The 144,179-nt window shown below is 44.9% G+C and overlaps 2 protein-coding genes and 1 long non-coding RNA gene across 4 annotated transcripts; 1 reads left to right on the forward strand and 2 right to left on the reverse strand.

The window, feature by feature from the left end:
• Positions 1-21,997: 21,997 nt before the first annotated feature.
• Positions 21,998-83,087, reverse strand: LOC133147273 (uncharacterized). 2 transcript variants are annotated; one of them, XR_009711609.1, is made up of 8 exons: positions 82,575-83,087; positions 72,787-72,895; positions 72,469-72,662; positions 58,062-58,243; positions 57,798-57,963; positions 27,262-27,436; positions 22,811-27,202; positions 21,998-22,730 (listed from the first exon to the last, which is right to left on the reverse strand). XR_009711609.1 is itself a non-coding variant. In XM_061271256.1 (2 exons), the coding sequence occupies exons 1-2, from the start codon at positions 27,846-27,848 to the stop codon at positions 27,422-27,424; spliced, it is 315 nt and encodes a 104-aa protein (XP_061127240.1). In that variant the 5' UTR covers positions 27,849-27,978; the 3' UTR covers positions 27,296-27,421. The 2 variants fall into 2 exon arrangements, 1 of the variants encoding a protein (XP_061127240.1); XM_061271256.1 differs by lacking the exons at positions 21,998-22,730; positions 22,811-27,202; positions 57,798-57,963; ... (2 more) ...; positions 72,787-72,895; positions 82,575-83,087 and adding an exon at positions 27,549-27,978 and having other exon boundaries at positions 27,296-27,436.
• Positions 83,088-89,874: 6,787 nt separating this feature from the next.
• Positions 89,875-98,822, reverse strand: LOC133147274 (uncharacterized). The gene is made up of 3 exons (XR_009711610.1): positions 98,577-98,822; positions 97,465-97,522; positions 89,875-96,844 (listed from the first exon to the last, which is right to left on the reverse strand). It is a non-coding gene; the product is annotated as an uncharacterized LOC133147274 (long non-coding RNA).
• Positions 98,823-110,894: 12,072 nt separating this feature from the next.
• LOC133147269 (uncharacterized) lies at positions 110,895-119,586 on the forward strand. Its single transcript, XM_061271253.1, has 2 exons — positions 110,895-111,387; positions 111,629-119,586. Exon 2 carries the CDS (start codon positions 112,212-112,214, stop codon positions 113,322-113,324), a length of 1,113 nt encoding a protein of 370 aa, XP_061127237.1. The 5' UTR covers positions 110,895-111,387; positions 111,629-112,211; the 3' UTR covers positions 113,325-119,586.
• The last annotated feature ends 24,593 nt before the right edge of the window (positions 119,587-144,179 follow it).

A 144,179-nucleotide genomic window follows, 5' to 3' on the forward strand; every position in this document is an offset into this window, starting at 1 on the left:
TGCACTCGGGGTTCCTGCACAGGTACGTTTTCTTGCAGTAGTCACCGTTGTGGACTTGGAGGCATTTTTTGCAGGCACCAAGCTGATGTGCTGCATCCCTCTTCTCCGATGGCTTTAGGTTTATCCTAAACCTTCTGCAAAAATATAGTTTCTTTCTGTGCTTTGGGTCACCACAAATGATGTAGCCTACTGTTTAACTGCAGGACTTGGTTGTCTTTGTCCTGGCATACTTTTGATACTTGGTTTTCTCCTTAGCAGGTTTGACGACGTCTCTCAGCTGATCCAGTTGTTCGTATATGGATTCTTGTGATTTCAGGTATGTGATTAGCTTGTCAAAACGGTTGTGGCGGTTCATAGCATTTCTCTCATCAGCATCATAGGTCAGCCAGTCTTTCTTTAGGGTTTCCGGGAGCTTGCCCTCGATGGATTTAGTCACCATTGCGTTCTTAATGGTGTCTGCATTATCCAGGTCACTTGAATCATAAAGGGCCTTTTCCACCGTTTGGATGAGCTCTATGACTTTTCTTGGCTGACCGCTCCGGACTGCTGGAGTCGCTTGTAGCTCTTCAATGATCTCGAGAGCGATGGTGGTTTAGTTCCCAAACCGGTTCTCCAGGACTCGAAGGATGTCATCTGATGAGTTGTATGTCGACAGACATACGTAGATCTCTGGCCACCTTCACATCAAGGCTATCAAGCAGTTGAAATTCCTTCACCTCTTTGGAGCCGGTCGGTTCCCCTTGTTTCTGCAGAGCCTCCCATTCTTGCCTCCATCTGTAGTAGCCTCTCTGGTTACCAGCAAACTTTGGTAGGGCTGTAGCTTTTAGCTTTATTGCTGCCACTGGACGGCGACCTGGGAGTTCTTCGTTGCATTCAATTTCATCTTCGCTGCTTTGATGAAGGCGGCCTTTCTTGAGACCAACCGGGGAAGGTGCACCTCCAGCTGTCTTGGGCAGTCATCAAAGTCTCTTTGCTCGGTAAGCAGAGCCCAGCGGTTCCAGTTCTGGTGTGCTCCTTTTGCCTTAAGCACTAACTTCTCTAAGTGAGTCAGCATGAACTCATAGTACTCCAGAGTTCTGGCTGGCTGGTCAGATGAGACATTTCTGCACTCAACCTCTGCAACATGGATGGCTAGGGACAGCTCTCTTCCTCCATATACACCTCAGAGCGTCTCTTGAATTAGGCGTTTAACTTTCCTAGTCTTTTGCTCACAATCCTTTTCCGTCTTCTCTAAGTCGGTTCTCAATTGGACACCTAGATCCTCTACAGTGCGCCTCTGCCATGTAAGCGGCTTCCATTTCTTCGTTTGCATCCATGACTCTGGAGCTCTCTAGTGTAAGCTTCTTGAAGTTCTCCTTTAAGTCCTCTTTAGACATCTCTGTGTGGGTCCTCAGAATGCTATTGGCAAGACGGGAGAAACGTCTCTTAGCTGTGGTCCTCTCCACTTTCACATAATCCAGTGACTTTGCCATCCTCCCTCTCGGTTGTGGCCACAAGTGGAGTCTTCACCGGTCACAGTTTTTTTTCACTGGCAAGTGTATTTTAACGTCATGGGTTTCCACACTTGAAAAGGAAGGACTTGACCAGACTGGGATTTCACTCTTTGTTCAGGGTTTTATTGAGCCAAACAATCAAGGTGACAAACCTTTAAACACATACATAAAATGGATGAGTTTAAACAAAAGGTACAGTTTTCTTTCAAATAAAACAATGCAACTTAGTGTTCCTTAACACATAAACCAATAAACAATGTAGATAAAGTTCAGTTCTTTTTACTGAAAGGCAGGCAGGCAGTGTGGTTCGAAGTTTGCAACAGCCCTGCGTTGAAGTCCAGGAGAGTTGTGTGCCGTGGTCAGCTGATGATGTTGTATCTTGTAGGTGTGGTCTGTTACCCACACTGGTGCACACACTCCTGTCCAGTTGGCGGGCAGCATCAGACAACCCTTGTGACCACAAATCCACCAGCCATTCTGTATGAACTAGGTTCCGTTTGATGGTGCAGCCATGTTGGTTCGAGAGCCCTCGCCACTTGAAATGGCTCTCTTATCCTGACACTCAGCGGTGATGTCCAAAGCTCCCATCCAGTTTCGTCCTGGAGAGCAGTCGTAGTCAATGCATTTGTGGGTTTCATTTCCTTGAATGTAACACGTGTAGTTCACTCCAGGTGGCCTATCTGTATAGGCTACTTGTGGAAATGTTCGTCCTTTAACAGTCACATTGAGATTAATCCAAAAGAGTTCGATCACAGGTTTCTTTTTGTGAGTCCAGGGCGGTAGGAGTAGCATCACTGACTGTGACAGCACGGTGTTGGCATCGAACTCCTCCATAGAGGCCATGCATTTCGCTTCAGTGACAGTCATTGCTCTGGCCTCCAGGTGAACTTGCGTGGAGGAAGGGGGGGAGTTTGGAACACACATAGCATCCTTCCTGTGTGTGGGATCTCACAGTGAACTTTACATACCGGTACCTAGTATTGGTTTCGTATGGGTTTCTGGGGTCCCATGACCAGTCCTCAAAGTTCTCATCACGTGACCATCTTTTTCCTTGGTTGACATTGTCAATCGGTCTATTCAGATGAGCCCGTAGACCATAGCACGCTGCAACCACAATGCAGCAGAGAATCCACCTGGCATGTGGAGCCCCATTGCTACTAGGATGGCAGAGACACCTGAGCAGCTCCTTTAGCAGCAGACTATTACACCCATGGTGTAGGAAAGAAAAATTCCGCAGGTCCTTCATTCCCACTGCTGTCAGACTCTACAACGTGTGGCACCTGATCATTCGTTTTGTCACTTCTGCTACTAGTGGCACTTGTCTTTGTCCTTGTCTGTTATTTATCCATTTTTACATTTAGCACTTGTCTCTTGTATTCTTGCACTCTTGCATGCTGCTGTGACAAGTAAATGTCCCCACTGTGGATGAATAAAGTTCTATCATCATCACACCCCCTCACCTGTGACAGTGGGGATCGTTGAAGTCTTCACCAACATTGAGACACCCCACCCTAAACGATGGAGCCCCTTTGTAGTCAGGCTTCCCCACCACTCCGAAATCAGGGGTCTAGCACTCTCTGCAACTTGCAGTGGCTGAGGTGAATCCAGCTGGGCCTTTCAGCAACGTTCAGTGCAGTGGGGGTAGTCAGCAAGACTTGGAATGGTCCCTCGCACCGTGGCTGGCCCAGTTTTTCTTTTTTACGACCTTGATGTGACCCAGTCACCTGGCTTGATGGGGTTTTTGACCTGTGGGGAAGAAAGATCAGGAGGCAGTAAATTTGCATTTGACACATCTTTCAGTTTGAGTGCTCTTATCATGCTATCTGCCAAGGACTGTTGTTGTCTGCCTTTTGCAAATCTTGTATCATTCACCAATCAGTTTTATTGACGGTGCTGTGGTGGAGAGAGTGAGCAGCGCCAAGTTCCTGGGGGTGCACATCAGTGAGGATCTCTCCTGGTCCACCAACACCGCATCACTGGCGAAGAAAGCCCAGCGTTGCCTGTACTTTCTGGGGAAACTCAGGCAAGCGAGCGCTCCTCCGGCCGTCATGACTACATTTTACCGCGGCACCATTGAGAGCGTCCTCTCCAGCTGTATTGCTGTTTGGGGTGGCGGCTGCACTGATTACAACTTGAAGGCCCTGCAGCGCATAGTGAACACGGCTGGTAAGATAATTGGTGCTTCGCTCCCCTCCTTGAAGGACATTTACACGTCCCATCTCACCCGCAAGGCGTCCACGATTGTGAGTGATGTGAGTCACCCCGCTCACTCTTTGTTTGAGCTTCTGCCCTCTGGGAAGAGGTACAGGAGCCTGCGCTCCCGCACCACCAGACTCTCCAACAGCTTCATACTCCAGGCTGTTAGGATCCTGAACTCGCCCCCCCCTTTCTGCGTAGCGTCCTGTACTTAGCGCTATGCTTACTGTCTGCTGTACGCACACTGGCTCAGTTTTGCTCCTCTTATTTATTGGGTTATTTGTTTATTATTTATTCATCACTCGTTTTATTTATTTATTATTTATTATTTATTGTTTGTGCCTTCTTGTTTTTATCTTGTGTCGTCTAATTGTATGTTTATCGTGTACTGTGTCTCGTCACCGTGGGATGGAGGTAACGGAATTTCGGTGTCTTGACATATGAAGGGATTGACAATAAAGCTGACTTTGACTTTTGACTATTGCCCTTTTGAACTGGGCAAATAGGAGTGTTTGCAAGAAGAGTTTGAGCATTTCCTAATGATTCCTCCTGACCAAAGACCATTTATGACAGGGGCTATCCCATTTATTACCTCCGGTTTTACAGGAGATTCTCTGATCTTGGTTGGATTTGGACTGAGGTAATGGACGTTAAGTCCTGTAGCACAGTGGTCCCGAACCTTTTTTGCGCCACGGACCGGTTACGCGTCAGAAATATTTTTGCGGACCGGCCTTTATATAAATAAATAATTAATCTATATAAATAAATAATACATTTATCATAAATATACTATAAATACGATGAATTATTGGGAGCACCTAGCTTGTTTCTCAGAAACGAGCCGGTCCCATCTAGGCGTAATCGGAAACAATGACACCCGAAGTGGTTAAGGTTTGTCTTTTAATGCAGGGTGCTTGGTCTCCATGTGCCGGAGCAGTTTTAAAGGCTTCATTGCCTCGTTAGCTAGCCTGTCGCCACATGTGCCGAGTGCGCTTGGCGCGTCAGAGTCACCTGCGGCGATAAATCCATATTTTAAGTAGGACTCCAGAAATGTGCAGCTTTCCTTTTCTTAGAAGTCGTAGCCTCTTCTTCTTCAGTCTCCTCATTGGACTTTTTTCCCTTTCTGAAGAAGCTTTCCAAACTTCTCTGTTTCTTGTTCATTTTTGCTTGCCTCGCGGGCTCGACTGGGGAGACATGTCACGTGACCGAGCCGAGCGTCTGGTGTCAAGAGAAACAGCGATGGATGTAATTGGGAAAGAATTGCCAATTTTTTTTATATTTTTCAAAATAGATTCTTACTCATTTTTGTTAGTTTTGAAGGCTTGACTGGGAAAACATGTCATGTGACCGGGACGAGCATCTTGACAAGAATGAATTGATTGTCGATGAAAAATGTTTATATATATATATATATATATATATATATATATATATATATATATATATATATATATATATATATATATATATAGATATATATATACCGTAATTTTCCATATAATACGCACCCTAAAAATGGCATGTCGATGCTGGAAAAAAGCCTGTACCCATGTATAATACGCACCCAAATGTTGACTCTTACTTAAGTCCGTAAACGTAAAATTATTTCAGAAAAAAGATCATCTTTGGGAACAACTGGATGTTATTCTGCCGGTCAGGATCACTGCGCATGCGCTAGCAAACTCGATAGCGAAGAAATGTTTTGGATTTGTGTAGGGTACATTGTGACAGCAAACGAGCAGGTGATCCAGCATTGATACGAGAGCATTGTGTTTGTATTGACAGCAAATTTGCGCGCAGCTGCCCTATTGCCTAATTCTTCTGCCACTTTAATGACTTTCTTTTGAAATGCTATTTGTTAGAATAATTAGTTTTGCTGAAGCGCTGGTCGGCCTGAAACCGGAGGTCACATATCTTCGCTCAAGCCAACATATCTGTTCTTATACTCCCTTCCTTTTCTTACCTGTGAGAGGCCCTCACTAGTTATGAACAGAACACCTTTGTTCTTTGTTAGTTCAAGAGAAGTCCTTTCTCTGTTAATTGTTTTTGTCCGAGACAGTTTTTTAGTTATCCCATATTTACTCAATGTTTGTTTAAGTAGACTTCATGCAAGTTATCTCACATCTACTTAACGTTTGTTGGAGTGTATGCACGAGAGGGACACGGCATCCAGGTTTGGAGATTGCAGCCGGGAACGAGGCTGCCAACCACCTAAGAACAGACTCTGCATTCCTGGGGTCACGGATCGGTCAAGGCCATGCGGCCTCGCACCACACAACATTATTAACTAGCTAAACAGCGTTGCTACAGTCACACTCTCCCCTCCCTTTAGTGTAGCAACGTCTTTTGTAACCAGGGCAACCCAAAATAAAAAGAGGAGATGATGGTAGGTGTTAGAAAAATGTATATATATGTTATCATGCGTTCTCTAATCAATGCTTTACCGCAATATTACTGCAATATATGCTTGCTGTTTGGCCTTGCTGTTTTTATGATGTACCGCAGAAGGAGGTGTTTTTTTTTTGTTGTTTTGAAAATGTTTTGAATATGAATCAAATCCGTATGTTGTATAAAGCTGACTGACCTGCCCCACTATCCCTCCTCTTGAGCCATGTGACATACAACCATGGCTCAATAGTGCCGCCCATTTGTATAAGTTTTTTTGTAGGATAGGTCAGTCTTCTGGTCATTTATAGATACCATTCGTCACTCTTGCCCCTCTTTACGTCCATAATTGCTGTTTGGGGTGGCGGCTGCACTGACTACAACTTGAGGGCGCTGCAGCGCATAGTGAACACGGCTGGTAAGATTATTGGTGCTTCGCTCCCCTCCTTGAAGGACATTTACACCTCCCATCTCACCCGCAAGGCGACCACGATTGTGAGTGATGTGAGTCACCCCGCTCACTCTTTGTTCGAGCTTCTGCCCTCTGGGAAGAGGTACAGAAGCCTGCGCTCCCGCACCACCAGACTCTCAAACAGCTTCATACTCCAGGCAGTCAGGATCCTGAACTTGCTTCCCCGTTCTGCGTAGCGTCCTGTACTTTTACTGTCTGTATGCACACTGGCTTTTATTCGTTGTGTTATCTATTTATTTATTGTTACTCTTATTTATTGTTTGTGCCTTCTTGTTTTTTATATTGCGTTGTTTACTTGTGTGTCTATCGTGTAATATGTCTTGTCACCGTGGGATAGGGAAAACGTAATTTCGATGTCTTTGTGTGTCTCGGCATGTGAAGATGTTGACAATAAAGCAGACTTTCACTTTTTTTTGATAATTGAATTTCAGTCTACGGACTTTGTCGCTGCACATCTTTAAAAAGTTTCAGTAATTTAATCTGCTTCTTGTGTATAAAATGTGAAGCGTCTTTTGCACTACAGCTATGCGGTTCCGTCCGCAAGCTTGTCACCTCTTGAATTTAATCAGCTTCTTGTGTGTGCGCCCTGCACACGTGCATATTAGGGATGGGCGGATCGATACCAAAATATCGATATATCGATCCAGGCTGCTCATTTTTGAGTATCGATCTCCCTAGCTAAAATATCGATACTTACAATTATTTAATTATATTTTTTCTCATTTTTTTCTGCTCCAATTTGACGACTTGCACTCATGCTAGCACTACTTTTCCTTCCGCCTGCTGCACCGGCGTGTCCTGCTCTGCTCTGCTCCCGCCCCCTTTTCTCACAAGCCAAGCCCCGTTCCAATCCAAACAAACACAAACAAGCATGGCCACGGCGACGGCCCAGTCCGAACGCAAGAGAAGTCTGGTTTGGGGATATTATATTTTACTTAATAACAACGAGGCAAAATGTGAAATATGTCACAAAACAATTAAATATTGTGGCAACACCACAAACTTGACAAAACATTTAAGCAAAATTCACCCCACGGTTCATGAAGAGCTGCAGTTGAAACGTGCCGCAGACACTAAGGCAGCGACGGAAAACCCTGCAGCCACACCGAGGCTAAGGTACCAAAGTACCTTAGAAGCAGCGATTCAGAAAGGCAAGACATATCCAGGTATCAGGTGCTAACCAAAAATCGTAAGCATTTGTGGTTGATGTGCTATTTGAAGCAATAATTACTACGCTTTAGTCAGTCATTTATAAATAAAGTTATCCCCTTTTCAATTTGTGGTCGAACGCCATACGTTTTATTTGTAACTCCACTTCCTACAAACAACACTAAAGTATTACAATATTAAATGTAAGTATCCAGTGGCTTTACAAATTGATAGTTTTGCTGCTCATGACGATTAAGCCCTGCATCTCTGTTGGTACCATGTCTCTTTTTAGATTATACTAAAAGACAAAACTTTTTCCCAACAACAGAGAGAGAGAGAGAGAAAAGTAAAGAATAGCTCATTTTTATTAAAGTTATACTATTAATATGCATCTTCTACTAATGCACTAATGTCTAAAAAGGTTAATAATTCATGTACATGACGTAATACTTTTTTCTACAAAATTCAATAGATGACTCTCCTAGAGCAAGAATGCCACTGCATTTAAATTGTTTTTTGGCGGGAAATTACACTTCCGGTATCGATATCGGATCGAATATCGGGTATTTTGGGTAGGAAATACTTGGTATCGGATCGATTCCAAAATCATTGGTATCGCCCATCCCTAGTGCATATAGCTATTTTTCGTGGCAATTGGACTGCTTCAACAACTAGCTTAGTTGTAGTTTCTTTAGTTACTTTTCAATCATTTTCTCATCGTTTATCACAAGAATCTTCGCAATTTGAATAAGAATCAACATGTAAGTTTTATTTTACTCAATTGTACGATTTAGAGAATCCATATGTAGTAAAGTGTTGTATTACTACATATGATTTCATCTTCATTTAGTTCAGTGCTTCTCAATTATTTTCTGTTACGCCCCCCCCAGCAAAAAGAAAACTATTCGCGCCCCCCACTCCCGGCCAACAAGTCGCCTCGCTTTTTTCTGCCGCCGCTCACTTCCGCGTTCAGGCACGTGTAATACGTATTGCGTCATGAAAATGTCATGACGTACGTGACCCCACCGCTTGAACGTCAACGTAAATTCATTTCAAACAAGAAAGCACACATTCAACTATAGTATAGTTGACTCAACACTGCTAACCAAGGCAAACCTGTTGTCTTGTAAGTCGTAAAATGTTGCACTGTCGCAAACGTGGCAGAAGTATTAATGAGAGTGCCACTGCCGCCTACTGTAGTAAATGCGCAATTACACTTTATTCTAGTACTGCCAAAAAAAAAAGCCTGTTCCCCAGGGTCACACGCGCCCCCCAGGTATAGCACCCCACTATTTGAGAAGCACTGATTTAGTTTGACACACCTTTCAAAATGCTTCTCACTCTCCAAGTGCACACTAGCTCCTGTAATGGAAGATGTTGTGCGCATGATAAACTTTGTGAAGACGAGACCAGTAAAAAGCCGCATGTTTACATCATTGTGTGAGGAAATGGGGCAGGAGCATAAAGTGTTATTGCTCCACACGGAGGTCCGGTGGCTTTCCCGCGGCAAAGTTTTAAGTCGTGTTTATGAGCTGAGGGAGGAACTCGAAGTGTTTTTGACAAATGAGAAGCATGATGACGCTAACTTGCTCTCAAATGATGAGTGGTGTGCAAGACTGGCATATCTGGCAGATACATTTAAACATCTGAATGACTTGAACACGCGAATATAAGGTCGAAACAAAAACCTGCTCACAAGTACAGATAAAATACAGGGGTTTCGTTCAAAGGTACTGCTCTGGGAACAACACGTGGAAAGTGCCAACCTAGAAATGTTCCCAAACACCCAGAAATGGCAGAGTGTCAACAGAGCTGCACTGTGTGAGACAATAGGTAAACATCTGCAAAGTTTGGAGCAGAAGTTGTCATGTTATTTCCCTTCACTTTCCACTGATTGCCTTGACTGGGTGAGGAACCCATATAGCTCAACTGCAGTTGGAAGGGACATAACTTTGCAGGAGCAGGAAGAAATAACTGAACTAAGACAAGATCGTGGTCTTAAACTGCGCTTTTCGGATGTACCTTTGGACAGTTTTTGGCTGACTGCTGCCAAGGAGTTCCCTATTCTGGGAAACAAAGCAATTTCAGCTCTTCTCCCTTTCTCCACAACCTATCTATGTGAGCTGGGCTTTTCAAGCATGACTACTTTAAAGACTAAGAAAAGAGCGAGACTCAGAGCTGTTGAGGAAGATCTTCGTGTTTGTCTTTCTTCAATTCCTGCAGGAATATCAGCGTTGTGTTCAACCAAACAGGGCCAAATTTCACACTGAGTAAGTGAATTGACAATAAATGTTCATTATATTTCATTATATATACGTTTTGTGACAGTTTTGTTTGGTGGTGTGCCGTGTGATTTTTGTAGCATAAAATATGTGCCATTGCTCAAAAAAGGTTGGGAAACACTGATCTAGATGATGATAATAATGATCTAGATTAAGATACAACAATCTTCTTCCAAAGTTCCCAACAGGGCAGATGAAGAGGTAGAGGCCAACAAGGCCGCAGGCCGCCGTTTAATTCAAAATCCCCTTCAGATTCGGACAACTGTTGGAACTGTGGGAAACGTGGACACTGGTCAAAAGAGTGTTATAGAAAAAAACGAAACCACTCAAGTGGTGGAGGAAGAGGCAGAGGAGAAGCCAAATTTTCAGCATGACTAGATTCCTCCCCTTTGACCTCTCATGCTCCTACAGAGGAAGAAATAGTAGATGTCCATACAGCATGGGACATTCTGAGCGCATTAAAAGAAAAACCTTATGTTACCTTTGGTTTAGATCCCCAATGACAAATGACCAGGAATCAAATTATGTGCGCACACTAAAGTTAAAATTTGCAAATCAAGTGGTTTAGAAATGCATCTTGCTTCTAAAAGATAAATAAAAAATACAAATTGCTTCTAAAAGATAAATAGAGAAATGGAATGTGCTGTCCTTGCGTGTGTGGGTGGGAACCGGCTTCATGATCGATTGCAGGAAATGGCTAACCTGTGACAAATCATTGATGCGGGTCCCCCTCCCCTTGCGCGCGAGAGCTGTGCATGTGTGTGCCTATGTGTTAAAGTGATGAAATTGACTAAACTTTTAGTGTATTGAGTCTCGTCTCCCTTGGTGATGAGACCCACCAGAGTCGTGTCGACAGCGAACTTCACTATGCGGTTGTCGCTGTGGGTTGCAGCGCAGTCATGCGTCAGGAGGGTGAAGAGTAGCGGACTGAGCACGCAGCCTTGGGGGCCCCCGTGCTCAGCGGGATGCTGGCGGAGATTTTGTCGCCAACACGTACCACCTGTGGCCTCTGACAGAGGAAGTCCAGTAGCCAGTTTCAGAGGCAGGCACTGAGGCCCAGCTTGTCAAGTTTGCCGATGAGACGTTGTGGCACAATGGTGTTGAAGGCAGAACTGAAGTCCACAAACAGCAATCTCACATACGAGTCCCTTCTCTCCAGTGAGGGCCGAGTGGAGGGCAGAGCAGATGGCATCCTCAGAGGACCGTTTGGCTCGGTACGCAAAGTGGAAGGGGTCAATTGTGGAGGGGAGAACGGAACGGATGTGCTCCATGACAAGCCGCTCAAAGCACTTCATGATGATGGGCGTAAGTGCTACTGGGCGGTAGTCATTGAAGCAGGACGGAGCAGATTTCTTCGGCACAGGTACGATGGTGGCAGCTTTGAAACACGACGGGACGATGGCCTGCTGCAGGGAAGTGTTAAAGATGTCCGTGAAGACATCCGTCAGCTCACCAGCGCAGTCCTTCAGCGCTCGACCCTGGATGTTGTCAGGGCCCGCCGCCTTACGGATGTTGATAGCGGCAAGTGCCCTCTTCACGCTGTCGGCGAAGAGGCACAGGGGCAGCTTGTGTGAAGGGGGAGTGGCCTTCAGCGGGCAAGTGCTGTTCTGAGCGTCGAAGCGAGCAAAGAAGCGGTTAAGGCAGTGCTTCTCAATTTTTTTCTGTTACGCCCCCCCCTAGCAAGAAGAAAACTATTCGCGCCCCCCACTCCCCACCGTGACTATCCTAACTTGTCTTGTAAGTCCTAAAATGTTGCACTGTCGCAAACGTGACAGAAGTAACAATGCGAGCGCCACTGCCGCCTGCTGTAGTAGATGCGCAATTACACTTTATTCTAGTACTGCCAAAAAAAAAGCCTGTTCCCCAGGGTCACACGCGCCCCCCCCCAGGTATAGCACCCCACTATTTGAGAAGCACTGATTTAGTTTGACACACCTTTCAAAATGCTTCTCACTGTCCCAGTGCACACGTTTCGCGTGCGTAACTGGTTGTCTCAACCCGTGTTCCACATTCTAATCTTTCCTCCCTCCAGGTGTCAAACCAATCAAGGTAAAGATAAAAAACAACAAAATAACCGCCAGTAAATTAATATAATAGTCAATTGTTGTTGTTTCTTAACTTTAACTAACTCAATCACTCTCTTATCCTCAAGTGTAAAAACTTGTATAGTCTTTACACAACCAATTGACTATTTCTTTTAAATTTAGCTTTGAAATGTTGTCATTTAATAATTTTGCTTCATCCAATTCCAGAAAGCAAGTTCTTTCCATCTCTCAAATTTTGTTTCATCAGGGCTAGGCATTAATGCAGTGTGGACCAGTTTCTGCCCACAAAAAAAATTGCTTGCCTTTCTTTTCTTCTTATTTTCACAAAATTGCTTTTGTTTTGCGGTGCAAATCAGATAGACTACAGTCTAGCAAATTCTTTTGTGCACCTACATTAGCCAATTTTAACACATAACACTTACAGCACACAGTCTCGTGGTCTGTTTGCTGTTGCTCTTCTCTTAATAGTTATTCAGTCATCGAATTAAACCTGACAGTAGGGCAGGCCAGAATTGGTGGAGGACTGTGAACTGGGCCTTCTACCTAATTCTCCTCGCGAGCAAAAGGAATACTGGTTGTCTTCTCCTCTTTGTTTCCAGCGTGTAAATAAATGTCTGATGGTATTTAGACCTGACATTTTATTGGTCCTTCGAGCCGGATGCCAATACACCTGAGGATTCAGTGGAGATCCGGAAAGACCGCACGCGGCAGGACCTTCCTAGGTGGGGTCCTAGAATCCTTTTCAAGGGCTGGCTGTCTGCTCGTCAGCTGGGATCTAAAGGTTGAAGGCAATCCGAGGTGCAGAGGTGAAGAGGTGAGTTTGTTTTTGTTTAAAACTGTGATGCGGCCGAGGGCTCGTCATGCCCTGTAAAACCCTAGGTGTGTAAGTAGGACAACGGAAGTCCACAGACCCTGCATAACTGAAATTCCGCGTAGGACAGTCATGTCCAAGTAGTACGTTGCGGAGCCGCAGAAAAGCTGAAACTGAAAAATCTGTCTAAAAGTACAGAACGGAGACGATTGAGAGTGTGAATGGGAATACATATCACTAGATATAGTATTCCATATTAAAGCAGTGGGGAGCACATAACGTGGTTCTGTGGACGCAATAGGCAAGGATTCTCCACCAGAACGCTGGTTGAAGTGAGAATCACCACAGGATCTTTTTGTTATCCTACTGGGAACACCCGACTTTAGAAACCCCTATGGTTTTACAGTTGGGACAGTTGGGAAATTGATTAAAATGGGGAACTTGCAGAGCAAAAATAGGATCAGAGATGCACTTAAATGTAAAGATTGGAAAATAACTGAAAGGCAGGATCCTGACCGACTTAAAAATCTTGATAAATGGGTTAAAAAATATAAATTTGAGGGTCAACTGAAAACAACCAAATTGACCGAACCTAGAGGCGCCATAAAAGAAAAGACAAAAAGAAACCCCAAAATGATGAAGGAGGAGGGGGATGAGGATGTAGTGTTCTGGTTGAAAGTAGCAGGAGAGAGAGAGAAAGGCGAAAAAAAGAAAACTCAGAAAGCGCTGTATTGCAGGCAGGAAGATGATGAGACGGGGCCTAGCAGCAGGCAGGCAAGAATGATAGATAAAACACAGAGGGCTGAAGAGGAGGGGGGAGAACTAGAAGAAGTGCAAGAGCGGGAGGAGGAAACACAGGCTACAAATTCAAAACAAAAGATCATAGAGAAATTGTATCCGCAATTACATGACACACCCAAAAATGGGGAATCACCTCCTCCTTATGGGACGACAGACAGGGCCACTAGGCAGAAAAGCCCACTAGAAATGAATTGGTCAAAGAAAATGGGAGCAGATTATCCATTGTCGCCTAAAAACAAAGCTATGCCTGTGTCGTCCGGCCTGATTGTCTGCACCTGTGTCCTCCACCTTCCGTGTGTGTATTTAGCCTGCGTCGTCCCCTTGTCTTGTGCCAGTGCGTCTTGCTTGTCATGATGATCACCAGCCATTCCGTAGTCCCAGATATTCCCCGTGAAAGGCTAGATAGCAGAGACTTTTTGCCCAAGTTCTGTGTTTTGTTCATGAGATTTTGCCTTCGTTTTTGTCCCTCAGTTTGAGGCGCTTTTTGTTTGCTGTTCAGCCCTTTTTTCCCTCGTGTTGAGCCGCTTTTGTTTTTGCCCTTTTTTCCCTCGTGTTGAGGCGCTTTTGTTTTTGCCCTTTTTTCCCTCATCTGGAGGCGCTTTTTGTTCCTGGTGCTGTCTTCCGTGGAGGAAATAGATTCCTTGTCTGAACTCTGCATTTGAGTCCTCTCCCTGCCCTGAGCCTGATAAGTAGTTTGTTAATCCTAAAAATGACATCATTTGCTTTTTTGCTATTGGTTTTGCCGCCTGCAGTATGGCAATGTTTCTGTCTGAAACAATAGTTCTTCCTCCTGCACTCAGGTTATGCCCCAAATATTTCACTTCTGACCTACATACCGTTTTTTTCCGTGTATAGTGCGCCCCCATGTATAATACGCCCCCTAAAAATGGCATGCTGATGCTGGAAAAAAGCCTGTACCCATGTATAATACGCACCCAATTTTTATGAATTTTTTCTTTTTTTTTTTTAAGTCCCAATGATCGTCACACACGCAGGGAGGCAATGGGTCCCATTTTTATAGTCTTTGGTATGGTCTTAACTAGGCTGGATGTAATTTTTTTTGTTGGCGTTGATTTCTCCGACTGCCCGTAAACGCACCACCGCGCTCCGTGCGCGCATGTGAAAAAGGCGTGCGGACGTGAAAAAGGCGGCTCTGTATGGGAGAGACGTTGAAGAGGAATAAAAACACCCTTGGAAACCAAAACTTGCCCCTCATCGTGACTCGGAGCCGCAACAAATGTTTCGGATTTGTGTAGGGTACATTGTGGCAGACAGCAAACGAGCAGGTGATCGAGCAAGCGTCTGATACAAGAGCATTGCGGTCGTATGGAGCGTGTTTGAAGTGAACAGCAGAGACGAAAGGAACAAGGCAAAGTGTTGTGAAATAAAATATTACCTGTAATACGCATTTTGTTATTTGCTGATTGAAACTGCTAATTAAACTGTGAATTATAACTAATAGGTGGAGAACTGAACTCTCGCTCTTTATATAGCTGACGTGTCTTGCGCAACCGTTCTGCGCATCTGTAGTGGCGGCCTCCGTATGACGTCCGGTCCCCGATGGAGATTAAAAAACAAACAATATTTGACAATAACACACCATCAAGGATTGCACCATCGCATCAAACGATGTGTCGTCAATTATGAATTTTACTGAGTAAGTGTGTTGGGCAGGATGGCTGAATGCGATGCGCGATTGACAACAAACAAGAAAGGTGATTTCAAGTTTTATTTCGAGGAAGATTTGTCATGTCTCGTCCCCAGTTTTGCTGTGTGTCTAGGTTGCCATAGTTTCTGTTCGCGTCGCCCCTCTCTTCCTGTGTCACCTCAATCGATGTAACGTGTTTTGTATTTAAGTCCTGTCTGCCCCTCGCTCACCGTCGGATCATTGCATGTGTTACTGTCATGATGTGGTTTCTGTTCCTGTCTTTGGTAATGTCACCCTGTCTTTTTGTTCCACGACTTTGTCGGTCAGTCCTGTTGTTGGTTTTGTTGTACCATGACTTTCTTTAAAAAAAAAATTTAAAAAAAATAAAAATAAAATAAAAATTTTTGTACCCATGTATAATGCGCACCCCAGATTTTAGGACAATAAATTAGTTAAATTTTGCGCACTATACACGGAAAAAAACGGTAGATGTAACTTGCTTTTGTTTATTTTGTGTCCTTTTGCCAAATGCCTGAGCAATTCTATAGTATCTGTTTGACAACTTTTCTCATCGGGTGAGGCTAACAACACGTCATCTACATACAACAAAATCTGGCTTCCTCCCGTAGGTTGAAACGTGGACAGGCTTGCATTCATGGCCTGCGAATAAATAGTAGGAATTTTGCAGTACCCCTGTGGTAATCTGGTGTGTGTATATCTCTGTCCTTCATATGCAAACGCAAACCAAAATTGACTTCCTTTATCAATTGGTACAGAAAAGAATGCATTGCTAATGTCCACAACGGTGAAATACTTAGTGTCAGGCCTTCATGAGTTCAACAGCGTATGTGGGTCTGGTACGCATGTGGCTCTTTGGATGACAGCATTATTTACTGCCTGTAAATCTTGCACCATCCTCCATCCTGTGGAAGGTGGTGCCTTTTTCACAGGAAAAATTGGAGTATTGCAGGGCAAATCATTACATTTTACTATCACCCCTGCTTAGATTAACTCCTGTATTACAGGTTTTATGTATGCCTTCCATTGCATCCGTTTTCAATGGGTACTGTCTAACACACGGCCTGGTATGGCGCCGTGAGTGGCTGCCTCCCAGCAGTGTTCTCTCTTTTCGTCTTTATTTCCTTCTTTTCTCCTTTTTCTTTTTGTCTTTTTGTCCGTTCGGCGATGCTGGTGCCTTCTACCGCACCTCGGTATCTCTTCGGATCGGATATTTTAGTTTTTTTTTTTCTTCCTGGGACCGGGATCATCGGTTGGGCCGGCGTAACTCTACGACGGCTTCCTGCTTATCCGGCCAGTGATGACCAGGTCCCTCGCCTTGCAGCCGCAACCCCTGTGGGGAGTCCGCTTCCTCGTGTTCGTCGGGACCAATGGCTTTCGCCATGCTAGCCCCGTGGTGACCATCTGCACGTGCCCCGGCTGGGTGCCCAGGACGCTGCTCACACGTTTGCCTGCTTTGTGATGTTTTCACCGATTCACGACCACGGTCCATTGGGCGCCGTTGAACTGGACTGCCCTTACACCTGTCGATGGACCCCGTGGAGGCTATTTTGTGTGTTTTGGGGTGTTCTCTTGTATTGGGGGTGCTGGTTGGCCGCTGTTACTTTTTTTCCTTTGTCTTTTTAGCTTTGATTTGCTTTGATGGCTTTTATCTTGAGCACTTTCTGACTTTTTGTGGCGCCGTTATGTGGCAGCCTTATGAGAGTTATTGAGTTGCGCTCATGCCATCCGTGTGTCTTTTGTATTATTAAGATTAAGATGGCGGCGCCCCAGTCGGCTGCGGCGGCTGCTACGGCTCTCGACGTTCCTTTCCTTTGTTGAGAGCCGTATGCGACGAAATTTCGTTTTGTGTGCACCGAGTGCTTACATAATGACAATAAAGTCTGTCTAAGTCTAAGTCTATATTCTGTTCTGGGTCTGACTATTACCAGCAAAACTCCTTTTATTAATCCAACATCAGTTGGTCCTTGGGACCACAACTGTGGAGGAATTTCTGTCAAGAATTCCTCTTCTTGTGTTAAAAATACGGATCACATTTCTTCATCAGATTTCATGTGGACTTCCCCTTTAAAATAGGTTGTCAAATTTAGCACTTTCCGTGTCATTCCGGTACGCTCACTTTTCCACGTGTTTATTGATGTTGCAACCCAATCTGTGACATTCTCTCCCTCTTCTACAAATTCCCTTATGTCTTTCCATTCCAAATGCTTGCCTTGGAATAATGATACATGCAACGGATATCTCATCCTGTTTATTTTTTGGTCAACTCCTTTTGGTAATTTTATTGTTGCTACCGCCACACTTTCAGTATCTGAGTACAGATATGTGATTGTGGCTCCAACTGGTGACACCTTCATAAGAGTGTCATAGTACAATTTGTCAGGTCCTGGAATATTTTTGTACCAGGTGGTGACATGCAAACTATCCGATTGCATTTTTTCTTCTGGTCAAATCAGAGCAGTGTTTTACGACGTTGGGGGAAACAGAACAACTTAGATACGTAACTTTCTCTGCAGCTGGTCAATCAGTTCAAGGGATCTTAGCACTTTGTTTTACTACTTTGTTAAGACAGGAAAAGTTTGGTTAATTATTACAGGTTACATTCCAACATAATCATAAGATCAAACTAATCTATCAACCCTAACAGAGAGTCAAGTAATTTATTATTCATTTTCCGTTGCAATTGATGGGAGCACCGACATCACAGACGTGGCACAATTGGTGTTGTTTATTTGTGGAGTGGATGACACATTGACTCTTACTGTTTGTACGTTTTTTGTGTTGGTGCCAATGATGGACACCACAACAGCCGAAGACATGCAGATTTGAAGGGAAAATTTGCCTCCGTAGTTCTGGACAAATACTACTATCAGGGTACCCCAATTGAACAGCTCTGAAGATTTTGTGCATGTTTGGGACAACCGACCTTTGTGAACAGATTTTCTCAGTAATGAATAGCAATAAAACAAAAATGCGTTCAAGGCTCACAAACAAGCACTTAAATGACATTCTGACAGTGACAGCTAGTCAGGACATGGCACCTGGTATTGATGCACTTGTACAGGCTAAAAGATGCCAAGTATCAGTAACAAAAACAAGTCCAGACTAGTCTAATGCCTTTAAAATGCTGCCCTAGATACTGTTTGCATTGAGAAAATACAGCTCTGTGAAGATGAATCCTTACTGTGCAGATTAAAAAAAGTGTGCAATTTAATGTTAGTCAGCAACTTCACTGCAAAAAAGTATGGTGGATTTCTACTGTTCATGCAACTCCATGAATGTTCAATATGTATTGTATGTGTATGTGTGTTTCATTGATGAAGTTTATACATTTACACGACATGTGAATACTTTCTTCTTTACACATTATATAGCACTCTTCTTAGTTTGTAAAGTGTAGGCAGGGATTAAATTTAGATTTTATATGCATATGTGTAAATGGTTTAAAAATGTCTTTATAAATCTCGTTTAATCTTAAAGTGCATTACTGTTATGTTATGTTAATGTAATGCTGTTAATGTTTTGTAAAAGGAATGTTCATTAAATTTAAACATTTTCCTAATGTTCTTGTGCTTCTTTACACACACAAAAAAGGAAAAGACATGATATTTTGGTTATTTATAGCATAGTATTAGTGGTGTAAATCGCGGGTTTTGTCACGATACGATATAATATCGATATAAAGAACTACGATACGATATTTGCCGATATCTTAAAGCCTGCTGCGATTCATTCACGATATATCGCGATATAGTGCTCTACGATCGATATATTTTTTTTTTTAGTAAAAAATATAGAACAATATCCTGATTTATAACAATTCATACGCAAAATCAACAAGGTACTGCAAACTCTTTATTTAGGAAATAACAAGAGTATTGTAGTATACAAATTGCTTACTTTAACACTGAACTTTGATGTCGTGTTTTTTCTTTAAATGTGCGGCGAGATTTGTGCTCCCTGAATATTTGATCACCGCATGGCAGGATTTACAAACTGCACGTGTCTTGTCCGTTGAGCCATCTTTTCTTTGGAATCCAAAGTGCTTCCAAACGAATGACTTGAAGCCTAAAGGGGAGCAAATTTCCTCGTCTTTTTGGACACTAGCCATAGCACCAGCCCAGGAGCCGCGTACTAGTTGTCGCCTCCCCTTTCACGTGCGTGCTCTGCTCACAACACAACAACGCCGGGCGCACTGCTCCCGGAAAGAGGAAGCAAGCAACAATGAACTGGATTTCAAAATAAAGTCGCGTCTAATGTCCGAGGTCAAACACGGCGATATAAATCGATGTTTACCTTTAGCACCTGATTATTAAAGTTAGCTGAAGATGTTAAACAGTAGAGCAGGCCTGGCCAACCCGTGGCTCCTGAGCCGGATGCGGCTCTTTGCCTGGTTTAATGCGGCTCTTTTACATTCAAATCAACATTTGTGTTAGTGGGGTTTTTTTTTGTGCGTGTTTGCTTTGCTTGAGTTCAATATCGTATTTTCGTCAAATGTGTATGCGCATGAGGTGAAATTCCACAAAGCAGGAGGGGCAAACCAATTCGAGTAAACAATTAGTGTCAATTTCGCTCTCAAAATTGCAGGGAAAAAATGCACAGCTAAACGAAAATATGAAGATGAACACAGGACGTTTTTAACAGAGTGGGAAACTTTATATTTTTTTGTTGAACGTAATGGCAAGCCATTCTGCCTAATAAGTCAGATGTCATTAGCACATTTCAAAGCTTCAAATCTTCAGCACCACTTCAGCTCACTCCATGCTAACTTCGATAAGGACTTTCCAAAATGGACTGAATTTCGCAAGCGCAAGTTGGACACTTTGAAAAGTCAAGCAGAAAAACAGGTACAGTTTTTCCCAAAAATTACGAAGCACTCAGAGACTGTCACGCTTGCATCATATCAATTGGCTATGAACATTGCACGGGCTAAAAAAGCCATACAATGAAGGTTCGTGAAAAAATGCCTCAGTGACATTGTTGAAATCACCTGAAAATCAGACATCCAACTGTCCCGCCACACTGTTGAACACAGAATAATGGACATTAACAGGAATGCCAGAAATCACACGAAGCAACATGCACATAGTAAGTGAAAAAATGCTATTGTAAATTATTATGTTTTTGTTTGTGAACCTGGTTGAACTGAGAGTTTGTGTGTGTGAGACAGTGCACACAATGTTCATTGTTTAAAATGAATGGCCTGTGGTCTAATCAATTTCTGTCATCATTTTGGTGTGTGACATGATAATGTCACACAATAAATTTGGCTGAGCAGAGGTGTGTGTGTGCGTGTGTGCGTGTGTGTGTGTGTGTGTGTAAGAGGAAGGATGGGGTGATGTTCATGTGTGCCCATGTGTATGATGCGGCTCTTTGCGGTAACAGAGTAAAAAATGTGGCTCTTAATCTTTGACAGGTTGGCCACCCTTGCAGTAGAGCTATGCGATACCTAGAAATGGGAATTGATAAGATTTTTACGATTTTTGATTCCGTTTAATGATTCAATTCTTTATTGCAGGGGTGTCAAACTAATTTTTTTCACGGGCCGCATTGTAGTCATAGCTTCTTTCGGAGGGCCATTATGACTGTAAACCCAAATAAATTCAAGATTCAAGAGTTTTTATTCGCCATGTTTGAGCATGCCAAACAAGGAATTTGACTTTGGTAAAACTAACAACACTCAGGACATGTAAAGAATGGCAAAAACAGTGTAGACCAGTGGTCACCAAACTACGGCCCGCGGGCCGGATACGGCCCACGGGACTGTTTAATCCGGCCCTCCAACCCTGAACAAATTGTATTATTAAACTTTTTTTTGTGGTCATTTTGCCTGCAATGACTGCGTTTCCCCAGTAGATGGGGAAGCGCTCGCCTGCGGATTTACTACCGGAAGCCGTGTCAGAAAGCTCGGTGCACACTCACAAGTGCGTGTCCGTACTCAGTAGTACGGACATGGCGCACTCGCGCTCTATTTTTATCAGTCCCGAATTTAGAGCGTGGGCTGTGACGACAGCATTCTTGTAATTCGCGCGCTGAGCTTTCAGATGCAGTTTTGCGCTAAAGCCACCCACAAGCCTTCCCCTGGAATCCTTCCATTAAAATGAGTCGCCCAAGGAAAAGCAAGGTGGACACAGTGCCGAGCGTTTAAAAGAGAGTGCCCAATTTATATTTATAATTTATAAGGAAGGAACACAAGAACTTTAAGAGACTGCTCATATGTGTCAGAGAGATTCTGCTCTGACAACTGAACTGAACTTCTATCTGTTAAGATTGTGCATGGCACAACAGAAAGTTAATGTTCCATGGCTTTTTTTTTCTATGAAGAACCCAGAGAGAGTTATTTAGTTATTATTTATTTCCTGTTTTTTCTGTGAAGAACTCAGAGAGGGTTATTTAGTTATTATTTATTTCATTAATAGTGTTATTATTTGTTTCCTGACTTTTTTTCCTGTAAAGAACCTGGAAAGGGTTATTAAATAACCGTTATTTGGTTATGTGTGGCTTTCTGGAAAACAATAAAAATTTTAAGCTCCTCTACGATCGTCACACTTTTTCTGTTACAAACTGACACCGGCCCCCCATCAGAGAAGGCAAAAGTTATGTGGCCCTCACAGGAAAAAGTTTGGGGACCCCTGGTGTAGACAAATTCAAAAAGGTGTGAAGAGCAGGATGTAAGGGAATGGAGAGTACAGCCAAGTGCGTAGCGATAGAGACTTTATTGCGGGCGGGGGTAAGGTGGGCGAAGCTGGAGCCGGCGCTGGATCGGCGATCAGGCTGGGAAAAACAAGGTGTTCTGCTGTATCTTCGATTCTTCACGGACGTCGGTTTGTCGTGGACCAGAGGGCGAAACAATATCACGGGACAGACGGACACTCGGGTCTGCGCTGGCGGCGTTGATATAGCGCTGTCCATGAGGCTGTGGCAGGTAGCGGCGATTCCGCTGATAGGGGGGCGTGGTCTTGTCACAAGCGGCCCCAGTACGTGACAGAAACCCACCCACAAGGGACGGCTCCCGACGTCCCCAGAGCACTAAAAGACAAAAAAAATCAGAAGGCAGAGGAAGGCAACCCCCCGGACGACCAGGCGGGGTTAGTACTCCGTCGAAACGTCCAATTCCTCGTCTCCGGCACCGGCGGAGAAGGCCGCCTCGGGCCCTTACCCCTGGGCCCCTCAACCATCCTCGGCCGTCCGCGCCGGGGGCCCGGTTGGTCCGGGTGACAGCGATGGAACTCCGTGATGAGCGAACGGTCGAGGATCCAGCGACTCGGGACCCAGGAGCGGTGGGCGTCGTCATAGCCCTCCCAATCCACCAGGTATTGGAAGCCACGACCGCGGTGCCGCGATCAGAGCAGGGAGCGGACGGCGTAAGCCGGGCCCCCCTCAATGAGCTGGGGCGGCGGCACGGGCACCAATGCGCTCTCAAAAACGGGCTGCACACGGGACACGTGGAACGTGGGGTAACCTTCATGGACTCCGGAAGGAGGAGACGGACGGCGGACGGGCTGATCACCTTCTGCATGGAAAACGGTCCAACAAAGCGCGGCGCCAGCTTGCGGGATCTCTTTCGCTGCGGCAAATCCTGCGTCGAGAGCCACACCCGCTGGGCCACTCTGTACTCCGGAGCCGGCGACCGGCGCTTGTTTGCCTGGCGGGCGTAGCCTGAAACAGAGCGGAGAAGAGGGGTCCGGGCCCTCGCCCAGGCACGACGACAACGGCGGACACAAGCCTGGGCCTATGGGCACGCCGTGTCACGTTCCTGGTGGGCGAACAAGGGTGGCTGGTACCCGAAGACGCAGTGGAAGGGCGACAGTCCCGTAGCCGAGCTGGGGAGGGAATTGTGGGCGTACTCCACCCAAGGAAGCTGTTGGACCCACAAACGCTGGTCCCCGGCGGCCATGCATCGGAGGGACCTGCCCAGCTCCTGGTTCAGCCACTCCGCTTGACCATTGAACTGAGGGTGAAACCCCGACGAGAGGCTGGCCGTAGCGCCGAGGAGTCGGCAGAACTCCGCCCAGAAGGTGGAAGCGAACTGCGGGCCATGGTCCGACACGATGTCCTCTGGGAGGCCGTGGTGACGAAACACCTCCCGCACCATGATGGACGCAGTCTGCTTCGCGGACGGAAGCTTAGGCAGAGGAATGAAGTGCGTCATTTTGCTGAACCGGTCCACCACCGTGAGGACCACCGTGTTCCCCTCCGAGGGGGGAAGGCCCGTGACAAAGTCGATGGACAGGTGAGACCAGGGACGCCGGGGAACCGGCAAGGGTTGGAGTAGCCCGGCCGGAGGACAAGTAGAGGTCTTACAGCGGTTACATATTGAGCAGGCTCTGACGTAATCGCTGGTGTCCACTTGCCAGGTGGGCCACCAGAAATGCTGCACCACCACGTACCTCGTGCGCGCAGCCCCGGGATGACAGGCCAGGCGTGAGTCGTGTGCCCATTGCAGCACGGACGAGCGCAGGCCCTCAGGGACGAACAGGTGACCTTCCGGGCAGTTGCTGGGGCCGGGCTGATCGCGTGATGCAGCTTCTACTTGGCGTTCAATCTCCCATGACAGCGCCGCCACCCGCACCGAGGGAGAATAGTGGGAGGCGGACCCCGTTTCTCCTCCCCGCCAGGAAACGAATGCGACAGGGCATCCGCCTTCGCGTTGCGGGAACCCGACCTGTAGGAGAGAGAGAACTCAAACCGGTCAAAGAACAGAGCCCCCCTTGCTTGCCTCGCGTTCAGCCTCTTGGCCAATCTCAGGTACTCCAGGTTGCGGCGGTCGGTCCAGACGATGAACGGCATGGTGGCGCCCTCCAGCCAATGCCGCCAATCCTCCAAGGCCAACTTGACGGCGAGGAGCTCCCGTTTGCCGATGTCATAGTTCCGCTCCGAGGCCGACAAGCGGCGAGAAAAAAAAGCGCACGGGTGGAGGCGATCGTCCTGGCAGCTGCGTTGGGACAGCACCGCCCCAACCCCCACGTTTGAGGCGTCCACCTCGACCACAAACTGCCGGTCAGGATCGGGGACTCGGAGGATGGGAGCGGACGTGAACCTCCTCTTGAGCTCCTGGAACGCCTGTGCTGCCCATTCCGTCCATTTGTACGGGGAGGCGGGGCTGGTGAGGGCGGTGAGGGGCACGGCCACCGTGCTGTACCCACGGATGAAACGGCGATAGAAGTTCGCGAACCCCAAGAATTGTTGCAGCCGCTAGCATGTCTCTGGGACAGGCCATGACGTGACCGCTTGCACTTTCTCTGGGTCCATCTCGACGGATCCCTCGCGCACCACGTAGCCGAGGAACTTGACAGAGGAGGCGTGGAACTCGCACTTCTCTGCCTTCACGTAGAGCGAATTTTCCAGGAGGCGGCGTAGCACCGTCCGAACATGCTTGATGTTTTCAGGGAGCGAGCGGGAGAAGATGAGGATGTCGTCCAAATAAACGAACACGAACTTGCCCAGGATGTCTCGTAGCACGTCGTTTATTAAGGACTGGAAAACCACTGGGGCATTGGTGAGCCCAAACGGAACCACCAAGTACTCGTAGTGGCCGCTCGGTGTGTTGAAAGCCGTCTTCCACTCGTCTCCCTCCCGGATGCGGATCAGGTGATAGGCGTTGCAAAGATCCAGCTTAGTAAAGACGGTGGCACCCTGAAGGCACTCGAAGGCAGAAGACAGAAGAGGCAGGGGGTATCGGTTCTTAACGGTTATGGCGTTTATTACCCGGTAGTCGATGCACGGGCGGAGCGTGCCCTCCTTCTTCTCCACGAAGAAGAACCCCGCTCCCGCAGGTGATGAGGACGGCCGTATGATGCCGGCCGCCAGGGACTCCCGGATGTATTCCTCTATGGCCCGGCGCTCAGGAGCGGACAGGGAGTAGACGCGTCACTTGGGGGGGAAGGTGCTGGGCAGCAGGTCGATGGCGCAATCGTAAGACCGGTGGGGAGGAAGGGAGGTGGCCCTGGCCTTACTAAAAACTTCTTTGAGTTCGTGATAAACCGCCGGTACGATGGAGATGTCGTGGCTGTACCTGGGCGGGGCTCCACCGAGCGGGCTGGTGGCCGCCCTCAGGTACGTCCGATGGCAGCGTTCGCTCCACTGCCGAACCACCCCCACCTCCCAGTCCAGTACCGGGTTGTGCTGCCGCAGCCAAGGGTGCCCCAGGATGAGCTGCTGTCCTGGGGGGGGAAGAAAAAAAAATTGGATGGTCTCGTGGTGATTGCCGGAGAGCAGTACCTTGACTGGCTCTGTCACGAAGGCCACCTCGCCGATCAGACGGCCATCGATGGCGCGTGCGGGAATGGGCGGGCTCAGAGGCAGGAAGTTGATCCCCCCACTGGCGTGCCAGGCAACTGTCCATGAGGTTACCCTCCGCCCCGGAATCCACCAGGGCAGCCACGTTCCGGTCGCCCGCCGCGAGCTGGACACGTGCCTGTAACGTGAGCGTACTGGGACTGGGAGAGCCTGTGCTGGTCGAGCTCACGTGGATCCCCGACGCCGCGTGAGCCCGGCCTCCTGACGGGCACCCTGTCACTCGATGACCCCCCTCCCAGATCCATGGGCCTCCGCTCCCGATCGCGCCGCCGCGTTCGTATCCGCCGGTCTACTCGGGCCGCCAAGTTCATCGCGTCCTTCAGGGTTCGCGGACGATCGCGGGAAATTAGCTCGTCCTTCATGTACTCCGCGAGACCGTTGAGGAACGTGCTGACGAGCGCCGGCTCGTTCCACCCGCTGCTGCCGGCCAGGGTCTGGAACTTGAGGGCGTTATCTGCGACCGATCGGCTAACTTGACGCAGCGTCGCCAGTTCCTCGGCGGCGTCTTCGGCGGCAGAGCCCAGGTCGAACAAGCAGAGCAATTCCTCCGCGAATGCGTCGACCGTGTCACAAGCCGGGGCCCCCCTCTCGGGGGCACGTGACAGCTGGGGGCGCAGCCACCGACAAACTCTGGAGGGCTTGGGCCATCTCCTGCTGCTGTTGCTGTTGCCGTTGGCCCACCTCGATCTGACTCCGGATGTCGGCGGATAGGCTGCTAATGGCGGTCTCGGCTTGCTCCAGCCGGGCGGATGCCGTCTCTTCGTTTGCTGGCTGCATAGCCTGGTCCGTCTGTACTGTAAGGGAATGGAGAGTACAGCCAAGTGCGTAGCGATAGAGACTTTATTGCGGGCCCCCCGCCCGCTATCGCGGGTAAGGTGGGCGAAGCTGAAGCCGGCGCTGGATCGGCGATCAGGCTGGGAAAAACAAGCTGTTCTGCTGTATCTTCGATTCTTCACGGACGTCGGTTTGTCGTGGACCGGAGGGCGAAACAATATCATGGGACAGACGGACACTCGGGTCTGCGCTGGCGGCGTTGATATAGCGCTGTCCATGAGGCTGTGGCAGGTGGCGGCAATTCCGGTGATAGGGGGGCGTGGTCCTGGTGCAGGTGGCGCCAGTACGTGACGAGGATGTTATTGCACAGTAATGACTCTGAGACTCTATGAGTGGTGTGAGTTTATCAGAGCAACAGCCTGGGGAAAGAAGCTGTCTCCGTGTCTGCTGGGGAGTAGTTCAAACAGACTGCAACCTGGGCGAGAAGGGTCTGTAGAGATGTTCCTTGCACGTTTCCTGGTCCTGGACAGGTACAAGTCTTGGATAGATGGGAGGTTGATTCCAATGATCTTTTCTGCAGTCCTGATTGTCCGTTACAGTCTGTGCTTGTCTTGTTTGGAGGCCAATCCAAACCAGACAGTGATGGAAGTGCAGAGGACAGACTGGATGATGGCAGTGTAGATGGTCTTCAGAAGCTCTCGCGGCAGGTTGAACTTCTTGAGCTGTCTCAGGAAGTACAGCCTCTGCTGGGCCTTCTTCCGGACAGAGTCTATGTGGCCGGTCCATTTCAGGTCCCGAGAGATTGTGGTTCCCAGGAACTTGAAGGTGTCTGTGGAGAGAATAGTATTACTGCGGATAGTGAGGGGTAAAAGTGGTGAAGGGTCTCACCTGAAATCCACTGTCATCTCCACGGTCTTGAGCGGGTTCAGCTCCAGATGGTTTTGGCTACACCAGTGGACCAGCCGCTCCACCTCCTGTCTGTACGCAGTCTCATCACCGTCCTGGATCAGTCCGATGAGAGTGGTGTCGTCTGCATACTTCAGGAGCTTCACAGGAGAGTCACCTGAGGAGAAATCATTGGTGTAGAGAGAGAAGAGCAGTGGGGAGAGGACGCACCCCTGAGGGGCTCCAGTATTGGTGGTCCGGGTGTCAGATGTGATGCCCCCCAGCCTCACACGCTGTCTCCTGTTGGTCAGGAAGCTGGTGATCCACTGCCAGGTGGAGGCAGGCACCGCAAGCTGGATGAGCTTCTGTTGGAGGATGTCAGGAGCGATGGTGTTGAACGCCGAGCTGAAGTCCACGAACAGGGTCCTGGCGTACGTTCCTGGGGTGTCCAGGTGGTGCAGGATGTAGTGCAGTCCCATGTTGACCGCATATTCCACTGACCTGTTTGCCCGGTAGGCAAACTGGAGGGGGTCTAGCAGGGGGCCCGTGACCTCCTTCGGGTGGTTCAGCACTATGTATGAGCACCTCATCTTATTTACAGTAAAAGCTACAAAGCAAACTGACAAATAACTCGTTTTCAAATCAGACGAGTAAAAACTGGTCAAATATTAAAAAAAAAATACTTTATTAAAGGTGAAGACAATTTGCAATTCTTGTAATGACACGAATTTGATGCACAATTTGTCTTCGCGGGCCACATAAAATGATGTGGCGGGCCGTATCTGGCCCCCGGGCCTTGAGTTTGACACCTGTGCTTTATTGGTTCTCATCGATTCTCATTTGGGGAAAAAAGAAGCTCATAAATGATTATAATCATTTTGTTTATTAGTCAAAGTTCAAAGTTCAAATTCAGCTTTATTGTCAATCCCTTCATATGTCAAGACACACAAAGAAACCGAAATTCCGTTTCCTCCATCCCACGGTGACGAGACACAGTACAGGATAAACGTACAATTAGACGACACAAAATAAAAACAAGAAAGCACAAATAATAAATAATAAATACATAAAATGAGTGATGAATAAATAATAAACAAATAACCCAATAAATAAGAGGAGCAAAACTGAGCCAGTGTGCGTACAGCAGACAGTAAGCATAGCGCTAAGTACAGGAGGCTACGCAGAAATGGGGGGCGAGTTCAGGATCCTAACAGCCTGGAGTATGAAGCTGTTGGAGAGTCCGGTGGTGCGGGAGCGTAGGCTCCTGTACCTCTTCCCAGAGGGCAGAAGCTCAAACAAATAGTGAGCGGGGTGACTCACATCACTCACAATCGTGGTCGCCTTGCGGGTGAGATGGGACGTGTAAATGTCCTTCAAGGAGGGGAGCGAAGCACCAATTATCTTACCAGCCGTGTTCACTACGCGCTGCAGGGCCTTCAAGTTGTAGTCAGTGCAGCCGCCACCCCAAACAGCAATACAGCTGGAGAGGACGCTCTCAATGGTGCCGCGGTAAAATGTAGTCATGACGGCCGGAGGAGCGCTCGCTCGCCTGAGTTTCCGCAGGAGGTACAGGCGACGCTGGGCTTTCTTCGCCAGTGATGCGGTGTTGGTGGACCAGGAGAGATCCTCACTGATGTGCACCCCGAGGAACTTGGCGCTGCTCACTCTCTCCACCACAGCACTGTCGATGGTCAGCGGCAGGTGTTGGGTGTGACCCTTCCGGAAGTCCACAACAATCTCCTTGGTCTTGTCGACGTTCAACAGGAGGTTGTTGTCCCTGCACCACGTGGTCAGAAGGTCAACCTCCAGCCTGTATTGAGTCTCGTCTCCCTTGGTGATGAGACCCACCAGAGTCGAGTCGTCAGCAAACTTTACTATGCGGTTGTCGCTGTAGGTTGCAGTGCAGTCATGCGTCAGGAGGGTGAAGAGCAGCGGACTGAGCACGCAGCCTTGGGGGGCTCCCGTGCTCAGCATGATGCTGCCGGAGATTTTGTCGCCAACACGTACCACCTGTGGCCTCTGACAGAGGAGGTCCAGTAGCCAGTTGCAGAGGTAGGCACTGAGGCCCAGCGTGTCAAGTTTGCTGATGAGGCGTTGTGGCACAATGGTGTTGAAGGCAGAACTGAAGTCCACAAACGGCAATCTCACATACGAGTCCCTTCTCTCCAGGTGGGTGAGGGCCGAGTGGAGGGCAGAGCGGATGGCATCCTTAGAGGACCGTTTGGCTCGGTACGCAAACTGGAAGGGGTCAATGGTGGGGGGGAGAACGGATCGGATGTGCTCCATGACAAGCCGCTCAAAGCACTTCATGATGATGGGCGTAAGTGCCACGGGGCGGTAGTCATTGAAGCAGGACGGAGCAGGTTTCTTCGGCACAGGTACGATGGTGGCAGCTTTGAAACACGAAGGGACGATGGCCTGCTGCAGGGAAGTGTTAAAGATGTCCATGAAGACACCCGTCAGCTCCCCAGCGCAGTCCTTCAGCGCTCGACCCGGGATGTTGTCAGGGCCCGCCGCCTTACGGATGTTGATGGCGGCAAGCGCCCTCCTCACGCTGTCGGCGGAGAGGCACAGGGGCAGCTCGTGTGAAGGGGGAGTGGCCTTCAGCGGGCAAGTGCTGTTCTGAGCGTCGAAGCGAGCAAAGAAGCGGTTAGGGTCATTGAGCAGACGGACGTCGCCTTCACAGCTCTGCGGCGCGGGCTTGTAATCCGTGATGGTCTGAATGCCCTGCCAAAGGCTCCGTGCGTCCCTGCTGTCCTTGAAGTGGGCGGCAATTTTGCACGAGAACGCCCTCTTTGCTTCTTTGATGCCCCGGGACAGGTCGGCCCTCGCAGTCCTCAAGCCAGCCTCATCCCCCGCTCTAAAGGCTTTGTCCCTGGCCCTCAGCAGCCTGAAGACAGCATCTGTCAGCCATGGCTTCCGGTTAGCCCGAGTGACGATGGATTTTGAGAGAGTCACATCATCAATGCACTTCCTGATGGTGAAGGAAACAGAGTCAGTATACTCCTCAATGTTTGTCCGATCGTCGCAAGTGGCAGCCCTCCTAAACATGTCCCAGTCAGTAGAGCCAAAGCAGTCACGAAGCGCATCAGAGGGACCCTCAGGCCACACCTTTACCTGCTTGCGAACTGGCCTGGACGCTCTCACCATTTGTCTGTATGCGGGCAAAAGCATAACAGTGATATGGTCAGAAATTCCAAGATGGGGGAGGGGGGCGGCTTTGAAAGCTCCTTTATGCGAAGAGTAGACCAGGTCCAGGAAGCTGTCGCCACGCGCAGGAAAATTAACATGCTGGTGAAGCCTCGGAAAAACAGACTTCAGGTTAGCATGATTAAAATCCCCAGCGAAGATGATGAAACCGTCAGGGTGCGCTGTCTGTTGTTCACTGACAGCCTGGTACAGTTCACTAAGAGCCGCGATCCTGTCGCCTTCGATGTTGGAAGGCTGGATGTAAACCGCGACTAGCAGAATCGCGGTAAATTCCCTTGGCAGGTAAAAAGGACGGCACTTAATGATCACGAACTCCGCCGAAAGCGAGCAGTGCTTGCATACCACTACAGAGTCCCAGCACCATTCGTCACGGATGTAGACGCATATTCCACCGCCACGAGATTTTCCCCCTTGTACAATGACCGGGTCCGCCCGATGGCACGCTAGCCGCTCCAGATGTACAGCGGAGTCCGGAATGTTGACGGTCAACCAAGTCTCAGTGAACACGAGCACACAGCAGTCACGCACTGTCCGGTTTGTAGATCGCAGCAAGCGAATGTAATCCATTTTGTTGTCCAGCGATCAAACATTCGCCTGAAGAATGGAAGGCACGGCCGGGCGAGCTGGGTCGGCCGCCAGCCTGGCCCGGACGCCTCCGCGCTTGCCCCTCTTCAGCCTGCTTGCACACCGCTTTTGACGCTTCCCAACCGGGGGAGGAATAGCAGACGAGTCCGGCGACGCTTCAGGACGTAGCAGTCCGAGCTCCTTTAATGTCCCCGCATCAAAGTCCAGAACTCGACAAAACTCGCTTTCGCCGATGTTCAAGAGTTCAAGTTCAAGAGTTTTTTTATTCGCCATGTTTGAGCGTGCCAAACAAGGAATTTGACTTCGGTAGAAACACACCCTCTGTTCAACATTTAGGTGACTAACAACATTCAGGACATGTGAATAATGCAAAAACAGTGTAGACAAATTCAAGAAGGTGTGAGGAGCAGGATGTTATTGCACAGTAATGTCTCTGAGACTCTATGAGTGGTGTGAGTTCATCAGAGCAACAGCCTGGGGGAAGAAGCTGTCTCTGTGTCTGCTGGTTTTGGCGTACCGAGCTCTATAACGCCGTCCGGAGGGGAGTAGTTCAAACAGACTGCAACCCGGGTGAGAAGGGTCTGTAGAGATGTTCCTTGCCCGATTCCTGGTCCTGGACAGGTACAAGTCTTGGATAGATGGGAGGTTGATTCCAATGATCTTTTCTGCAGTTCTGATTGTCCGTTGTAGTCTGTGCTTGTCTTGTTTGGAGGCCGATCCAAACCAGACAGTGATGGAGGTGCAGAGGACAGACTGGATGATGGCAGTGTAGAAGGTCTTCAGAAGCTCTCGCGGCAGGTTGAACTTCTTGAGCTGTCTCAGGAAGTACAGCCTCTGCTGGGCCTTCTTCCGGACAGAGTCTATGTGGCCGGTCCATTTCAGGTCCCGAGAGATTGTGGTTCCCAGGAACTTGAAGGTGTCTGTGGAAAGAATAGTATTACTGCGGATAGTGAGGGGTAAAAGTGGTGAAGGGTCTCGCCTGAAATCCACTGTCATCTCCACGGTCTTGAGCGGGTTCAGCTCCAGATGGTTTTGACTGCACCAGTGGACCAGCCGCTCCACCTCCTGTCTGTACGCAGTCTCATCACCGTCCTGGATCAGTCCGATGAGAGTGGTGTCGTCTGCATACTTCAGGAGCTTCACACGAGAGTCACCTGAGGAGAAATCATTGGTGTAGAGGGAGAAGAGCAGTGGGGAGAGGACGCACCCCTGAGGGGCTCCAGTGTTGGTGGTCCGGGTGTCAGATGTGATGCCCCCCAGCCTCACACGCTGTCTCCTGTTGGTCAGGAAGCTGGTGATCCACTGACAGGTGGAGGCAGGCACCGCAAGCTGGATGAGCTTCTGTTGGAGGATGTCAGGGGCGATGGTGTTGAACGCCGAGCTGAAGTCCACGAACAGGATCCTGGCGTACGTTCCTGGGGTGTCCAGGTGGTGCAGGATGTAGTGCAGTCCCATGTTGACCGCATCATCCACTGACCTGTTTGCCCGGTAGGCAAACTGGAGGGGGTCAAGCAGGGGGCCCGTGACCTCCTTCAGGTGGTTCAGCACTAGCCTCTCGAACGATTTCATGACCACAGATGTCAGTGCGACGGGTCTATAGTCATTCAGACCTGTGATGGCGGGCTTCTTGGCTACTGGAACGATGGTGGAGCTCTTGAAGCACGAGGGCACCTCACACAGCTCCAGAGAACGGTTGAAGATCCGTGCAAAGGTGGGCGCCAGCTGCTCAGCGCAGACTTTCAAGCAGGAAGGTGACACGCCGTCTGGGCCCGGTGCCTTCCTGGTCTTTTGTCTCCGGAACATCTGGCGCACTTCCTCCTCGCGGACCTGGAGTGCGGGCGCGGCCTCTGCAAGAGAGTGAGTGGGTGACAACGATGATAGAGGTGTGGAGAGAGCAGTTGTGGGGAGAGGTGAGTATGTAGATTGTGTTGCAGGAGGTCCCGTTGTGTGGGAGGACCGATCAAACCTGCAGTAGAACTTGTTTAGCTGGTTAGCAAGTCTTGGGCTCTCTAAAGGACGGGTGGTTCGTTTCTTGTAGCCCGTGATGCTCTGCAGACCTTTCCACACCGTTGAGGGATCAGGATTGGCAGAGAGGTGTCTCTTCAGGTTCTCCCCGTAACACCTCCTGGCTTTCCTGACCTCTTGGTTCAGCGCGTTTCTGGTCTGCCTGAACAGCTCGCGGTCGCCACTCCTGTAGGCCTCCTCCTTGACTTTGCGCAGCCTCCTGAGGTTCGGTGTAAACCAAGGTTTGTCGTTGTTGTACGTGCAGAAGGTCTTAGTCTGCACACACAGATCCTCACAAAAACTGATGTATGATGTGACAGTGTCAGTGAGTTCATGCAAGTCTGAAGTTGCAGCTTCGAAAGCTCCCCAATCGGTGCAGTCAAAGCAGGCTTGGTTATATTGCAACTTTGTGAAATATTCTGTTTGCAAACATTCTCCTAAAATAGAATACCACCGAAAATTAAGGGCTTCTACAGCGTGTCATTTTATCCATTATAATATTTTGTCTGTTATACTCTGGATAATTTATTTTTTAAAGCCATTCGTTAATATAGAAATCAACATTTTCCATGTTTTTTGTGTATTTTTTACATGTAAATATGTTATCTATTAATGTGGTTGTATTAACTAATATTGTACTCGATTTTGTAATTACCGTATTTTCCGCCCTATAAGGCGCACCTAAAAACCTAATTTTTTATCAATAGTCGACAGTGCGCCTTATAGTCCGGTGCGCCTTATATATGGATCTAGTGATGAATTTGTTGATTGGTTGTACACAGTGCTCTGCCAAAATGTTTTAGTACGTTTTAGTACGACTAGTAAATTACAAGGTCGCATCGCTTCCCAACATTACGGTAACTGTAGTCAGGGGGCGTCACCGAATAGCTGTTGTACCCGCGAGGCTATTTCATTTCAAAATAGGCTGCTCCGTTAATGTTTCGAGTAAATCTACGGATCGATATAGAAGGGAAACCTAGGTAAGTAGTACCAATGCGTTAGATCGAACTTTAGTCAGTTCTGATCGTTTTATAGGAGATCGTTTGAGAAACACGATTGTTTACACTTTGCTGAGGCTCATGGGAGATTGCGAGCTGGGGCTCCTAGGAAATTGCGGATGGCTAATGCTATAACGATAGCTGCTATACGCGCGAGGCTATTTCATATCAAAATAGGCTGCTCTGTTAATGTTTCGAGTAAATCTACGGATCGATATGGAAGGGAAACATAGGTAAGTAGTACGAATGCGTTAGATCGAACTTTAGTCAGTTCTGATCATTTTATAGGACAGTGCTTCTCAAATAGTGGGGCGCGCCCCCCTTGGGGGGCGCGGTGCTATTCCTGGGGGGGCGCGTGTGACCCTGGGGAACAGGCTTTTTTTTTGGCAGTACTAGAATAAAGTGTAATTGCGCGTTTACTACAGCAGGGGGCAGTGGCGCTCTCATTGTTACTTCTGTCACGTTTGCGACAGTGCAACATTTTACGACTTACAAGACAAGTTAGGATAGTCACGGTGGGGAGGGGGGGCGCGAATAGTTTTCTTCTTGCTAGGGGGGGGCGTAACAGAAAATAATTGAGAAGCACTGTTATAGGAGATTGTTTGAGAAACGCGATTGTTTACACTTTGCTGAGGCTCATGGGAGATTGCGAGCTGAGGGTCATGGGTTTTTGCGGATGGCTAATGCTATAACGATAGCTGCTATACGCGCGAGGCTATTTCATGTCAAAATAGGCTGATCTGTTCATGTTTCGAGTAAATCTACGGATCGATATGGAAGGGAAACATAGGTAAGTAGTACCAATGCGTTAAATCGAACTTTAGTCAGTTCTGATCATTTTATAGGAGATCGTTTGAGAAACGCGATTGTTTACACTTTGCTGAGGCCCGTGGGAGATTGCGAGCTGAGGGTCATGGGTTTTTGCGGATGGCTAATGCTATAATGATTAAATTTACGGATCGATATGGAAGGGAAACATAGGTAAGTAGTACTAATGCGTTAGATCGAACTTTAGTCAGTTCTGATCATTTTATAGGAGATCGTTGAGAAACGCGATTGTTTACACGTTGCTGAGGCTCACGGGAGATTGCGAGCTGAGGGTCATGGTTTTTTGCGGATGGCTAATGCTATAACGATAGCTGCTATACGCGCGAGGCTATTTCATGTCAAAATAGGCTGCTCTGTTAATGTTTCGAGTAAATGTACGGATTGATATGGAAGGGAAACATAGGTAAGTAGTACCAATGCGTTAGATCGAACTTTAGTCAGTTCTGATCATTTTATAGGAGATCGTTTGAGAAACGCGATTGTTTACACTTTGCTGAGGCTCATGGGAGATTGCGAGCTGAGGGTCATGGGTTTTTGCGGATGGCTAATGCTATAACGATAGCTGCTATACGCGCGAGACTATTTCATGTCAAAATAGGCTGCTCTGTTCATGTTTCGAGTAAATCTACGGATCGATATGGAAGGAAAACATAGGTAAGTAGTACCAATGCTATAACAATAGCTGCTATACGCGCGATGCTATTTCATGTCAAAATAGGCTGCGCTGTTAATGTTTCGAGTAAATCTACGGATCGATATGGAAGGGAAACATAGGTAAGTAGTACCAATGCGTTAGATCGAACTTTAGTCAGTTCCAATCATTTTATAGGAGATCGTTTGAGAAACGCGATTGTTTACAGAGGGTTCGTTGGTTATTGGCTAGTGGGTGCATACCGCAACCCTAGTCAACCTCAGTTTGTTGCAGTAAAGCTTCTATTTTATGCGCCTTATAGTCCGGTGCGCCTTATATATGGACAAAGTTTTAAAATGGGCCGTTCATTGAAGGTGCGCCTTATACCCCGGTGCGCCTAATAGGGCGGAAAATACGGTAGACGGAAAAGACAGTTATTGTGCAATGCATTTCTAAATTCTGAGATTTTCTGGTGGCTCTTGGGGTTTAATAAATCAATATTAATGTCCCAGCATAATATTTGCGTTTTCTTATAACTTGATTGAGAATGGCAACTAATCTCTCATTAAAAATGTCAAGACAAGATCCTGGGATTCTATATACACAACTTCTGATTATATGAGCTGTTTTTTTTAATATGCATAATATGCACACTCCGTTATATTATCGATGGAATACGTAAAACATTCAGTCACAGTGCATCTCATGGTTTTGTCCACATATAGTGCGACCCCACCTCCTTTTTGTTCATTCGCTTCATTGTCAACATCCCATTTCGACATCTTTTGTCATTGTTGAGCCGAGTGTCTTTTAAAGCTATTTTTTTTCTTCTTTTTTTTTTTTCTTTGAAGGCGCCGCTCGAGTGGTAGCCTGTTACAGCAGCTTTGTCCGTTCTTCCCTGCTTTTAGTGTTTTGATTGTGTTATAGTGAGTTTTTTGTTGTTTTTCACCATCTCACATCATTGAATTAGGCTAGTGCGCGGCTATGGATGTTCACGTTGTAACATTCATAGTTTGTTCCCTACTGATTTTGGAACTTTTTGGTGCGGCGTCGGGTGACCCATCCATACTCGGCTCCCTTGTCTACACCCGCGATCAGCTGTTAGCCTGGCGATACACACCCCTTCCCGATCCCCAAGGAGATATTGCCGCGGAGAAGATGATGGCGAGCCAGAGTGAAGTGCAGGCAGCGGAAGAGACGGTATAAACCGTGTTTGCCATCATGGGAAACGTGAGATCTCTTCAAAGCAAAATGGAAGAGCTAACGGCGCTAGCCAGGACGCAGAGGGAATATCGCAAATGCAGTCTCATGTGCTTCACGGAGACATGGCTGAACGATCTCTCGCCCGACTCACACCTCTCCCTGGACGGTTTTCAAGTGGTGCGGGCTGACAGGAGTGCTACGGAAAGCGATAAGAAGAGAGATGGGGGACTCGCTGTGTTTGTGAACGATAGATGGTGCCATCCCGGACAAGGAGCGTCTCTGCTCCAGTGACATGGTGCTATTGGTGGTTAGCATCCGACCGTACTGTCTCCCGAGGGAGTTTTTACATGTTATTGCTATAACTGTGTACATCCGTCCCTCAGCTGTCCGCTACGAACCGGATCCATGCTATCGTTTCTAGGCTTCAAACCTAGCACCCCCAATCTCTCCTCCTCATCTCCTGGGACTTCAATTATGCTTCCCTTCCTGCCTTTACTCAATATGTTGACTGCCTCACCAGAAACGATAGAACTTTGGACCTGTTGTATGCTAATGTCGAAGACGCATACACCTCTTCCCCCCTCCCCTCACTTAGTCGCTCGGTTCACAACCTTGTCCATCTGGTCGCAGACTACACCCCGATGGTTAAACGGCGTCCACCTGAGAGGAGGTCTGTGATGTTGTAGTCTGTGGAATCCACTGCCAGGCTCAGAGACTGCTTTGAGAGTACAGACTGGGAAGGTCTCTGTGGCCCCCATGGAAGTGACATTGACAGCGTGACAGCGTCACTGTGCCCTCCAAGTTGGTCCGGTGTTTTCCCAATAACAAACCCTGGGTGTCGTCCGAGATAAAGGCTCTGCTTAATGGGAAGAAGAGAGCCTTTGGTTCGGGGGATGTGGTGGAGCTGCGTAGAATCCAGAAGGAACTCCGGCTGAAGATCAGGCAGGGGAAGGAGAACTACGGGAGGAGGCTGGAGAAGCAGATGGGGCTTAACAACGCCAGGAACGTCTGGAGGCGTCTGCAGTCCACCACCGGCTGATGGGGACAAGGACTGGGCGGATGAACTCAATCTGTTCTTCAACAGATTTGATTCCGATACAAATTCCTGGGTGTTCGCCTTAACACAAACTGGACTGGACTAATCACACCCACGCCCTGTGCAAAAAGGGCCAGAGTCCCCTCCACCTGCTGAGGAGACTGAGGTCCTTCGGTGTGTGCAGGGGTCTCCTCCGGACCTTCTATGACTCTGTGGTTGCCTCAGCCATCCTCTACGGTCTGGTCTGCTGGGGTGGGGGCAGTATTGACCAGGACAGGGGGAGACTGAATAAGATGGAGCGAGCTCTGTCCTGGGCTGTCCCCTGGACTCGGTTGAGGTTGTGGGTGAGAGGAGGACGTTGATTAAGCTTAAATCCATCATGGACAATACCTCTCACCCCCTCCATGAGATTGTGCGGTCCCTGAGCAGCTCCTTTAGCGGCAGACTTTTGCACCCTCAGTGTAGGAAGGAACGGTTCCGCAGGTCCTTCATTCCATTTGCTGTTAGACTTTACAACATGCATGCCACCTGATAAAATGAATGTGTTTCGTCTCTACTAGCAGCACTTGTGTTTGTTTGTCCTTGTCTGTTATTTACCCTTTTTTGTAATTCTGGCACTTGTTTTATTCTTGCACTCGTATTATTCTTGCACTCATATGCGCTGCTGTGACAAGTGAATTTCCCCGCTGTGGGATGAAGTTCTATCAATTATATGGAATTTATTTATTTTACCTCAATATTCATTCGATTTTGTAAAGTTCTTAGAGAGACTTCTGCTATTAAAATTTATAATTGAAAATTTATACCATATTGGCACGAATATAAGACGACCACTATTATAAGACGACCCCCTCTTTTTCAAGACTCAAGTTTGAAAAATTACTTTTTGAACACCAAATTTAATTTTTATACAGAAAATAATTACAGTACATCTGAAACAAATGATTATAACAATATATTTGCGAGAAAAAGCATGCTCTCACACACCTGGACCAGCATTTTGGAGCGGCGAGAGGACAGCAGGCGTGACCCTCCTGTGAGATTTGACAGGTGGATCACGCCCTCGTAGTAACAACAGCTGAAAAGACGTGTCACATACAACATCATGTGACACTCTGATGAAGGCGGAAGTTACTGCCGAAACTGTCAGAAAAAGCTACTAAGGTAAGACCTTGCAACTTGTCTGAACAAAAGAATATGATGGCTCGCTTGTTTTTGCTGGACATGTTTTGGTGTACTTGTCCGGGGGTGAACAAGGAATTTATCATATCGCAGATAGGCAATTTCTCTTCTACTATGTGCTGCTTTCAATTAAGGTATCAATTCCTTTCTTTTTTATTGTACAGTTTTAGTAAAGTCCTCATCTATATATATACATATCTTTGATCCTTTGAGGTATTTCGCTTTCTGTAGAATCATGGTTTTGTCTATATTTTTCAATTTTGACAATAATTGGTCTGGGTCTGCCCTTGCCTCGTTCTGTTTTTCCAATGCAATAGGCTCGTTCCACATTAATCTAGATTGGTCTTTGTAATTTTTCTTTGAATTATTTTTAACGTTTCTTCTTAGTACCAGTCCAAGTTTCTTCAGGTGTCTCTTCCAATCTATCTATAACCAGATTATTTATTTTTTATTGTTCCCCTAAATAGTCCAGTTTGTCTGATAGTTAAATGCACTGTCTTTTGTAAATGTCTATTTGCATATTTTTCTTTTTCTTACCTAGATGTGTTTTGATGTCATCAATTTCCTTTTCAGTGAACTGCAAGCAGGTTAATTTCTTGCAGTTCCTTCGGAATTGTCAAATCTTGTGTTGTTTGAGTCCAGGATCATATTGACATAACCCTTTAAGTATTCTTGTTAGTTTATTAAATGCAAAGAATAGATTTTTCTGTTACTGTAATAGATTGTTTACCTGTGAATCTGTCATGTAATCGTCCTCATCTTGGATTTTTGTTTTGGGGTCATGATTTTGCTGGGTTCTGTACATTGGCCTGCCTCTTTTGATGGTCATAGGGTCTTTGGAGGGCACCCGCCGCTAGGATTGCTGCTCTTATTGCTCGCCGGGCTTGGGCAGGTCAACAATGCTAGCGTTAGCTGCTCCCATTCTCCGACTACAATTGCAAATACAAATCTAGATTGATGTGGAACGAGCCTATGGCATTGGAAAAACAGAACGAGCCATTTCTAACATCATATATAATTGGGTGTCATCTGCATAACAATAAAAAACTAATGTTATATTCATGTATAATGCCCCCAAGCACAATCATGTAAATACTAAACAGTATATGTCAGATTATTTTGATGACATTCATTATGACTACGTAATGATTATAAACAGATTCTTTTGCTCAGACAAATAAAAGTTTTAGTTGTTACCTGCTGTTTCGACTGTAACTCCAGTCTTCTCCAGCCGGTCGATACTTTTAGCAGGTAACAAGTAAAACTTTTATTTGTCTGAACAAAATAATCCGTTTATAGTATAGGTCAGGGGTGGGCAATTCCGGTGTCCCGCATGTTTCATAGGTCTCCCTGCTGCAACACACCTGATTAAAATGATCAGGATTGTTATCCAGCTTCTGCAGACCTTGCTAATAATCTGACTATTTGAATCAGGTGTGTTGCAACAGGGTGACATAGAAAACATGCAGGACACCGGCCCACGAGGACCGGAATTGCCCACCCCTGGTATACGTCCAAGTACCGATCCCATATAGCATTAATGAGCTCAGAGGTTGTGTTGCCATTGGGTCCTCTCTGAGAGACGAGGAGGAGGAGGAGGATATTAAATACACGAACAAAAGAAGACTTGGGCCATGGTTGAATCAATTGGATGGCAAATAATTGTGGCAATGACTTGTGCAGCAAAGAATGGCGTGGCAAGACTTTTCAGTGATACACTAGTTTTTATGTTATTTGGTGAAAAAGTCCACAAAGCATCCCAAAATCTCAAAAGCAGTTTCATAGAAACCAAAATATTGATTCTCACATTTAAATAGAAATCTTGGAACTAGTTTCATGTCCATCCATTGAACTATATCCGTAGCTACCGCGTACCATAAAAGTGATGTGTGACTGCGACGAGAACCCTCTCAGAGGTGTCAAACTAATTTTTGTTGTGCGCCGCATCGTAGTCGTAATTTCCTTCTGAGGGCCATTATGACTGCTAACCCAAATAAATTTATGAACGTCTTATATTATATACAGCATAGAATACACAACAAACTGATAACTAACATTTTCTGGACTATAAATCATAGTTATATTCAGTTTGTCTGGGGGTGTGACTTATACGCAGGAGCGACTTATGTATGAAATTATTAACACATAATTTAAAATGTTGTTTTCCCACTAAACCGCATGAGGGCGCTCTAGGCCGGTGGAATAATTGGAACTGCAACTGATGATGAGCCTGACGTAAGCCACGTAGCTGCATCTTCTATTTGCGGGGTTAGTGGAGTTGTTTATAAGTAACACAGAGGATGAAGATTTTGTTGGATTTAATGATTTGGAGTGACGCAGATGGTTCGACAAACTTGTTAGCATGTTATTTATGCGATAGTTATTGGAACAACTTAATATGTTACGGCAGGCACGTTCTCACCCGTACCTTCAAACTGTTGTTGCCTATTCTATTTTTATTTTAAATTCCCTTTCAAGACGACAGGTTTGTTCTTGGTGTTGGATTTTATCAAATAAATATCCCCCGAAAATGTCACTTATACTTTGGTGCGTCTTATATATTTATATAAGTCTTTCTTCTTTATTACCCATTTTATGGCTGGTGAGACTTATACTCCAGAGCGATTTAGAGTCTGGAAAATACGGTAGTTTTGAAATCAGAGACTAGTAAAAACTGTTCAAATAAAAAAAAAAGAATGATAAAAATTCTCTAGCAACATTTCTATTTTATAGTTTATTTAACGTTAGCATGCCGTACCTTCAACCTGTTGTTGCCTATTGTATTTTTATTTTAAATTCCCTTTCAAGACGACAGGTTTGTTTTTGGTGTTGGATTTTTAAATATCCCCCAAAATTGTGATTTATACTTTTGTGCGACTTATATATTTATATAAGTCTTTCTTCTATATTACGCATTTTATGGCTGGTGCGACTCATACTCTGGAGCGATTTAGAGTCCGGAAAATACGGTAGTTTTGAAATCAGAGACTAGGATAAAAACTGTTCAAATAAAAAAAAAAAGAATGATAAAAATTCTCTGGCAACAGCTCTATTTCATAAAAGTGAAGACAATTTGTAATTCTTATTTTGACACAAAGTCAATGCACAATTTGTCTTTGTGTGCCAAATATAATTACACTACAGACCAGAGTTTGACACCCCTGCTCTATATACTCCGGAGTGGAATTCCTTCTTTTTCAGTTTTGAGGGCGCTCTTCTTGCCCCTGCAGCAAACTATTGTTACAACTGCTATGATGATCAGCAGCAAGATCAGGACGATGGCAGTTGCAATCACGCCAACTGAATACACTGTATGGAAAAACAAGACAGTTGAGATACATTATCAGATGAGTTAATGACAAATATAGAGCACAGAAACAAAAACACAGCCTGACACAAAGTACAATGTCTTGCTTACACATATGTTCATGTGCTTCAACCTTGCCTCAAAGTCCGTACGTGCGTCTGTCTATCCATTCACTACCGCTTATCAGGACTAAGGTCGTGGAAGCAGCAGGTTCAGCAGGGAAGCAGCGTGTCTCCTATGTTGTCCCCGGGTCGTCCTTATGGTGGGACATAGCCGAAACACCTCACCAAAGAGATGTCCAAGGAGGCCTCCTAATCAGATGCCCGAGCCACCTCACATGATTGCTCTCAGCGTAGAGAAGCAGCAGCTCGACTTGGAGTCTCTCGCAGGTGACCAAGCTTCTCACCTATTTCTAAGGGAGAGCCCGCACACCTTGCGGAGGGAACCAATTTCAGCCGCTTGTATCTGGGATCATGTTCTTTCGGTCAAAACTTAACTCTTCTTAACTTTATCCCATTGTCTCTTCCCTGTCCCCCTCCCCTCCTGTATGTCTTTGCCTTGTTCGCTGTAAGAGTCTATGAGTTTTTGAAAAGCTCTATACAAATTTAATGAATTATTAATTATTATTATTAAAACTTACAGATCGTGACCACAGGTGAGGATTGGAACATAGATCGACTGGTAGATCAAGAGCTTTACCTTTCGGCTTAGATTCATCTTCACCACAATAGACAAATACAGTCCGCATCACAGTAGACGCCGATCAACCTGTTAATCTCCCGCTTCATCGTACAAGCTACTTGGACTCCTCCATCTGGGGTAGGATCTCATACCCGACCCACAGAGGGAATACCATCCTTTCCAGACTGAGGACAATGGTCTCAGATTTAGAGTTGCTAAATTTTATCCCAACCGTTTTACACTTGGCTGTGAACCGCTTCAGAGAGAGTTGGAGATCACGGCTTGAAGAAGCCAACAGCACCACATTATCAACAAAAAGCAGAGATGTGATACTGATGTCACCAAACCGGACATCCTTAATGCCTCGGCTGAGCCTAGAAATACTGTCCACAAAAGCTTTTATGAACAGAATCGACGACAAAGGGCCGCCTTGGCGAAGTCCAACCCTTACTGGAAATTAATCTGATTTACCGGCAATGTCAACCAAATGCTGACATCTGTGATACAGGGTACTGAACCGCATGCCAGTCCAGCACCCCTGTCCAGCCAGCACTCCAGCGTTCCAATTCCCCTTTCCCTCAAATCAATAAAGTCTTCCTTGTGCGGCATTTGGCTGTCCCGTCTTGTCTGTCACACAATCCCTTTCAGGCATGTTAACTTGTTACCAATATGCTCGTGTGTTATTTGATAGAATATGACACTGTGTTGAAACAAAAATAAAATGAAATGTACAATAAGTTTCTTCAAACACTATTTTGTTAGTTTGAGTGAAGAGCTAAATGTTTTGAAATTAACTCTATTGACTACATCTCAAATGTTGATCCCTAAAGCAGATAACATTTTCAAATAATATGGTGAGCTATTTTTGTATTAGAAGACATTTTGTTGTCCTGTGGTCCCCCTTAAGGCCTATGTCACTTTGTTAGCTGGAGTCAATAGAAGGGAAGCCAGCAGTATACAAAGCTTTTATGTAGGAAAATGTCATATCAAATGTAGGTTTGGTTGCCAATACAGTAAAAGAGCAAAATGTTGAAATTATAATGTGGCAGAAGTGAGCAACACGTCTTTATTCCATGACTGTCTGCTTCCGTGAGTCGTCACCTTATCGTGGTGGAGGGGTTTCCGTGTCTTAATGATCCTAGGAGCCATATTGTCTGGGGCTTCATGCCCCTGGCAGGGTCACCCATGGCAAAAGGGTCCTAAGTGAGGCCAAACAAAGCACGGCTCACTAGAACCCCTTATGATGATGAGTAAAATAAATGGACTTCGTTTTCCTTCGCCTGGACGTGGGTCACCGGGGCCCCCCTCTGGAGCCAGGCCTGGAGGTTGGGCTCGAAGGCAAGCGTCTGGTGGCCAGGCTTTCACCCATGGGCCCCGGCCGAGCACAACGCGAAAAGGAGACGTAGGTCCTCTTTCCCATGGGCTCATCACCTCTGGGAGGGGCCAAAGGGGTCGGGTGCAAAGTGAGCTGGGCGGCGGCCAAAGGCGGGGACCTTGGCGTTCTGATCCCCGGCTGCAGAAGCTGGCTCTTGGGACATGGAATGTCATCTCTCTGGCTGGAAAGGAGCCCGGGCTGGTGCGCGAGGCAAAAAAGTTCTGACTAGACATAATCGGACTTGCCTCCACACACAGTTTGGGCTCTGGTACAAGCCCTATTGAGAGGGGCTGAAATCTCTTCCACTCTGGAGTTGCCCACGGTGAGAGATGTCGAGCAGGTGTGGGCCTACTTGTTGCCCACTGGCTGGGCGCCTGCACATTGGGGTTCACAGAATCCCCTGTCAGGTAGAGCTTCAACTCCCACCTCTGTCAGAGCTTTTCCCACATCCCGGAGAAGGCGGGGGACATTGAGTCCGAGTGGACCATGTTCCGTGCCTCCATTGTTGAGGCAGCCGACCAGAGCTGTGGCCATAAGGTGGTCGGTGCCTGTCGTGGCGGCAACCCCCAAACCCGCTGATGGACACTGGTGGTAAGGGATGCCGACAATCTGAACAACGAGTCTTATCGGGCCATTTTGGCCTGTGAGACTCTGGAGGCAGCCGACGGGTACTGGACGGCCAAGCGGAACGGGGCTTTGGCGGTTGCTGAGGCAAAAACCCGAGCGTGGGAGGAGTTTGGCGAGGCCATGGACTTCCGGACGACTTTGAGAAAATTCTGGTCCACCATCCGGCGTCTCAGGAGGGGAAAGCAGTGCACCGTCAACACTGTTTACAGTGGAGGTGGCGTGCTGGTCCATTGTGTTGAAAAGAGAGCTGAGCCAAAAGACAAAGCTCTCAATTCACCGGTCGATCTACGCTCTCCTATGGTCACAAGCTATGGGTCGTGACCTAAAGAACAAGATTCAAACAGATGGCCGGAATTAGTTTCCTCCGTAGGGTGTCTGGGCTCTCCCTTAGAGAAAGAATGAGAAACTCGGTCGTCCGGTAGAGACATGAGGGATGCTACAAGAAAAGTCCTTTGATTGAGGAGCGATCTCGTCGAGGAGTGATCACGCTGAGGCTTCTTCCCTGTCGGGAAGTCGCCGAGCCACCAAACGTAGGAGCCTTCCAGCACCATCGGCTCCGCGGCCGGCGTTGGATTTCGCTCCAGCGACTCCAGACCCGTGGCCCCGCTGGGGTTCCTCCCGGCGCCATCAGACTCGCGGCCGCATTAGGGTCCCACTCCAGCGTTGCCGGATGCGCGGCCGTCGCTGGACTTTGAGCCAGAAACGCTGGACCCGCGGCCGTTGCCAGACTTCGTCCCAGCAACGCCGGACCTGCGGCCGTCGGCGGACTGTGTGCCAGCAACGCCGGACCCGCGGCCTTCACCGGACCTCTACCCACCTGCGCCGGACCAGCGATCATCCCCTCAGGAGCCCAGCCAACACCAGATACCAGGAGCCCAGCTACCACCTGGCCCAGTAGGCAAACGCCATCAGCCCCACGAGGACACCCACCACCAGGCCTAGTAGGCTAACACCACCAGCCCAGGAGGAGAGCTACCATCAGGTATAGATTGATAGCCGGGATGGCCATGAAAGTGCTTCAGAAGGACATGGAGGAGCTGAAGTTATCAATGGAAGTGATGTCTTCAAATGTGGAAACTATAATGAAGCAACAGGCGATTATTACAGAGCTGATGGGAGAGGTGAAGCAGCTCAAACAATTAAACATTGAACAAAATAAGAAAATTGTCAGCCTGGAAAATAGATTAGACAATTTGGAGCAGTACTCAAGAATGAGCGATGTCATCATCACAGGTTTAAGGATCAAACCACGGAACTACCAGCAGGCTGTGAAAGGCCTTGCTTCGGAGGATAATCCTGAACATGAGGAGACAACAGAGGAGCAGGTAAAAACTTTCCTCCAGAGTAAAGACATCGCCATTGACATTGTTAATATTGAGGCATGCCACACTCTGCCAACTAAGAGTCTAAAAGGTAAGCCTGTCATACCATCTATAATTGTCCGATTTACAAACAGGAAAAGTAAGATAAATCTGCTCAAACAAGGTAGAAAACTAAAAGGCACGAACGTGTACATTAATGAACACCTCACCAAGAAAAATGGTGAAATAGCTAAGAAAGCAAGAGATCTTAAGAAAAGCGGTAAAATACAGTCCACTTGGACTGCTGGTTGTAAGGTGTTCATCAAACCTGTTGGGGCAGCAGAAAGTTCTCATAGTTTCTGCATCAGTGCCATAGAGCAACTTAAGAGGTACGAAGGAGACTAGTAACCTGTACATTATTCTGCTGAACCTCAAGTTGTGGTACCTTTAGATCATGGAATGTAAAAAACCTGGTGAAATTATCAACCCACCATGAACAGTACTGACAAATGCCTTTCTTTTCCAACTTATGTGTTTAACAAACAAGCACTGATAACTGAAAATGAAGAACTTGATTTGAAAACATTTGACTTCACTGACCATAAGGGATTTGACATAGAGAACAATATTGATCCTGTGAATAACTTCTTCATCAACTACACTCAAAGGAACAGCAAATACTATACTGTTGAGCAATTTAACAAGAATGTAACAACAAATAGAACAATATCAATTATACATTTTAATAGTAGGAGCCTGAAAGCAAACATCTCTAAGATCAAACAATGTTTAAAATATATGAATAATCTGTTTACTGTAATTGCAATATCTGAAACCTGGTTAAAGGAAGATCAGTCTGAAAATATTGACATAGAGGGGTATGAGAGTTATACATTAAATAGGAAGGTAAAAAGATGTGGAGGATTGCTCTATTCATAGATAAAAACTATAAGTGTAAGATAGTAAGAAGTATGTCTCAAGCAATAGATAATATTATGGAATGTATTACAGTTGAAATAGAAATGGAATCATCCAAAAACATTCTGGTAAGCTGTGTATACAGATGTCCAGGTTCATGTATAGAGACATTTAGTGAACTATTATCAGGAATGTATGAAAGGAAAATCAATACGAAAATGGTGTACGTCTGTGGCGATTATAATATAGATCTATTGAACCCACTTCAGCTGACTCCAGTAGCATAATTTATTAACTTAATGTACAGTATGAGTCTCTACTAGGGGTGTAAATCGCGGGTTTTGTCACGATACGATATAATATCGATATAAAGAACTACGATACGATATTTGCCGATATCTTAAAGCCTGCTGCGATTCATTCACGATATATTGCGATATAGTGCTCTACGATCGATATTTTTTTTTTTTTAGTAAAAAATATATAACAATATCCTGATTTATAACAATTCATACGCGAAATCAACAAGGCACTGCAAACTCTTTATTTAGGAAATTACAAGAGTATTGTAGTATACAAATTGCTTACTTTAACACTGAACGTTGATGTCGTGTTTTTTCTTTAAATGTGCGGCGAGATTTGTGCTCCCTGAATATTTGATCACCGCATGGCAGGATTTACAAACTGCACGTGTCTTGTCCGTTGAGCCATCTTTTCTTTGGAATCCAAAGTGCTTCCAAACGAATGACTTGAAGCCTAAAGGGGAGCAAATTTCCTCGTCTTTTTGGACACTAGCCATAGCACCAGCCCAGGAGCCGCGGACTAGTTGTCCCCTCCCCTTTCACGCGCGTGCTCTGCTCACAACACAACAACGCCGGAAAGAGGAAGCAAGCAACAGTGAACTGGATTTCAAAATAAAGTCGCGTCTAATGTCCGAGGTCAAACACGGCGATATAAATCGATGTTTACCTTTAGCATCGATACCAATAAATCGTAGAGCATTATATCGATTAATCGATGTGTATCGATGTATCGTTACACCCCTAGTCTCTACCCTGCAATAACCCGTCCGACTAGAATTACATCTCACAGTGCCACAATAATTGATAATATATTTACAAATGTAATTGAAAAGAAAGGTTAAACTGGACTGATAATAAATGATTCAAGTGACCACCTGCCAGTGTTTGCAGTGATCCAGGACTGTACAAAGAAAAAAAAGGAGGCTATAACTTTTAAAATGTGTAGAATGAACTCTGGTAATTCATTTAACTCATTCAAAAATGATCTTTTAAAACAAGACTGGAAAAGGTATATGTGGGTGATGTAAATGTAAAAAAGACTCGGAGTAGACCCGCTGCTCTTCCATGTTGAGAGGAGCCAGATGGGGTGGCTCGGGCATCTCCTCAGGATGCCTCCTGGACGCCTCCCTGGGGAGGTGTTCCGGACATGTCCCACCCGCAGGAGATCCCGTGGACGACCCAAGACACGCTGGAGAGACTATGTCTCTCAGCTGGCCTGGGAACGCCTTAGGATCCCCCGGGATGAGCTGGACAAAGGGCTGGGGAGAGGGAAGTCTGGGAGTCCCTCCTAAAGCTGCTGCCGCCGCGACCCGACCCCAGATAGGCGGAAGAGGACGGATGGATGTCTGCCAACACCCGTGGCTAGTTATGTCTTTAAAGCAACAAGACATCATGGCATCACAAAGGACAAACATAACACCCCACTCCTAACTGTAGGCCTGCTGGGTGAGGTCCACCACAATATCACATCCCAGCCTCTGCCAGTCATGAAATATTGAAATTGATAATCGCAAGCCAAAGTAGTGCTTGTCATGCCTGTCTGTTTTCTTTCATCCGTCACCAATGCATTTCGGGAGCCATTTTGTAAATTGAATTGTTCATAAGGTGAAATCAGTAAGGTTTCATTTGACTTACATTTCCCCTGACACCATGTACTCCCTTCAGCGCCGATCCGAAAACAAGGTGCCACACTCGGCTGGCCACATATCACTGGAAGTCCGGTGCTCCAAATACAACTTTTTTCTCTTTGGTATGGCGCCGTGAGTGGCTGCCTCTCAGCAGTGTTCTCTCTTTTCCTCTTTATTTCCTTTTTTTCTCCTTTTTCTTTCTGTCTTTTTGTCCATTCGGCGATGCTGGTGCCTTCTACCGCACTTCGGTATCTCTTCGGATATTTATTTATTTATTTTTTCTTCCTGGGACCGGGATCATCGGTCGAGACCGGCGTAACTCTACGACGGCTTCCTGCTTAACCGGCCAGTGATGACCGGGTCCCTCGCCTTGGCCTTGCAGCCGCAACCCCTGTGGGGAGTCCGCTCCCTCGTGCTCGTCGGAACCAACGACTTTCGCCGTGCTAGACCCGTGGTGACCATCTGCACGTGCCCCGACTGGGCGCCCAGGACGCTGCTCACACGTTTGCCTGCTTTCTGATGTTTTCACCGATTCACGACCATGGTCCATTGGGCGCCGTTGAACTGGACTGCCCTTACACCTGTCTATGGACCCCGTGGAGGCTATTTTGTGTGTTTTGGGGTGTTCTCTTGTATTGAGGGGTGCTGGTTGGCGGCTGTTACTTTTTTTTTCCTTTGTCTTTTAGCTTTGATTTGCTTTGATGGCTTTTATCTTGTGCACTTTCTGACTTTCTTTGTGGCGCCGTTGTGTGGCAGCCTTATGAGAGCCTATTGAGTTGCGCTCGTGCCATCTGTGTGTCTTTTGTATACCCACTCTGTGGTATGGATACTGCTGGGGCCTGAAATTCCCCATCAATAAATAGTCAATCAATCAATCAATCAATCTGTTAGAAAAATGTATATATATGTTATCATGCGTTCTCTAATCAATGCCTTACCGCAATATTACTGCATTATATGCTTGCTGTTTGGCCTTGCTGTTTTTATGATGTACCACGGAAGGACAGTTCCTTTCTAACAAAGACCACTTTGTTAGACAACATGCCTCATTGCTGTCTTGCACCCCAGATGAACCTCCAAGTGACCATTAAAGTCAGGGTTTCCTAACTATCTTGATCGTAGGATTAGGTTGGAATGTATATAACCAGTAATAAATAACTTAGTTTGTTGCATCCTACACAATGTCGTAAAACTTCCCTTGCTATGTTTTTACTTGAGGTCAAAGGTTTTCTCTTCTGTATCCAGTCCACTCAAACTCCTCTTCCCAGATGTCTTTATTAGTATGTAAACACCTAGTGATTTTTCCTTACGAGGCAAAGCCCACATGCTTTCCCCCTCCTTTCTTTAGGGGCTTGTCTCACACTGTGGGTAGGGCAAATCCAAATAAAAAGAGCGGGAGTGCCTACAGATATTTAGTGTGTGTAGAGATTGTATTAAGCTATCTGTACTGCACTCCTCGCGAGAAAAGACTTAATATTCTGTCTCACTTGTGGTTTGTTTGCTGTTGCTCTTCTCTTAATAGTTATTCAGTCATTGAAATAAACCTGACAGAAATTGGGGGCTCGTTCCGGGATCTCGACACGCCTTGAACGGTTCCAGCGGGCTCTTCGACGCAGGTGACAATCCTCGGCCGAGGTAAAACAAAAGCCCTTTGACGGGACTGTCTCGATCAGTCCGGCTGGACACCGGGAGGGTTGACGAGATCTTCCGAGGAAGAGAATCAGCAGACCGTGAGTAGGAATATTAATTCTACTAAATAGAAACAGTTAAATTCCGCAGGGGCGGATGTGGAGCCCCCTAGCTTTCAAGCTAGTTAAATTCTGCAGCAGGAGGGGCGGACTCCTCTGTTATTAAAAAAACAAAACAAAAAAACCTTGAGAATTCTAGACCCTATCAAGTACAACTAGAAACAGTTAAATTCTGCAGGGGCGGATGTGGAGCCCCCTAACGTTTTATGTTAGTTAAATTCCGGAGCAGGAGGGGCAGACTCCTCTGTTCTTAAAAAAAAACGCGCGTGGTATGCTTGTGAACGGTTTGACTGAGAGTGATCTCATTTGAGCGCTCCTCTTAAATAGTAAGCGAAAGTCCCTACCCCGACATGAACTAAAATGCAAAGATTGGAAAATAATTGAAAGGCAGGATCCCAACCGATTAAAAAAAAAGATTTCGATAAATGGGTTAAAAAATATAAATTTGAGGGACAACCAAATTATTAGGACTTAGAGGTGCCATAAACGAAACAACATAAATAAATCTTAAAGAAATTAAAGAAGGCATCTGATGATGTAGTGTTTTGGGAGAGAGAGAAAGAGAGAGAGAGAAAGAGAGGGAAAGAGAGAGAGCTCAGAAAGCACTGTATTGCAGGTAGGAAGATGATGAGACTGGGCCTAACAGTAGGCAGGCAAGAGAAAACCAAAATTTACAGAGTTAGAGAAGAAGGGAGAAGTCTAGAGAAAGTAGAGAAGCACGTAGAGAAAACACATGCTACAAATTCAAAACTAAAGATCATAGCGGGAGGAATACATAAATCATGCCCTCCATGCGGAAAAAGTAGTAATAGACAAACAAAAACGAAAACAAATGAAAGCTTCAAAACACACTTTTCTGGTAGATCAGGATAGTGACACTTTTTACCAAAATGCAGGCAGAGGACAGAAAGGCCAGAGAGGGCGAGCAATGTCTAAAGGAGGCTTTAGAGGCCGAGGAAGAGGAGTTGTGCAACCTCCAATAAAATGCTGGAATTGCGGAGAAAACGGTCACATGGCACGTGACTGCACAAATTAACAGAAACACTATGACTAGGCCAAAATCAAATCAGATCAGGTTTCCATGTAATGAAGTGGGAACCTGGCTGCCAAAACTAAGGAGAAAATTAGCTTAAATATAAGGAGATATTTATGTTAAAAGGATAAAGTAAGATAAAGAAACATTGAAGTTAAAATTTGCTAAATAAATAGAAAAGAATTACACGTAGTTTCTAAAAGTGAAATAGAGAATAAATCAGACAAGTAATACGAGCAAAAAGATGTTCTTAGTGCTTCTATGTGTTCTTATATGTTGTGCGTCATCCTTTTGTGCTGGTGTGTGTGTGCGTGTGCGCGCGGAGGATCCTCATGAATGGGTGTGTGTATGAGTGCGAGTGAGATGTGTGTTCTGTGGAAGAAATCAGTAATGGAGAATGTTCTGGAGGCTGTTGAGCAATAATAGGGAAATTGAGAAGTGGACGATGATGTGTTTAAGTTTGTTGGAGAAACTAAGATGAGCAGTGTGTGGCAGTAGAGAAAATAAGACGTGTGTGGCAGAAAGTGACTAGAATGGTGGCTTGATAGGACGAGAATGAGACGGCAAATGTTGTGTAGAAGACTGAAAGATGTTGAAGGTGAACATGATAGGGGAGGGCAACAGCAGAGTTGGCCTGCCCTTTGAGAAGGTGAAACTGATAAGCGTGCCTGCGCTCACGCGTTGTCGCGGGGCTGTCCGCGTGGGCCTTTGCTATGCTCGTGTGGGCGGTGGGCCGGCATCATGGTTGTTGCAGGAAATGGCCAGCCTGTGACCAATCAACATTGATGCTGCGCCCCCCCCCCCCCCCCCCCCCTTCGCACGAGGGGTGCTGTGGCTGCAGGCGAAACAGGGACAGTGTGATTTTCTCAGAGAGTGATGCTTAAGGAAGATGTGACAATATTTGCATGAAGGATAAAAGGCACTGATGGGAAAACAAAAGTATAACCAAAACGTCAAAACAGAGGATGACGTTTGCGCAGCGTTGTTTGTTTGTATCGTTTGTGAGCTGTGTCTCTGCTGTAAGTTTTTGTGTTGTCTGTGTACTGTCAGTGTTATGTGTTGAAATTGGCTAATGTAGGTGCACAAAAGAATTGATTTGCACCGCAAAACAAAAGCAATTTTGAAAAGAAAATAAGAAGAAAAGAAAGGCAAGCAATTTTTTGTGGGCAGGAACTGGTCCACACTGCATTAATGCCTATCCCTGATGAAACCAAATTTGAGAGATGGAAAGAACTTGCTTTCTGGGATTGGATGAAGCAAAATTTTTAAATAACAACATTTCAAGGCTAAATTTAGAAGAAATAGTCGATTGGTTGTGTAAGGACTACACAAGTTTTTACATTTGAGGATAAGAGAGTGATTGAGTTAGTTAAAGTTAAGAAACAACAACAATTAACTATTATATTAATTTACTGATGGTTAATTTGTTGATTTTTATCTTTTCCAATTAGTGGATTGATTTGACACCTTGAGGAAGGAAAGATTAGGATGTGGAACACGGGTTGAGACAACCAGTTACACACGCAAAGCATGTGTGCACTGGGACACAGAAGCATTTTGAAAGGTGTGTCAAAATTAAATGAAGATGAAATCATATGTAGTAATACAACGCTTTACTACATATGGATTCTCTAAATCGTACAATTGAGTAAAATAAAACATACTTTTTGACTTTTGTTCAAATTACTAAGATTCTTGTGATAAACGATGAGAAACTGATTGAAAAGAAACTACAAGAAACTACAACTAAGCTAGTTGTGGAAGCAGTCCAATTGCCACGACAAATAGCTATGTGCACGTGTGCAGGGCACGCACGAGACTGATAAGGTGTCAAGAGGTAACAAGCTTGCGGACGGAACCGCATAGCTGCAGTGCAAAAGACGCTTCAAATTTTATACACACAAGAAGCGGATTGAATTACTGAAACATTTTTAAAGATGTGCAGCGACAAAGTCCATAGATTGGAAGTCAATCATGGACAAAGAGAGGGGCAAGAGTAGAGAATGGCATCTATAAATGACCAGAAGACTGACCTATCCTCCAAAAAACCTATACAAGCGGGCAGCAATATTGAGCCATGGTTGTGTGTCGCATGGCTCAAGAGGAGGGATAATGGGGCAGTTCAGTCAGCTTTATACATCATGTGAATTTGATTCATATTCAAAACAGTTATAAAATTTTTTTTTTGAAGAGCTTGTTTAACATGCAATCCACAGGGTTATACTGCCTGGTCATTAAAGATGCATTCTCAAAATGGTTTGAATTGGCTTCAACATAAACACTGAATGCCTTAACAGTGGCAAAAAACGTTATGTAAAGAAATAATACCGAGATATGGGATTTCGGAAATTAATTCTCGTCAAGTCAAGTCAAGTCAAGTCAAGTTTATTTGTATAGCCCCAAATCACAAGCAGTCTCAAAGGGCTTCACATAGACAGAAATTGACAATTATTCTCAAAGCATCCCCTGATCTTACGCTCCCAAAAGGGCAAGGAAAAACTTAAAAACCCCTAGCAGGGGAAAATGAGAAACCTTGAGAAGGGACCACAGATGGAAGGATCCCCCTTTCAGGATCACCAGGTTGAAATGGATGCAGAGAGGGCACAAATGATACAACATGAAAATCAATTAAATAAAAAGTGACAGAACTGGTATAAAGTGTGAAAATGTGCATGGGAAAAATGGAAGATCATGGACAAAATGTTTAGACCTGGTCAAACTGTACTAAATATTACAAGTACTGTGGGTTTAACCCCGTATGAAAAATTGTTTGGGCGACAATATAGATTACCATGTTTTAAAACCAAGTGGGAAACTAAGGATGATTCAAATTTGGCATTTACATTTTATATTTATAATTAATATTTTAAAGGCAAAAAGAACAAAGCACGTTCTCATTAAGAGCATTGAAAACAAAACGCTGGTGTTCTTCCACGGGGGAAGGGCCACATTGAATATTGATAATTACATCAACTGCCATTAAAATAGCAGAAAGGTCAGTTGAGGTGGTCCTTGCAAATTACAAAAGGGTAATTTCTTTTGAGGTAACGTTCAATCGGGAAAAAGTGACCCAAAGGGAGCCTTACCTCTTAGAGAAATGCCGGGAACAAGAAAATGGAACAATGACGTTATTGCATGTAAGGTGGCTATCTTTGTTGCCACTTTGTTAACTTCAGCAATATGGTATTTGTGGGAACTAAGTCATAATGAGTAGGGGAGAGATGAGTGAACAACTTATATTGATCACTCCAAAAAAAATTATGCTGCATTGTAGCGATTTAAAAGATCAATTTGACCTTTGCAGGATGATCTGCTGTGTCAGATCTGGACTGCCATGAAAGTATGATGTTTATATGTGTACTTTGTCAACAACCGCTGTAGATGTTAAAGAATGGGATGAATATATCTAAAGTGAATGTGGATAATTTGTTTCAGGTAACTAGTATTAGAGTAAACTGCTAAACGAAGCAATTGATTGCTAATGGCAAAACAAGCTGTAAAGACAAACAAAATTTAATATGTCATATGTATGGGTTTGTGACCATTGCCTTATGTTGTACCGTCACCATTGATCAAAGATTGTGTGAAATCTATCACATATATTGGATTATGAAATGTGTGACAGAGCATTCTTTATAGTAATATCCATTGAAGAAAGAAAAAAGAAGCCATTGCTTTCAGAGAATGTAGTCAAGCTAAATTGTATATGTATCAACATCCCAAGATCTGAAAAAAGAAAAAGCTGGTAAAACCCAAAATATCTTTGAATTTGACAGCCGACGATGATCTGACCGAAATTGATGCAATTGGTGTTCCCAGAGGAGTACCGGATAAGTGTAAGCTGGTGAATCAGATAGCAGCTGGTTTTGAATCCACCCTGTGTTGGTGGTGTACTCTTAACAAAAATGTCGACAGGATCAACTACATCCATTACAACGTGCAGAGGCTTGGAAATTGGACCGAGGCGGGTTTCAGGGCGGTCTACTCCCAACTGGCCGCGACTTCCCTCATGGCTTTCCAGAACCGAATGGCCCTTGATATGCTACTCTCAAAAGAGGGTGGTGTCTGCGCCATGTTTGGTGAGCAATGCTGCACATTCATTCCAAATAATACTGCCGCTGATGGAAGCCTGTCCCAGGCCCTTGAGGGCCTGAGGACCTTGAATGGGAAAATGAAGGAACGCAGTGGAGTGAACACGGAGGTTTGGAACGACTGGCTAAACGTGTTCAGACAGTACCGTACCCTGGTTTCCTCGGTCCTAGTCTCCCTTGCCGTTTTTTCTGCTGTTTTGACCTTGTGTGGATGATGTTGTATTCCGTGTCTCCGGTCTCTAATTAACAGGTTAATTACAACTGCTATCTCTCCAGCAGCTGAGACTTTTTCGTTGCTCCAAGGGGACGACTTTGCGACTGACGAGGGTTGTCGCTCTAGCGATGGCTCCATCTTTGAGGCTCCTCTGGTAAACCTGTCCGGTTTGTTTCCCGACTCTGACATTGATTATTAAGGCTCAATCTCCTCCCGGGTGTAAATTTGTTCTTATGAATTGTGTTCTTACGGCTGAAAATCTTTTTTGATATGGCCGCTTTTAGGTGATAAGATGGTCTCTGAGAACTTATGATAAACAGGAGGGAATTGTTAGAAAAATGTATATATATGTTATCATGCGTTCTCTAATCAATGCCTTACCGCAATATTACTGCATTATATGCTTGCTGTTTGGCCTTGCTGTTTTTATGATGTACCACGGAAGGACAGTTCCTTTCTAACAAAGACCACTTTGTTAGACAACATGCCTCATTGCTGTCTTGCACCCCAGATGAACCTCCAAGTGACCATTAAAGTCAGGGTTTCCTAACTATCTTGATCGTAGGATTAGGTTGGAATGTATATAACCAGTAATAAATAACTTAGTTTGTTGCATCCTACACAATGTCGTAAAACTTCCCTTGCTATGTTTTTACTTGAGGTCAAAGGTTTTCTCTTCTGTATCCAGTCCACTCAAACTCCTCTTCCCAGATGTCTTTATTAGTATGTAAACACCTAGTGATTTTTCCTTACGAGGCAAAGCCCACATGCTTTCCCCCTCCTTTCTTTAGGGGCTTGTCTCACACTGTGGGTAGGGCAAATCCAAATAAAAAGAGCGGGAGTGCCTACAGATATTTAGTGTGTGTAGAGATTGTATTAAGCTATCTGTACTGCACTCCTCGCGAGAAAAGATTTAATATTCTGTCTCACTTGTGGTTTGTTTGCTGTTGCTCTTCTCTTAATAGTTATTCAGTCATTGAAATAAACCTGACACAATCAATCAATCAATCAATCAATCAATCAATCAATCAATCAATCAATCAATCAATCAATCAACATTTCAACAAGCCAACCTCCGGAGGTTGTCTTGCAGTTATGTATGTATAATTGAGGCACAAAGCAGACTGGCAGAGCGACGACGCACACTGGCTGGACTGGCAGCGCAACATACATTGCTGCATTTCCTGCTCTGGCTGGATGGACTGTGAGCGGGCAGCCGCGAAGAGGTCTGGCAGCATGCAAGGTGTTTCTATGCTACATGGCCGGCTGGGCGACACGGCTGGAAGGTGGCTAGCTAACTGAGGGGCTTGGAGCAAGAGTTCTTCATTCATTCACTGATACACTGCCTATGCTGTTCAGGGCATTCAGGTAATTCTAAATCTGGTATTTTAACAGTAGCTCGCACACTTTGTCAACCAATATTTTATTTCTTGTGCATTACATTTCAAATCACTGCTCTCTATACAGCAGTTCAAGGATAGTTAGACAGTTAAACAGTTACTAGAAGAAACAAAGATCTTTGCATGCTGTTTTTTATAACCACTATGGCTGTTGAAACAGTGCGAATGCTCCCATTGCGAGACAAATAAATCTAACTGTATCTTATCTTTGGTTGGCAAAACACATCAAACACTTACCCTCAAAGATGGATTGTTTGTCGTCGTCAGAGCACTGAGTTTGGCTCAATTTTCCTAGCTGTTTATTGCTGCGGCTTGGAATGAAGGCCTGAACGTTAAAACAGTAGCTTTCTCCTTGATCCAGATTAGTCATCTCTATTACATTAGTCTGAGAGATGAACACTTTCTGAAAGCAGAGGGTTAGGAGAGAAATAACAGTTCGCTGATGATAAACTCATCATTCATTTGCAGTTGGCACTGATTTTGATGACGGCTGAAATTTACCTTGCCAGAGCTCTTGTTTTTACGATATGTGACTTTATAATGTAGCTTCTTTAAGAAAATGTCTCTAATGTTCAACTGATGATCATCTTTAAACAATGCGGTAAGTGGGTCAGTCACATACAGCGTAGTCTTCTTTTTGTCGTCGCTCACGTCTAGCTTGAAATCAGGTCTGCCTATATCAGCTGGAAAAAGAGACTGATCAGATGTGGTTTGTTGGCAGAAAGAGTAGTGTTAGCTTTGTTTAATGGCCATCCATCCTCCATTTTCTATACTGCTTGTCCCAATGGGGGTTGCAAGCGTGCTGGAGCCTATCCCAGCAGTCATCGGGTTGTAGGCGGGGGACACTCTGAACTGATTGCCATCCAATTGTGATGAACAACCATCCGCACTCACACTCACATCTCCAGGCAATTTGGAGTGCTCAATCAGCTTACCATGCATGTTTTTGGGATGTGCCTGGAGAATACCAACGCAGGCACGGGGAGAACATGTAAACTCCACACAGGGAGGGCAGAGTTGTAATCGAACCTGCACCCTCTGAACTGTGAGGCTGATGTGCTCACCAGTGCGACTCTGTGCTGCCTTTTTAATGGCGTAGATGAGGGGTGTCAAACTCTGTACGGGTCCGTGGGTCACTTGGTACCGGGTCGCCAAGCCGCACAGGAAAAAAAAAAATATATATATATATTTTTATCGATGATCAATTCATTCTGGTCAAGACGCTCGTCCCGGTCATGTGACATGTTTTCCCAGTCGAGCCCGAAAACCTCGCAAAAATGAGTACCGGTTTTTTCCGTGTATAATGCGCCCCCATGTATAATACGCACCCTAAAAATGGCATGTTGATGCTGGAAAAAAGCCTGTACCCATGTATAATACGCACCCAATTTTTTTTTTTTTAAGTCCCAATGATCGTCACACACGCAGGGAGGCAATGGGTCCCATTTTTATAGTCTTTGGTATGGTCTTATATGTATAGGTATGTCTGCCCCTCGCTCACCGTCGGATCATTGCATGTGTTACTGTCATGATGTCTGTTTGGTTTCTGTTCCTGTCTTTGGTAATGTCACCCTGTCTTTTTGTTCCACGTCTTTGTCGGTCAGTCCTGTTGTTGGTTTTGTTGTACCATGATTTTCTTAAAAAAAAAATAATAATAATTAAAAAAAAATAATTTAAAAAAAATTGTACCCATGTATAATGCGCACCCCAGATTTTAGGACAATAAATTAGTTAAATTTCGCGCATTATACACGGAAAAAAACGGTAAGAATTCATTTTGAAAAATATAAAAAAAATTGGCAATTCTCTCCAGATTACATACATCGCTGTGTCTCTTGACACAAGTCGCTCGCCTCGGTCACGTGACATGTCACTCCAGTCGAGCCCGCGAGGCAAGCAAAGATGAGCAAGAAACGGAGAGTTTGGAAAGCTTCTTCGGAAAGGGAAAAAAAGTCCAATGAGAAGACCGAAGCAGAAGATGCCACCACTTCTAAGAAAAGGAAAGCTGCATTTAAAAGAACATTTCTGGAGTCCTACTTAAAATATGGATTTATCGCCACAGGTGACTCTGACGTGCCAAGCGCACTCGGCATATGTGGCGACAGGCTAGCTAACGAGGCAATGAAGCCTTCAAAACTGCTTCGGCACATGGAGACCAAACATCCTGCATTAAAAGACAAACCTTAACCACTTGCGATATCATTCTCTCCGATTACGCCTCGATGGGACCAGCTTGTTTCTGAGAAATAAGCTCGGTGCTCCCAATAATTCAACGTAATGGTGAGTTATATTTTTATGTGGTTTATATTTGTTTTTATGCCAGTCGTATCATTTTATTTCATCATATTTTTATATTTACTATTAATGTATTACCGTTTTTTTCCGTGTATAGTGCGCAAGATTTAACGAATTTATTGTCCTAAAATCTGGGGTGCGCATTATACATGGGTACAAAAAATTTTTAAATTTTTTTTTTTTAATTTCTTTTTTTTTTTTTTTTTTTTTAGAAAACAAAACCAACAACAGGACTGACTGACAAAGTCGTGGAACAAAAAGACAGGGTGACATTACCAAAGACAGGAACAGAAAGCAAACAGACATCATGACAGTAACACATGCAATGATCCGACGGTGAGCGAGGGGCAGACAGGACTTAAATACAAAGCACGTTACATCGATTGAGGTGACACAGGAAGAGAGGGGCGACGCGACGCGAACAGAAACTTTGGCAACACATAGCAAAACTGGGGACGAGACATGACAAATCTCCCCCGAAATAAAACTTGTAATCACCTTTCTTCTTGTTTGTTGTCAATCGCGCATCGCATTCAGCCATCCTGTCCCAACACACTTACAGTTTTTTTCCGTGTATAGTGCGCAAAATTTAACTAATTTATTGTCCTAAAATCTGGGGTGCGTATTATACATGGGTACAAAAAAAATTTTTTAATTTATTTTTTTTTAATTTTTTTTTTTTTTTTTTTTAAAGAAAGTCATGGTACAACAAAACCAACAACAGGACTGACCGACAAAGTCGTGGAACAAAAAGACAGGGTGACATTACCAAAGACAGGAACAGAATGACAGTAACACATGCAATGATCCAACGGTGAGCGAGGGGCAGACAGGACTTAAATACAAAACACGTTACATCGATTGAGGTGACACAGGAAGAGAGGGGCGACGCGAACAGAAACTATGGCAACCTAGACACATAGCAAAACTGGGGACGAGACATGACAAATCTCCCCCGAAATAAAACTCACCTTTCTTCTTGTTTGTTGTCAATCGCGCATCGCATTCAGCCATCCTGCCCAACACACTTAGTAAAATTCATAATTGACGACACATCGTTTGATGCGATGGTGCAATCCTTGATTGATTGATTGATTGATTGATTGAATATTTATTGATCCCCAGGGGTGGGGAAATTCAGGCCCCAGCAGTATCCATACCACAGAGTGGGTATACAAAAGACACACAGATGGCATGAGCGCAACTCAATAGGCTCTCACAAGGCTGCCACACAACGGCGCCACAAAGAAAGTCAGAAAGTGCACAAGATAAAAGCCATTAAAGCAAATCAAAGCTAAAAGACAAAGGAAAAAAAGTAACAGCGGCCACCTAGCACCCCTCAATACAAGAGAACACCCCAAAACACACAAAATAGCCTCCACGGGGTCCATCGACGGGTGGAAGGGCAGACCAGTTCAACGGCGCCCAATGGACCGTGGTGGTGAATCGGTGAAAACATCACAAAGCAGGCAAACGTGTGAGCAGCGTCCCGGGCACCCTGTCGGGGGACGTGCAGATGGTCACCACGGGGCTAGCATGGCGAAAGTCGTTGGTTCCGACGAGCACGAGGGAGCGGACTCCCCACAGGTGTTGCGGCTGCAAGGCCAATGCGAGGGACCCGGTCATCACTGGTCGGATAAGCAGGAAGCCGTCGTAGAGTTACGCCGGCCTCGACCGATGATCCCGGTCCCAGGAAGAAAAAATAAATAAAATAAAATATCCGATCCGAAGAGGTACCGAGGTGCGGTAGAAGGCACCAGCATCGCCGAATGGACAAAAAGACAGAAAGAAAAAGGAGAAAAGAAGGAAATAAAGAGGAAAAGAGAGAACACTGCTGGGAGGCAGCCACTCACGGCGCCATACCAAGGACAAAAAAAAAAAAAAAAAAAAAAAAAAATGATGGTGTGTTATTGTCAAATATTGTTTGTTTTTTAATCTCCATCGCGGACCGGACGTCATACGGGGGCCGCCATTACAGATGCGCAGAACGGTTGCGCAAGACATGTCAGCTATATAAAGAGCGAGAGTTCAGTTCTCCACCTATTAGTTTCAATTCACAGTTTAATTAGCAGTTTCGATCAGCAAATAACAAAATGCGTATTACAGGTAATATTTTATTTCACAACACTTTGCCTTGTTCCTTTCGTCTCTGCTGTTCACTTCAAACACGCTCCATACGACCGCAATGCTCTTGTATCAGACGCTCGCTCGATCACCTGCTAGTTTGCTGTCTGTCACAATGTACCCTACACAAATCCGAAACATTTGTTGCGGATCCGAGTCACGACGAGGGGCAAGTTTTGGTTTCCAAGGGTGTTTTTATTCCTCTTCAACGTCTCTCCCATACAGAGCCGCCTCTTTCCCGTGCGCGCACGGAGCGCGGTGGTGCGTTTAGGGGCAGTCGGAGAAATCAACGGCAACAAAAAAAATGACATCCAGCCTAGTTAAGACCATACCAAAGATTATAAAAATGGGACCCATTGCCTCCCTGCGTGTGTGACGATCATTGGGACTTAAAAAAAAAAAAAAAAAAAAAATTAAAAATTTCTTTTTAAAAAATTCGTAAAAATTGGGTGCGTATTATACATGGGTACAAGCTTTTTTCCAGTATCAGCATGCCATTTTTAGGGTGCGTACTATACATGGGGGCGCACTATACACGGAAAAAAACGGTAGTCAAAAAAATCCATAATTGACGACACATCGTTTGATGCGATGGTGCAATCCTTGATGGTGTGTTATTGTCAAATATTGTTTGTTTTTAATCTCCATCGCGGACCGGACGTCATACGGAGGCCGCCATTACAGATGCGCAGAACGGATGCGCAAGACACGTCAGCTATATTAAGAGCGAGAGTTTCAATTCACAGTTTAATTAGCAGTTTCAATCAGTAAATAACAAAATGCGTATTACAGGTAATATTTTATTTCACAACACTTTGCCTTGTTCCTTTCGTCTCTGCTGTTCATCCTAAAACACAAAGGCGCTCTTTAAGCAATGCGACAGTGAGCGCCCGGCGCGCTGCGGTTGCGCGATCGCACCAAATTAAGCACCCTGCGCAGTGCGCACTGAGGTCCACTTAAATTTTAGAAAGTACATCAGGACTTTAAAAATATCTTCTAAATTTCAGCGACGGCTCTGTCACAATAATGCGACCAGCGCGGTGCAGTTGGGCGGTCGGCGGCGCGCTACGGTTGAGCGTTCTCTCTCGCGCTCTCTCTCTCGCTCTCTCTCGCTCTCGCACACACGCACACACACGCAAACCGGGTATCATACGGAGGCCGCCATTACAGATGCGCAGAACGGATGCGCAAGACACGTCAGCTCTATAAAGAGTGAGAGTTCAGTTCTCCACCTATTAGTTTCAATTCACAGTTTAATTAGCAGTTTCAATCAGCAAATAACAAAATGCGTATTACAGGTAATATTTTATTTCACAACACTTTGCCTTGTTCCTTTCGTCTCTGCTGTTCACTTCAAACACGCTCCATACGACCGCAATGCTCTCGTGTCAGACGCTTGCTCGATCACCTGCTTGTTTGCTGTCTGTCACAATGTACCCTACACAAATCCGAAACATTTGTTGCGGCTCCGAGTCACGACGAGGGGCAAGTTTTGGTTTCCAAGGGTGTTTTTATTCCTCTTTCAACGTCTCTCCCATACAGAGCCGCCTTTTTCACGTCCGCACGCCTCTTTCCCGTGCGCGCACGGAGCGCGGTGGTGCGTTTAGGGGCAGTCGGAGAAATCAACGCCAACAAAAAAATTACATCCAGCCTAGTTAAGACCATACCAAAGACTATAAAAATGGGACCCATTGCCTCCCTGCGTGTGTGACGATCATTGGGACTTAAAAAAAAAAAAAAAATTCATAAAAAAAAATTCATAAAAACTGGGTGCGTATTATACATGGGTACAGGCTTTTTTCCAGCATCAGTATGCCATTTTTAGGGTGCGTATTATACATGGGGGCGCACTATACACGGAAAAAAACGGTATTTATTTATATAAATTTATTATTTATTTATTTAAAGGCCGGTCCGCAAAAATATTTCTGACGCATAACCGGTCCGTGGCGCAAAAAAGGTTGGGGACCACTGGGCTACACAACAATCTGATGAATAACTAGTTTTGAAATCAGAGACTAGTAAAAATTGTTCAAATAATTTAAAAAGATGAATGGTAATCAAAATGGATGGCAATAGCTCTATTTTTAAAAAGTGAAGACAATTTGTAATTTTAGTAATGACACAAATTCAATCCAAAAAATTGTCTTCGTGGGCCACATAAAATGATATGGCGGGCCGTATCTGGCCCCAGGGCCTTGAGTTTAACACCTATAGCGTAGATTGTCAATTTTTAAGTTTGGACTCAATGTTTAAAAAACGTGATCAACCATTTCCTGGGTGTTGACTGTGATCAGTGAGTGTACAGTGGTACTTCAGTTTATGAACTTCCGCGATCGTGTTTGTAAGTAGAAAAGTGATCCCTCGTTTATCACTGATAATTGGTTCCAAGATCCCTCGCAATAGGTGGAAATCCACAATGTGGAATCAATATGTTACAATAGCCACACAAGACTTTTATAATAGTATTCTTTAAGACTTTATCATATTTCTTCTTTTTAAACATTTTAAAGTTTAACTGACTGAGAAACATTCTTTAGGGCTTTACCAAAACTCACACTCACAAAAAACTACCGTGAACGTGTCATGGGTCCACTCGCCGTGCTGGCCGGCTGATGCGCCCTCGTGGTAGTCCGCGGGGGTGCGCATATCCAATGCCAGACAGCGGCCCGCTAATCAGTGCTGACCGCTGCCACCTGTGCCCTTGTTACCGGCTGATTAGGGTGTGTAGTTAAAACCCACAAGCTCGTCAGTCTTCGGTGGTTTGTTTGCCTCGATATGTCTGCCACCTGTTTCTCCTATGCCACCTGATTTGTGTTTTCCAGATCCGCTGTGCAGCGCGATGCCTGTTTCCTGATTCACTGTGTCGCAAACGCCTGTTTATATGATCTGCTCTGCCTCGTTTGTAACAAAACTAATGATGCGTCGGTTTGGAAGTCGAAAATTAGTTTGTGAGCTCATGCAAAAAAATTGCGAGGCTCCGGTTGTATCTAAAAAAGTATAGCCATTCGTAAGTAGAGGTAACACTTTAATTACACAGCCATAGGGCTACCTCAGTAGAGTTTTTTTCGGTTGGTCAGTTGGTTGGTCGATTTTATTCATCATTCATTACATTCAAGAAACCAAGACAATCGAAAGGGTATAGAAAGAAGCGAAAGCTTGTTAAGCGTATGCCTTTTTTTACATTGCAAAGCATATTACAATAGAAAATTACCTTATTTTTTGGACTATATGTCATGTTTTTTTTTCATAGTTTGGGTGGGGGGGCGACTTATACTGAGGAGCGACTTATAAGTGAATTTTTTCACAAATTTTCAAAATAAAAAAAATAAAAAGTGAAATCGCGATAAACGAACCGCGATGTAGCAAGGGATTACTGTAATTTGAATTTCAAGTGACGTCAGCGGTGCGGCGGTTGTTTACATAAAGGACAAAGACTCGATCACGGGATCACGAAGATGACAAAGGGCCCAACGTACTACCAGCATCATTAGCGGCTTTGTTTGTAAGTGACACGGAGGATGAAGAGTTTGAAGGATTTAATGATTTGGAGTGACACAGAAGGTTTGAAAAACTATTATGGCTTTTACACACGCCCGGTCCTACTCTATGGAGCTCTCTTTTACCTCCATGGATAGAAGTTGGGGGCCGGCGCTCGGCCGGGTGGCTGTCCAGGGACGGTGGATGGGGCTCAGACATGGCTTTTACGCACGCCCGGTCCTACTCTACGGAGCTCTCTTTCACCTCCGTGTATGGAAGTCGAGGGTCGACGCTCGGCCGGGTGGCTGTCGAGGGACGGTGGATGGGGCTCGGACATGGCTTTTACGCACGCCCGGTCCTATTCTATGGCGCTCTCGTTCACCTCCGTGGCTGGAAGTGCCACCTCCGGGGATGGAAGTCCACGCCGCCACACGCCTGGAAGTCCATGCCGGTGCTTGGGGCCGTGTGGCGGTGAACTATTTGTTATAGTTATTTGATATATTTTATTTCGTGTAGCAACTTGTATATGTTTTTATCTTTATAGTTCAGTAATTGTTGGCTCGTTGAACTCTTGTTTTGTTAAATAAAGAGCCGTTTACCAAACCCACGTATTTCCTTGTACTTTGTTAACGCTACAATATAGTTATATACTAGATCTGTGGAATAACGACGAGGCTGACGTCAGGGCGCACGCGCGGGCGGCATTGTTGCCAAAGACAAGGAATTTGATAGATGGATTTAATGATTTGGAGTGACACAGATGGTTTGATAATATTATTGCTTATATAATAGTTATGTGAAATATAATTTATATATTGTTATATGGGCCTGTGGAATATTTTGAAGTGCAAGCACCGTCAGCGGCGCGCCTTGTTGACATAAAGGACGCTCGATGGATTTAACGAATTGGGAGTGACACAGATGGTTTTATAAACGTGTTATTTATGTAATAGTTCTTTGAAGACCTCTGAATGTTACATCAGGCCCGTTCTCAGCTCCTCGCTTGTGTTTATGTCACGTTAGGATACCTATCGTTTAGCCTGTTGTTGCTCGTTCATGTCTGTTCTTGGTGTTAGAGTTTGTCGAATAAATTTCCCCCAAAATGCGACTTATACTCCGGAACAACTTGTATATGTTTCTTTTCACGTACATTGTTGACATAAAGGACGATCGATGGATTTAATGATCTGGAGTGACACAGATGATCTGATAATATTATTGCTTATATAATAGCTATTTGATATATAATTTGTATATCGTTATATCGGCCTGTGGAATATTTTGAAGTGCAACCGCCATCAGCGGCGCGCATTGTTGACATAAAGGACGATCGATGGAATTAATGAATTGGAGTGACACAGATGGTTTTATAAACGTGTTATTTATGTAATAGTTATTTGAATACCTCTGAATGTTACATCAGGCCCGTTCTCAGCTCCTCGTTTGTGTTTATGTCACGTTAGGATACCTATCGTTTAGCCTGTTGTTGCTCGTTCATGTCTGTTCTTGGTGTTGGAGTTTGTCGAATAAATTTCCCCAAAATGCGACTTATACTCCGGAGCGACTTGTATATGTTTTTTTTTAACGTTATTGTGCATTTTATGGCTAATGCGACCGATATTCCAGAGTGACTTTTAGTCCAAAAAATACGGTAACAACACACCAATATAAACAATATTTATCATCAAGACGGGTTTTCTTCAACAAAACAAAAAACTTGTTCCATGCTTGTCAAGCCAATAATATTTAGACATTCTTATTCATTGATTTTGTCAGGATAGTGCAGTGGTTCTTAACCTTATTGGAGGTACCGAACCCCACCAGTTTCATATGCGCATTCACCAAACCCCTCTTTAGTGAAAAAAATGTTTTTTTCAAATTCACGACATTAATGTTTATTTATACTGGTGCACAAAATGAGCCATGCATGAATATCACCTTGTTCAAAGAACATAACCAACACAACGTATGAAGTCAAAACAAATTACATACCGTATTTTTCGAACTAAAAGTCGCTCCGGAGTACAAGTCGCACCAGCCATGAAATGCAAAAAATATACCGTTTTTTTCAATGTATAATGCGCAAAATTTAACTAATTTATTGTCCTAAAATCTGGGGTGCGCATTATACATGGGTACAAAAAAAACCAAAAACTTTTTTTTTTTTAATTACCGTTTTTTTCCGTGTATAGTGCGCATTATTTTACTAATTTATTGTCCTAAAATCTGGGGTGCGTATTATACATGGGTACAAAGAAAAAAATTTTTTTTTTTTTTTTTTTAATTTTTTTTTTTTTTTTTTTTTTTTAAATAAAGTCATGGTACAACAAAACCAACAGCAGGACTGACCGACAAAGTCGTGGAACAAAAAGACAGGGTGACATTACCAAAGACAGGAACAGAATGACAGTAACACATGCAATGATCCAACGGTGAGCGAGGGGCAGACAGGACTTAAATACAAAACACGTTACATCGATTGAGGTGACACAGGAAGAGCGGGGTGACACGAACAGAAACTATGGCAACCAAGACACATAGCAAAACTGGGGACGAGACATGACAAATCTCCCCCGAAATAAAACTCACCTTTCTTCTTGTTTGTTGTCAATCGCGCATCGCATTCAGCCATCCTGCCCAACACACTTAGTAAAATTCATAATTGACGACACATCGTTTGATGCGATGGTGCAATCCTCGATGGTGTGTTATTGTCAAATATTGTTTGTTTTTTAATCTCCATCGCGGACCGGACGTCATACGGAGGCCGCCATTACAGATGCGCAGAACGGTTGCGCAAGACACGTCAGCTATATAAAGAGCGAGAGTTCAGTTCTCCACCTATTAGTTTCAATTCACAGTTTAATTAGCAGTTTCAATCAGCAAATAACAAAATGCGTATTACAGGTAATATTTTATTTCACAACACTTTGCCTTGTTCCTTTCGTCTCTGCTGTTCATTTCAAACACGCTCCATACGACCGCAATGCTCTCGTATCAGACAAGGCTTGCTCGATCACCTGCTCGTTTGCTGTCTCACAATGTACCCTACACAAATCCGAAACATTTGTTGCGGCTCCGAGTCACGACGAGGGGCAAGTTTTGGTTTCCAAGGGTGTTTTTATTCCTCTTCAACGTCTCTCCCATACAGAGCCGCCGTGTGCGCACGGAGCGCGGTGGTGCGTTTAGGGGCAGTCGGAGAAATCAACGCCAACAAAAAAAATGACATCCAGCCTAGTTAAGACCATACCAAAGACTTTAAAAATGGGACCCATTGCCTCCCTGCGTGTGTGACGATCTTTGGGAAAAAAAAAAAAAAAATTAAAAAAAATTCATAAAAATTGGGTGCGTATTATACATGGGTACAAGCTTTTTTCCAGCATCAGCATGCCATTGTTAGGGGTGCGTACTATACATGGGGGCGCACTATACATGGAAAAAAACGGTATTATTATTTTTTTTTAATCCGGATATGATACGGAGGCCGGCATTACAGATGCGCTTTCTTCTCTGCTGTTCACTTCAAACACACTCCATACGAACACAATGCTCTCATATCAAACGCTTGCTCGATCACCTGCTCGTTTGCTGTCCCAATGTACCCTACACAAATCCGAAACATTTCTTCGCTATTGAGTTTGCTAGCGCATGCGCAGTGATACTGACCGGCAGAATAACATCCGGTTGTTCCCAAAGATGATCTTTTTTCTGAAATAATTTCACGTTTACGGACTTAAGTAGGAGTCGAAATTTGGGTGCGTATTATACATGGGTAGAGGCTTTTTTCCAGCATCGACATGCCATTTTTAGGGTGCGTATTATACATGGGGGCGCATTATACATGGAAAAAACGGTATCTAAGTTGCATCGGCTTAAGTCGCACCTTTGGGGCAAATTTGCCAAAATCCAACACCAAGAACAGACATGAACCAGCAACAACAAGCTAAATGACACGATATGCTAACGTGACATATACAGAAACGAGGAGCTGAGAATGGGCCTGACGTAACATTCAAAGTTATTCAAATAACTATCACATAAAGAACACGTTTATCAAACCATCTGTGTCACTCCAATTCATTAAATCCATCAATCGTCCTTTATGTAAACGATGCCGCAGACTCGTCGTGGGTTGCAGTTCTCAATATTCCACAGACCCATATAACAATATATAAAGTATATATAAAATAACTTTCATACAAACAACAATATTATAAAACCATCTGTGTCACTCCAAATCATTAAATCCATCGATCAAATTCCTCGTCCTTTGCCTTGTCAGCCTCGTCGTTATTCCACAGATCTAGTATATAACTATATTGTAGCGTTAACAAAGTACCAGGAAAGACGTGGGTTTGGTAAACGGGTATTTATTTAACAAAACAAGAGTTCAGCGAGCCAACAACTACTGAACTGTAATGATAAAAACATATACAAGTTGCTACACAAAACAAAATATATCAAATAATTATAACAAATATAGTTCACCGCCACAAGGCCCCAAGCTCCGGCGTCGACTTCCAGGCGTGTGGCAGCGTGGACTTCCATCACCGGAGGTGGCACTTGCAGCCACAGAGGGGGCTGGGAGTAGGACCGGGCGTGTGTAGGAGCAGTGTCCGACCCCCATCCACCATCCCCGGACAGCCGGCTGCCGAGTGCCGGGCCCCGACTTCCAGCCACGGAGGTGGAAGACAGCTCCGTAGAATAGGACTGAGCGTGCGTAAAAGCCATGTCCACGCCCCATCCACCGTCCCCGGACAGCCACCTGGCCGAGCACCGGCCCCCGACTTCCATCAACGGAGGTGAAAGAGAGCTCCGTAGAGTAGGACCGGGCGTGCGCAAAAGCCATAATAGTTTTTCAAACCTTCTGTGTCACTCCAAATCATCAAATCCTTCAAACTCTTCATCCTCCGTGTCACTTACAAACAAAGCCGCTAATGATGCCGGTAAGACGTGGGGGCCTTCGTCATCTTCGTCATCCCGTGATCGAATCTTTGTCCTTTATGTAAACAACTGCCACGCCGTGGTCACTTGGAATTCAAATTACATTAATCACTTGCTACATCGCGGTTCCCCCTTTTTTTTTTTTTTTTTTTAATTTTGAAAATTTGTGAAAAAATTCCCATATAAGCCGCTCCTCATTAAAAGTCGCCCCCCCACCCAAACTATGAAAAAAAGACGTGACTTATAGTCCGAAAAATATGGTACCTGCAAATCAGTGTGAGTTCTGCTGTTGCCTTTGAGAGAAATGTTCAGATGTGCATCGTCACAAATTTACACAATAATTCAGCTGTGTTGGGACTTCCGCAGTGGAGGCTTTGCCGAAACCCTGAGACTGACTCACCGAACCCCTAGGGTTCGACCGAACCCAGGTTAAGAACCACTGGTATAGTGAAACCTCTAAAATTTAGTACATTCCGTGGTGTGATTTTTTCCCATTGGAATTAATGTAAAATGTGTTGAAAGACAGGACGACGACTTGCTATAGGAGTATGCGCTTGAGAGACGGGGGCGGGGGGAGGGTGTTGAGCGAGATGGCAAGTGGAAGGGGAGAGTGGGAGAATCCATGTATATATGTTTAATAATTTTTACATTCGCTCCATCCTCTTCTGATTACCCTAGCCCACGTTCAGCCACATCAACATCAACCCGTCACAGATTGAGGTAAATAGACCAAAACCTCGAATCTCTCCTAAGAATTGCCACAACAAATTTTACTCCAGACTATGACGCACTAGCAAAAAAGGGAGACCAACAACACTGTTCCCACTGAAAATGAAGGGGAGGCTCTCAAGTTTGTTGTAAAAAAATGCATTTTGAACATGATTTGTACACATAGCAGGGATTGAAACTAGCGACCATTCTCATTTTCAAACAATGCAGGATGCTCAAAGACATTGACGCACCACCTGTTTCTTAACCTGTAAAGTTCTTAAGGCTTACTTTAAGGAAGTGTTTCCCGTTTCCTCACCTCTGTTACCAGGTGTTCGTGAGTTAAAACTCTGCTCGGATTTTCAGATACCCCTCACCGTGTTGCCGTTTTGATTACTTTATTTGGATGTATGCTTTCACCGATTCTTCAAGATGATATATTTGGTCAGAATGTTTGCCGTTTGATGTGATCTCATAAGATAAACATCTTTCATTAATCTGACCTGCAGGCACTGAAGTGATGGAGACTGTTATTCATAATAACAGTGTCGTATTTTATGAGAATCACTGATTTTTTAGTGTTTTTTTTTTTTTTTAATGCTGTTAATAAATGCATTTGTTTTCAAAAAACTTGTTTGGAATATCCATGCTTTACTACCTACTAAAGGCCAAAATCTTTTATGCAATGACTTTTACAGGTCGCTTATATTACTTCACACAAACACTACGTCCATCTGCTCCTGGTTCGGCCCTGCGGTCCAAATTTAGAACCCAGTTCGGCCCGCGAGTCAAAACGTTTGCCTACCCCTGCCCTAGCCCCTTTTTGCACAAGCCTTCTTATTATTGCAAATGCGGATTCATGTAATGCATTGTTGGATTTGATGTAAATATGTCACCAACTTAATCAAACTATACTGTGCTGTATTAGAAACCACATTATTAAGTGTTTGATTTGGTGTGGGAGTTCATTCCTTTTCTTCCCACTCCTTTTTGAGCTCAAATGTTTTATTTGTATCTATTTTTGGTGCTTTTCTTTTTGTCTTCACGTTCTTGCCCAAAATAAAACATTCAATTTAATTCAATTATCATAACCAAGTTGAAGAAAATCTTGCTAACTTAAGTAACTTGGAACTGAAAATGCTGTACAACTCGTTATACACTTGGTGTATCGAACACATACTAATCGCATCTTCCAACTTAGGGTCAGACATGACGAGCATATTTTCAACCTTTCTCAAGTTTGTAATGTACAGTATGTACGTGGTATGTGCACTGAACATTTGCATTGGTTTCTTGAAAGCCACACAGCTGCCATCCTAGGATCCAGTTAAATTATGTTGTTTAAAAATTAACTTACTGTCATTGGCGGGGCAGAATCGTGAGGAGCTTGTGTATGGAAACTCAGTGAGGTCAGAGGTTACTCCCAGTGGGGGTTCAGACAGGACATCAGCTACATAGCAGGCATTTAAATCAGTCAGTGAACTGGTCAGATCACACATAGTTGTTGAGATCCGTATGCAATTAGAATTCCTCTGTTTGTCCTTGGCAACCCTGCAAAAAGTTTCACACATAATCCATTACAGATATACTGTATAAATACCAAAACAAATGATTTGTCATATAATAGAGCAAAAAGTTGCTATTGAAAGAACTGTAGATTCTTAAAAGGTCTTACACAGAGAACTCTACGGTGTATGAGTAATCAGTTGGTAATGGTTCCCAGGTCAGAATGGTTTTAAAGTTCGTGGATTTCCAGGTCACGTTCTGTGCACTGGGATAAAAGCCTGTAAAATTAATTAACACATCACTTGAAATACTTTCCAATCAACTTTGTAATCAAATGACATCGAAGTTGCAACATGACCAATAATACTATGATCAAGATCTCAGCAGCTGAAAAGCAGACCCCTGAGCAAGTGTGAACTTCACACATTGATTGAACATTGATTGAACATTTATTGATCCCGGGGGTGGGGAAATTCAGGCCCCAGCAGTATCCATACAACAGAGCGGGTATACAAAATAGACACAGATGGCATGAGCACAACTCAATAGGCTCTCATAAGGCTGCCACACAACGGCGCCACAAAAAAAGCCAGAAAGTGCGAACGATAAAAGCCATCAAAGCAAAGCAAAGCAAAAAGACAAAGGAAAAAAAGTAACAACGACCAACCAGCACCCCTCAATATCAGAGAACACCCGAAAACACACAAAATAGCCCCCACGGGGTACATAGGTGTAAAGGCAGTCCAGTTCAACAGCGCCCAATGGACCGTGGTCGTGAATCGGTGAAAACATCACAAAGCAGGCAAACGTGTGACCAGCGTCCTGGGCACCTAGTCGGGGCAGGTGCACGGCAAAGGTCGTTGGTTCTGACGAGCACGAGGAAGCGGATTCCTCACAGGGGTCGCGGGTGCGAGACCAAGGCGAGGGACCCGGTCAGCAACGGCCGGATAAGCAGGAAGGCATCGTAGCGTTATGCCAGTCTCGACCGATGTGCGCAGCCATCCCGGTCCCAGGGAAAAAAAAATATCCGATCCAAAGCAATACCGAGGTGCGGTAGAAGGCACCAGCATCACCGAATAGACAAAAAGACAGAAAGAAAAAGGAGAAAAGAAGGAAATAAAGAGAACACTGCTGGGAGGCTGCCACTCACTTACCGCCATACCAAAAAAAAAAAACATAACCGCATGAACACTAAATGACGCTTTTCATCTCAAAAGAATGTTTTTCAAGATTTTAAGACCCAGCAGAAACATCCATGCATTTTCTATACCCCTTGTCCCCACGGGGGTCGCGGGCGTGCTAGAGCCTATCCCAGCAATCATCGGGCAGTAGGTGGGGGGGCACTCTGAACCGGTTGCCAGCCGATCGTAGGGCACACAACCATCCGCACTTGCACTCACACCTAGGGGCAATTTGGAGTGCTCAATTGCCCTACCAAGCATGTTTTTGAGATGTGGGAGGAAACCGGAGTGCCCGGAGAAAACCCACGCGGGCACGGGGAGAAAATCCAAACTCCACACAGGGAGGGTCGGACGTGGAATCAAACCGGCACCCTCCTAACTGTGAGGCAGACGTCCTAACCAGTGCTCCACCGAGCCCCCAGCAGAAAGAGTGCAGCAAATTTGCCGTCTCACAAATGTGACATCAGCTATATGAAGTTGAAATACATCCATGCATAGCTCCATTAATCTGTTCCCATCAGAGTGTTAATTATCACAGAATATAGATAGTAGGGGTGTAACGATTCATCGATACACATCGATTAATCGATATAATGCTCTACAATTTATTGGCATCGATGCTAAATGTAAACATCGATTTATATCGCCGTGTTTGACCTCCGACATTAGACGCGACTTTATTTTGAAATCCAGTTCATTGTTGCTTGCTTCCTCTTTCCGGGAGCAGTGCGCGGCGTTGTTGTGTTGTGAGCAGAGCAGGCACGTGAAAGGGGAGTCGACAACTAGTACGCGGCTCCTGGGCTGGTGCTATGGCTAGTGTCCGAAAAGACGAGGAAATTTGCTCCCCTTTAGGCTTCAAGTCATTCGTTTGGAAGCACTTTGGATTCCAAAGAAAAGATGGCTCAACGGACAAGACACGTGCAGTTTGTAAATCCTGCCATGCGGTGATCAAATATTCAGGGACCACAGATCTCGCCGCACATTTAAAGAAAAAACACGACATCAAAGTTCAGTGTTAAAATAAGCACTTTGTATACTACAATACTCTTGTAATTTCCTAAATAAAGAGTTTGCAGTACCTTGTTGATTTTGCGTATGAATTGTTATAAATCAGGATATTGTTCTATATTTTTTATTTAAAAAAAAAATATATATATCGATCGTAGAGGACTATATCGTGATATATCGTGAATGAATCGCAGCAGGCTTAAAGATATCGGCAAATATCGTATCGTAGTTCTTTGTAGCGATATAATATCGTATCGTGACAAAACCCGCGATTTACACTCCTAATAGATAGTAAATGCAGACTTTGAACGATATATGCAGTCACTTCTGAGGTTTTGAGTACCCGGAAGTAGTTGACAGTGAGCGGGAGTTTCGCCGGGTCGTGACTGTCACTACCGCTGTTGTGTGTGTTTCAGGCTTGGACGATTTTGTTTTCTCCAGCGTGGAACTCATCTCCCTGACTCTAAAGTAAGTTTGAATCTTTTATTACACTGTCGGTCTTTTTTTTTTTCACAGTTGGAGTGCCTGGGAGAGCGGAGGCTTCGTGGCCGTTTGTCTGCCGTCGATCATCGGTCACAAAGTATGGCTGCGGATCGAGAGGTTTGTGTGGCTTCGTGCACCAACTGCACCCTTCTCTTAGAGAGGTTGTCCCTGCTAGAGGGACGTGTCCGCCAGTTAGAGCAGAATTGCGCGATAACTGTAGATGTGGCGGATACAGACGCGGGCTGTAGTCAGCCCGCTAGCCCAGTTAGCATTAGCCCCAAGCGGCTTGCTAATCGCGATGAGCCAGGTAAGACGCATAGCCGTCCAAAGTCATCTCGGTCTACTGGCCCTCGCACTTTGGTCATAGGTGACTCCATTATCCGAAATATTACGCTTAAAAATCCAGCCACGGTAATGTGTATTCCTGGGGGCAGAGCACCCGACATAGAAGCTAATCTTAGGGAGCTGACTCGCAATAGGTCTAGTCAACACCGTAGTTCCATCAACACTAGCTACTCGGACATAGTGATACACGTCGGCTCCAATGATGTTAGGATGAGGCAGTCGGAGATCACAAAGAGAAACATAGCGAGGACTTGTGATCTCGCTAGAAAGATGAGTCGGCATCGAGTATTTGTCTCTGGCCCCCTGCCTGGGAGAGGCCCTGATGAGAGGCTTAGTAGATTAGTCTCCCTTAATCGATGGATGGCTGGGTTCTGTAAGAAGCAGGGACTGTATTTCATAGATAACTGGCCTTCCTTCTGGGGCCGCCCCGACCTGCTGAGGAAGGACGGCCTTCACCCTAACCGTGAAGGCGCCTTCACCCTAACCGTGAAGGCGCCTTCACTCTTTCTAGGAATATAGATTACTGTTTGAGCCACACATGACAGGTCACTTTAGAGCAGGCCGGGTCACAGGTGATTAGACCACCTGTCAGGATGGGTTTGGAGTCTGTTAAGATAAAGTTAACTAGCACTGAGGTCCACTTAAATTTTAGAAAGTACATCAGGACTTTAAAAATATCTTCTAAATTTCAGCGACGGCTCTGTCACAATAATCGACCAGCCCGGTGCAGTTGGGCGGTCGGCGGCGCGCTACGGTTGAGCGTTCTCTCGCGCGCTCTCTCTCTCGCTCTCTCTCGCTCTCGCACACACGCAAACCGGATATCATACGGAGGCCGCCATTACAGATGCGCAGAACGGATGAGCAAGACACGTCAGCTATATAAAGAGTGAGAGTTCAGTTCTCTACCTAAATCCGTATTACAGGTAATATTTTATTTCACAACACTTTGCCTTGTTCCTTTCTTCTCTGCTAAAACTGAGATGTTGATAATTGGTCCAACTCGTTATCAACACTTATTCAAGGAAACCGCTATAACTATAGATAACCGTACTATCACTCAAAGCGATACTGTAACTAATCTCGGGGTAATATTTGACCAAACTCTCTCCTTTCAAAAGCACATTAAGAATATAACCAGAATTGTGTTTTTTCACCTTCGTAATATTGCAAAGATTCGTCCGATCCTCTCGACCGGTGATGCGGAAACTATTATACATGCGTTCGTCACGTCGCGCCTGGACTACTGTAATGTACTATTTTCGGGTCTTCCTAAGTCCCGCATCAAAAGTCTACAGTTAGTACAAAATGCCGCTGCAAGGCTGCTCTCTCGGACAAGAAAATTTGATCACATTACCCCAATACTAGCCAACTTACATTGGCTCCCGGTCCATTTAAGATGTGACTTCAAGGTTCTTCTATTAACCTATAAATCGCTGCATGGCTTAGCGCCTTCATATCTTGTCGACCTAGTTGTTCCTTATGTTCCGTCTCGTAACCTTCGTTCGCAAAACGCTACCCTTTTAGCGACACCGAGGGCTAAGAAAATGTCTGCAGGCTCTAGAGCATTTTCTATTCGGGCTCCAGAGCTTTGGAATGCCCTACCAATGGATATTAGGACTGCTACCTCAGTAGAAACATTTAAGACACGTTTAAAGACACATTTCTATGACATGGCCTTTAACTAACCTGTAGTGGCCGATTCGGCTGGAGTTTGTTTTCTCTCCCTCTCCACCCCCTCCCTCCCCCCTCCCCGGCCGGGGAGGTGGTTAGGTGGCACCCATGCTGACAGCGGCTATCTGGATTCTCGTGGGCCAATTCAGGAAAGGGGAACTGCAGCTCAACCTCCTCGAAGAGCACTGCCAGGACAATTGAGGGCTCCTTCGGCAGCCCTCTGCTGTGACATGGACATCCACTTTTTATTTAATTGATTTTCATGTTGTATCATTTGCGCCCTCTCTGCATCCATTTCAACCTGGTGATCCTGAAAGGGGGATCCTTCCATCTGTGGTCCCTTCTCAAGGTTTCTCATTTTCCCCTGCTAGGGGTTTTTAAGTTTTTCCTTGCCCTTTTGGGAGCTTAAGATCAGGGGATGCTTTGAGAATAATTGTCAATTTCTGTCTATGTGAAGCCCTTTGAGACTGCTTGTGATTTGGGGCTATACAAATAAACTTGACTTGACTTGACTTTCAATCATAAGGAATAAGATGATTAAAGGATTATAAATGCCCCTGTGATTGATCCATTTTCTATTCCGCTTGTCCGCACGGGGGTCGCCGGCGTGCTGGAGTATACACCAACAATCATCGGGCAGTAGGTGGGGGGCACCCTGAACCGGTTGCCAGCCGATCGTAGGGCACACAGACGAACAACCATCCGCACTTGCACTCACATCTAGGGGCAATTTGGAGTGCTCAATTGCCCTACCAAGCATGTTTTTTGGGATGTGGCAGAAAACCAAAGTGCCCAGAGAAAACCCACGCAGGCACGGGGAGAACATGCAAACTCCACACAAGGAGGGCCAGGCCGGAGGTGGAATTGAACCCGCACCCTCTCAACTGTGAGGCGGATGTGCTAACCCAGGGGTCGGGAACCTTTTTGGCGAACAGAGCCATACATGCCCATTTTTTACAAATAATTCCCGTGAGAGCCATACCATTTAAAAAAAACAATAGGCTAGATACAATTAAATGCATGTCTTTTAATTGAGACCAACGATTTTTTGAGTCTAGTATTGTATTCTTTTTAATAACGTCACCAAAAGAGCCATATCTGGCTCGTGAGCCATAGGTTCCTGACGCCTATGCTAACCAGTGCTCCACTGTGCTGCCTCCCCCCATTTTAAATGTCCAACTCATATTTATGGAGGACCAAAACCACTAAAATTAAAAATAAATAAGTGAAAATTAAGCCCTGCGATTGGCTGGCAACCTGTTCAGGGTGTCCCCCGCCTACTGCCCGTGTCATGTCTCGTCCCCAGTTTTGCTGTGTGTAGGTTGCCATGGTTTCTGTTCGTGTCGCCCCTCCCTGCCTGTGTGCCCATGATTAGTGTAATCATGCTCACCTGCCTCTTGTTGCCTGTGTTGTATTTAAGGTCTGTTTGTGTACCACTCGCTGTCGGAGCATTGTGCATGCTGTTGCTGCTGTCATGGAATGGCACGCTGTCCGTTTTGTCTCACGTCGCTGGTCCGTTCCTGTTATTGATTTTGCCAGTAAGTTATGTTAGTTGCCGAGTATGTCTTTTGAGTTTGCTGCAATAAACCCTGGTCCAAGCTGCACTTGGTCGCCCTGCTCCATTCCACACTCCATCCGTGACAGAATGCTCCGACCACTACAGCGACCAGTGCTTGGACCTCCTTCCACCACCAGCTCCCACCGCGACGTCCGATCCACGTCCGTTGTCCGAGCATGTTCCAGAGCCATGGGCTTGCAGCCGCCATCGGATCTTGCTCCAGCGACGCCGGACTCGCGGCCGCCATCGGAGTGCCTCCCAGCGTCATCAGACTCACGGTCGCCATCGGAGTGCTTCTGACGACAGCAGCTTCGCGGCCGCGTTTGATCACCATTGCGGCGACGCCGGACCCGCGGCCGCCATCGGAGTCCTCCCGGCGCCATCGGCTGCGAGAGTCATCGGACTTCGCTGCCGCAACGCCAGACCCGCGGCCGCCATCGGAGTGCCTCCCGGCGTCATCAGACTCGCGGTCGCCATCGGGCTCCACCCCAGCATCGCAGGCCCCTTTGACGTCGCCCGACTTCAAGCCAGCTGCACCGGACCCGCGATCGTCCCACTGCTGCGGCACGTGGTGGCTCTTGCTGCTGCCACAGCTCCGCCTTACGAATGCCACTGATCGCGGTCCGGACTTTCGAGTGCCGCTGATGGCGGCGAGGAGTTTTTTGCCGCCCGAGTGCGGTTCGGTTCCCCTAGTCGCCGCCAGAGCGCGGTTCTGTCCCTGAGTTGCCGCCGTTTGCGGTTCTGTTTCCCCGAGTTGCTGCCTATTGTGCGTCAGACCCCCAGTATGTGCCACGAGTGAGGCCCTGGGCCCCTGACCGCCGCTGCGTGCAGTTCTGTTCCCCAAGTTGCTGCTGACTGCGCTTCAGGCCCCCAGTGTGTGCCGCGGTTGTGGCCCTGGGCCCAAGTCGCTGCCCGAGTGCGGTTCTGTGCCCCAAGTCTCCGCCCGAGAGCGGTTCTGTGCCCCAAGTCGCCGCCGTTTGCGGTTCTGTTTCCCCGAGTTGCTGCCGATTGCGCGTCATGCCCCCAGTGTGTGCCGCGAGTGTGGCCCTGGGCCCCTGACCGCCGCTGCGTGCAGTTCTGTTCCCCAAGTTGCCCCCCGAGTGCGGTTCTGTTCCCCAAGTTGCCCCCCGAGTGCGGTTCTGTGCCCCAAGTCGCCGCCCGAGTGCGGTTCTGTGCCCCAAGTCACCGCCCGAGTGCGGTTCTGTGCCCCAAGTCGCCGCCCGAGTGCGGTTGTTTCCCCAGACGCCGCCGTGCGCAGTTCAGGCTATTTCAAGGACCAGTAGGGTCGTCTGGACTTGCGCTGCCCCCCCCCCTGTGCCCCCGTGGGGGGTTGGGGTTTTTGGGACGTCGGGAGCCGTCCCTTGGGGGGGGGGGTTCTGTCATGTCTCGTCCCCAGTTTAGCTGTGTGTAGGTTGCCATAATTAGTGTAATCATGCTCACCTGCCTCTTGTTGCCTGTGTTGTATTTAAGTTCCTGTTATTGATTTTGCCAGTAAGTTATGTTAGTTGCCGAGTGTCTTTTGAGTTTTCTGCAATAAACCCTGGTCCAAGCTGCACTTGGTCGCCTCGCTCCATTTCCACACTCCGCTCGTGACAGCCCGATGACCGCTGGGACCTATCCCAGCATGCCCACGGCCCCGCGGGGACAAAGTGGTACAGAAAATGGATGGATGGATGGATTTTTTAAAAGGGACTAGTTAGCACGCCCGTCTCACAGTTCAGAGGTTGTGGGTTTGATTCCAGCTTTAGTCCTCCCTGTGTGGCGTTTGCATGACAAAGTCAAAATCAAAGTCAAAGTCTGCTGTATTGTCAATTTCTTCACATGCCAAGCCACACAAAGAGATCGAAATAACGTTCCCACTATCCCACGGTGACAAGACATAGTACACAATATACATACAAGTAAACAACACAAAAAAAAACCAAGAAGGCACAAACAATGAATAAATAATAGTGATGAATAAATAATAAATAAACAAATAACACAATAAATAAGAGGAGCAAAAATGGAGCAAGTGTGCATACAGCAGACAGTCAGAATACAGCGCAAAAGTACAGGACGCTTCTCCTCGTTCCTGTATGTTGTTTCTCTGGATTCCGCCCACATCCCAAAATTATGCATGGTAGGCAGATTGTGCACTCCAAATTGCCCTGAAGTGTGAGTGTGAGTGCGGATGGTTGTTAGTCTCTGTGTGCCCTGCGATTGGCGGGCAACTGATAGGGTTGACAACTTATTTTGATCTTACATAGAAATGCTGTTTTTGAATAATTAACTATGTTAGTGCTTGCCAAAACTCTTGGTTGTTAAACCTTTCCACCTTCTTTGTGTGTTGTGCAAACGTCTTAACTAACTTGACCAGTATCTTGACCAGACAACCTTATAAACAAAGGGATAAGACCACTCTGCACTGACTTAACCAGTTTGCAAAGGCGACCTCAAAACCTGCTCACACTCAACCCCACCCTGCTCTCTTAAAATAAGATGCTGCTGCAAAGAGAAAGAGATTGGAGTAGCTTTGAGAGACGTATGTGTTTCAAAAGTTGCGATGGCTATCATCATTTGCAAACATAAATTGGCCAAACTGTCCCTTGTGGTTCTTGGGAAAGGTAGAAAGACTGCGAAAATCCCTAACAGCAACCACTTCAGCGTGTCCTCCACCTAACGCCTGACGACTGCTGGGATAGGCTCCAGCACACCAGCAACCCCTGAGGGAACAAGCGGTATGGAAAATGGATGGATGGATGAATGGATTTATTTTTAATGTGGGTTTTTTTGTATTTACTATTATTGTTTCATTTTCATTTTTTTTATTTTGGAAGTTTTGGTACATGTATATTATCACATACACTCAAATTGATGGATCACTAGTTTTTAAAACAGAAGCCAGTAAAATAAAATAGTTTGTTCGACTACTTTTCAATGGAATTTGGTAACAAATAATGCTTAGAATCTCATTCTTATGCTGATGTCAGAATAAGATAATTATGATCACTCACAAAAAATAGTGAAAGTGCATTTGGAGCAACCACCCACCAAGTTAGTAAAGTGCAAAGTTTGTAAAGCGCAAGCCCAGAATAAATCCCCCTATATACCCATTTAGCACAGTACAATTGCTTCACAGTGTATAGTACTCTGATGTTGAAAGTTAGAAATTGTCCGTTCCACTTCAATGTTGTGTGTTTGTGTGTATGTGTGTGTGCACGTGCGCGTGCGTGCTTGCGTGTGAGTATGCGTGCGTCTGAGCGTGCGTCTGAGCGTGCGTGCGTGTGTGTGTGTGCGCGCGTGGGTGTGTGGGTGGGTGTGCGTGCGTATGCATGAGCTGGATAAAAGAACTGTTATTCATAATGCTGTTTTTGTCTGTGTCATCATGTTATTGCAAGCAGGAAACATCACATTGCCCTATCCCCACCGGCGTCTGATTGATGACAAATTTGTGTGACGTCTCGCCCAGTCCAAAACACAGAATGATCTAGTTGACTGGTTCTTTTATCACAGACAATTATTCAGGTTGTTTTGTTTACCTGACATAAAAGAAACCAGTCAACTAATCTATAAGTGAAGACAAAATGAACTTGGTACAATTATTACAGAACGATTGTCACGAACGGAGTGTGGAAATGGAGCAGGGCGACCATGTGCAGCTTGGACCAGGGTTTATTGGAACAAACTCAAACACAAACTTGGTAGACTGACATAAATAATAGGACTGACCTGACAAGACGTGGAACAGAAAGACATGGTGACGTGACCGTGACAGCAGCGATTGCATGCAACAATCGACAAGCAACGAACCGACAATGAACAAGGGGCAGACAGGGCTTAAATACAAAGCACAAAACACGAGGCAGGTGAACGCGGTTACATTGATTGAGGGAACACAGGAGGGGAGGGGCGACGCGAACAGAAACCATGGCAACCTAGCAAAACTGGGGACAAGACATGGCAGAAGCACACATGATCCACGGACATGAGCACACAGACGGACAAAACAATGACACATGGACGTGACCGGGGACGAATCATGACAACGATCTTTGTCGGCCATCTGCTCCTTGTTGAAAAGCATGCACCATGTGAAAAGCACCATGTGTCAAACGGAACTTCTTTGGAACTTTTTTTTTTGCCGACAGCCAGAGCAAACCGACTGACATGCCAAAGCCTTTCTTTAGGCTTCTTTGAAAATTGCTGTGGCTCAGCGTGGGAACATGTCCGATCTGGCCAAGCACCTCGCTGACCGCCAACTAGTTGGGACCGGATGCACACACACACACACACACACACACACACACACACACACACACACACTTGCACGCAAACACACGCACGCACACACGCACACATACACACACACACACACACACACACATACACGCCCACACACAAACACACAAACTAAAGCAATGTTTCTGGCTATTTAACACTTGACAGAAATGGTGGAAATGTATTGTCAATATCAACAATGGATGACATCTAATGCAATTGCACTCACGCGCCAGCACCCGGAAACCACTCTGCCTGTGATTTAATCGCATCACCAGAAATGCTAGCAACATATTTGGTGTAAATGTAACATTAGCTTAGAGAAAGCATCAGCCTCTACTGTGTGTATGACTTGCGTTTGGTTTGGCTGTTGGTGTAGTGTTTTGGACACTGTCACGGCAAGTCAATGAACAGGTTCATAGTGTAACCATCCGTCTGAACATAGTCTCTGCATCTAACTTTGATAGTGCCTTGTCCTACGGGTATAACCGAACGCAAATCCAGTTTTTTTTTCTGGCCAAACTCTGACGCGTCGTCGTTTTCTGCGTTACTTTTCACTATTCAAATAAACAGCACACCCAATGAATGACTAAGATGAGAAGTGCTTTGTTCTACTGAAAACTCAGCAATGTTAGTTCATCAGACTTGCATTAGACCACCAGGTGACGAGCTGATGCACTGCAGACATATTTCTATCAGAATGTAAGAGCACCTCATTAAAAAGGCCATACAGCCTTCAAAATCTACACATATTCTGCTTTATTCTTTGACACAAAACTACAATAATTTAGTAGGACATGATTTAAAATATAACATAGACCATTTAAAATAACATAAATAGCAGTAACATATTTATCATACATGTATGTTTTAGTATTAAGGGTCATGTTCAGTGGTTGTTGTGGACAGTGTAGCCCTAAACCTTTGTTTATTAGATCAAGTGAGATGTTTCTTTTCGTTTCGTTTATTTCAAACATGTGAAAAAGAATAAGATTATTGTACACAATGAAAAGACATGACAAAATACATGCATATACATATATACACATACAGACATACCTACATACATACATACATACATATACATATATATATATACATATAAAAACATACATATACATATATATATACATATACACATGCACACATCCATACACACAAACTACAAGCGTAGTAATAAAGATATAACCGCAAAAGAACCATAAGTCACATTCACATGTCTGAAAAGGAGTAGGAAGAAGTATAATTTATTTAATCCCACCCCTTTTTAATAATCCCTAAATACCCAGCCATAAATCATTTTGCCTCAGTTATCCCAACAAAATACTAAATTACTAAATTATCTCCCACCTGCTGCTCGCTAGACACTAAACACGTACCTACACACTATTAATACATACGTATATTTCACACACAGACACTTAACATACATACATACCTCAAATACAACACAAAGATACCTGAATGGTAGAAATAAACAAAATAAAAACAAAAAATAAAAAAACAGCCTGAACAAAACAATGACAAACAGACAAACAAAACCAACAAAGAAACGTAAATCAATAATTACTAAGCACCCCATGATACTCATACACCCTCATTTCTGTACCTTGTAAAAATAATTTCTTCTTTATATCTTTTTTAAACTGATAGATGGTTGAACATTCCCTGAGCGTTTCCTCCAAAGTATTCCATAACTTAACTCCACATATTGAAATACAGAATGTTTTTTTTTGTTGTGCGTGCCTTCCTTATCCTGTAATTAAATGTCCCCCTTAAATTATAACCCCCTTCCCTCCCAATGAAAAGATTCTGAATATTAGTTGGCAACAGATTTTTTTTTGCTTTGTAAAGTATTTGTGCCGTCCGGAATTCCACTATATCTTTGAGTTTGATGAGTTTTGACTCTAAGAATAATGAATTTGTATGATCCCTGTATCCTGCCCCATGAATGATCCGTATTGCTTTTTTTTGTAAAATAATAAGTGGATATATTGTGCTTATGTAATTATTACCCCAGATTTCTACACAATACATGAAATATGGAAGAACTAGTGTATTATAAAGGATGTGAAGTGTTGTATGATCCAGAGCCTGTTTTGCTCTATTTAATACTGCAATGCACCTTGAGATTTTAGTTTGTACATGTTTAACTTGTGATTTCCAACTGATCTTATCATCTATTATCACCCCTAAAAATTTAATCTCATTCACTCTTTCAATAATAACCCCATCCAGTTTTATCTCTATTTTCAAATTAGTTCTGTAATTACCAAAAAGTATTACTCTTGTTTTGCTTAGGTTTAAGGATAATTTATTGCTGTCCAACCATACCTTTAATTTGCTTAATTCATTATTTATTAATGTTGTTAAGGTGTGTAAATCACTACCAGAACAAAAAATATTTGTGTCATCTGCAAACAAAACCATCTTCAAAATATGTGATACCTTGCATATATCATTTATATATAATATAAAAAGTTTAGGGCCCAACACTGACTCCTGAGAGACGCCACAACTAATGTCCAAACACGTTGAACAAGTGTCACCCAACTTCACAAACTGCTTCCTTTTTGTTAAATAGCTCTTGTTAGTCAAATACAAGGCTCTGGGCTTTGTTTTCATATCAGGCCTGGCTAATATGTGCATGCTACCTGAAGCTACAATCAAATGTGCCGAAAATATGTGTAACTGATGGAAATGTGCACAGTTTGCACCAGTGATTAACGTGGCTTTATTGATGTAATGCTGCGTTCAAACCAAATATGTTGCTGGTCTTTCTGGTGACGCGATTCAATCACAGTCAATGGAGTTCGCGTGTGCACTCCACACTCGTTATAGCGCTTTGCCCAGGCTGAGCCATCTGACAACTGTGTGGAAGCCGATGTCACAATGTTCAGTCTCGTGCTCTTTATGTGACAAACTGTGTGATTCAATGCCCGTGCCCTGATGGAGTTTCCAATTTTAGTAACATCAATAACAAAGTTTATTTTTAGCACTGATTTGCACAATACATGTTGGTGGATCATAAAAAGCAAAAATACCAATTCTAATCTGCATCGATTTCCGTCACTGTCTTGTATATGTTTAAGTCTGAACTTTTCCCCCGTAAGATATGGACAACTGTTTGTTGTGACACCTGCCAGTCTGTCCTATTTCAGTTCCAGTGTATCTAAGCACGCATGTGCCTCCGCGACCACATTGCTCCCGGTTGTCGTTCCTTTCATCGACCGTATGCATGCCAGCTCTTCCGTAAATTTTAAGTCCAACGTTATCCCACGGACAAATATAAGTAACTACTCTGTGTTGTGGACTGTGCTGTGTATATGGTAGTGGTGCAAGGCGTTCTCTGCTGGCCTAAAAATATCTGAATCGATTTTGCTCCTCTCCAGCCTTTCTCCAGACTCTGGCGCTTTGACTTCCAAATGAAATACAAAACTTGCTTTCATCTGAAAAGAGGACTTTGGACCACTCTGCAACTGTCCAGTGCTTCTTTTCCATAGCCCAAGTCAGACGCTTCAGAAGTGGCTTGACCATGAGAATACGGCTATTGTAGGCCATTTCCTGGACACGTCTATGAACAGTGGCTTTTGATACCTGGACTTTAGCTTCAGTCCACTGTCTTTCCTGCCATATTCCCCCCTTCCAACAGACTCTTTGTGGATGTGCTTTGAAACTGCACTCTGAGAACAGCTTGCTTTTTATTTTAAGAAATTTCTTTTTGCGTCTTACCCTCCTGATGGAGGGTGTCAATGATGGTCCTCTGGCCAGCAGTCAAATCAGCAGTCTTCCCCACACAAGTCAAGTCAAGTCAAATTTATTTGTATAGCCCTAAATCACAAGCAGTCTCAAAGGGCTTCACATAGACAAAAATTTAAAAATTCTCAAAGCAACCCCTGATATTAAGCTCCCAAAAGGGCAAGGAAAAACTAAAAAAAAACCTGCCGGGGAAAAATGAGAAACCTTGAGAAGGGACCACAGATGGAAGGATCCCCCTTTCAGGATCACCAGGCTGCAATGGATGCAGAGAGGGCACAAATAATACATAATATGAAAATCAATGAAAAACTGGATGTCCAGGTCAAAGCAAAGAGCTGCCGGAGGAGCCCTCAATTGTCCTGGCAGTGTCTTCGAGGCGGTTGAGCTGCAGTTCCCCCATCCTGAATTGGTCCACGAGAATCCAGATAGCCGCTGTCAGCTTGGTTGCCACCTAACCACCTCCCCAGCCCACCCCTGACCTAGTTGTTCCTTATGTTCCGTCTCGTAACCTTCGTTCGCAAAACGCGAGTCTTTTAGCGACACCGAGGGCCAAGAAAATGCCTGCAGGGTCTAGAGCAGGGGTGGCCGACCAGTCAGAGACTAAGAGCCACATTTTTTCCTGTGTCATCGCAAAGAGCCACATCATACACATGAGCACACATGAACATCCACCCCCCCCCCCACACACATACTCATACACACACACACACACACACTCACGCACACCCACACGCACACACACACCTCTGCTCAGCCAAATTTGTGTGACATTATCATGTCACGCACCAACATGATAATAACAAATTGACTCCTACAGTACTAAAACCACAGACCAAAGACCACATTTTCAACAATGAACATTGTGTGCATTGTCTCACACAGACAAACTCTCAGTTCAACAAATTCCACAAACAAAAACATACAAGTTTTTTCACTTACTATGTGTGGCAGGATAGACCATTTGTTTTAGTTTGTCGTTTTCAGGAGACAAGATTTCAATAAAGTTAAAGTTAAAGTCCCAATGATCGTCACTCACACATCTGAGTGTGGTGAAATTTGTCCTCTGCATTTAACCCATCAATTATTATTTATTATTTGTTATTACTCTTATTTATTGTTTGTGCCTTTTTGTTTATGATGTTTTTTACTTTTGCGCTATGCTTGCTGGCTCCGTTATTTATTGTGTTATCTGTTTATTTATTATTTATTCATCACTCTTACTATTGATTGGTAGAATTTTTGCCTTCTTGTTTTTATATTGTGTCGCGTACATGTATGTCTATCGTGTTATGTGTCTCGTCACCGTGGGATAGAGAAAAACGTAATTTCGGTCTCTTTGTGTGTTGTGACATGTGGAGAGATTGACAATAAAGCTGACTTTGACTTTGACTTTGATTTTGATCCATCCCCTGGGGGAGAGGGGAGCAGTGAGCAGCAGCGGTACCGCGCTCGGGAATCATTTGGTGATCTAAGCCCCCAATTCCAACCCTTAATCCTGAGTGCCAAGCAGGGAGGCAATGGGTCCCATTTTTATAGTCTTTGGTCTTCAGTATCGCTCTGAGTGATAGTACGGTTATCTATAGTTATAGTGGTTTCCTTAAATAAGTGTTGATAACGAGTTGGACCAATTATCAACATCTCAGTTTTATCTGGGTTAAGACGAAGGAAGTTGAGAGACATCCATTGCTTGATCTCCGCAAGGCACGCCCTCAAGATTACAACAATCCCGCGGATCTGTCATCGATAACGGCATATATAATTGGGTGTCATTCGCGTAGCATTGAAAACTAATATTATATTTACGTATTATGTCCCCAAGCGGAATCATATACCGTTTTTTTCCATGTATAATGCGCAAAATTTAACTAATTTATTGTCCTAAAATCTGGGGTGCGCATTATACATGGGTACAATTTTTTTCATTTTATTTTTTTATTATTATTTTTTTTTTAAGAAAATCCTGGTACACCAATTTTTGAAGAAAATCTTGTCACGGATGGAACGTGGAAAGGAGCAGGGCGACCAAGTGCAGCTTGGACCAGGGTTCATTGGAGGAACTCAAAACACAGACTTGGTAAACTAACATAACTCTCTAACAAAACCAACAACAGGACTGACCGACAAAGACGTGGAACAAAAAGACAGGGGGACATTACCAAAGACAGGAATAGAAACCTGTGTTATTGTCAAATATTGTTTGTTTTTTAATCTCCATCGCGGACTGGACGTCATACGGAGGCAGTATCACTGCGCATGCGCACTATAGATCCGATGTGAATAGTCCTCTTCTCTTCTTGACTGACGATGAGTGTGATGGTTTAATACAATCAGCAAATAACAAAATGCGTATTACAGGTAATATTTTATTTCACAACACTTTGCCTTGTTCCTTTCGTCTCTGCTGTTCACTTCAAACACGCTCCATACGAACGCAATGCTCTCGTATCAGACGCTTGCTCGATCACCTGCTCGTTTGCTGTCACAATGTACCCTACACAAATCTGAAACATTTGTTGCGGCTCCGAGTCACGACGAGGGGCAAGTTTTGGTTTCCAAGGGTGTTTTTATTCCTCTTCAACTTCTCTCCCATACAGAGCCGCCTTTTTCACATGTCCGCACGTCACTTTCCTCTTTTCATATTAACCGAACTGATCGCGGTGGTGCCTTTATGGGCAGTCGGAGAAATCAACGCCAACAAAAAAAATACATCCAGCCTAGTTAAGACCATACCAAAGACTATAAAAATGGGACCCATTGCCTCCCTGCTTGGCACTCAGCATCAAGGGTTGGAATTGGGGGGTTAGATCACCAAATGATTCCCGAGCGCGGCACCGCTGCTGCTCACTGCTCCCTTCTCCCCCAGGGGATGGATCAAAATCACACAGGGATGGGTCAAATGCAGAGGACAAATTTCACCACACCCAGATGCGTGTGTGACGATCATTGGGACTTTAAAAAAAAAAAAAATGTGGGTGCGTATTATACATGGGTACAGGCTTTTTTCCAGCATCGACATGCCATTTTTAGGGTGCGTATTATACATGGGGGCGCATTATACATGGAAAAAAACGGTAAATATTAAATAGAATTGGTCCGAGTACCGATCCCTGTGGGACACCACACGTAACATTATAGAGCTCAGAGGACGTATTGCCATGGACCACTCGGTGCGTCCTGTCTGATAGATAGGAATGGAACCAGCCTCGTGCTGACCCTGAAATACCAACACAACTTTTAAGACGCCCTAATAAAATATCGAAGTCTACAGTGTCGAAAGCAGCACTAAGATCGAGTAGTAACAAAACAGATAACTACAAGGAGATCATTAGTCACTTTAGCAAGTGCTGTCTCAGTGGAATGATTAGCTCTAAAACCAGACTGAAAAGAGTCATATCGATTATTGGCAACCATGTAATCAATAAGCTGCTGAGCTACTACTTTTTCAAGACGTTTTGCTATGAATGGGAGGTTTGAAACTGGCCTATAATTACTGAGACAGTCCGGGTCGTTGCAAATACTTGTGATTTAGTTTAGTGAACCAAGCTGTGTGTTTTTCAAGGCTCAGGAAACCCTTGCAGGTGTTTTGAGTTAATTAGACGATTCAAGTGATTAATTGAATACCCTACTAGTTTACTTTTTCATTATATTCTAATATTTTGAGAGAGGATATTTGAATTTTCTTAAGCTGTATGCCATAATCAGTTTTATTAAAATAATAAAAGGCTTGCAGTAGTTCAGTTGATTTGTAATGAATCCAGAATGTATGACTTTTTTTTTTTTTTAATTCCATTACAGAAAATAAAGAACTTTATCATAATATTCTAATTTTCTAAGACAGTCCTGTATATCAGTGTTTCCCAACCTTTTTTCATTCACGGCACACCTTTTTATTGGAAAAAATCTCGCGGCACACACGAGCTACAGCTCGTTAGGTCCCCTACTTAACCTCTCTGTGTTCTGCCAGTGGTTGTCAGTTCGTCTGCTTACCCTGCCCGTGACACTACTGCCTTTTTCGCCGGACCGATCTTTGTAGCCACCTGCTTCCGTGACCTTCGACCACGCTTCTGACCGCCGCCTGTCCTGACTACCTGCTCGCCCTTCGACCACGCTTCTGATCGCCGCCTGTCCTGACTACCTGCTCGCCCTTCGACCACGCTTCTGATCGCCGCCTGTCCTGACGACCTGCTCGTCCTTCGACTGCCTGCCTCCGACTACGACTACGCGCTGTGCTCGGCTGCTCTGCCACGCCAGCCAGACCACAGGTCCAGTGTTCCACTTCCCCTTTTCCCCTTTGCCAATAAAGGATCATGCTGCACTTGGTAGCCCTGTCTCTGTTCCCTGACAGTTATGCTTCTATATTAAAATCAGTTATATTGCAACGAAAGACGTAAAGTCCTATTCCTATATATATGTATGGAAAGTCAAATACCGTTTTTTTCCATGTATAATGCGCCCCCATGTGTAATACGCACCCTAAAAATGGCATGTCAATGCTGGAAAAAAGCCTGTACCCATGTATAATACGCACCCAAATTATTTTATTTTTATTAATGTTTTATTTTTTTTAAGTCCCAATGATCGTCACACACGCATCTGGGTGTGGTGAAATTTGTCCTCTGCATTTGACCCATCCCTGTGTGATTTTGATCCATCCCCTGGGGGAGAGGGGAGAGGGGGATGGGAGCAGTGACTCGGGAATCATTTGGTGATCTAACCCCCCAATTCCAACCCTTAATGCTGAGTGCCAAGCAGGGAGGCAATGGGTCCCATGTTTATAGTCTTTGGTATGGTCTTAACTAGGCTGGATGTATTTTTTTTGTTGGGGTTGATTTCTCCGACTGCCCGTAAAGGCACCACCGCGATCAGTTAGGTTAAAGTGCCGACATGTGAAAAGGCGTGCGGACAGGTGAAAAAGGCGGCTCTGTATGGGAGAGAATTTGAAGAGGAATAAAAACACCCTTGGAAACCAAAACTTGCCCCTCGTCGTGACTCGGAGCCGCAACAAATGTTTCGGATTTGTGTAGGGTACATTGTGACAGCAAACGAGCAGGTGATCGAGCAAGCGTCTGATACGAGAGCATTGTGTTCGTATGGAGCGTGTTTGAAGTGAACAGCAGAGACGAAAGGAACAAGGCAAAGTGTTGTGAAATAAAATATTACCTGTAATACGCATTTTGTTATTTGCTGATTGTATTAAACTATCACATTCATTGTCAGTCAAGAAGAGGACTATTCGCATCGGATCCATAGTGCGCATGAGCAGTGATACTGCCTCCGTATGACGTCCAGTCCGCGATGGAGATTAAAAAACAAACAATATTTGACAATAACACAGGTTTCTGTTCCTGTCTTTGGTAATGTCACCCTGTCTTTTTGTTCAACGTCTTTGTCAGTCAGTCCTGTTGTTGGTTTTGTTACTAGAGAGTTATGATAGTTTACCAAGTCTGTGTTTTGAGTTCCTCAAATGAACCCTGGTTCAAGCTGCACTTGGTCGCCCTGCTCCTTTCCACTCTCCATCCGTGACAAGATTTTCTTCAAAAATTGTTGTACCATGATTTTCTTCTTCTTCTTCAAAAAAAATGGTACCCATGTATAATGCGCACCCCAGATTTTAGGACAATAAATTAGTTAAATTTTGCGCATTATACATGGAAATAAACGGTAATTTAATAAAAATAAATACTAAATATTCTTTAAATTGTATTCCTTTTTTTAAATAAAAGTGACAGTTTTTTAAAAAGGTTTTAGACGGTGTAAGAAATAAACTATTTAAAGTGATTGTGATTAAAATAAAACAATCAACGTGATTTGGTTTACTGTTTTAGACTAGGTCTATAAATATTGCAACAATAAGAACAAAGTCACTTTTAAAGACGCTCTGCTGTTCTGACAGCAGCTGAGTGGCTATCACAGTCGAGGTGTCTCGACTTGACTGTTTATTTTATGTATGTGAAAAATAGCCAATCCAGGTTCTCCGGTTGAACTGCATGCTCGGATTTCCATTGGACCACAAACGCACCACAACCGTCATAGTGTCTGTCACTGTTAGCAAAAGCACACAGCAACACACACCTAAACTGAATATGTGCCGATGCAATACAATCAGACCGACACAATATGAAATCTCAAGATTCTCTGATTCTCCACGCATGCACGATTAGCGAGTGGCTGACCATGCCTTGCGCGAACTGGCCAGTGGTTTGGCGATCCTGTTTATAATGCGCTCCGTAATTAATATTTAACAATCCCACGGCACAGCGGAACGTCTCTCACGGCACACCAGTGTGTGCTGAATACAGTGTCAGCATTTTTTCTCTTAAAAAACGTCTCCATCACTGTCACTATCGACTCGTCTCGCTATCCACAATGACAACGTCGCTGTCAATGCTACCTGCATGGGCATCCCATATACCTGCCGCTGCCATGCGTCACCAATTTTCTCGTCTGCAAGCACAAGGCAAATCGCTACCTGCTGCTGCCACCTTCTGATATGGAAGATATGATTACTCTGCCGGGCGCTACACCGCACAGGCGCACAAATTGGAGAATTTCCCACGGCACCCCTGACAATATTTTGCGGCACACCAGTGTGCCGCGGCACCCCGGCTGAAAAACACTGCTGTATATCATCTCCGTCACTATCTTGCATACGTTCAAAAGTCCGACATTTCTCCCTGTAAGATTTGGACCACTGTCCATTGTAAAACCTGCCAGTCCGTCCGATTTCAGTCCCAGTGTGTCCATGCCAGGGCTGTGGACTCGGGGACTCGGATTCGGTCAGACTCAGTCATTTTTGCCGGACTCGGACTCGGTGCTGATTTTGACCGAGTCCACCGAGTCCAACAATAAAAATAAATACGTTCAATTTTATTTTCATCATGCTGCTGAGAATGCGCGTAGGAATACTGTCCACAGCCCTGCTTGCTTGTTATGAAGACAAATTTAGTTGTTGCGTGCGCGCCCGCGCCTGCCTGCGTGCGTGCACCTACAAGACCCACAATGCCCCGCGCGCAGCCAAGATGGAAGAACCCGGGAGCAGCGAGAGAACAATGTTTTGCCTCTAGATTTGGGGGGGAAACGGAGCGTAAGTTACGATCAATGCGGCCACGTTGAGTTGCACTTAGGCTAATGTTTACATTATGTACTAATGTCAAGGACGATTGTCACCCAGCTTATATCATTGATGTGTTTCGATAGTTGTCACTAATTATTTGTGTTTAGATCAATTTCTGAGCTATAATGGTGTAATTAATGATTAAAACTTGAAAGTATCTGTTTATACACTCGTAAATAGGCTGTGGACAGCTGTTGTGCAGCACCGCTTTGCTGGGCGGAGGGATATGACATGGTCACTGGGGAGAAAAGTGGTGTGTTTATCGCATATCCATCCGCCAGGCAAATAGTGCCGTATAATTCACACAAAGAAGAGACAGAACGAGATCAAGACGGACATTACTGAAAGGAAGCTTTTATACACAAACCGTCATTATGGGGGACAAAAGAAATGCATATGATGCCGCTTTTAAGCTAAAGGCAGTCGATGTTGATGACATTGTGTTGCATCACCCTTTTCTTTATTTCGTGGTCCCGACTACTCTGAAGCTATGCGTGTCGCTCGCTAGCTTAATGTAATTTAGCGCTTCGTGCATGAATAAAATTAGCATGAACAGACCCTCATCATGGAAAATGCTAGAAGAAATGCATAAAACCGACGACGAAAGATATACTGAGAAAGTGTGTGGCAAAGGATAACTAACGCTATTCCAATCGGAAGACTTTGATGGTTTCAATGCACAGGAGGAAGATGAAGACGATGAAGCTCTTTTTTTTACTTTTACTTGTATGCTTTTTTAATCAGCCCTGTTAGTGCTGTGCTACCGTGTTGCTGCTGTGTTACCGCCGCGTCTCAGTGACTTTTACCGGTATGTTTTATTTAATCAAACCCTATTAGTGCTGTGTTACTTCCGTGTTGCTGCGGTATTACTGCCGCGTCACAGGCAGTGTTTGGAAAGAAATGTTAAGGTATGTTATTAAAACTTTAAAAAAGCTTTCTGTGTCCAGTCTTTCTTTGTTAATAACTCGCGTGCACACTTCTGTGTTGCTGCGGTACTACTGCTGCGTCACAGGCAATGTTTAGAAAGACAAGTTAAAGTATGTTATTAAAACTTTAAAAAGGCTTTCTGTGTACTGTCTTTCTTTGTAAAAAACTTGTGTGCACGTGCGGCTTATAGTCCGGTGCGGCTTATATAAGAAAGAAACTAAAATATCCCCGGATTTTAGCTGGTGCGGCTTATAGTCCGGTGTGGTTTATAGTCCGGAAATTACGGTAACTGCTCTGTGTCGTGGGCATCACAGCTTTCGTCCAGACAAGAAGAAAAAGTCAAAATTTGCTACTTTGTGTTGCCGCTGAAGCTGCAGATTTCCCGCAATGTTCTCGATCCTTCTTGTCACGATTCGCCTGGACAGCGAGATTTGCTCAAATGCTTCTTTCTTTCAGGGCATAGTCCATCAAGCCCTTTTTGACAAACTCCCCCTCCGAGAACGGCCAACTGTATTGAGTAATTTTGAACGATATTACAGAGCTGGTCTAGGTTTCTGCATCCCTGGATGTGTGAAGCTTGGTAAAAAAAAAAAGCCTTGTTGCTTTTGCAGCTTAGCTAGCAAAGCTTCCGATGTCCGTGCCGTTTCAGCATCATTCAAGTTTCTCATGTTTCGCCTCGTAATGCCGATTCAAATTGTAGTCCTTAAACACGGCGATCTGCTCCCCGCAAACTAAATACAGCTTTACCTCTGACAACCGTAAATAAATACTTAGCTGTCCAATATTTGTTGAAAACTCTGCATTCAGCATCTAGCATTCTTTTTTAAGCACGAGCAGACATTTTTCTGGGCTAAAGTCATGTGGTGACCTGCTTGTAACAACGATCCAATCATGCGCACGTCTTGATACGTCATTATGTACGTGAAATGAGACAACTTCAAAATAAAAGCAAAGCAGCTTTGGTCCATTCATGAAAATTTATGAAATTAGAAAATAATTTTGGGACATTTTTAATTAACCTTTGAAGGTATGTGGCACGGGACAAGCAATGTCCAGGTCTTCAAATGGTGTGGTTTGACTTTTACCTTGCGCACAGGACCCTCATGCAGGCCGCATACGGGCCGCTTAAACTATAAAGGGTTTTAACTAGTTCTGTCAAGCAATTAAAATATTTGAAAGCTATTAATCAAATGTTTTGTTGTTAAATCATAGCTAATGGCACATTGTATTTATTGTAAAAAAAAAAAAAAAACTTGATTATTTTTCTGATCCATTTTTTAGCGAATGATACCCTGACACATGAAGATACACCGATGCATGTGCAGGCCGCATACGGGCCGCTTAAACTATAAAGGGTTTTAACTAGTTCTGTCAAGCAATTAAAATATTTGAATGCTATTAATCAAATGTTTTGTTGTTAAATCATAGCTAATGGCACATTGTATTTATTGTATAAAAAAAAAAAAACTTGATTATTTTTTTGATCAATTTTTTAGCAAATGATACCCTGACAAATGAAGATATACCGATGCATGTGGAAGAGGATTGATTTTCTTATGCAGACACATTTTTTTTATTTAACTGAATTTAATTCATAAAAAGTCACACAAACAGCCCCTCAACACTCCATTCTAAGAATTAAAAAAATGGCCAATATAAAAAATAATACATGCATATAAAATTCAAACAAGGACTCCGCCTATAGTGCAACTAACCATTTTCAAAGTTTGTTTTGATCTTAGCGGCCATATAACTTGATTCACCATATTAACTTTGTAAAAATGAACATACCATTCGTCGTGACACCTTTATTTGTAAAAATGGATGAAATCTCTGCATAACAAGCCCAGACTATTGCCACCAGTGTGGTATGCTAGATGTTTATTTTCGGTCTCGCAAGATCTGATGAAGTGTAGTTTTTCTGCGGTACCAGTACATGAAAAGAATAAAAATTATATTAGGCCAAGCAACAGTACATGAAAAGAATACAAATTATATTAGGCCTAAATGAGTCTTAATCCCGTGATTACTGTTTTTTTCCATTATACATGGATAATGGGCAATATTTAACAAATTTATTGTCCTAAAATCTGGGGTGTGCATTATTCATGGGTACAATTTATTTATTTATTTATTTGACACGTCAGCTATATAAAGAGTGAGAGTTCATTTCTCTACCTAAATGCGTATTACAGGTAATATTTTATTTCACAACAATTTGCCTTGTTCCTTTCTTCTCTGCTGTTCACTTCAAAAACGCTCCATACGAACACAATGCTCTCGTATCAGACGCTTGCTCGATCACCTGCTCGTTTCCTGTCACAATGTACCCTACACCAGTTGTCCCCAACCTTTTTTGCGCCACGGACCGGTTACATGTCAGAAATATTTCCGCGGACCGGCATTTATATAAATAAATAATACATTTATATAAATAAATAAATAAATAAATAAAACATTTATAATAAATATATAAATACGATGAAATAAAATGATACGACTGACCTAAAAACAAGTACAAATGACAAAAATAAAACTCACCATTACGTTGAATTAGTGGGAGCACTGAGTTTGTTTCTCAGAAACGAGCCGGTCCCATCTAGACGTAATCGGAGACAATGACACCCGAAGTGATTAAGGTTTGTCTTTTATTGCAGGATGCTTGGTCTCCATGTGTTGAAGCAGTTTTGAATGCTTCATTGCCTGGTTAGTTAGCCTGTCGCCACATATTAGCTTTGCGGGCTCGACTGGGGAAACATGTCACGTGACCGGAACGAGTGTCTTGACCTGAATTAATTGATCGGCGATATTTATTTTTTTTTTTCTGTGCGGCTTGGCGGCCTGGTACCAAGTGACCCACGGACCGGTACCGGTCCGCGGCCCGGCAGTTGGGGATCACTGCCCTACACAAATCCGAAACATTTCTTCGCTATCGAGTTTGCTAGCACATGCGCAGTGATACTGACTGGCAGAATAACAACCGGTTGTTCCCAAAGATGATCTTTTTTCTGAGATAATTTTACGTTTACGGACTTAAGTAGGAGTCAAAATTTGGGTGCGTATTATACATGGGTACAGGCTTTTTTCCAGCATCGACATGCCATTTTTTGGGTGCGTATTATACATGGGGGTGCATTATACGTGGAAAAAAACGGTAACATATTTATGGATTTAAAAGGGGGTTGAAATTAATCAAGGTAATAACTCATTTAACTGACTAGTTTTAACCCCTATTCACTAATATGGATATTTTTTCATGTATTTGGCATGTTCATTAATTTGACAATTTAAATATCAAAATTATATATGAAATGTAAAATGAAGAGAAAATGAATTTAAGGTTATGTCTGTATTTAATTGTTTTTTACAATCTTTCCCCATTTCTGGCTTTAAGTTCTATATAATTACCCAAGTTTGCATATTTCGCTCTCTATAATTCTATAATTAAAATGTTTTCAACTCCTGGTGTTTTTAAAAGCGCTTCTCAGACGTTAACGCTATGTTGCAGGTCTCCAAGAATGGCGAGAACACAATTACCACACACACACTACCACTACCACGAAAACTTAGTTATACGTATGTGGTTGGATGCAATCAAGAGTCACATTGGCGACTTAACGATCAACGTAAGTCAGCGGACTGGAGAAACTCACCTATAACGGCATTTGAGTGCAGAAAGACGAGTATTAGCAGCATCAGAAGTGCTGTTGTCCCTTTTGTCCTCAACATTTTGTGTTAAATTCCACGCGGTTCAAGTAATCCGGCTGAAAATGTGTACTTTGTTCTTGGAGCTGTTGTCGGTAGGGTATTCAATACTCAACTGACACCTTTCGGTGACGCTTGTGTGACAAGAACGATTTGAATGTGCAATCCATTCACTATCGACATTGAATATAAATAGACCCCGCCTTGAGCTCATTGACATGTTGCTGTGATACGTAAGCGCGTCCGCCACGTTTAATGTGGTACATATATATACTGTATATATGTACATCTGTGTGTCGCATGTTTTTGTTTACCAACAAAAACATGCGACACACAGATGCATACACTGAAATGGAAAACCCTGCAGAATGTCCATCGTGTCTCGAAAAAAAAAATATATATATATATATATATATATATGTATATATATATATATATATATATATATATATATATATATATATATATATATATATATATATATATATACAGTCAGCAAAGTTTTATTCACCAAATAATATGACAATAACAATAATGGTCAAATACTACCTTAAAACATAATTTGTCCTCAACTCTTTTGGCTTCAAGTATAATATAATTTCTATTTGCTACAACTAAAATGCAACTGAGGCATCTTTACTCATGGTGCCATGTTCCACATTGGATACGGCTGCATTAACATATGTTTCTCCGCCCACACGGGTCTATTTATCTCTGACCTAACACTTACCTGACTCACCCAGCCCCACTGAGGCATGCCCATAAAAGACGACAATAAATCACTGCAGCAGCATGCAATGTCCAGTTAAGGATATCGACTCAGAGTTTTTTTCAAATTGGTAACCTCACACATGGATTAACAAAGGTCTGTATAGCAATCCACCATGTCACAAATAGAAATATAGTGGTAAAAAAATCCCCAAACTTGGTGAATTTATGTTCTCCCAAGACAAACAAAGTTAAAGCGGGAAATAAGTTTAAAAATGTCTCATGTTCTATGCGCCTCCATTCCTTTTCTGCTAAATTGCTATTCTACAAACTATTAATCAGAATGTCATGTTTAGAAGATTGGAGGTGCATTGTATTGTAAAAAACATTTTTTATTTGACTTCCTCTTTAAGGTAAGGGTGGGAACATAAAATCAACCAGTGCATTGCCGTGCAGCTCAGCACTTCACCAAAGAAGTTGCTGCATAAAACCACCTCTCAATCGCCTGCTTATGTTCTTACAACAGTAAACCCTGAGATAGCTGAATTTATGTTATTAAAATGAAACAATAATGATCAGTTAGTTAATTTAAAAAAACATTTTATTTACCTTTGAAATTAAGTATGGATTCTGACAGTTTATTATTGTAGAGATTCAAGATTCAAGAGTTTTTTTATTCGCCATGTTTGAGCGTGCCAAACAAGGATCACCCTCTGTTCAACATTTAGGTGACTAACAACACTCAGGACATGTGAAAAATGGCAAATATTCTCAAATATGATCCCTGATCTTAAACTCCCAAAAGGGCAAGGAAAAACTCAAAACTCCAGCTAGGGGAAATGAGAAACCTTGAGAAGAGACCAGAGATGGGAAGGTCCCTCTTCCAGGATGACCAGGCTACAATGGATGCAGAGAGGACACATAGTACAAACAGTGTAGACAAATTCAAAAAAGGTGTGGAGAGCAGGATGTTATTGCACAGTAATGACTTTGAGACTCTAAGAGTGGTGTGAGTTCATCAGAGCAACAGCCTGGGGGAACAAGCTGTCTCTGTGTCTGCTGGTTTTGGCGTACCGAGCTCTATAATGCCGTCCGGGGGGGAGTAGTTCAAACAGACTGCAACCTGGGTGAGAAGGGTCTGTAGAGATGTTCCTTGCACGTTTCCTGGTCCTGGAGAGGTGTCAGGTTTAATTCGCTGACTGAATAACTGTTAAGGGAAGAGCAACAGCAAACAAACCACAAGTGAGACGGAATATTAAGTCTTTTCTCGCGAGGAGTGCAGTACAGATAGCTTACAACAATCTCACTACACTAAATATCTGTATACACTCCCGCTCTTTTTATTTGGATTTGCCCTACCCACAATTGTTAGACAAGGCCCCTAAGAAAGCAAGTGGGCTTTGCCTCGTAAGCAAAAAATCACCAGGTGTTACATACTGATAAGAACATCTTAGAAAAGGAGTTTGAGTTGAGAAGAGAAAGCCCTTGTTCTCTAGTCAAAACATAGCAAGGGATGTATTACGACCTTGTGTAGGATGAGACAAGCTAGGTTATTTATTACTGGATACGCACCAATATAATCTTACGATCAAGATAGTTTGGAAAAACCCTGACTTTAATGGTCACTTGGAGGTTCATCTGGGGTGCAAGACAGCAATGAGGCATGTTGTCTAACAAAGTGGTCTTTGTTAGAAAGGAACTGTCTCGGTAGATGTCTTCTGTAAATGATGTAAGTTTGTGCATGAAGCTTTCGCTGATTCCAGTGGATGGCGCTCTTGCGATCGATGTAGGTTTACACTAATTATTTTGATTTATTTTGTTTGTACATTGTTTAAGTTGTGTACATTGGTTATGGCACTATTATCTCCATATTAGTAAATATATTCTATTTTTTGTAGAGAATTAGTCTAAAATTTGGGGTTTTACGTCACGTGAGTTTTGGCTCGAACTTCCGGTTCCTGTCCTGTAGCGATCAGTATAAGTGTATGGCGGACTCCGACGCTGGTGTTTAAATCCATATAAAGACTCATCTTTCAAGAAGATTAACCCCAGCCCTAGCCACAAGCAGGCAAAGTGGTGTGTTCGTTACTCTTTATTCGTGTGTAATGTGTTTATTTGTGTAATATGTATGTACGAACTAATGGTTTTGTTGTTCCTATTTCTGTTAGTTCTACGGTGATATTTTTGGCGAAGATCATTAAAATCATCTGTAAAAGGAACTCTAGTCTTCCCTTTGTGACTGAGGCTGGCATATCTTCTTTTTGCTGAGTTGCCACTGAGTTGCCAGCTGCGTCCTGTCTGACCCAGGCATAACTTTTCTCTTCTGTGGTACATCATAAAAACAGCAAGACCAAACAGCAAGGATGTATTGCAGTAATATTGCGGTAAAGCATTGATTAGAGAACGCATGATAACATATATATACATTTTTCTAACAACAGGTATGAGTCTTGGATAGATGGGAGGTTGATTCCAATGATCTTTTCTGCAGTCCTGATTGTCCGTTGCAGTCTGTGCTTGTCTTGTTTGGAGGCCGATCCAAACCAGACAGTGATTTGCAGAGGACAGACTGAATGATGGCAGTGTTGAAGGTCTTCAGAAGCTCTTGCGGCAGGTTGAACTTCTTGAGCTGTCTCAGGAAATACAGCCTCTGCTGGGCCTTCTTCCGGACAGAGTTTATGTGGCCGGTCCATTTCAGGTCCCGAGAGATTGTGGTTCCCAGGAACTTGAAGGTGTCTGTGGAGAGAATAGTATTACTGCGTATAGTGAGGGGTAAAAGTGGTGAAGGGTCTCGCCTGAAGTCCACTGTCATCTCCACGGTCTTGAGCGGGTTCAACTCCAGGTGGTTTTGGCTGCACCAGTGGACTAGCTGCTCCACCTCCTGTCTGTACGCAGTCTCATCACCGTCCTGGATCAGTCCGATGAGAGTGGTGTTGTCTGCATACTTCAGGAGCTTCACAGGAGAGTCACCTGAGGAGAAATCATTGATGTAGAGAGAGAAGAGCAGTGGGGAGAGGACCCCGCCTGAGGGGCTCCAGTATTGGTGGTCCGGGTGTCAGATGTGATGCCCCCCAGCCTCACACGCTGTCTCCTGTTGCTCAGGAAGCTGGTGATCCACTGACAGGTGGAGGCAGGCACCGCAAGCTGGATGAGCTTCTGTTGGAGGATGTCAGGAGCGATGGTGTTGAACGCCGAGCTGAAGTCCACGAACAGGATCCTGGCGTACGTTCCTGGGGTGTCCAGGTGGTGCAGGATGTAGTTCAGTCCCATGTTGACCGCATCATCCACTGACCTGTTTGCCCGGTAGGAAAACTGGAGGGGGTCAAGCAGGGGGCCCGTGACATCCTTCAGGTGGTTCAGCACTAACCTCTCGAAAGATTTCATGACCGCAGATGTCAGTGCGACAGGTCTATAATCATTCAAACCTGTGATGGCGTGCTTCTTGGCCACTGGAACGATGGTGGAGCTCTTGAAGCACGAGGGCACCTCACACAGCTCCAGAGAACGGTTGAAGATCCGTGCAAAGGTGGGATCCAGCTGCTCAGCGCAGACTTTCAAGCAGGAAGGTGACACGCCGTCTGGGCCTTCCTGGTCTTTTGTCTCCGGAACATCTGGCGCACTTCCTCCTCGCGGATCTGGAGTGCGGGCGCGGCCTCTGCAAGAGAGAGTGGGTGACAACGATGATAGAGGTGTGGACAGAGCAGTTGTGGGGAGAGGTGAGTATGTAGATTGTGCTGCAGGAAGTCCCGTTGTGTGGGAGGACCGATCAAACCTGCAGTAGAACCTGTTTAGCTGGTTAGCAAGCCTTGGGCTCTCCACAGGACAGGGGGTTCGTTTCTTGTAGCCCGTGATGCTCTGCAGACCTTTCCACACTGTTGAGGGATCAGGATTGGCAGAGAGGTGTCACTTCAGGTTCTCCTCGTAACACCTCCTGGCTTTCCTGACCTCTCGGTTCAGTGTGTTTCTGGTCTGCTTTAACAGGTTGCGGTCGCCGCTCCTGTAGGCCTCCTCCTTGACTTTGCGCAGCCTCCTGAGGTTCGGTGTAAACCAAGGTTTGTTGTTGTGGTATGTGCAGAAGGTCTTAATCTGCACACGCAGATCCTCACAAAAACTGATGTATGATGTGACAGTGTAGAGAGATTGTCCTCCTATTATTGTCACGGAACTATGGAGCAGGGCGACCAAATGCAGCTTGGACCAGGGTTTATTGAAGGGAACTCAAAAGGCAAACTGACATGACTTAACAAACAATAACTTGACAGACTGACCGTGACGTGAAACAAGACGACAGCAAGACAGTACGACAACAATGATCCGACGGGGAGTGAGGGGCAGACAGGACTTAAAAACAAAACACGAAACACGAGGTAGGTGACCGCGATTACATTGATTGAGGTGACACAGGAGGGAAGTGGCGACGCGAACAGAAACTATGGCAACCTAGACACATAGCAAGACGAGGGGACGAGACGTGACAATTATGTGTCGAACCTTTCTGACACACAGCTAAGTACTGTAGTTCTAAATAAATTTCAATGTGAATAGCAGTGCAGCCGCTTCTCAGGTCCTTGTATGAGTCATTCCTTTCTCAAACAAATGTGCTGTGAAATGTTCTCACAATTGAGTGATCAAGAAGGAGTCCTATCGGGCCGTTTTGGCCTGCGGGACTCCCGAGACAGCTGACAGGTAATGGATGGCCAAGCGGAACGCGGCTTCGGCGGTTGCTGAGGCAAAAACCCGGGCGTGGGAGGAGTTTGGCGAGGCCATGGAGAATGACTTCCGGACGGCTTCGAGGAAATTCTGGTCCACCATCCGGCGTCTCAGGAGGGGAAGCAGTGCAACGTCAACACTGTTTACAGTGGAGATGGCGTGCTGCTGACCTCGACTCGGGACGTCGTGTGTCGGTGGGGAGAATACTTCGAAGACCTCCTCAATTCCACCGACACGCCTTCCATTGTGGAGGCAGGGCCTGGGGACTCTGAGGCGGACTCTCCAATCTCTGGGGTTGAAGTCACTGAGGTAGTTAAAAAACTCCTCGGTGGCAAGGCCCCGGGGGTGGGTGAGATCCGGCCGGATTCCTTAAGGGCTCTGGATGTTGTGGGGCTGTCATGGCTGACACGTCTCTACAGCATCGCGTGGACATCAGTTACAGTACCTCTGGATTGGCAGACTGGGGTGGTGGTTCCCCTCTTTAAGAAGGGGGACCGGAGGGTGTGTTCCAATTACAGGGGAATTACACTCCTCAGACTCCCTGGTAAGGTCTATTCAGGGGTGCTGGAGAGGAGGGTCCGTCGGGAGGTCGAACCTCGGATTCAGGAGGAACAGTGTGGCTTTCGTCCTGGCCGTGGAACAGTGGGCCAGCTCTTCAACCTCAGCAGGATCCTCGAGGGTTCGCCCAACCAGTCCACATGTGTTTTGTGGACTTGGAGAAGGCGTTCGACCGTGTCCCTCGGGAGGTTCTGTGGGGGGTGCTTCGGGAGTACGGGGTACCGAGCCAACTGATAAGGGCGGTTCGGTCCCTGTATCACCGATGTCAGAGTTTGGTCCGCATGTCCGGCAGTAAGTCGGATTCGTTCCCAGTGAGGGTTGGACTACGCCAAGGCTGCCCTTTGTCACAGATTCTGTTCATAATTTTTATGGACAGAATTTCTAGGCTCAGCCGAGGCGTTGAGGGTGTCCGGTTTGGGGACCTCAGCATCGCGTCTCTCCTTTTTGCAGACCACGTGGTGCTGTTGGCTTCTTCAGGCCGTGATCTCCAGCTCTCACTGGAGCGGTTCGCAGCCGAGTGCGAAGCGGTCGGGATGAGGGTCAGCACCTCCAAATCCGAGTCCATGGTCTTCGATTGGAAAAGGGTGGAATGCCCTCTCCGGATCGGGGATGAGATCCTGCCCCAAGTGGAGGAGTTTAAGTATCTTGGGGTCTTGATCACGAGTGAGGGGAGGATGGAGCGCGAGATCGACAGGCGGATCGGTGCAGCGTCGGCAGTAATGCGGACTCTGTACCGGTCTGTCGTGGTAAAGAGAGAGCTGAGCCAAAAGGCAAAGCTCTCAATTTACCGGTCGATTTACGCTCCTACCCTCACCTATGGTCACGAGCTATGGGTCGTGACCGAAAGAACGAGATCCCGGATACAAGCGGACGAAATGAGTTTTCTCCGCAAGATGTCCGGGCTCTCCCTTAGAGATAGATTGAGAAATCAATGTTGATTTGTCACAGGCTGGCCATTTCCTGCAAAAATCATAATGCCGGCCCACCGCCCACACAAGCATAGCACAGGCCCACCCGCACAGCCCCGCCCCACGACAACGCGTGAGCGCAGGCATGCTTATCAGTCTCACCCTCTCAAAAGGCAGGCCAACTTTACTGTTGCCCCCTTCATCATGTTCACATTCGACATCTTTCACTGTCTTCTACACAACGTTTGCTGTCTCTTATTCTCATCCTATCAAGCCACCGTTCTAGTCACTTTCTGCCACACGCTGCTCATCTTAGTTTCTCCAACCAACTTAAACACATCATCGTCCACTTCTCAATTTCCCCATTATTCCTCAACAGCCTCTTGAACCTTCTCCATGACTGATTTCTTCCATAGGACACACATCTCACTCACACACATATGCACAACATTCATGAGGATCCTCTGCGCGCACGCGCTCACACACACCAACAAAAAAGGATGACGCACAACATATAAGAACCCATAGAACGCACAAAGAACACCTTTTTGCTCGTCTTACTTGTCAGATTTATTCTCTATTTTACTTTTAGAAGCTATTTGTAATTATTTTCCATTTATTTTGCAAATTCTAACTTTCGTGTGCACCCAATTTGATCTCAGGCCATTTGACATTGGGCATACAAACATCATTGTCATACTTCTTGTATGGACAGGAGCTCTAATAATCCCCAAAAAATTCTAATAATCCAACAATGACATGTTCTGCTGTCATATAGGGGAGGCTTCACGTCCTTTAAATTTGGATACATGATTTGCATAGGAGCAGAAGCGCCTCTCACCCCGTTGCTTGAGCTGCGGCCTTGCACCAGCGCACTGGGGCCTTATTGTGTTCTGGTCTGACAAAGTCCCAGGGGAAGAAACAGGCTAAGAAAAGCAGAGCTTCTTTTTCGGTCATCGAAGAAGTGCGTAGATTCTTCTTTGTCTGTTTAATTCAATTCAATATTGTATGGTTTTATGTGTTTGTTGTGGGATGACAGTTTGTCTGTAATGGTGTATGAATTCAAGTCGGTGCTTGTGGTGTGGTATTTGTGTATTGTGAATGGTTATCATGATTCAAGGTTAGGGTATGGGTGATCACAGCAGAGGATAACATTCCTCTCACCTGAAAAATATAAAGATACTACAGATTTGAAAAGGCAAGATTGCTCAGGGCTAATTTTGGACTAAATATGGGTTTAGGATTACTCTGGGGCACCATTGACAACAAAAGACTTCAATGGAGAAGGCCCATTTCAAGATTATGACCAGACGTGACTATACCAGCATTGACAATCAAGACTCTGAGCCAAGACAGTGTATGACAACAACTCTGGACTTACCTGACAGTGTGACAAAATGTACGTGATGGAATTTGTGACGACTTGCTTTATTTTGATGTCTTACCTAATTGTATTGCAGCCTCCAACAGCAACCCAGGGAGCAGATTGTGCTTTATTTGTTAAACCCGTGTTCACTTTGCAGGTTGTCAACTGCAGTCTTGGAGAATTTTGTGTCATGTCTGTGAACATGCATTAACAACTAACCCCTTACTCTTCATAGTGAGTTTGTAAATGTGATCGTTTTCAGGACAGGCTCGGCAGGTTTCAGTTTTCAATTTCATACGTTTGACATGCGCTCGTGTGTGGATTATTTTTTGTTCATCATTATGAATTTTATTTTTTGGTATTATGGATGTTTATTGTGCGGAGAGCTGCATGCACAGCTACAGGAGGGTAATGGCTTTTGTTCATACAGCCATGTGAGATGGTGAATTGGTGATTCCAGGCCAGGATGGCAACTGGACGTACACCAAAGTCCAGCTGGCGATGGGTATGTTACCATGGACATTGTTATTTTTACTTTTAACCATAGTGACACATTTTTTAGAATGTGTCAAAAGGGGGAGAAAAAAAAAGTGAGTGCTAGACGGAGAAGAAACAGCTCGGCAGAAATGAAGTGAATGGGAGACAACATCGTGAAATGGAGCCAAAGCCTGGTAACAAGTGTGGAGAGTTTTAAAATAGCTTATAATAAACTGTAGACCTCTCAAAATAGGATCAAATAGGTGGGAGAGTATTAAATGTAAAAAATTGGAACAATAACATACAGACTAGAAACGAATTAGGAACAGGTGGATAACTTATGAACGTTAAAGTTTGAATAACACATTATTCACGTGATTCATTTGCAGGATAAACAATGGAAGGGATTGATGAATTGAACAAATTTAAGATGACTGCGGGAGTATTATGTCGAAAACAAATAGTCAACAATTTTTTTCCCTATAAAATGGTGGCGTTTGGGTTTGAAGTACATAGTCGCTTCAAAGGAGGAAATGCATGATTTAAGATACGTGATTGATCAATGATTAAATGTTAGTAAAACAACAGATTGAATAAATTACGATGAATATGCTTTGAAAAGGCTATCCCTTATACCAGGGGTGTCAAATTCTTTCGCGGGCCGCATTGTAGTCATAGCTTCTTTTGGAGGGCCGTTATGACTGTCACCCCAAATAAATGTATGGGGACCTCATATTATATACAGTAAAAGCTACAAAACAAACTGACAAGTAACTCGCTTTCAAATCAGACAAATAAAAACTGGTCTAATATTTAAAAATAAAATATTAAAAGTGAAGACAATTTGCAATTCGAGTAATGACACATGAATATGAAGCACAATTTGTCTTCGCGGGCCACATAAAATGATGTACCTGGCTGCATCTGGCCCCTGGGTCTTGAGTTTGATACCTGTGCCTTTACAAAGGTAAAGTAGGATTAGAATTTGATAGAACTGATATGGACATTCACATATTCCAATAGAGTTTAAACTGCTTGCAATACTATTACAAATTAGTTAACACTTGTGAGTGAGTGAGAAATTGATTGATGGATGGATGGATGGATGGATGGATGGATGGATGGATGGATGGATGGATGGATGGATGGATGGATGGATTGATTGATTGACCGACTGACCGAATGGGCGATCGTTCGATGTCTGTCTGTCTATATGTATGTATGTATGTATGTATGTATTTCGTTATTTGTTTATGTATTTTTCTCTCACATTTTCTTTCTCATCTTTCACTTCTTTTGGGAATCTTCTCGCTTTTTAAGAATCTCCCCTGCCATCTCTCCTTGATAGTTCCATGCTGTCACTGGAATGTCGTCTAGGCCAATTGCCTTTCCACTCTTTATCTTTTACAAATGTCTGAGTATGAATTTTATCTATATTTATTTTTCTCACTCATTGGCGGCCCCACAGAGGGACTTGGGTGTGCCAACAGAGGGACCCTGGTGGTATCAACGGTGTTGGTGACCTCAGAGGGAGTGAAGGAATGGGGTCGAAATACAAAAAGTCCTGCCTAGCTACAAAAACAGATATGCTCAAACCTCATTAAATAAAGTACATAAACAGAAAAGTATATTCACATATTAAATCAATAAAAGAAATATTTTAAGCATATAATTATACCTACACACCAAATCAATAAAGAAGACATAACTAGACAATATTAATAGGTGGTAATGACAAAGGTTTTTATAACTTTATGATCTGATATATATTTATGAGCACTGTGAAATAGCAAATGTTTTTGATATATTGCCTGAATAGCTTAATGACCCTTAAGGAACTGTGTAATGCAGTGGTCCCCAACCCCCGGCCCGCGGACCGGTACCGGTCCGTGGGTCACTTGGTACCGGGCCGCCAAGCCGCACAGAAAAAAAAAAATATCGACGATCAATTAATTCAGGTCAACACACTCGTCCCGGTCACGTGACATGTTTCCCCAGTCGAGCCCGCAAAGCTAATATGTGGCGACAGGCTCACTAACCAGGCAATGAAGCATTCAAAACTGCTTCAACACATGGAGACCAAGCATCCTGCAATAAAAGACAAACCTTAATCACTTTGGGTGTCATTGTCTCCGATTACGTCTAGATGGGACCGGCTCGTTTCTGAGAAACAAACTCAGTGCTCCCACTAATTCAACGTAATGGTGAGTTTTATTTTTGTCATTTGTACTTGTTTTTATGTCAGTTGTATAATTTTATTTCATTGTATTTATATATTTATTATAAATGTATTATTTATTTATTTATATAAATGTATTATTTATTTATATAAATGCCGGTCCGCGAAAATATTTCTGACATGTAACCGGTCCGTGGCGCAAAAAAGGTTGGGGACCACTGGTGTAATGCATGCCTGATGTTTTTTCTCTAAATCATGGACACGGCCAGAGTCGTCTTGACCGTTCAGTACTTGATTATATCTTGTGTTTTGACTAAACGTTATATGTCGCCTAATGCGAGACGCCAGCTTTTCGATTACTACTGAACGCTCTGCACAGAGGGAAATATTTTGCCTAACAAAGAAAAGATACGGTTGGAAGCATTATTAAACTAAGAATATAATGACGTAAGCAAAGACATGGAGTATCAAAAGAACAAACAAACAAAAACATGAACAATGAACATGTGAACAAACTTTGCATAGTCAGGGAACATTAATAAATTGATGATGTCACAGCCAAAAGACGAGATGGAAGACAACAGCCCCCACACACACCGAATCGCCCATAATCAGCACCTAACCCCATGGAACCAGCTCTCACCGGACCAGCACCCACCCCCATTGAATCAAACTCTACTGCGAACTTGCCCCACCCCAAAGACTCATCACCCATCAAACTCGGCCCACACCAGCATGTGCAACTGAATATAAGCTTATTATTTATTATTTGTTATTACTCTTATTTATTGTTTGTGCCTTTTTGTTTATGATGTTTTTTACTTTTGCGCTATGCTTGCTGGCTCCGTTATTTATTGTGTTATCTGTTTATTTATTATTTATTCATCACTCTTACTATTGATTGTTTGAATTTTTGCCTTCTTGTTTTTATATTGTGTCGCGTATATGTATGTCTATCGTGTTATGTGTCTCGTCACCGTGGGATAGAGAAAAACGTAATTTCGGTCTCTTTGTGTGTTGTGACATGTGGAGAGATTGACAATAAAGCTGACTTTGACTTTGACTTTGACAAAGAACCTTGAACGTTGCTTTTTCTGAATGGAGACTTTCTGCTCTTGAAGGGCCCAGCGGTGTATTGTACTTTTCTGAAAACAGAGCTTTCTTAACAAGAATTGTGATTGAACTCAACCAACCTGTGTAAGTCTAATTTCTGCTTCAGTGTCTTAGCATTTTCCTAAATCTGAAGAAATCAAACAAGCACGCAGTGAGTAAATTGGGTAACAGGTGATTGGCAATGGCTTTTGCCGTGAGGCGCAGATAGCGCGCGCCCTAAATTGTGGACAAAATCCAACAAGTGCAATACTGACCTCAAAGCCAAGTTCAGGGAGGTGAGTGGAAAAACAGCGGAGCTTGGACAATTTTTGAGAAAACTCCCCCCCCACCTTCCCTGAGCTTTCCAGGATGTTCAAGCGGAACATGAGCCTTTTTGGCAGCACCTATCTGTGTGAAAAGCTCTTCTCCACAATGAACTTCAATAAGTCAAAGTTCAGGTCCCGACTTATAGATGAGCGCCTTAAAGCCATACTGAGGGTCTCAGTTGCCTCCTCCCTCAAGCCAAATGTGGCTCAGCTGTGTGAGAGGAAGCGCTGCCAAGTCTTTGACAGCAAGGATTAGGAGGAAGTAAATGAAGCCTATGTTCTGAAGAACTGTTCATGTTCTGCATGTTCTGACTTGTTAAGATTGAGAAGATTGGTTCAGTTGACCTTTTTGTTTTGAATACTTGAAGCCTTTTTTTTTGTGGGATACTTCATGCGGCCCAGCCTCACCCAGACTCTACCTCCAGCGGCCCCTAGGTAAGTTGAGTTTGAGACCCCTGGTCTAGACGAAGGCTTTTTTCAAACTTTAGACTTGAAAAAGGGGGTTGTCTTATAATCGGGGTCATCTTAAATTTGGGCCAATACGATACTTAAGTTAAGTCACTTGCACAAATGCACATGTAAACACGTGTATTTGTAGACACCTGTGAAGACATAATGGACATAATGTACATGCATGCACATGCAAACGGAGCAACAGGTGGCTACTTTCCTGCAGTCCAAGGGGATACAGCTGGACTGCGACAACATCGAAGCTTGCCACCCTCTGCCCAAGAGGAGCCTCGGAGACAAACCTGCTGTCATCATGCGGTTTGTCAACAAAAAACACAAGATTGCACTATTAAAACAAGGAAGTAAGCTGAGAGGAACCAACGTCTACATCAATGAGCACCTAACCAAGCACAACGCTGATATTGCCAAAAAAGCACGCTACCTGAGGAAGCAGAAAAAAATTCAACATACCTGGACTACAAACTGTAAAATATTTATCAAGCTCAATGGAACACCGGAGGAAGCAAAAGTGCTGATGGTAAGGAGTATGGAGGAGCTAGATAGATACCAATGATCATCATGCAGGACTGTAAGGTAAACTCTACTCACAACCATGGCACACATCGAAAGAAATCAAGCATCTACACCTGAAGACAACAGTAACATAACTCAGAGGATTAGTGAACACGACAAACTGGAACTCCAATCATTTCAATACACTGACCACAGTTCACTGGATATGGAACATGTTATAGACCCGGATAACAACTTCTTTAACTCAATCAACAATAACTGCAGTTATTATACTGATGAAGAATTTAATAGAATCAATACAGATAGCAGACTGTCTATTATACATATTAACAGTAGGAGTCTGTATGCCAACTTTACAAACATTAAGGATTATCTTCATCAGTTTACAGATCTATGTGGAAAAGACATTAAACGTCAGGGTGATACGGGATATGTCAATGGTAGTTAACAACATATTGGAATGCATAACAATTGAAATACTTAAGGAAAGAAAGAAAAATGTAATCATTCGCTGTATATATCGGACACCAGGTTCTAGCATTGAACTGTTCACAGAATGGATGGAGGAGGTGTTTTCAAAGGTCAGTTGCAAAACAATTTTCATCTCTGGAGACTTCAACATTGATTTACTCAATCCAAACAAGCACAAACTGACCGAACACTTTGTTAACACAATATATAGCATGAACTTGTATCCAAAAATCACTAGACCAACCAGAATAACTTCTCACTGTGCCACTCTTATTGATAATATATTCACAAATTACATTTTAAACAACACCATAAGTGGGTTATTAGTCAGCGACATCAGTGATCATTTGCCAGTTTTTATGGGTTTTGATGACAACTATAAAATTATCCAACTGGCCAGAAAACAGGAATACAGAAGAATTAAAACAGAAGAAACAATAAACGCATTTAAAAATGGTTTAATGTCACAAAATTGGGATATTATATGCAATAAAAATAATATTAACTGTGCATATGAGGAATTCTTAAAAATCTTCAAAAGGTTATATGACAAATACTGCCCTGTAAAAGTAAATAATAGGAAACTAAAGTATGTAAATCATCCCTGGATCACAAAGGGCTTACAAAATGCCTGTAAAGAGAAAAATACAATTTACAGAGAATTTATAAGACAAAGAACTAAAGAGGCAGAAAATAAATATAAACAATATAAGAATAAACTAACTAATATTAAAAGAGCTGCTAGAAAAGAATACTATAGTAAAATATTAAATGATAATAAAAACAACACCAAAGAAATATGGAATATAATGAATACTGTAATAAAAAATGGCTCTAAAAAAATTGATTATCCTAAATATTTTATTATCAGGAATACTGAGAAGAAGTGGCTGAAAACCTCAATACATTCTTTGTAAATACGGGACCTGATCTGGCCAAACAAATCCCAGATTCAGTAACAACTGAGGAGCAATGTAATAGTTTAATAGATAGGAATCTGAGCTCAATGTTCCTCAAAGCAGCGGATGAGAAAGAAATCATAAAGATAGTTTCCCAATGCACAAACAAGACATCCAAAGACTGTGATGACATTGACATGATTGCCGTAAAACGAGTGATTGAGGGGATCTCTAAACCATTAACATACATCTGTAACCTATCCTTTCAGACCGGTATATTTCCAGATAAAACGAAAATAGCAAAAATCATACCTTTGTATAAAACCGGGGACAAACACCACTTCACAAACTACATACCTGTATCATTACTATCACAATTTTCTAAAATACTGGAAAAACTTTTCAATAACCGACTGGACAAATTTATAGATAAATATAAAGTACTCACTGAAAGTCAATATGGATTTAGATCCAACAGAGCAACGTCACTGGCACTAATTGACTCAGTGGAGGAAATTACTAACGCAATAGACCTAAAACAATATACAGTTGGGATATTCATTGATCTAAAAAAGGCATTTGACACAATAAATCATGAAATATTCTTCAATAAATTACATCGGTATGGCATCAGGGGGAAACCATAGAATTGATCAAGAGCTATTTAACAAAAAGGAAGCAGTTTGTGAAGTTGGGTGACACTTGTTCAACGTGTTTGGACATTAGTTGTGGCGTCTCTCAGGGGTCAGTGTTGGGCCCTAAACTTTTTATATTATATATAAATGATATATGCAAGGTATCATATATTTTGAAGATGGTTTTGTTTGCGGATGACACAAATATTTTTTGTTCTGGTAGTGATTTACACACCTTAACAACACTAATAAATAATGAATTAAGCAAATTAAAGGTATGGCTGGACAGCAATAAATTATCCTTAAACCTAAGCAAAACAAGAGTAATACTTTTTGGTAATCACAGAACTAATTTGAAAATAGAGATAAAGATGGATGGGGTTATTATTGAAAGAGTGAATGAGATTAAATTTTTAGGGGTGATAATAGATGATAAGATCAGTTGGAAATCACAAGTTAAACATGTACAATAGGGGTGTAACGATTCATCGATACACATCGAAAAACATTCTGTATTTCAATATGTGGAGTTAAGTTATGGAATACTTTGGTGAAACGCTCAGGGAATGTTCAAACATCTATCAGTTTAAAAAAAGATATAAAGAAGAAATTGTTTTTACAAGGTACAGAAATGAGGTGTATGAGTATCATGGGGTGCTTAGTAATTATTGATTTACGTTTCTTTGTTGGTTTAGTTTGTCTGTTTGTCATTGTTTTGTTCAGGCTGGTTTTATTTTTTTGTTTTTATTTTGTTTATTTCTACCATTCAGGTATTTTTGTGTTGTATTTGAGGTATGTATGTATGTTAAGTGTCTGTGTGTGAAATATACGTATGTATTAATAGTGTGTAGGTACATGTTAAGTGTCTAGCGAGCAGCAGGTGGGAGATAATTTAGTAATTTAGTATTTTGTTGGAATAACTGAGGCAAAATGATTTATGGCTGGGTATTTAGAGATTATTAAATAGGGGGTGGGATTAAATAAATTATACTTCTTCCTACTCCTTTTCAGACATGTGAATGTGACTTATGGTTCTTTTGCGGTTATATCTTTATTGCTACGCTTGTAGTTTGTGTGCATGTATATGTTATATATGTTATGTATAAACATACACATGTATATGTATATTTGTATATGTATATATGTATATGTATGTATGTAGGTATGTCTGTAGGTGTATATATGTATATGCATGTATTTTGTCATGTCTTTTTATTGTGTACAGTAAGCTTATTCTTTTTTCACATGTTTGAAATAAATAAACGAAACGAAACGAAACTTGTTTGATAGTGTTGTTTAATATTAATAAGACAAATATCCATGTCGGAATAAAAAACAAGTAAACATTTAAAACTCATTTGTTGTTGGTTTAATGGAATTCAGCTGTTCAGCCCACAAAACACAATGTCTACATTTAGGGTAGATACTTTTGTACATAGTTTAACACAGTTAAGTAAATGTCCCGTGGGACTCTGATGGTCTGGTTACATCAATGGTGGGCCTGAGGTCAGCCATATTCTGCTCTCACAAGGGACAATGAACAAGTGGAATAATCACTCCAGAACGGGTCGCATCTTGCTCACTGGCAGTATTAAAGTCAAGATCCTCAGTTTCCTATATTAAAAAAAAACTGATTAAAAAAGTCCTACCTCGAAGAGATCAAGATCCCTCTGCAGACGTAGAAGAAACATGCTGGGAACAGAACAGGTGGATGCTGTCAGAAAGGTCTAGGAGACCTTCATCTTCAACGCTGTGGGGAACCTCATAGTACTATCTATCTATCTATCTATCTATCTATCTATCTATCTATCTATCTATCTATCTATCTATCTATCTATCTATCTATCTATCTATCTATCTATCTATCTATCTATCTATCTATCTATCTATCCACACGCTCATGCATATGTATAGCACAACGTCCTGAGCACGACGTTAAACTGCTACCAAAGACTGGCTCTCGGCAGGAAGCGCGGAGGAAACCCTCAGAGGTTCAACGGGCCGATTGGCGACACCAGCAAGCTTTGTGGAGCGCTGCGGGCTGGATGCATCACCTCGTAATGTATTCAGGCCATCCAGTGCACCCGGCTCCATCTCCAGCCATCTTGACTCTGTCTTTCCACTGGATACAAGTGGACTCAGGCGAGAGAGTGAGGTTGACACTGCGCAACCCACCCTCACTTAAAGTCATGACTTCACACACACACGCACACACAAACACGCACACACACTCCCCGCAATTGAGGCTATGTCATCGTCAGGCATAGGGACAGACAGGATGTCAGGGTCACTAAGGGAGTGTGTGGTGCAGAGTGCTGGACTGACCACACGCTCCTGGTATCAAAGCTGAACATCAAGATTCACCCTCCTAGGAGGCTTCAAGGTTCCAAAGCATTTGAATGTCTCCAGGCTCGCCAACACCTTTGTGAAGCAATCCCTGGATGAAAAGCTCGCCAGTAAACTGCAAGACCTGAAACCTTCAGGGAATGTGGAGTTGGACTGGATTCAAGCAGGGCTGTGTTCTGGCACCCACTCTGTTCAGCATGATGTTCTCAGCCATGCTGACAGACACATACCGTTTTAGGGACATGGGAATAGACCTGCGCTACCGCACCGATGGCAAGCTGTTCAACCTACGGAGACTACAGGCTAAAACAAGAGTGCAGATGACCACAGTCTGCGACTTCCTCTTTGCGGACGACTGCGCACTCAATGCATCCAGCCAGATGGAAATGCAACTGAGCATGGACATCTTTGCCACAGCATGCTCTGACTTTGGCCTCACCAAGTTCGTCTACCTAGGTAGCACCCTGTCCCGTATGGCCAATATAGATGAGGAAATCATGCACAGGGTGGCACATGGAAGTGCAGCCTTGGGCAGACTCCGCAGCTCTGTCTGGGAACGTAGAAGGCTCTGCCTGCAGACCAAACTCAAGGTCTACAGTGCTGTTGTCCTCCCCTCCCTGCTCTATGCCTGTGAGACATGGACCGTCTACAGCCGACATGCAAAGCAGCTCAATGGCTTCCACATGAGATGCCTCAGGAAGCTACTGAACATCAGATGGCAGGACAAGATCCCAGACACTGAGGTCCTCCACAGGGCAGAGATGGAAAGCATCTATGCCACCCTCAAGCGCTCCCAGCTGCGATGGGCTATTCGTGTCTGCCGCATGCTAGACGAACGCCTTCCAAAAAGGCTTCTGTACGGCGAACTACACTTTGGCAAGCACTCTCGTGGCGGCCAGCGGAAGCGGTACAAGGACACCCTAAAGGCCAGTCTCAAAAGCTGCGGTCTAGACCCAGAGACCTGGGAGGCCAATGCCCAACACCGACCAAACTGGCGCACTGCAGTCAAGCACGGCGTTGCAGACTTTGAAAAGCGACGCATCCATGAAGCGGAACGGAAACGACAGCTTCGCAAAACAAAAGACAGTTCTTCTCTCCCACCCAACCAGCCCTCAACCCTAACCTGCCCCCACTGCAACCGGTCATTCCATGCAGGGATTGGCCTCATCAGCCATCTCTGCACACATAAGACACTGTGAAGTCACATGGTCATCTTCGAAAGCGAAGAACGAACATGATGATAGACACACACGCACGCACACACACACATGCACGCACTTACGCGCGCGCACGCACACACACACATACACACACACACACACACACAAGATTAATTATGAAATAAGGAATGATCTAGGTACCAAAGGTTATTTTCTCGTCTTTGGTATGTGTGATAACAAAGAAAGTGAATAAACATTTGGTGAGCATGTGTCCGTGGGAGTACGGTTGGGCGGAACAGTAAACTGAGGTAAACTTGAAAATATTAATAAGAAATCCTCGTCTCAATCTGCCAGGTGACTTTGACCAAAATATGTATCTTGTAAAAGGGCATGCTGGTTTATTTTTCAACCCAAATTATCAATGCAATCCAGGTAAAATGACATCAAAGATGATTAAATAATTAAAAAAAAGTAGCATGAGAGCTTTTATAAAATCATATAGTCTGCATTTCTTTTGCATTATTTGGAATCACAGTTGAGATGGAGTCTGCTGTAGATGAATTTGAGCAAGAATCGGGATACCCAGGAGCCAGCCAATCACAGAGAAATTCAGATTTTTTTTACCTGTAATGGCCTGCATGTTCATTTATGGTTTGTCAAAACTGGCTAGGAAAAAAAAATTAAATTAATGAGGAACGAAATGTGCCTTTTATTTTGTCCTGGAGCAGAAATGTTCATTGCCTATGCCTGTAAATTTACAGAACTGAGCCTAGTAAGAAAAAAAATAAAAATCAAATTACTTTTTAATCGTGAGATCCATGCATAGAGCAGGTGTCACACCAATTGTGGAAATGATGGACGTTATTGCAGTGGGTGTCGATTTATCGTGCAGATATATAATTGCATTCAACCTCTAACGAGAGCAGTAAGATGCTTAGCACATTCCAACCCAACTACGAAAGCCCCACAGACACAGGCACCAAGTTACTATGAGTGGCCAAGCACAGAAAACGCGGGGAGCACAAGAACCCGATCTTGTGCTGCCACTAGAGTGAAAGCCACGCAGGAACCACTGAAGAAAACACCTTCACCACCCTGTAGTTTGTGTCATGTAAAATCTTCATTCGTCATAAATCAGTAGCAAAAACAATGTCAAATACAGCAACAATAAACTGACGACTGAATTTCCCACTGTCTGAAACTTGGTCCAAAGTGTTTCAACTTGCCCAAGAATGTGGGCATGTATTTTTGTATGCTGGAATACCACTGAGAAATGGGTGTGTATGATCTGCCTTCACACCGAAACATCGTTGTTCCTTTCATCTGTGATGTTTCTCATGAGTATACAAAACTTGACCCTCAATATTTTTCTTTAAAAAAGCCAGTATCTTTAACATAAAACCCCTAACCATCAGTTCTGATAGAAGAAGAAAAAGCCTTCTCAGTGGCCTAGTGGTATAGTGTCCGCCCTGAGACTGGAAGGTTGTGGGTTCAAACCCCAGCCGGGTCATACCAAAGACTATGAAAATGGGACCCATTGCCTCCCTGCTTGGCACTCAGCATTAAGGGTTGGAATTGGGGGGTTAGATCACCAAATGATTCCTGAGCGTGGCACCGCTGCTGCTCACTGCTCCCCTTTCCCCCAGGGGATGGATCAAATTCACACGGGGATGGGTTAAATGCAGAAGACACCCAGATGTGTGTGTGACGATCATTGGGACTTTAACTTTTTAACTTTAAAAATAAAGGGATCAAATGCCTCTATTACTTCATCTGCCATGAAGGAATCGAACAAAACACGCACAAACATGCTGCAAAAAGAATGCTCTGACTGGCCCCAAACAGAAAAAGAAAACTCTGATAAGATCTACCAGAACCAGTGCCAGTGCAGTACATGTTAATCTGATATGACCACTTTTCTGATGATGCGTGTTCTAACATGTTACTTGTTCCAGACCGGGAGTCAGAATGAAGTTACTTATCCAAGTCACTGTGTGTTATCAACATTGTCATTTTTAGGAATAAAATGATCAAGTCCTTAAAAAGCGAGAAACATAATTACAAAATGTTGTATTATTTACACTATTCACCTGATTTGGATACATACCACCAGATTAAAGCTGAACATCTTCAATTGAAGTGCATCTTGTTCGTTTCATTTCAAATCCACTGTGATGTTTTGAGCCAATTAAATGGGAATATTGCAGATATCCTAATATGTATGGTCCTATTTGTATGTATGAATACTGTCCACAATGCTAATGCATGCTAAAGGGTTCACGAACTTTCAAGCTGCATTCTGAAAAAAATGGATAAGAATGAACTTGCCTGTGCTGTTTGTTTTCTAGCTATTTTGCAACACAGGAATGTAGCCAGCTCTTAACTCTTATCAGTCTGATAAACTTCTTGGCTGTATTCAGTCTCTGAGTAGGTTGCTTGACCTGCATTTGAACTGCATTTTAGCTAAAATGCTAATTCCTCACCAAAAACCGGAGTGGAGTTTTCTTCCATTTACTCATCTTGAAGCATTCCTGCTCACTCCTCGCTAAACTGCTCAATCCAAGAAAACAACAGGGTCTTTACTTGGTGATGTCAGCCCTGCACTGTCCTCGCAGACTAAAGTCTGGGGCATACGGCAAACTTTTACTACTTTTCAGGTACTTGTTTACAAGTTCTGTAGTTATTGCAACACACATTCGCACTCTGCTTGATAAGCAAAAACAACTTGTTTTATACTGCTGGGAATGTGATGGATGAGAAAAGAAGCAGACTGGACTATGAGAAGGGATAGATACTGCTTTTATATTTTAAAAAAAAATCTCCTACTGATTAGACCACAGCTAAAAAGGAATGCCATTTGTTGTTTTTGTATGAGTTTCTGCCATTCTGGTTTGAAAAAGGACATGCTTTTGTCTGTAAAAAGGCCAATTTCTGTTTTTGTATTAGAAAACAAGGTCCTCAGTCATAAGAAATGCCCTTTAAGTTTAAGCAGCAACCATTTATTTATTTAATAAATGTATTGTAGTAAAATTTGGATTCTATGCGTCTTTGTATCTTGCCTTAGGTGGTAAACTATTTCAATGTTCAACCATAAGCTATTTTTGCTGGGCAGTGAGGCTTTCGTTTCAGTAATGTGTAGGTACTTAGAATATGGAAGGGCCATTTGTTTGTGACCAGGAAGACCCTAGTTCATGCCCTTTTTAGGGCATCGAAAGCAGCAAGTAGACTGAGACGTGAACGACAGCTGTTACTCCAAGCCTTGACATCAACGGGCTGGGCAGATAGGCTTGTCTGTCAGGAAGGGGGGGCTGCTAACATCTTTGCTTTTGGGGCCACTCAAATTTTTGGAGAGACCACTCTGACATCGGTTGAATAAAATCTTTTCCCAATAAGCCGTGTGTCACTGGAGTGTTCCTTCTCTGGGCCAGCCATCGGCCACCGAGTATTTAATGTACATTTATTGATACACAAAAAAATTATGTATGTTAAAAATGACCAGTAGGTGTCGGTAATGCCCATTGAAGCTCGCCGTAAAACAAAACGAAGAAGAAAATTACGTAACTTCCCAAGTTAGTGATGTGCGATCCAGCTCTTTTAGGTGAACTGAATCTTTAGAAGCAGTTCACTCAAAAGATTCGTTCAAACGAATCGTCCTCGCCCCCACACACACTGATCCGTTTTTTTTTTTTTATGTTTTTTTTTTTTTACAAAATCCCGTGGAAACAACCCATACACATTAAAAATACAACTACCCCCCCCCCCCCCCCCCACACACACAATTATTGTATATAATAATAATTGGCTAGGGTAATTGACACTTTTTTTTCTATAATACAACACTTACACACTGACCCGGTCGTGAACGGGAAGTTGCGTCACTGACTCGTTCGTGACGGGAAATTACGTCACTGACTCGTAAAGTCTTCTTATGAACGAATCGTTCACTCACGAGCTAACACTTAGAACGAGTAAAATTATTACTAAGAAACTGCTAAAAATTACTAAAATTGTTGTTGTACCTTGTAATTAAAAGAATACAATTATTATGTTTTTATTTATATCAAGCTATGTGAAATTGTGGTGTATATAGGTCAAATAAAAAAAAAGTGACACATTCTCAAATACACTCTTTTTCTCCGGGCATATCAGTGCAACAGAGTCCAATAAGCACTCCTTAATAAACTCTCCGTCAGTAAATGGCTTACTTTTTCTGGCAATTTTATGGGAAAGGAAAAAACTCGTCCTGACCGCTGCATCTTTTGCTAGCAATGCATCAGCCTCTGTTGCACGCTCTTTATCAGACAGATTTCTGTATTTTCCCCCATGCTTGGCGATTCAAATTATATTCTTTAAACACAGCGGCCTGTGTACCACAAATCAGGCACACGGCTTTTCATTTCTGTAAAGAAATACTTGTCAGTCCATGTCTTGATGAAAACACGGCACTCCTTGTCAATGTTCATTTTCGTAGCGTCAGCACACATTTTGAGGGCAGCATTACTTCGCGCTGTTCACCTTCACGCACAGCTCACGTACTAGTGTTGGCTCGTGAGTGAATGATTCGTCCAAAACGGACGAATCATTTCAGTGAACGAGAACATGATGTAACTTTCCGTTCACGAACGAGTCGTGAATTGCATTGCCCGTTGACCAACGAACGAATCTGTGAGTGAACAAATCACTCACTGAGTGAACACATCACTCACTGAGTGAACACATCACTCACTGAGTGAACACATCACTCACTGAGTGAACAAATCACTCACTGAGTGAACAAATCACTCACTGAGTGAACAAATCACTCACTGAGTGACTCACTCACTGAGTGACTCACTCACTGAGTGACTCACACACTGAGTGACTCACACACTAAGTGAATTACTCACTGAGTGATTCGCGTTTCCAGTTCACCGCGAGAACGGATCAGTGAGGGAACGAATCCTGGCTTTCCCGTTCGCGAACGAGTCAATGAGTGAAATGCCTTCTTGTGCATATTTTTTTCAACCTTTTATTCAAACACAAACATAAACACATTGGTACAAAATTAAAATATCAATGTCGGCATAACGTGTGTCGGCTGGCAATAGCATAGCAGCAATGCTGTCTGTCACTCACTCACTCACTCACTCACTCACTCACTCACTCACTCACTCACTCACTCACTCACTCACTCACTCACTCACTCACTCACTCACTCACCCACACACCCATTCTCACTCAACCATACACCCACCCACTCACTCACTCACTCACTCACTCACTCACTCACTCACTCACTCACTCACTCACTCACTCACTCACTCACTCACTCACTCACTCACTCACTCACTCACTCACTCACTCACTCGTGAAGACCAATCAGCAGCGCCAGCGAGCGTTAGATGGAGGAGGGACTTTCACGTAGTTTCCCGTTCTCAAACGAGTCGTGAATTTATTATTATTATTATTATTATTATTATTATTATCCATCCATCCATTTTCTGAACCGCTTAGTCCCCACGGGGGTCGCAGGCGTGCTGGAGCCTATCCCAGCCGTCATCGGGCAGTAGGCGGGGGACACCCTGAACCGGTTGCCAGCCAATCGCAGGGCACACAAACAACCATTTGCACTCGCACTCATACCTAGGGACAATTTGGAGTCTTCAATCGGCCTACCAAGCATGCTTTTGGGATGTGGGAGGAAACCGGAGCGCCTGGAGAAAACCCACGCAGGCCCGGGGAGAGCATGCAAACTCCACACAGGGAGGGCCGGAGGCGGAATCGAACCCGCACCCTCCTGTGAGGCGGACGTGCTACCCAGTGCGTCACCGAGCCGCCTATTATTATTATTATTATTATTATTATTATTATTATTATTATTATTATTATTATTATTTAATAAACATTTATGTTAAAACTTATCTAGTTTTTTATTCCTTGTTTTTATACTCACCTATTAAATCATAAAAATCTGACATTTGGTTAACAGCTTTATATGACTATATATATATATATATATATATATATATATATATATATATATATATATATATGTATGTATATATATATATATATATATATATTATATATATATAATATATATATATATATATATATATATATATATATTATATATATATATATATATATATATATATATATATATATGTGTTTTACGTTGTTATATGAGTTGGTGCCCCCCAAATTAACAAATGTCGGCATAACGGGGGTTTTTCACATTCGGTATAATAACACCATCAACTACAAGCCAAATACAAAATTAAAACATCAATGTCAGCATAACGTGTGTCGGCTGTAAATGGTTTTAGCAGCATTGCTGTCTGTCACTCACTCGTGCAGACCAATCAGCAGTGCCAGCGAGCGTTGGATGGAGGGGGGACTTCACGATTCAGTGACGTAACTTGCTGTTCACGAACGAGTCGTGAATTGCATTTCCCGTTCACAACAAACAAATCTGTGAGTGAGTGAATCACTCACTGAGTGAATCACTCACTGAGTGAATCACTCACTGAGTGATTCGCATTCCCAGTTAACGGCGAGAACAGAACAGTGAGGGAACGAATCCTGGCTTTCACGTTCGCGAATGAGACAATGAGTGAACTGCCTTCCTGTGCATCGACTTATCAGTCAGTGGACGTGTTGCGTCTTCTGGCGTGAACTATGTAAACCAGAATGTAGATTTACGATTTACTTATACCGTCTTTTTCCGTGTACAGTGCGCCCCCATGTATAATACGCACCCTAGAAATGGCATGCTGATGCTGGAAAAAAGCCTGTACCCATGTATAATGCGCACCCAATTTTTATGATTTTTTTTTTTTTTTTTAAGTCCCAATGATCGTCACACACGCAGGGAGGCAATGGGTCCCATTTTTATAGTCTTTGGTATGGTCTTAACTAGGCTGGATGTAATTTTTTTTGTTGGCGTTGATTTCTCCGACTGCCCCTAAACGCACCACCGCGCTCCGTGCGCGCATGTGAAAAAGGCGTCCGGACGTGAAAAAGGCGGCTCTGTATGGGAGAGACGTTGAAGAGGAATAAAAACACCCTTGGAAACCAAAACTTGCCCCGCGTCGTGACTCGGAGCCGCAACAAATGTTTCGGATTTGTGTAGAGTACATTGTGACAGACAGCAAACGAGCAGGTGATCGAGCAAGCGTCTGATACGAGAGCATTGCGGTCGCATGGAGCGTGTTTGAAGTGAACAGCAGAGAAGAAAGGAACAAAGCAAAGTGTTGTGAAATAAAATATTACCTGTAATACGGATTTAGGTAGAGAACTGAACTCTCGCTCTTTATATAGCTGACGTGTCTTGCGCATTCGTTCTGCGCATCTGTAATGGCGGCCTCCGTATGATATCCGGTTTGCGTGTGTGCGCGTGTGCGTGTGTGCGCGTTTGCGTGTATGCGCGTGTGTGCGAGAGCGAGAGCGAGAGTGCGAGAGAGAACGCTCAACCGTAGCGCGCCACCGACCGCCCAACTGCACCGCGCTGGTCGCATTATTGTGACAGAGCCGTCGCTGAAATTTAGAAGATATTTTTAAAGTCCTGATGTACTTTCTAAATTTTAAGTGGACCTCAGTGCGCACTGCGCAGGGAGCTTAATTTGGTGCGGTCACGCAACCGCAGCGCGCCGGGCGCTCACTGTCGCATTGCTTAAAGAGCGCCTTTGTGTTTTAGGATGAACAGCAGAGACCAAAGGAACAAGGCAAAGTGTTGTGAAATAAAATATTACCTGTAATACGCATTTTGATATTTGCTGATTGAAACTGCTAATTAAACTGTGAATTGAAACTAATAGGAAGAAAACAACTCTCGCTCTTAATATAGCTGACGTGTCTTGCGCATCCGTTCTGCGCATCTGTAATGGCGGCTTCCGTATGACTTCCGGTCCGCGATGGAGATTAAAAAACAAACAATATTTGACAATAACACACCATCAAGGATTGCACCATCGCATCAAACGATGTGTCGTCAATTATGAATTTTACTGACTAAGTGTGTTGGGCAGGATGGCTGAATGCAATGCGCGATTGACAGCAAACAAGAAGAAAGGTGGTTTCAAGTTTTATTTCGAGGGACATTTGTCATGTCTCGTCCCCAGTTTTGCTATGTGTCCAGGTTGCCATAGTTTCTGTTCGCGTCGCCCCTCTCTTCCTGTGTCACCTCAATCAATGTAATGTTTTGTATTTAAGTCCTGTCTGCCACTCGCTCACCGTCGGATCATTGCATGTGTTACTGTCATGATGTGGTTTCTGTTCCTGTCTTTGGTAATGTCACCCTGTCTTTTTGTTCCACGACTTTGTCGGTCAGTCCTGTTGTTGGTTTTGTTGTACCATGACTTTCTTTAAAAAAATAAAATAAATAAAAAATAATAAAAAAATTTGTACCCATGTATAATGCGCACCCCAGATTTTAGGACAATTAATTAGTTAAATTTTGCGCATTATACACGGAAAAAAACGGTAATCACTCACTTTCTCATTAGTTGCCAGATGGACTAGGGGCGCTGGCCGCCCTCAACAGGCTCCCTCTTAATTTACGAGCGAACCCCCCTTTTCTTCACTTTCTCCCCCCACCTATTGGTCTTGGGCCGAACGTGTGGCGTCCTGCCATAAATCACTGCTGCCACAGCCCAACTCTTTTCTTAAGACACACAATAATAAATTAATAATAATAATAAATTATATTTATAACGCACTTTACATTTGGGGGAATCTCAAAGTTCTACATGGCAGATGAAAAACAAGAAAACAAAACAAGGACAAGTTTAAAACAACTGGACGACAACCAAGATATAAGAGAAATTACGGAAATGCTAAGGTAAAGAGGTGAGTTTTAAGTCCAGTTTTGAAAGAGTCAGTGGATTGGGGTGCTCTTAGGTGGTCGGGGAGGGAGTTCCACAGTGTAGGGGCTGTATGGCAGAAGGCCCGGTCGCCCATGGTGCGCAGCTTGGTTTTAGGAACGTGGAGAAGGTGTGAATTGGATGAGCGGAGGCTTCGGGTGGCAGGTTTTGGGGAAAGGAGTTCTTTGAGGTATGGGGGAGCATGTCCGAGGATACAATGGTGAGTGAGGAGGGCGATCTTATAATCAATTCGGAATTTGACGGGGAGCCAGTGCAGAGAACGGAGGATGGGTGTGATGTGATTGCTTTTCCGCACCCTCATCAGGATCCTAGCAGCACTGTTTTGAATGTACTGAAGCCTCTGGAGGCTCTTGCTAGGGATCCCGATGAGGAGTGCGTTACAATAGTCTAGCCTTGAGGAGACAAAAACGTGGACAAGTTTCTCAGCATCCGTCAGGGTAAGTGTGGGGCGGAGTTTGGAGATATTTCTGAGGTGGAAGAAGGAGGTTTTGCAGATGTGTTTTATGCGTGACTCAAGGTTGAGTTGAGGGTCCAGTTTCACACCCAGGTTGGTGACAGTGGCTGAGAGGGGAATAGTGAGACCGGCGAATAAGATGCTTGTTATTGGGCAGGTATGGATCTGATGGGGAGTGCCAATTAACATGGCTTGGGTTTTGTCACTGTTAACTTGCAGGAAGCTGAGATTCATCCATGCCTTTATCTCCTCCAGACACAGGGAGAGGATGGATGAGGGAGATGGAGAAGGCTGGGTTATGGAGGGCGGGGGGTCAAGTTTGAGGTATAGCTGGGTGTCGTCCGCAGAACAATGAAATGAGATGCCGAACTTCCTGATTATATTGCCGAGGGGTAGTATGTAGAGAGCGAAGAGGGTAGGACCGAGTACAGATCCCTGGGGGACACCGGAGGTGAGAGTGTGAGTGTCGGATTTTTTCCCCCCCAGGGAAACGTACTCGGTCCGGTTCGAGAGGTAGGACTGAAGCCAGGTTAGAGCAGCGCCAGAGAATCCAGTGGAGTGAAGTTGGTTAAGGAGGATATTGTGGTGGACAGTGTCAAATGCAGCGGACAGATCCAACAGGATGAGAAGTGACGGGGACCCTGCATCGGCAGCCATGAGAAGGTCGTTGGTGACCCTAACAAGTGCTGTTTCAGTGCTGTGGCCAGAGCGAAACCCGGATTGAAATTTCTCAGCAATGTTATTGCGGGTAAGATGAGTGTGAAGTTGGGCAGCTACCACTTTTTCCAGAACCTTGGAGAGGAACGGGAGGTTAGATATTGGTCTGTAGTTGGCAAGGTTGTCCGGGTCAAGTGAGGGTTTTTTGAGCAGGGGGGTAATAATGGCAGTCTTCAGTGCAGGGGGTACAGAGCCAGACTGGAGTGAGAGGTTGATGACATTGGTTATTAGGGGACTAATGGCTAAGTGTGTGTGTGTGCTTGCACACAGGGCGTTGTGATGCGAAGTGCAGTGGTGTTGGAGTAGTAGTGCTCGTAGTTAGTGCAAGTTGAAAAGCTTCTTCCTGCTTGCTACCTTCTGCTTTCAGCCACTGCCGCCGGCTAGCCCCCTGTTTCCGGGGGCGAAAAGAGGAGCCGAGTGCGTAAGTCTCCTCAGCCGGTACATAGCCTCCCCACCGTCAAGACTTCTGCATGCCTCCTCGTGGCCACACATGGTAACTGGGTGCCTCACGGCTCCAGGCTAAATTGCAGGGGATCGATCGGGGAGCAACAGTGGGCCCCTAGGCGTGACGTACAGGCCCACCGGCGCGTGGATGTCCTGGCGCCCGCTAACCACTGTCCCAGCTATGGGGGAAATAGCACCCCCGCTGCCTTGTGGGTATCGTCTGGAACGAAAAGGCTAAGGGAGCAAACCCCGACAGGAAACCCGGCCTGGACTCCGCTAGGCAGACTCATGCTTTAAAAGAAAAAGGCATTGTTCTGGCAACTCCTGCAGCCAACCTGATGCCAAACGTATCGGTTCACCGTTCCTTTGGGTGACAACAGGAAGGCCGAGAGGGAAGCCCTGATGCCTGGGAAACTCAAGGCTTCCAAAAAACTTGCCCAGGCTTCTTGCGCACTGGAGAGGAAACTTCAGCTCCACTAACCAGTGGAGACAAAACACGGGAGGTTAGCAGTTACCGGTTATAAGCCCTGACGCATGACTGCACTGCAACCTACGGCGACAACCGTATCGTGAAGTTTGCTGACGACACGACTCTGGTGGGTCTCATCACCAAGGGAGACGAGACTCAATACAGGCTGGAGGTTGACCTTCTGACCACGTGGTGCAGGGAACACAACCTCCTGCTGAACGTCGACAAGACCAAGGAGATTGTTGTGGACTTCCGGAAGGGTCACACCCAACACCTGCCGCTGACCATCGACGGTGCTGTGGTGGAGAGAGTGAGCAGCGGCAAGTTCCTGGGGGTGCACATCAGTGAGGATCTCTCCTGGTCCACCAACACCGCATCACTGGCAAAGAAAGCCCAGCGCCGCCTGTACTTCCTGCGGAAACTCAGGCGAGCGAGCGCTCCTCTGGCCGTCATGACTGCATTTTACCGCGGCACCATTGAGAGCGTCCTCTCCAGCTGTATTGCTGTTTGGGGTGGCGGCTGCACTGACTACAACTTGAAGGCCCTGCAGCGCATAGTGAACACTGCTGGTAAGATTGCTGGTGCTTCGCTCCCCTCCTTGAAGAACATTTACACCTCCCATCTCACCCGCAAGGCGACCACGATTGTGAGTGATGCGAGTCACCCCGCTCACTCTTTGTTCGAGCTTCTGCCCTCTGGGAAGAGGTACAGAAGCCTGCGCTCCCGCACCACCAGACTCTCAAACAGCTTCATACTCCAGGCTGTTAGGATCCTGAACTCGCTCTCCCGTTCTGCGTAGCGTCCTGTACTTTTACTGTCTGTACTGTCTGTATGCACACTGGCTCTTATTTGTTGTGTTATCTGTTTATTTATTATTTATTATTACTCTTATTATTTATTGTTTGTGCCTTTTTGTTTATGATGTTTTTTACTTTTGCGCTATGCTTGCTGGCTCCGTTTTGCTCCTCTTATTTATTGTGTTATCTGTTTATTTATTATTTATTTATCACTCTTACTATTGATTGTTTGAATTTTTGCCTTCTTGTTTTTATATTGTGTCGCGTACTTGTATGTCTATCGTGTTATGTGTCTCGTCACCGTGGGATAGAGAAACACGTAATTTCGGTCTCTTTGTGTGTTGTGACATGTGGAGAGATTGACAATAAAGCTGACTTTGACTTTGACTTTGATCTGCACGCACGCGCACCCAATACATTAAGCGTGCACACAGCTCAGACGAACGACGACAACTGACAGAAACTTTACAGACATTACGCACGAACATAGAACACAGACAAAGGGATTCGAATCCATCTCTCATGTAGCTTCTTACTAACCGCTTCCATGCGGTTTGGTCATTCTGTGGCTTCTTACCGTGCGCAGGTGCACTTACAAACATGCCCTTTGCACTTCTTGTCTTTGTTTCCCCTAAGAGCGCTTTGCATTTCCCCTTATACTGCAGATTTTTAACTTCAGTGTGCACACAAATTACTTTTCTTACATGGTATACCAAAATTAAACCCCCTGAGGCCTCTTTTTCCACGTTTTCCAATTTTTATCGCCTCCGCACTCCTCCGCTCTGCCAATTGCGGTCTGCTGCAAGCCATAAATTTTATCAGACTTTGACAGGAGTGTGTGCTATTACAGTGCACCTCGACAACCGGAATTGAACCGTGCCGACTTGGGTACGACCGCAGCGCACCAGTTCGCCCCGGTAAGTTGCCCGAAGAGTATCTCTCTAAGAGGCTAACGCACCAGCAGTCAGCCGGGGGAACCGCGCAACCCGCACAAACTCCTAAACTGATCAGTGCTCAAATAATGTGGTCTGCGCGCATCATTCTCTTCGGCGCCCTGGTCCCAGAACCAGCCGGTAATTCTTCCACATTCGTTCGCACAGCTACGGATGCCAAGGCTGCACAGTCCTCCGCTCTGCCAATTGGGGTCTGCAGCAAGCCTCCCTTTTTCGTGCGACCTAGAGACAAATGCCCCCACCGAACAGCTCAACGACCACATTGGGTGTGATCTCAAAGTCCCAGCACGACCCCGGGAATTGTGCCTCCCGTGGCTTGGTCGTGCACGTCACTTGTCGCAAACAGTGTTCAGACGTACCTGTGTTTTCGCCTCAATCACACAGCTAAAATTTCCATCCTCCATCGGATCTGTCGCCAAAATAAAGTCCACGTTTTATGGGACTTTCTATTATTATTCTCTCGTGACAGCCGATCAGTAATGTCTAAGACATCCTGTCCTGTTTCACGTGCCCTCTCTCGGGGCATTTTCTTTCTCATTCATTATTCACACCAGACATGTCACTCACACTGTTGTGCACATTCTCCGTTTAATTTAAGCTATTTTTTCCATTTTTATTTGCCTTTTTTGCCTTTTTTCTATTTTTATTGAACATTTTAATTTTTCTATTGGGGCTACCAACCCACCTTTCAACATCCACATCTCGTCGACATTCAGCTAGGGGAGACAAATCCCCCCCCCCCTTTTTTGCCAGCCACTGGCACACCAGGCCCATTAACTGTCCCGCTTAGGAGCCACTCCATCCCCCCCCCCCCCCCCACACCAGGCACGAGCACCTCGCGATACTGTGAGTTAAAGCTTCTCACCTCAAACTCAGCCTGCCGGCCGGACGCTCGATGCTCGCACCCAGGCGGGCGAGGGCTCCCCGAAGGACAAGAGAACTGGCCGTGACGCCAAAAATTGTGGTGAATTCTCTTCGATGGTCAGCTGGTCTTCCAAACAAAATGGTGAAAAAGTGGCTGGCTTGGGGAAGGAAAACTTCAGTCACACACGTCTGATTGGGGAAAGATTTTATTCAACCGATGTCAGAGAGAAGTGTCTCGTGCCCTAGCCAAGATGTCGAGTCCCCCTTTGTCTACTCTCGCCCTAAACCTTATACTCTTGCGCTTCCCTCCGACTGCCCCTAAACGCACCACCGCGCTCCGTGCGCGCATGTGAAAAAGGCGTCCGGACGTGAAAAAGGCGGCTCTGTATGGGAGAGACGTTGAAGAGGAATAAAAACACCCTTGGAAACCAAAACTTGCCCCGCGTCGTGACTCGGAGCCGCAACAAATGTTTCGGATTTGTGTAGAGTACATTGTGACAGACAGCAAACGAGCAGGTGATCGAGCAAGCGTCTGATACGAGAGCATTGCGGTCGCATGGAGCGTGTTTGAAGTGAACAGCAGAGAAGAAAGGAACAAAGCAAAGTGTTGTGAAATAAAATATTACCTGTAATACGGATTTAGGTAGAGAACTGAACTCTCGCTCTTTATATAGCTGACGTGTCTTGCGCATTCGTTCTGCGCATCTGTAATGGCGGCCTCCGTATGATATCCGGTTTGCGTGTGTGCGCGTGTGCGTGTGTGCGCGTTTGCGTGTATGCGCGTGTGTGCGAGAGCGAGAGCGAGAGTGCGAGAGAGAACGCTCAACCGTAGCGCGCCACCGACCGCCCAACTGCACCGCGCTGGTCGCATTATTGTGACAGAGCCGTCGCTGAAATTTAGAAGATATTTTTAAAGTCCTGATGTACTTTCTAAATTTTAAGTGGACCTCAGTGCGCACTGCGCAGGGAGCTTAATTTGGTGCGGTCACGCAACCGCAGCGCGCCGGGCGCTCACTGTCGCATTGCTTAAAGAGCGCCTTTGTGTTTTAGGATGAACAGCAGAGACCAAAGGAACAAGGCAAAGTGTTGTGAAATAAAATATTACCTGTAATACGCATTTTGATATTTGCTGATTGAAACTGCTAATTAAACTGTGAATTGAAACTAATAGGAAGAAAACAACTCTCGCTCTTAATATAGCTGACGTGTCTTGCGCATCCGTTCTGCGCATCTGTAATGGCGGCTTCCGTATGACTTCCGGTCCGCGATGGAGATTAAAAAACAAACAATATTTGACAATAACACACCATCAAGGATTGCACCATCGCATCAAACGATGTGTCGTCAATTATGAATTTTACTGACTAAGTGTGTTGGGCAGGATGGCTGAATGCAATGCGCGATTGACAGCAAACAAGAAGAAAGGTGGTTTCAAGTTTTATTTCGAGGGACATTTGTCATGTCTCGTCCCCAGTTTTGCTATGTGTCCAGGTTGCCATAGTTTCTGTTCGCGTCGCCCCTCTCTTCCTGTGTCACCTCAATCAATGTAATGTTTTGTATTTAAGTCCTGTCTGCCACTCGCTCACCGTCGGATCATTGCATGTGTTACTGTCATGATGTGGTTTCTGTTCCTGTCTTTGGTAATGTCACCCTGTCTTTTTGTTCCACGACTTTGTCGGTCAGTCCTGTTGTTGGTTTTGTTGTACCATGACTTTCTTTAAAAAAATAAAATAAATAAAAAATAATAAAAAAATTTGTACCCATGTATAATGCGCACCCCAGATTTTAGGACAATTAATTAGTTAAATTTTGCGCATTATACACGGAAAAAAACGGTAATCACTCACTTTCTCATTAGTTGCCAGATGGACTAGGGGCGCTGGCCGCCCTCAACAGGCTCCCTCTTAATTTACGAGCGAACCCCCCTTTTCTTCACTTTCTCCCCCCACCTATTGGTCTTGGGCCGAACGTGTGGCGTCCTGCCATAAATCACTGCTGCCACAGCCCAACTCTTTTCTTAAGACACACAATAATAAATTAATAATAATAATAAATTATATTTATAACGCACTTTACATTTGGGGGAATCTCAAAGTTCTACATGGCAGATGAAAAACAAGAAAACAAAACAAGGACAAGTTTAAAACAACTGGACGACAACCAAGATATAAGAGAAATTACGGAAATGCTAAGGTAAAGAGGTGAGTTTTAAGTCCAGTTTTGAAAGAGTCAGTGAATTGGGGTGCTCTTAGGTGGTCGGGGAGGGAGTTCCACAGTGTAGGGGCTGTATGGCAGAAGGCCCGGTCGCCCATGGTGCGCAGCTTGGTTTTAGGAACGTGGAGAAGGTGTGAATTGGATGAGCGGAGGCTTCGGGTGGCAGGTTTTGGGGAAAGGAGTTCTTTGAGGTATGGGGGAGCATGTCCGAGGATACAATGGTGAGTGAGGAGGGCGATCTTATAATCAATTCGGAATTTGACGGGGAGCCAGTGCAGAGAACGGAGGATGGGTGTGATGTGATTGCTTTTCCGCACCCTCATCAGGATCCTAGCAGCACTGTTTTGAATGTACTGAAGCCTCTGGAGGCTCTTGCTAGGGATCCCGATGAGGAGTGCGTTACAATAGTCTAGCCTTGAGGAGACAAAAACGTGGACAAGTTTCTCAGCATCCGTCAGGGTAAGTGTGGGGCGGAGTTTGGAGATATTTCTGAGGTGGAAGAAGGAGGTTTTGCAGATGTGTTTTATGCGTGACTCAAGGTTGAGTTGAGGGTCCAGTTTCACACCCAGGTTGGTGACAGTGGCTGAGAGGGGAATAGTGAGACCGGCAAATAAGATGCTTGTTATTGGGCAGGTATGGATCTGATGGGGAGTGCCAATTAACATGGCTTGGGTTTTGTCACTGTTAACTTGCAGGAAGCTGAGATTCATCCACGCCTTTATCTCCTCCAGACACAGGGAGAGGATGGATGAGGGAGATGGAGAAGGCTGGGTTATGGAGGGCGGGGGGTCAAGTTTGAGGTATAGCTGGGTGTCGTCCGCAGAACAATGAAATGAGATGCCGAACTTCCTGATTATATTGCCGAGGGGTAGTATGTAGAGAGCGAAGAGGGTAGGACCGAGTACAGATCCCTGGGGGACACCGGAGGTGAGAGTGTGAGTGTCGGATTTTTTCCCCCCCAGGGAAACGTACTCGGTCCGGTTCGAGAGGTAGGACTGAAGCCAGGTTAGAGCAGCGCCAGAGAATCCAGTGGAGTGAAGTTGGTTAAGGAGGATATTGTGGTGGACAGTGTCAAATGCAGCGGACAGATCCAACAGGATGAGAAGTGACGGGGACCCTGCATCGGCAGCCATGAGAAGGTCGTTGGTGACCCTAACAAGTGCTGTTTCAGTGCTGTGGCCAGAGCGAAACCCGGATTGAAATTTCTCAGCAATGTTATTGCGGGTAAGATGAGTGTGAAGTTGGGCAGCTACCACTTTTTCCAGAACCTTGGAGAGGAACGGGAGGTTAGATATTGGTCTGTAGTTGGCAAGGTTGTCCGGGTCAAGTGAGGGTTTTTTGAGCAGGGGGGTAATAATGGCAGTCTTCAGTGCAGGGGGTACAGAGCCAGACTGGAGTGAGAGGTTGATGACATTGGTTATTAGGGGACTAATGGCTGAGTGTGTGTGTGTGCTTGCACACAGGGCGTTGTGATGCGAAGTGCAGTGGTGTTGGAGTAGTAGTGCTCGTAGTTAGTGCAAGTTGAAAAGCTTCTTCCTGCTTGCTACCTTCTGCTTTCAGCCACTGCCGCCGGCTAGCCCCCTGTTTCCGGGGGCGAAAAGAGGAGCCGAGTGCGTAAGTCTCCTCAGCCGGTACATAGCCTCCCCACCGTCAAGACTTCTGCATGCCTCCTCGTGGCCACACATGGTAACTGGGTGCCTCACGGCTCCAGGCTAAATTGCAGGGGATCGATCGGGGAGCAACAGTGGGCCCCTAGGCGTGACGTACAGGCCCACCGGCGCGTGGATGTCCTGGCGCCCGCTAACCACTGTCCCAGCTATGGGGGAAATAGCACCCCCGCTGCCTTGTGGGTATCGTCTGGAACGAAAAGGCTAAGGGAGCAAACCCCGACAGGAAACCCGGCCTGGACTCCGCTAGGCAGACTCATGCTTTAAAAGAAAAAGGCATTGTTCTGGCAACTCCTGCAGCCAACCTGATGCCAAACGTATCGGTTCACCGTTCCTTTGGGTGACAACAGGAAGGCCGAGAGGGAAGCCCTGATGCCTGGGAAACTCAAGGCTTCCAAAAAACTTGCCCAGGCTTCTTGCGCACTGGAGAGGAAACTTCAGCTCCACTAACCAGTGGAGACAAAACACGGGAGGTTAGCAGTTACCGGTTATAAGCCCTGACGCATGACTGCACTGCAACCTACGGCGACAACCGTATCGTGAAGTTTGCTGACGACACGACTCTGGTGGGTCTCATCACCAAGGGAGACGAGACTCAATACAGGCTGGAGGTTGACCTTCTGACCACGTGGTGCAGGGAACACAACCTCCTGCTGAACGTCGACAAGACCAAGGAGATTGTTGTGGACTTCCGGAAGGGTCACACCCAACACCTGCCGCTGACCATCGACGGTGCTGTGGTGGAGAGAGTGAGCAGCGGCAAGTTCCTGGGGGTGCACATCAGTGAGGATCTCTCCTGGTCCACCAACACCGCATCACTGGCAAAGAAAGCCCAGCGCCGCCTGTACTTCCTGCGGAAACTCAGGCGAGCGAGCGCTCCTCTGGCCGTCATGACTGCATTTTACCGCGGCACCATTGAGAGCGTCCTCTCCAGCTGTATTGCTGTTTGGGGTGGCGGCTGCACTGACTACAACTTGAAGGCCCTGCAGCGCATAGTGAACACTGCTGGTAAGATTGCTGGTGCTTCGCTCCCCTCCTTGAAGAACATTTACACCTCCCATCTCACCCGCAAGGCGACCACGATTGTGAGTGATGCGAGTCACCCCGCTCACTCTTTGTTCGAGCTTCTGCCCTCTGGGAAGAGGTACAGAAGCCTGCGCTCCCGCACCACCAGACTCTCAAACAGCTTCATACTCCAGGCTGTTAGGATCCTGAACTCGCTCTCCCGTTCTGCGTAGCGTCCTGTACTTTTACTGTCTGTACTGTCTGTATGCACACTGGCTCTTATTTGTTGTGTTATCTGTTTATTTATTATTTATTATTACTCTTATTATTTATTGTTTGTGCCTTTTTGTTTATGATGTTTTTTACTTTTGCGCTATGCTTGCTGGCTCCGTTTTGCTCCTCTTATTTATTGTGTTATCTGTTTATTTATTATTTATTTATCACTCTTACTATTGATTGTTTGAATTTTTGCCTTCTTGTTTTTATATTGTGTCGCGTACTTGTATGTCTATCGTGTTATGTGTCTCGTCACCGTGGGATAGAGAAACACGTAATTTCGGTCTCTTTGTGTGTTGTGACATGTGGAGAGATTGACAATAAAGCTGACTTTGACTTTGACTTTGATCTGCACGCACGCGCACCCAATACATTAAGCGTGCACACAGCTCAGACGAACGACGACAACTGACAGAAACTTTACAGACATTACGCACGAACATAGAACACAGACAAAGGGATTCGAATCCATCTCTCATGTAGCTTCTTACTAACCGCTTCCATGCGGTTTGGTCATTCTGTGGCTTCTTACCGTGCGCAGGTGCACTTACAAACATGCCCTTTGCACTTCTTGTCTTTGTTTCCCCTAAGAGCGCTTTGCATTTCCCCTTATACTGCAGATTTTTAACTTCAGTGTGCACACAAATTACTTTTCTTACATGGTATACCAAAATTAAACCCCCTGAGGCCTCTTTTTCCACGTTTTCCAATTTTTATCGCCTCCGCACTCCTCCGCTCTGCCAATTGCGGTCTGCTGCAAGCCATAAATTTTATCAGACTTTGACAGGAGTGTGTGCTATTACAGTGCACCTCGACAACCGGAATTGAACCGTGCCGACTTGGGTACGACCGCAGCGCACCAGTTCGCCCCGGTAAGTTGCCCGAAGAGTATCTCTCTAAGAGGCTAACGCACCAGCAGTCAGCCGGGGGAACCGCGCAACCCGCACAAACTCCTAAACTGATCAGTGCTCAAATAATGTGGTCTGCGCGCATCATTCTCTTCGGCGCCCTGGTCCCAGAACCAGCCGGTAATTCTTCCACATTCGTTCGCACAGCTACGGATGCCAAGGCTGCACAGTCCTCCGCTCTGCCAATTGGGGTCTGCAGCAAGCCTCCCTTTTTCGTGCGACCTAGAGACAAATGCCCCCACCGAACAGCTCAACGACCACATTGGGTGTGATCTCAAAGTCCCAGCACGACCCCGGGAATTGTGCCTCCCGTGGCTTGGTCGTGCACGTCACTTGTCGCAAACAGTGTTCAGACGTACCTGTGTTTTCGCCTCAATCACACAGCTAAAATTTCCATCCTCCATCGGATCTGTCGCCAAAATAAAGTCCACGTTTTATGGGACTTTCTATTATTATTCTCTCGTGACAGCCGATCAGTAATGTCTAAGACATCCTGTCCTGTTTCACGTGCCCTCTCTCGGGGCATTTTCTTTCTCATTCATTATTCACACCAGACATGTCACTCACACTGTTGTGCACATTCTCCGTTTAATTTAAGCTATTTTTTCCATTTTTATTTGCCTTTTTTCCCTTTTTTCTATTTTTATTGAACATTTTAATTTTTCTATTGGGGCTACCAACCCACCTTTCAACATCCACATCTCGTCGACATTCAGCTAGGGGAGACAAATCCCCCCCCCCCTTTTTTGCCAGCCACTGGCACACCAGGCCCATTAACTGTCCCGCTTAGGAGCCACTCCATCCCCCCCCCCCCCCCCACACCAGGCACGAGCACCTCGCGATACTGTGAGTTAAAGCTTCTCACCTCAAACTCAGCCTGCCGGCCGGACGCTCGATGCTCGCACCCAGGCGGGCGAGGGCTCCCCGAAGGACAAGAGAACTGGCCGTGACGCCAAAAATTGTGGTGAATTCTCTTCGATGGTCAGCTGGTCTTCCAAACAAAATGGTGAAAAAGTGGCTGGCTTGGGGAAGGAAAACTTCAGTCACACACGTCTGATTGGGGAAAGATTTTATTCAACCGATGTCAGAGAGAAGTGTCTCGTGCCCTAGCCAAGATGTCGAGTCCCCCTTTGTCTACTCTCGCCCTAAACCTTATACTCTTGCGCTTCCCTCCGACTGCCCCTAAACGCACCACCGCGCTCCGTGCGCGCATGTGAAAAAGGCGTCCGGACGTGAAAAAGGCGGCTCTGTATGGGAGAGACGTTGAAGAGGAATAAAAACACCCTTGGAAACCAAAACTTGCCCCGCGTCGTGACTCGGAGCCGCAACAAATGTTTCGGATTTGTGTAGAGTACATTGTGACAGACAGCAAACGAGCAGGTGATCGAGCAAGCGTCTGATACGAGAGCATTGCGGTCGCATGGAGCGTGTTTGAAGTGAACAGCAGAGAAGAAAGGAACAAAGCAAAGTGTTGTGAAATAAAATATTACCTGTAATACGGATTTAGGTAGAGAACTGAACTCTCGCTCTTTATATAGCTGACGTGTCTTGCGCATTCGTTCTGCGCATCTGTAATGGCGGCCTCCGTATGATATCCGGTTTGCGTGTGTGCGCGTGTGCGTGTGTGCGCGTTTGCGTGTATGCGCGTGTGTGCGAGAGCGAGAGCGAGAGTGCGAGAGAGAACGCTCAACCGTAGCGCGCCACCGACCGCCCAACTGCACCGCGCTGGTCGCATTATTGTGACAGAGCCGTCGCTGAAATTTAGAAGATATTTTTAAAGTCCTGATGTACTTTCTAAATTTTAAGTGGACCTCAGTGCGCACTGCGCAGGGAGCTTAATTTGGTGCGGTCACGCAACCGCAGCGCGCCGGGCGCTCACTGTCGCATTGCTTAAAGAGCGCCTTTGTGTTTTAGGATGAACAGCAGAGACCAAAGGAACAAGGCAAAGTGTTGTGAAATAAAATATTACCTGTAATACGCATTTTGATATTTGCTGATTGAAACTGCTAATTAAACTGTGAATTGAAACTAATAGGAAGAAAACAACTCTCGCTCTTAATATAGCTGACGTGTCTTGCGCATCCGTTCTGCGCATCTGTAATGGCGGCTTCCGTATGACTTCCGGTCCGCGATGGAGATTAAAAAACAAACAATATTTGACAATAACACACCATCAAGGATTGCACCATCGCATCAAACGATGTGTCGTCAATTATGAATTTTACTGACTAAGTGTGTTGGGCAGGATGGCTGAATGCAATGCGCGATTGACAGCAAACAAGAAGAAAGGTGGTTTCAAGTTTTATTTCGAGGGACATTTGTCATGTCTCGTCCCCAGTTTTGCTATGTGTCCAGGTTGCCATAGTTTCTGTTCGCGTCGCCCCTCTCTTCCTGTGTCACCTCAATCAATGTAATGTTTTGTATTTAAGTCCTGTCTGCCACTCGCTCACCGTCGGATCATTGCATGTGTTACTGTCATGATGTGGTTTCTGTTCCTGTCTTTGGTAATGTCACCCTGTCTTTTTGTTCCACGACTTTGTCGGTCAGTCCTGTTGTTGGTTTTGTTGTACCATGACTTTCTTTAAAAAAATAAAATAAATAAAAAATAATAAAAAAATTTGTACCCATGTATAATGCGCACCCCAGATTTTAGGACAATTAATTAGTTAAATTTTGCGCATTATACACGGAAAAAAACGGTAATCACTCACTTTCTCATTAGTTGCCAGATGGACTAGGGGCGCTGGCCGCCCTCAACAGGCTCCCTCTTAATTTACGAGCGAACCCCCCTTTTCTTCACTTTCTCCCCCCACCTATTGGTCTTGGGCCGAACGTGTGGCGTCCTGCCATAAATCACTGCTGCCACAGCCCAACTCTTTTCTTAAGACACACAATAATAAATTAATAATAATAATAAATTATATTTATAACGCACTTTACATTTGGGGGAATCTCAAAGTTCTACATGGCAGATGAAAAACAAGAAAACAAAACAAGGACAAGTTTAAAACAACTGGACGACAACCAAGATATAAGAGAAATTACGGAAATGCTAAGGTAAAGAGGTGAGTTTTAAGTCCAGTTTTGAAAGAGTCAGTGGATTGGGGTGCTCTTAGGTGGTCGGGGAGGGAGTTCCACAGTGTAGGGGCTGTATGGCAGAAGGCCCGGTCGCCCATGGTGCGCAGCTTGGTTTTAGGAACGTGGAGAAGGTGTGAATTGGATGAGCGGAGGCTTCGGGTGGCAGGTTTTGGGGAAAGGAGTTCTTTGAGGTATGGGGGAGCATGTCCGAGGATACAATGGTGAGTGAGGAGGGCGATCTTATAATCAATTCGGAATTTGACGGGGAGCCAGTGCAGAGAACGGAGGATGGGTGTGATGTGATTGCTTTTCCGCACCCTCATCAGGATCCTAGCAGCACTGTTTTGAATGTACTGAAGCCTCTGGAGGCTCTTGCTAGGGATCCCGATGAGGAGTGCGTTACAATAGTCTAGCCTTGAGGAGACAAAAACGTGGACAAGTTTCTCAGCATCCGTCAGGGTAAGTGTGGGGCGGAGTTTGGAGATATTTCTGAGGTGGAAGAAGGAGGTTTTGCAGATGTGTTTTATGCGTGACTCAAGGTTGAGTTGAGGGTCCAGTTTCACACCCAGGTTGGTGACAGTGGCTGAGAGGGGAATAGTGAGACCGGCGAATAAGATGCTTGTTATTGGGCAGGTATGGATCTGATGGGGAGTGCCAATTAACATGGCTTGGGTTTTGTCACTGTTAACTTGCAGGAAGCTGAGATTCATCCACGCCTTTATCTCCTCCAGACACAGGGAGAGGATGGATGAGGGAGATGGAGAAGGCTGGGTTATGGAGGGCGGGGGGTCAAGTTTGAGGTATAGCTGGGTGTCGTCCGCAGAACAATGAAATGAGATGCCGAACTTCCTGATTATATTGCCGAGGGGTAGTATGTAGAGAGCGAAGAGGGTAGGACCGAGTACAGATCCCTGGGGGACACCGGAGGTGAGAGTGTGAGTGTCGGATTTTTTCCCCCCCAGGGAAACGTACTCGGTCCGGTTCGAGAGGTAGGACTGAAGCCAGGTTAGAGCAGCGCCAGAGAATCCAGTGGAGTGAAGTTGGTTAAGGAGGATATTGTGGTGGACAGTGTCAAATGCAGCGGACAGATCCAACAGGATGAGAAGTGACGGGGACCCTGCATCGGCAGCCATGAGAAGGTCGTTGGTGACCCTAACAAGTGCTGTTTCAGTGCTGTGGCCAGAGCGAAACCCGGATTGAAATTTCTCAGCAATGTTATTGCGGGTAAGATGAGTGTGAAGTTGGGCAGCTACCACTTTTTCCAGAACCTTGGAGAGGAACGGGAGGTTAGATATTGGTCTGTAGTTGGCAAGGTTGTCCGGGTCAAGTGAGGGTTTTTTGAGCAGGGGGGTAATAATGGCAGTCTTCAGTGCAGGGGGTACAGAGCCAGACTGGAGTGAGAGGTTGATGACATTGGTTATTAGGGGACTAATGGCTGAGTGTGTGTGTGTGCTTGCACACAGGGCGTTGTGATGCGAAGTGCAGTGGTGTTGGAGTAGTAGTGCTCGTAGTTAGTGCAAGTTGAAAAGCTTCTTCCTGCTTGCTACCTTCTGCTTTCAGCCACTGCCGCCGGCTAGCCCCCTGTTTCCGGGGGCGAAAAGAGGAGCCGAGTGCGTAAGTCTCCTCAGCCGGTACATAGCCTCCCCACCGTCAAGACTTCTGCATGCCTCCTCGTGGCCACACATGGTAACTGGGTGCCTCACGGCTCCAGGCTAAATTGCAGGGGATCGATCGGGGAGCAACAGTGGGCCCCTAGGCGTGACGTACAGGCCCACCGGCGCGTGGATGTCCTGGCGCCCGCTAACCACTGTCCCAGCTATGGGGGAAATAGCACCCCCGCTGCCTTGTGGGTATCGTCTGGAACGAAAAGGCTAAGGGAGCAAACCCCGACAGGAAACCCGGCCTGGACTCCGCTAGGCAGACTCATGCTTTAAAAGAAAAAGGCATTGTTCTGGCAACTCCTGCAGCCAACCTGATGCCAAACGTATCGGTTCACCGTTCCTTTGGGTGACAACAGGAAGGCCGAGAGGGAAGCCCTGATGCCTGGGAAACTCAAGGCTTCCAAAAAACTTGCCCAGGCTTCTTGCGCACTGGAGAGGAAACTTCAGCTCCACTAACCAGTGGAGACAAAACACGGGAGGTTAGCAGTTACCGGTTATAAGCCCTGACGCATGACTGCACTGCAACCTACGGCGACAACCGTATCGTGAAGTTTGCTGACGACACGACTCTGGTGGGTCTCATCACCAAGGGAGACGAGACTCAATACAGGCTGGAGGTTGACCTTCTGACCACGTGGTGCAGGGAACACAACCTCCTGCTGAACGTCGACAAGACCAAGGAGATTGTTGTGGACTTCCGGAAGGGTCACACCCAACACCTGCCGCTGACCATCGACGGTGCTGTGGTGGAGAGAGTGAGCAGCGGCAAGTTCCTGGGGGTGCACATCAGTGAGGATCTCTCCTGGTCCACCAACACCGCATCACTGGCAAAGAAAGCCCAGCGCCGCCTGTACTTCCTGCGGAAACTCAGGCGAGCGAGCGCTCCTCTGGCCGTCATGACTGCATTTTACCGCGGCACCATTGAGAGCGTCCTCTCCAGCTGTATTGCTGTTTGGGGTGGCGGCTGCACTGACTACAACTTGAAGGCCCTGCAGCGCATAGTGAACACTGCTGGTAAGATTGCTGGTGCTTCGCTCCCCTCCTTGAGGAACATTTACACCTCCCATCTCACCCGCAAGGCGACCACGATTGTGAGTGATGCGAGTCACCCCGCTCACTCTTTGTTCGAGCTTCTGCCCTCTGGGAAGAGGTACAGAAGCCTGCGCTCCCGCACCACCAGACTCTCAAACAGCTTCATACTCCAGGCTGTTAGGATCCTGAACTCGCTCTCCCGTTCTGCGTAGCGTCCTGTACTTTTACTGTCTGTACTGTCTGTATGCACACTGGCTCTTATTTGTTGTGTTATCTGTTTATTTATTATTTATTATTACTCTTATTATTTATTGTTTGTGCCTTTTTGTTTATGATGTTTTTTACTTTTGCGCTATGCTTGCTGGCTCCGTTTTGCTCCTCTTATTTATTGTGTTATCTGTTTATTTATTATTTATTTATCACTCTTACTATTGATTGTTTGAATTTTTGCCTTCTTGTTTTTATATTGTGTCGCGTACTTGTATGTCTATCGTGTTATGTGTCTCGTCACCGTGGGATAGAGAAACACGTAATTTCGGTCTCTTTGTGTGTTGTGACATGTGGAGAGATTGACAATAAAGCTGACTTTGACTTTGACTTTGATCTGCACGCACGCGCACCCAATACATTAAGCGTGCACACAGCTCAGACGAACGACGACAACTGACAGAAACTTTACAGACATTACGCACGAACATAGAACACAGACAAAGGGATTCGAATCCATCTCTCATGTAGCTTCTTACTAACCGCTTCCATGCGGTTTGGTCATTCTGTGGCTTCTTACCGTGCGCAGGTGCACTTACAAACATGCCCTTTGCACTTCTTGTCTTTGTTTCCCCTAAGAGCGCTTTGCATTTCCCCTTATACTGCAGATTTTTAACTTCAGTGTGCACACAAATTACTTTTCTTACATGGTATACCAAAATTAAACCCCCTGAGGCCTCTTTTTCCACGTTTTCCAATTTTTATCGCCTCCGCACTCCTCCGCTCTGCCAATTGCGGTCTGCTGCAAGCCATAAATTTTATCAGACTTTGACAGGAGTGTGTGCTATTACAGTGCACCTCGACAACCGGAATTGAACCGTGCCGACTTGGGTACGACCGCAGCGCACCAGTTCGCCCCGGTAAGTTGCCCGAAGAGTATCTCTCTAAGAGGCTAACGCACCAGCAGTCAGCCGGGGGAACCGCGCAACCCGCAAACTGATCAGTGCTCAAATAATGTGGTCTGCGCGCATCATTCTCTTCGGCGCCCTGGTCCCAGAACCAGCCGGTAATTCTTCCACATTCGTTCGCACAGCTACGGATGCCAAGGCTGCACAGTCCTCC

Source organism: Syngnathus typhle, unplaced genomic scaffold, assembly GCF_033458585.1.
Source record: "Syngnathus typhle isolate RoL2023-S1 ecotype Sweden unplaced genomic scaffold, RoL_Styp_1.0 HiC_scaffold_39, whole genome shotgun sequence".
NCBI classification, from domain to species: Eukaryota; Metazoa; Chordata; class Actinopteri; order Syngnathiformes; family Syngnathidae; genus Syngnathus; species Syngnathus typhle.

Excerpts from the sequence above, each read along its gene's own strand:
- LOC133147273 (XM_061271256.1), bottom strand. The coding sequence starts at position 27,848 with ATGAGGTGCTCATACATAGTGCTGAACCACCCGAAGGAGGTCACGGGC.
- LOC133147269 (XM_061271253.1), top strand. The coding sequence starts at position 112,212 with ATGAAGAATTTAATAGAATCAATACAGATAGCAGACTGTCTATTATAC.